Source organism: Schistocerca americana, chromosome 4 (assembly GCF_021461395.2).
Source record: "Schistocerca americana isolate TAMUIC-IGC-003095 chromosome 4, iqSchAmer2.1, whole genome shotgun sequence".
In the NCBI taxonomy this organism is placed as follows: domain Eukaryota; kingdom Metazoa; phylum Arthropoda; class Insecta; order Orthoptera; family Acrididae; genus Schistocerca; species Schistocerca americana.
The window spans coordinates 486,894,895-487,039,073 of NC_060122.1; the positions used below are offsets into that span (position 1 = coordinate 486,894,895).

The following is a 144,179-nucleotide window of genomic DNA, read 5'->3' on the forward strand; positions in this document are numbered from 1 at the left end:
GAGTAGGTGTTTTAGAGCTGCTGTCGCGGCTAATCCGCACATCAGTAGCAGACAAATTGCGCGAGAACCGGGAATCTCAAAAACGTCGGTGTTGAGAATGCTACATCAACATCGATTGCACCCGTACCATATTTCTATGCACCAGTAATTGCATGACGACGACTTTGAACGTCGTGTACAGTTCTGCCACTGGGCACAAGAGAAATTACGGGACGATGACAGATTTTTTGCACGCGTTCTATTTAGCGACGAAGCGTCATTCACCAACAGCGGTAATGTAAACCGGCATAATATGCTCTATTGGGCAACGGAAAATCCACGATAGCAGCGACATGTGGAACATCAGCGACCTTGGCGGGTTAATGTATGGTGCAGCATTATGGGAGGTAGGAGAATTGGCCACCATTTTATCGATGGCAATCTAAATGGTTCAGTGCATGCTGCTTTCCTACGTAATGTTCTACCGATGTTACTACAAGATGTTTCACTGCATGACAGAATGGCGATGTACTTCCAACATGATGGATGTCCAGCACATAGCGCGCGTGCGGTTGAAGCAGTATTGAATAGCATTTTTCATGAGAGGTGGATTGGTCGTCGAAGCACCATACCATGGCCCGCACGTTCACCGAATCTGAAGTCCCCGAATTTCTTTCTGTGGGGAAAGTTGAAGGATATTTGCTATCGTGATCCATCGACAACGCCTGACAACATGCGTCAGCGCATTGTCAATGCATGTGCGAACATTACGGAAGGCGAACCACTTGCTGTTGAGATGAATATCGTTACTCGCATTGCCAAATGCATTGAGGTTGACGGACATCATTTTGAGCATTTATTGCATTAATGTGGTACTTACAGGCAATCACGTTGTAAAAGCATGCGTTCTCAGAAATGATAAGTTCGCAGAGGCACGTGTATCACATTGGCAAAACCGAAATAAAATGTTCAAACGTACCTACGTTCTGTATTTTAATTTAAAAAACCTACCTGTTACCAGCTGTTCGTCTAAAATTGTGAGTCATATGTTTGTGAGTATTACAGCGCCATCTATCACAAAGCGAAAAAAGTTGTCCAACCAAAACATTCGTATTTCTTTACGTACTACATGAATATGTAATAAAAAATGGGGCTTCCTATTTAAAAAAAGGCAGTTCATATCCGTTTGACCTATGGCAGCGCCATCGAGCGGGCCAACCATAGCGCCATCTGGTTTCCCCCTTCAAGCTAGACAAGTTTCGTTGATTGTAGTTTTTTCGTTTGACGCTTATTTCGTGAGATATTTGGCCCGGTCACGATGAATGGACCACCCTGTTTAACTTCAGAGAAACATATGTGGCCAAGAAAGTGTGTGTAATTTTTACGTGCTATTTGAACATTGATTAAGATAATACATCAGTATTTATTAGTATTTATTGCCAAGAAGAATATTGAGCATTGTAGGTATAGACAATATTATAAGATTAGTTATTTGATCTGCAGTAGGTGTACAAACGTTATTTATATTAGAGTAATGGAAGTACTTTCCGGAAGTTTTTCAGGAAAGGAGTGTTAGTCAACTCAGTCTGCTCATTAAGGATATTACCAGGGGAAGTGTTTTTGTGTGTGCGTATTCCTACTTACTGTAACAGATTCATAGTGGTTCCTTTTTCTATTGAATGTAATGTTTTTCTATTGCTCCCAATGTTTCTTCTGAATGGTTTTCTTCGGCAATGTGAACTGCAAACGTAGATATGTTCAAGTTTTCAAGCCTTAAGGCCTCAAGGTGTTCTTTGTACCTAATCTCGGAATTTCTGCCTGACTGACCAATGTAAGAGAAATGGATTAAAGGACACCATTCACCAAAAAGCAAAAGCATCGAGCTGTCGATAGGCAAACACAAAGGAGTTATCCTTTGACGAACTAGAGTAAAAAGGTGTGTATTTTACTCTAACTCTCCATAGGATAACTGCGAAAGCCAGTAAGTTTTCTTTCTTTTCCGTGTGCCTACCTACAACTCAACGTTTCTGTTTTTTGGTGATTAGTCTCATTTAATCCATAAGTATACAGCTTATTATGATATAAACAATGTAAAAGAAAGAACATGTGTCACTTCGGAATTGTGTGTCAGTCCTCTGACAAATTGTTTTGAAATATTACCCTAAAAATAACATTTTGCCCCCTCTGTCGCATCTTTTTGAAGCAGTGAAGGCCAGAAAAATTATTGTAGCTTTGTTTTGCGCCTCTTTCTTTATTTTCTTTATTGTGCGACTGGAATAGCTAACGGTTACTACAACCCTCTCAAATACAGTTTTCAATGAGATTATTCTTCGCTCGTTCGCCTCTCCAGACGAAAATTTATTGGCGGTGCGTCTTATCGCACGTGCCTCTTTGTGAGGAACTTTACCTGCAGCTATAGCGCGCGAAGACTGTGGAATCATATTAGTTCAAGTAGTTTCGAGTCTGGATTCACGAAAAATGGAGAAACATTGAGGTGATGGTTTTAAACTTCAATTGTTCTGCATACGCTCCCTCTAGTTAAGTACAACGCGCAGAACGTTGCTAAAAGCGGGTGGAACTATCAAAAACGTCCTTTCTTAGGATGCAGTTCAACTCGTGCATCACACTGTGTTTAAAGCCGGTTAGATCGCCAAAGCGTTGACGCCTCATGTGCCTTTCCGCACGATGTCGTTTTGTGGTAGCTTCAAAATGATAACATCCAGTCTCATCAATGGTGATTATTTTTTCCAGAAAAGAATTGTCCACGTTTGGCATTTCTGTCGAGTCTCGGCTTGAATTCGTGCCTCGTTGGTTTTGTCCAGGGTTCAAGGCATATACGAGACAAACTTTGCACACAGTTTTGCTCAGTTGCTATCGGTGACGCAACGTTTACACACTACAGTCACACATTCGCTGCTTTACACTGTCTGCTCACAACTGGCTGGTGGAATTCACACCTGTTGTTTACAGTTGTTAGTTCAAGCTTCCACCATAGTTAATGCTCTGATGTCACTAATATACCAGTAATAAAGTCAGTCACGGAATTTTTTGGACGTGCGGTAGAGGTTGACAGGTATAGTCTACTGAGGCAGCCACCATTCGTAACAATGGGACGAGTTTTCCCAACCCTCAGGATGAGAAAGCCTTACCGTGCAGAGGACACGTTATTTTGCACTAGCTCAATGTGCTATTGTATTTTCAACGACGATACAAGAAGCTTGAGAAAAGTAATGAGACTGACAATACCGCAAGCGATTTGTCGTCGGTTTATCGTTGTACTTGGGTAGACCGCTGTGTTCATCCATTTCAGATGTTCAGTCCGACTTTCAGCTCCATACACCCATCACGTGATTTTTGAGAGCGCCGTCAGCGAAGTTGTGTTTTCCTTGTGTGTCACGAAAATGGAACAGCGGAATTTAGAGCAAAGTTATGAGATCAAGTTATGTGTTAAACTTGGGGAATCCGCGAGTGTGACATTTGAAAAGATGAGACAGGCCTATGGGGAACATTTATTACAAAGATCACAAGTTTATCGCTGGCACGAATCGTGTTTTGAAGGCCAAGAACTCGACGAAGGCGAATCTCACACGGGAGACATTTAAATTAAAAGAACCTACGGAAACGTCGAACCCGTGCGCGGTCCTGTCCAGTCAGACCAACGTTTAATAATAAGGAAGGTGTGTGACCTGTTAAGCGGTTTCACCGTACATCAAATTTTGACCGAAGTTCTGCACATGCGAACATCGAAGAAACGTGTGCGTTGATCTTGTTGAGAGGATTGCCAAAGACCACCAGTGGCTCAGTGGTGTGATCACAGTCCTGGATTTTTGAGTATGATCCTAAGACAAAGCGGCAAAGTGAGGGAGGAGTGGCACCCTGAAGCATCTCCTCACCAAAAGAGTTCGAGTGATTAAATCCAAGATCAAAACAATGCTAATTTGCTTTTTCGGCAGTATGGGTGTCATACATAAAGAAGCTGTTCCTCCAGGACAAATTTTCAATTAAGTACTTTACAAAGATGCCCTTGAAAGGTTCAGGAGAATCGAGTGAGATCGGACACTGCCGACAAGTGGATGCTGCGTCATGACAACGCCCCATGTCACTCGGCCACTTCTATCACGGAATTTTTGAGCTCAAAAGGCATTCCTGTTGTTCCACAGCCCTACTATTCACCTGATCTGAGTCCTTGTGACTTTTCCTTTTTCCTGAAATTGAAATGGTCTTAAAAGGACGTCATTTTGGGACTGTGGTTCAAATGGCTCTGAGCACTATGGGACTTAACTGCTGTGGTCATCAGTCCCCTAGAACTTAGAACTACTTAAACCTAACTGACCTAAGGACATCACACACATCCATGCCCGAGGCAGGATTCGAACCTGCGACCGTAGCGGTCGTGCGGTTCCAGACTGTAGCGCCTTTAACCGCTCGGCCACTCCGGCCGGCTTGGGACTGCGGAGAGGATCCAAAAGAATGTGACCGACATGTTAAAGCCACTACCAGTTGAAGCCTATCAGCGATGCTACCAAAACCAAGAGTGGGAACAACGACTGCGCCGGTGTATAACCCCGAATGGAACTTTTTTGGAAAGGACAGTATGGTTGTCTGAAAAAGTATAAAAACTTCGGTAGATAAAAAAATTTTATCACACACATCGTATGTGGATTTCTCAATGAAACACCTTGGATTTACAGGGTGACAATTAGTGAACTATAAAAAAAAGAAATTAATTACAAACTACGGCGTGCACACACTTTACTCAACAGGTAAACGTCACTACAGATATTCGGATCTAGGTTATGACATGTTCGATGTGCCTGCCATCATTGGCGATGATGTGGCGCAGATGAATAGCAAAATTCTGCATGGCACGCTGAAGTGTTGGAACATCGATGCTTTCGATGACATCCTGAATGGATGTTTTCAGCTCACCAATGATTTTGGTGTTATTGCTGTACACCTTGTCTTTAATACAGCCCCACAAAAAGGAGTCACATGTGTTCAGATGCAGAGAATATGGCGGCCAATGGAGGTCCATGCCAGTGGCCTCTGGGTACCCTAGAGGCAGAACGCGGTCCCCAAAGTGCTCCTACAGGACATCAAACACTCTCCTGCTTCGATGGGGTCGAGGTCCATCTTGCATGAACCACGTTTTGTCGAAACCGGGGTCACTTTGAATAATGGGGCTGAAATCATCTCCCAAAACCTTCACGTACCATTCGGTGGTCACCATGCCATCAAGGAATATCGCAACAATTATTCTGTGACTGGACATTGCACAACACAGTCACCTGTTGCGGGTGAAGATACATCTCGATCGCGAAATGCGGATTCTCAGTACCCCAAATACGGTAATTTTTGACAAACCCATCCAGAAAAAAGTGGGCTTCGTCGCCAAACCAAACAACAATGTGCGTACTAAATTCCCATCATGCCCCGCGGCTAACCATGCAGTTTGAGCGTCCTAGTGCAAACTGTTCAGAAGTTATGGCGATTTTATTTCATATAGTTCAATAATTGTGACCCTGTAAGAAAAGTAGTGGACTAGTAACAGGTCACTGCGGCACTTCTGTTTATACTGTTTTTTTTGTTGCAGAGACAGAGTGCGGCGTGAGACATGGAGAAGCGGCGTCGCGCGGGTCCGTCGCGGCAGCTGTCGTTGCAGGGCTGCGCCGCGGGCCGCCGCCCTCAGTTGCTGCGGCGCCAGCGGTCCGAGGAGGCGGCGGGGGTGGCGGCGGCCCTCAGCGTGAAGGCGAACGCCATCCCGCCCCCGCACCAGCCGCACGCGCCGCCCGCCGTGCGCGTGGCCTGGGCGCACGCGCCGCTGCCGCAGCTGCAGCTGCACGACTCGCTGCTCTTCTCGCGGCAGCAGCTGGCCGAGCGTCTGCGGCGCGCGTGGCGCGAGCGGGAAGTGCGCCGCCCCAACCTGGACATCTTCCTGGCGCACCAGCCGCCGCAGGCGCAGCAGCAGTCGCGGTCGGAGACGCCGTGCAGCCCGGGCGCTCAGTCGCCGTCGCCCGCTCCACAGGCCCGCAGCCCCATGCTGGTCGCACGCAGCGCCAGCTTCGTCGCCAGGCAGCCGCGCGCCGACAGCCCCGCCACGGCGCGCAACGAAAGCCCGTCCCCGTCGCCGCAGGCGCGCATCCTCGCCGGCGAAGGCGCCGCGAAGACCGGCTGCATCCCGCAGTTCTCGCCGGCCGTTGCCGCCGAGAAGGGCGGCGGCTTGTTCAGGGCGCAGCGCAAGGGCAACCTCACGCCCGAGTGCCCGTCTCCGCTGGGCGGCAGCAGCCCGCTGGTGCAGGCTCGCAACTCGCGGAATGCCAGACTGAGCGAGCTGCAGCTGGCTCTCGTCGACAGAGAGGTCGCCGTCGGCCGCAGGACGCCCGAGTGCCAGTCGCCGCTGGGTGGCAGCAGCCCCTGCCTGCAGTTCAAGAGGCTGCCGGCCAAGGTGGGGGATCTGCAGCTGCCCTCTTCGGGAAGAAACAGTCCGCGCACGCCTGACAACCAGAGCCCTTTCAGCTGCAGCCCACTGGTCCCGAGGACCCCCCGGAGCGTCCACAAGATCGCGTCCGACCTGGAGTCGTGCTCCTCCGGCAGGAGTAGTCCCCAGACCGTACCGCGGAAGCCCGCGCGGCCGGCGGACTTGCCACTGGTCGCGGACGCGAGGAGTTCTCCGCTCTTCTCGCCGATCGCTGGCAGCGTATTCGGCGACGCCTTCGATTTCCTCTCGTCTTCGACCTGTAGCAGTCCGGTGACTCCCAGGAACTGCCCACTCCCTGAGAGACCGGCAGATCCCAGTGTAGCTGCCGAGTCTCCGGAAGATCACCCACTCACGGACAGGTACAGCCCGGCCAACGAACTGCCGACACGTCCGGCCTCCGTAAATCTGTCTGTGGACCTGACCAGCTTCGACGTGCGAGACCCGTCCGACTTTTCCAATCGCTCGTCTGTCGACAGCGACACAGACACAAAGGCGACTGTCGAGTGTGGCACACAACTATCAGCACAGGCTTCACAGGAGCTGCCGGCAGACTCGCCGGCTGGTGGGTCTGGAGATGACGTGTATGGGGCAGGTGCAACACAGAAGCTCGATGTCGGGGCGACTGCTACTGTAACACAGGACCAGAATTCTGCAAAGGACGAGAAAGACGACGCTGCAGTTCACAGTGTGGCGATCTCAGCAAGCGAGCAGATTCCCTGCTTAACGGCTGTCGTTCCTGACAAGTTCCTCGCCGAAGTCAGTGCACGGCTCACCAGCGTCGCTGAGAAACAGGTCGGTATTTGTTACTACTCAGATTTACGAATACTTATGTTCAGATTTTTATTTATTTATTAGGTTGGTTGGTTTGGAGACAAAGGGACCAAACTACAGGTTCATCAGTTTTTATTTATCAGTTGATATTTTTGCATATTACTTGCGTGTTAGAAGCAGCCACAGCCTGTGTTGTACCCAAGTCATTGACACCGATTTGTAGTACGATTTTAGAACATATTCACTGTTCCAGAATTATGGCCTATCTCAAAGAAACTATTAACACACAGCCAGCACGAATATACAAAATATTGTTCCTGTCAAACGCAGCTGGCTCTTTATTCACATGAATAAATGAGCACTTTAGATAGGCGAGTACAAGTTGAATCCATATTTCTAGATTTCCAGAACTTTTTTGACACTGTCCCTCACAAGCAGCTCTAATCATCCAGAATGAGATTTTCACTCTGCAGCGGAGTGTGCGCTGATATGAAACTTTCTGGCAGATTAAAACTGTGTGCTCGACCGAGACTCGAACTCGGGACCTTTGCCTTTCGCGGGCAAGTGCTCTACCATCTGAGCTACCGAAGCACGACTCACGCCCGGTACTCACAGCTTTACTTCTGCCAATATCTCGTCTCCTACCTTCCAAACTTTACAGAAGCTCTCCTGCGAACCTTGCAGAACTAGCACTCCTGAAAGAAAGAATATAGCGGAGACATGGCTTAGCCACAGCCTGGGGGATGTTTCCAGAATGAGATTTTCACTCTGCAGCGGAGTGTGCGCTGATATGAAACTTCCTGGCACATTAAAACTGTGTGCCCGACCGAGACTCGAACTCGGGACCTTTGCCTTTCGCGGGCAAGTGCTCTACCATCTGAGCTACCGAAGCACGACTCACGCCCGGTACTCACAGCTTTACTTCTGCCAGTATCTCGTCTCCTACCTTCCAAACTTTACAGAAGCTCTCCTGCGAACCTTGCAGAACTAGCACTCCGCGAAAGGCAAAGGTCCCGAGTTCGAGTCTCGGTCGGGCACACAGTTTTAATCTGCCAGGAAGTTTCAGCTCTAATCATATTCTATACACAGCATCGAGTCAGTAGTATCACTGGATTCGTGATTTCCTACAAGAAAGACGGAAGACGGAAACTTATCGAGTGAAACAGAAGTGATATTTGCGGTTCCCCAAAGAAAAGTTATAGGTCCTGACAATGAGGACAGTCCTCTTAGATTCTTTGCAGATGATGCTATTGTTTAACATCTATTAAAGTCCTCAATAGACCAAAAGGAATTGCGAAATGTTTTACACGAGATATGTGCGTAAACTGAGATTGATCCTAAACAATGAAAAGAACGTGGTCCTACACATCACTACTACTAAAAAAAAAAAAAAAAAAAAAAATCTGTTATATTTCCAATACGCGATAACTCTCACAAATTTGATAGTTGTCTATATAAGTAATACCTAGGAATTACAATTACGAATACTTAAATTTGAGCCACCGTATAAAAAACGTTGCAGTGAAGTCGAACTAAAGACTGCGTTTTATTGGCAGAACACTGAGGAGACCTAACAAATCTGCTAAAGAGACTGCCTACACTCTTCTGCAATATTGCAGCACGGCATGTTATCAGGTAGAGGGGAATCAAAAAACATCAAAGAAGGCAGCTTGTTTTGTTTTATCGAGAAATAGGGAATTGGCACGGATGTAATAACCGACTTAAGTTGGCAGTCATAGAAAGAAAGACCTTTCTCGCTGCAGTGAAATGTTTTCTCGAAATTTCAGTCACCAACTATCTCCTGCCAAAAGATTTCTTGACTCCACCTACATAGGGAGAAACGACCATTGTGGTAAAATAAGAGAAATCACAACTCGCACCGATAGATACAGGTTTTCGCTTTTCATACACTGAAGTGCCAAAGAAATTGGCACAGGCGTGCGTATTCAAATACAGAGATATGTAAACAGGCAGGATATGGCGCTGGTGTCGGCAACGCCTTTATAGGACAACAAGTGGCTGATGCAATTGTTATATCGGTTACTGCTGCTACAAAGGCAGGTGTGGTGTTATAGCCGGCGCACGAGTGAAGGGACACAGCATCTCCAAGGTAGCGAAGAAGTGGGGATTTTGCGTTACGACCATTTCACGAGTGTACTGTGAATACCAGGAATCCGGTAAAACATCAAATCTGCGACATCGCTGCGGCCGGCAAAATATCCTGCAGGAACCGGACCAACGACAACTGAATAGAATCGTTCACCGTGACAGGCGTGCAACTCTTCCGCAAATTACTGCAGATTTCGATGCTGGGCAATCAACAAGCGTCACCGTGCAAACCATTTAACGAAGCTTCATCGATATGGGCTTTCGGAGTAAGAGGCCCACTCATGTACCTTTGATGACTGCACGACACAAAGCTTTACGCCTCACCTGGGTCCGTCAACACTGACATTGGACTGTTTATCACTGGAAACATGTTATCTGGTCGGAGGGGTCTCGTTTCAAATTTTATCGAGCGGATGGACGTGTACAGGTGTGGAGACATCCTCATGAATCGATAGACCCTGCATATCAGCAGGGGACTGTTCAATCTGGTGGGGCTCTGTAATGGTGTCGGGCATGTTCATTTGGAGTGGTATGGTACCCGTGATATGTCTAAATACGACTCTGATAGGTGACACGTACGTAAGCGTCCTATCTGATCACCTGCATCCATTTATGTCCATTGTACATTTCGAAGGACAGAGGCAATTCTAGCAGGACAATGCGACAACCCACACGTCCAGAATTGCTACGGAGTGGCTCCAGGATCACTCTTCTGAGTTTAAACACTTCCTCTGGCCACCAAACTCCCAAGACATGAACATTATTGAGCATATCTGGGATGCCTTGAATCGTGCTCTTCAGAAGAGATATCCACTCATTCGTGCTCTTTCGGATTTATGGATAGCCTCCAGCCTTCAGATATTAGTCGAGTCCATGCCACATCGTGTTGCGCCACTTCTGCGAGTTTGCGACGGCCCTACACGATATTAGGGAGGTGTACCAGTTTCTTTGGATCTTCAGTGTATGTGCTATTCGACAGTGGATCGGTCGAGAAAGTGTCAAAGTTGTTCCATGAACACTTTGCCATACAGTGAAGTGTGAATTCTAAAATAATCATGTTGATCTAGATGCAGATTATTATCATCACCGCTAAAATCCACCAAAAATTTTACTTCTTTTATAAATGGTTACCTACACAGCTTGATGACCTAACACCACATTATAGCAGGGAACTAGAAAAAAAGCCTGCCGATGTGACCGAGCGGTTGTAGGCGCTTCAGTCCGGAACCACGCGGCTGCTACGGTCGCAGGATCGAATCCTGCGTCGGGCATGGATGCGTGTGATGTTCTTCGGTTAGTTTCGGGACTGATGAACTCAGATGTTAGGTCCCATAGTGCTTAGAGCCATTTGAACCATTTTTGAACTAGAAAAAGAAGAAACAAGCGGTGTTGAGAAAGAGGAAAGCTAGGGGTAAGGAAATAATGAAATTGAAGAAAGTAATTGACAACCTAGCTACAAAGGAATGAAAAGTAGTGAAACGAAGTTAGTCCTAATGGTAGAAAAGTAAGGAAATTAGTACTTCACTGTCCGGTCACATTAATGTGACCACCTGTCAAAAGGCAGGGTACACAAGGTTCTGGAGGTACCGACAGGGATGTGGAGGGATGTCGACTCAAGTGCCATGGCCAACTGCGCTACGTTTCTCGGTTGAGAATCCATGGCGCGAACAGCCCAATCGTAGTGGCCCCACAGATTCTCGACTGGGTTTATATCGGGGGAGATTGGTAGCCGGTGGAGTACGGTAAACTTATCCTGGTTCTCTTCGACCCACGCACATACACTGGAGCCGAGTGACACGCTGCATTGTCCTCCTGGTAGATGCCATCGTGCCGAGGAAGAAACAAACCACAAGTAGGGGTGGACATAGTCTCGAAGGATAGATGCACACTTGTGCTGATCCACTGTGCCTTCCAGAATGACGAGATCACCCAGGGAATGCAAGGAAAATCTTCTCCAGATCATAACGCATGAGTGGTGTTTGCTTTGAGACGTTTCACACTGTACACGCTGACTGTCATCATGTCCAATGGGGCATACTACGTTAGTCATCTGAAAAGACCATCTGTCGCCACTCAGTGAAAGACCAGTTATGGTATTGGCGTGCAAATTCCAGCCTTTGTCGCCAATAACAGCAGTTATCATTGGTCTATGGACCAAGCGCATGCTGCGGAGGTCCTTACGCGGAAATGTTCGCTGAACGGTAGAGGAGGTACTGTTGGTAGCCCTTTGGTATCTTGGTGATCAGTTGCTTAACAGTTGCGCGTCTTTTCGCCCGACACGTCACGGCAGCCGTCTTTCACGCCTGTCATCTAGACCCTGTAGTGCACCACAAGTTCCTCGGTGTCGGTTTTGGATAGCTTCATTTGGGTATGCATACTGATGTCATCCGCTGTTTGCGAGTGGTTACTGCACGCTGATGTGGAACATGGGCGGTAGTCACAGTAATGTGACTGGACCGTATATAATGCGAAGGTACTAATTGTTCATACTTCTGTCACTGTTTTGTAAGCATTTATTGAGATGAAGTTCACCAGTCGCAGTCCGTAACTTCGAATCCGAACCGCTGCAGCAGCCCCGGCACTCGACGTCGAACATGGAAAACATAGCCTCTTCCATTCTGCCAATTCTTCACACTGATTTTCATGTTCTTACTACGTAGAATGCCACTGCATGAGACTGAGGTTTTCGTCTTTTCCTCTGGTATAGCATACCCTGCTGACGTGACGCCCTGTCTTCCATTTCTCTGCTGGAGTTCGCACCAGACCATAACTGCTGGTCCACATCATGAAATCAGGAGTCGATACTCCTGGTACATCCCGCGAAGGTCACGCTGTCCGTGACAAGTGCTGACGTCAGTCATCGTTTCTTTGCACTGTCTCCTCTGATGCAGGGTTTACGGCGAATTGGTGCTGTTAGACATTACCAAGTTTCATGTACTTTTCATATTTCAAGTTCAGGATCAGTAGTTTTGTCATGGAATTTGTGTCTAATAGTCTGTTCAGAACAGCTTGTCCTTCTCTCTCACATTTAACACCACACAAAATACGATCTCTTAAACTGTCTGTCTCTGTATCAACTGAGAGCCTTAGATCGAGGCACTTTGTGACTATATTTTCAGGTTTCTCCGTTTCTCCAAAAACGCATCTGTCGTTGCTTCTTACCCCGAATCTATGGAGATAATATGGATAAGGTCTGTGTACCACCAGTGGGTGGATTAGTCATTTGGAAGGAACTCGTATACGCACGTTTCCTAGTGTAAGGTACAATGGTATACACTTTTCTTCTTGTACTCGTGGCGTTCCAGACTAGTTGCAATTCATCAGTCAGCCACTTTTTCAGCTACTTTTCTCAGTTAATAGTTTAAAAGATATTTCCAATTTTTTTTTTGCAAAACTGCCTTTCTGATCCAATACTCGGTACACATCCCTAAACAGTAGGACGATCGGTTACATTCTAAGTAACAATAAGATTCCTTCTACCAATGTTGTTTGGGAAACACCTTAGATCTTTGTAAGGATATTTCGCTACATCCTTCGAAAAATTTGGTCTGAATTGCTGAAATCTGCACTGCACCTGCACTGAAACTGACTATGGAGGTAAATTTGGGATTGAGACAGAGTTTGAGATATAGTGATAACATAAATTTTTTGTTGAAGTATTGGGTACTTTGCATGAGTTCAGAGGCTTTTTTACAGATTTCATAAATGTGGCCATTTTATATCCTACCCTCATCAAATATATCCACAAATATCGTTTATCTCACTCATATGCTGCATGATAGCAGAAAGATTGGAAGCAAGCATGATATTGCGAAGAAAACCAAAATGTTTTAAGCAGTCACCTAATACAAAAAAGGAATTATGCGAATGGGGCGAAAATCAGTGGATGTAATGTAAATGTACAGACAATCAACTGAATTTAATGAAATTTGGATGATTTATTCAAGAGAAAGAACTTCAAAAATCGAGCAAGTCATTAACGCGTTGGTCCACCTCTGGCCATTATGCAAGCAGTTGGCGCGTTAAAGCGTCAAAACCTCCAGCTGGTTGTAGGGCACTGCTCTTAATGTTCCAATTGTTCTCACTTGGGGAGAGATCCGGCGATCTTGCTGGCCTAGGTAGAGTTTGACAAGCACGAAGACGAGCTTTAGAAACTCTACCCGTGTCGGGGTGGGCATTATCATGATGATGTAAGCCCATGATAGCTTGCCATGGAGGGCAACAGAACGGAGCGTAGAATATCGTCGATGTGCCCCTGTGCTGTAAGGGTGCAGGGGGCGTCACATGACAACCAACGAGGTCCTGCTATGAAATGAAATGACACGCTAGATCATCACTCCTGGCTGTCCGGCCATGTATGTGGTGGGCGACAGTCAAGTTGGTACCGCACCATTGTCCACAGCTTCTCCAGACTCGTATTCGTTGGTCATCGGGACTCAGTTCCAAGCGAGACTCATCACTGAAGACAAGTTTACTTCCGTCAATGAGATTCTAGGCCGAATGTGCCCGACAGCACTGCAAACGTGCTTGTTGGTGTATGGAGGTCAACATTTGTCGGCGTAAGGGGCGCCGTGAGCTCAGCCCCTATCTTTGAGTTGCCTATTAATGGTCCTTCTGGTCACTGACTCACCAGCTGCGCGTCGGATCGATGATAATGATGAAATCGGGGCTCTGAGTGTCCTCTGACGAATGCTCGGTCCTCTCCAGGTCGACCACTTCATTTTTGACGCTATGTTCAGCCATGGTGCATTTGTTCCTGCCCAAACCGTCGAATAGTGGCATCGCTCCTATTCAAATGTCGAGAGATTCGCCGATTACTCCAACTGCTCTCTTTGAGCCCTACTACACGCCCTCTATCAAGTGCTGACATCTGCATATATTGTTCACATGCCAGTCTACGATACATGGTTACTGTCCGGCTGAGTACACGAAATGAAATCCACAAAGAGTTTATGCCCTGCTGTCGACACGTCCCCTGATTAGTATCCTTGCCAGCTGCGCTGTGAAATTGCTCTGCTGCGTCACAAGTTCATCCATCGGCAGCCAAAGTTTACAGTCTTGTATTTTCCGTCAACACCTGTATGAATCTACATCTACATATACACTACTGGCGATTAAAATTGCTACTCCACGAAGATGACGTGCTACAGACGCGAAATTTAACCGACAGGAAGAAGATGCTGTGATATTCAAATATTAGCTTTTCAGAGCATTCACACAAGGTTGGCGCCGCTGGCGATACCTATAACGTGCTGACATGAGGAAAGTTTCCAACCGATTTCTCATACACAAACAGCAGTTGACCGCCGTTGCCTGGTGAAACGTTGTTGTCATGCCTCGTGTAAGGAGGAGAAATGCGCACCATCACGTTTCCGACTTTGATGAAGGTCGGATTGTAGCCTATCGCGATTACGGTTTATCGTATCGCCACATTGCTGCTCGCGTTGGTCGAGATCCAATGACTGTTAGCAGAATATGGAATCGGCGGGTTCAGGTGGGTAATAAGGAACGCCGTGCTGGATTCCAAAGCCCTTGTATCATTAGCAGTAGAGATGACAGGCATCTTTTCCGCATGTCTGTAACGAATCGTGAAGCCACGTCTCGATCCCTGAGTCAACTGATGGGGAAGTTTGCAAGACAACAACCATCTGCACGAACAGTTTGACGACGTTTGCAGCAGCACGGACTATCAGCTCGGAGACCATGGCTGCGGTTACCCCTGACGCTGCATCACAGACAAGAGCGCCTGCGATGGTGTATTCAACGACGAACCGGGGTGCACGAATGGCAAAACGTCATTTTTTCGTATGAATCCAGGTTCTGTTTACAGCATCATGATGGTCGCATCCGTGTTTGGCGACATCGCGGTGAACGCACATTGGAAGCGTGTATTCGTCATCGCCATATTGGCGTATCACCCGGCGTGATGGTATGGGGTGCCATTGATTACACGTCTTGGTCACCTCTTGTTCGCATTGACGGCACTTTGAACAGTGGACGTTACATTTCAGATGTGTTAGGGCCCGTGGTTCTACCCTTCATTCGATTCCTGCGAAACCCTACATTTCAGCAGGCTAATGCACGATCGCATGCTGCAGGTCCTGTACGGGCCTTTCTGGATACAGAAAATGTTCGACTGCTGCCCTGGCCAGCACATTCTCCAGATCTCTCACCAATTAAAAGTAATCACAAGTCAGTTCTAATATAATATATTTGTCCAATGAATACCCGTTTATCATCTGCATTTCTTCTTGGTGTAACAATTTTAATGACCAGTAGTGTACATCTACATACATACGTCGCAAGACACCGCGGTGTGCGTAGCGGAGGGTATGCTGTACCACTACCAGTCATTTGCTTTCCTGTTTCGCTCGCAAATAGAGTGAGGGAAAAACGACCGTCTGTATTCCTCAGTACGAGCCTTAATTTCTGTAATCGTATTATCATGGTCCTTATGCGACATGTACGTTGGCGGCGGTACGATTGTTCTACAGTCAGCCTCAAATGCCGGTTCTCTAAATTTTCTCAATAGCGCTCCTCGAAAAGAATGTCAACTTCTTTCAGTGATTCCCATTTGAGTTTCCCAAGCATCTTTATAATACTTCCGTGTTGTTCGAACCTACTGGTAACAAATCTGAATTTCTTCGATGACTTCCTTTAATCTGACCTGGTGCGAATCCCAGAAACTCGAACAATGCTCAACAGTGGGACGCACTACTGTCCTATACGCGGTCACCTTTACAGATGAGCCACAATTTCCTAAAATTCTCCAAATAGACCTAAGTCGACCGTTCCCCTTCCTACTACAATTCTTACATGATCATTCCATTTCATATTGCTTTGCAGTGTTACGTCTAGATAATTAACGGCGTGACTGTATCATGCAGCACACTACTAATGTTTCTTAACGTCTTCGTGGTGCTCCCCCCTTTTTTTTCATTTTCTTAGATTGTATGTTCTTCCTAAACTTTGTTTTACACTCTGGTCATTAAATTTGCAAACACTAAGAATAACTAAAAATAATGAAATTTTACTTATTCTGCACATACAGTATAGTTCTTACTATATTGTATGATGGTTAAATTTGTAGGTCACTTACAAGCAGGCATAGTGCAAAATTCTGTACACAGAGCTACCACCTCTGACAGCATCAACGCCTCAAAATCAGATGGACATCGAGTCGAAGTGAACTTGGATGACAGATACCGGTAGGTAATTCTACACTGCTTCAAACCAATGCCAGAGTTCATCCACCGTAGTGGGTAGCGAGTTGTGGATAGCCCAGTCTCTCAGCAAAACATAACCAGACTTCTTCAGTGGGAGATTTGGTAAACGTCAACACCGGGGCTGTAGTCGAACACTGTATCGTAGTTGGTCGGCATTGACTTCGTACCGTCTTGCATAACCTTCGTGAAAGATAACGTCTTGGAGATCTCGAAATTAGAGCAGAACAACTAATATTAATAAATCAGAGGTTCAAAGGCTGATACCCAAATTACCAGCTATATGACCCATAAGTCATCGTCTTTAGTTCCCAATGCACGCCGTATCATTACGCTAAATGCTGGCCCCGTATGGTAGCGACGAATGCAATCTGGCAATGACTCTTCTTCTCACAAACTTCATACACGTATACGTTCATGTTGATGCATATTTACAAACTTCTCACACATGTACATTCATGCTGATGCGGTACACAGAACCGAGACTCGTCTGAGCAGACAGTGTGGTGCTACTCCTGCACCCAACACTGCCATTGGTCGCACCACCGCTGGCATGCATGTGTTTGCCGCCTCATTAAGGGCAGCTGTATAGTCTGCGCAGAATGCCATGGCCTGTAGATGTGCAGATGGCAGTGTGAGGAGTGCAGTAGTGATGGTGGGGGGAGGTGGGGGCTATGAGCAGGCGTAAAGGGAAATGCCGAGCGCTGGAGGGGATGTGCCATTCTAAACTGAAACCTATGCTCACTTTTTTTGTAAATGTTAAGCGGGTCCCCTCCATACCTGCACTTGCATGGTGACCACTCAAAAGGATCTAGTGTCAAGTATGCTTTGGTTAGTATTTAAAAAGAATTCCGCCGAAAATGCAGCGATTTACTTTCGTCTGGCTTGTTCACCGCTTGTAGCTATCAGAGAAGCGTTATGAGTGGTGAATTTTGAATAAAACCCACAAATTTCTCTGGTTTCCATCTTAAAATTTGCTTCTTTTGCCAAAACACAGCGGAGTTTACAGTCTCACCTCATTGACATGTTGTGCAGACATAACTGCGAGGGAATTCGGAAACAGTGGTTTATTAAGTTTAGTAAGTGAGCAACGAAGGAAAAGTCAGATCAGTAGATTATGAAAAAGTACATCCTCTGCACAAAAAAACGTGCACTATCTTCACTTGTATTGCTCCAAAACCCATAGCATTTCTCGTTTTACCAGCTTTCGATGGCCTGTAAAAATTACATTCTTTCATCCAAAAAGTCTGTAGTTAGTGAAATAACACGGTAGATAATTAAGTCTTATATAATAAACATATGGAAAAATACTCTCTTCTCTGGATGCTATCATTTTTTTTTCTTTTAAAAAAAAAATTCTTTATTTCATAACATAATAATAATTATACAAGATTGACCCACCACCTTATTGATTAGTGGGTCCTATGTTTCTACTTTATACAATAGCAGCTTCTACATTATACTTAATTACAGACAGTTATGCGATTAGTACTTAGGCAGACTACTTCTTATTTTAGGTTGGCTTGATTTCTAGTTACAACAAAGGGTTAGTGCTAACTGCCTGCAGCGTTACAATTGTGCCGGTGTAATGATATAAACCTACTTGGAAGCCTTGCCCATAGAGCGAATCCCTATGGGCGTGCCCCTGGCACAGGGCAGGCAAGGGTGGTTTATCGCTGCAGGTTCCTAATTTACTATCCTATTCTAATTGCCTAAATCTACTTCCTATTCTACGTCATGGTTGGTGCGTTGTCACTATTCGGGACCACGCCAGTCCCCCTAGTCCCGGTCGTGGCGGATTCCAACTGTGAAGTCGACCTATCCACGAACGGGCGGTATGGGACTGGAGCTGTGGTTGCAATCGGTGTTTTCTATCTAACTAGGCTTGTAGGTCTCTCAAAAAAGTTTTTAATACTTTTTGTGATACCTCGTTTGCTAGCATGTTTAGTCTTTGAAAGGTCTCCTCTTGTCTCAAAAGGTCATAGGTATTTGTATTTGGTAGCTGTCGTCTCAGTGTTCCGGCTACATCATTGAAAAGGGGGCACTCGTAAACCACATGGTCAGGAGTACCCTCCGGTGCGCCACAGTCGCACGCAGGCGTCGCCCTTTTCCCAAACCGACTTAGGTAAGTCGGATATGGGCCATGACCGGTGAGAAAGTGGAACAAACCCCTTGTTGGCTCAAAATACTTCATTTTTAGTCTTTCCTTGACGTCTGGTAGGAACTGAAAGGTTCTTCTTCCAGTTTCGTCCGACTCCCATATCTCCTGCCATAGATCTATCCCTCTTTCCCTTATCTCCCCTTTTTCCCTGACTATTACCCCCATAATTTCCTCTACCTTGGTGTTAATACCCTTTCTGGCCCGGTACCAAGCGGCCTGTTCCCTAATCTTAATATCTAAGGGGCAGAGCCCCATTATGATTAGCAGTGCTCCACCCGGAGAAGTTCTATATGCTCCCACGGACCTTAATATCATGTTCCTTTGTACTCTCCTCACCGTCACGGCAGGCACCACCCTCGTGAGCCTGTGAGCCCAGACTCCTGAGCCGTAACCCACTATTGATGTAAGTATACTGTTGTGGTAAAGCTTCATTAAATGAGGCGGGAGATGGAATCTCTTGTGTCCTATAGAAATCAGGTTATTTAATAATTGTAGGGCTTTCTGGGTTACGGTTTCTATATGCCTTGCAAAGTTCCACCTTTCATCGATGATGATTCCTAGGTAGCGCGTTTCTCGTCTCCGTAGAACGGGCGTACCGTCAATTCTCACAGTCGGGTTTCTCGTTAATTGTCCTTTAAGTAGTAGGTAAGTCGACTTGGTTGGTGAGATCGTCATTTTGGTGTTACGGCACCATAGTTGTAGTTTATTTAGTGCTCGCTCTATTTTAGGTTCTATATCCTCGCGACTTCGGCCGCCGACCAGCAGGAGGAGGTCGTCAGCGTAGGCTATCACCTCTAGCACTTCTTCGCTCTGTTGCAGGCTTTCCAGAAGAGGCTCCATATGGATGTCCCAAAAAAGGGGACCCAACACGGAGCCCTGGGGGGCAACCCTTGGTGATGGTTTTCCGGACTTTCCCGCTAGGGGATGATAGCCATACCTCCCGGTCTTCACAATAGCTCCTCAAACACCCATATAGCAGCCCTGGACACTCCTTCTCCCGAAGGCAGGAGAAGAGCGAAGGCCACCACAGGTTGTCGAAGGCGCCACTGATATCCACCATGATGCCAACAAGATACTTACACGGGGCTGAGCCGCAGACCTCGGCCGCCAGGGCGATTGCATCAGATGCTGATCGCCCCGACCTAAAACCGAATTGCCTGTCGCTCATCCCCTGCAGCATGCGGTGAGCAGTCAGTCTGTTCGCTAACAACTTTTCAAGGAGTTTGCCGAAGCCGTCCAGCAGGCAAATGGGCCTGTAGGACTTGGCCTTAGCAGGGTCCTTCTCGGGGCCTTTCTTGATGATTACCACGTCTGCAGTTTTCCATGTTTTTGGAAATTTGCCTTGTCTAAGGCATGCATTATAAAGATGTGTAAGTGGGGCAACTAGTTGTGGGGCCAAGAACTGCACCACCTCCGCCACAATGCCGTCTGGTCCGGGGGCTTTCCCTTTCTTTAAGGACTTGATAAGAGCAGCAACTTCCTCTTCCGTGAAGGGGAGGACCGCTTCGTCATTTACGTACCTATGAAGGTTTTCATTTCGTAATTGACGCTGCTCTTCGGTGTCATTATTCCTGTCATCGTCAGGCAGCAACGACTGAAGGAGGACCTCAGCAGTTTCCTGCCAGGATTCTGTCACTCCCTCGCCATGCCTGAGCGTTGATATCATTCTTGGGGAGCGGATTTTCTCCCTCACCAGTCTATATGGTACACCCCAAGGATCAAGGGCCAGCTGATTAGTTACAAAACTTTCCCAGCTGTTTATTCTGGTCTTCTGTAGCTCTTTTTGAAAGTTGTCCTTTGCCTCCCGGTATAACTGTAGCCATCTTTGCTTTTCCCACCAGACGACACTGCGCTGGTAGTGCTTCCTCAGTCTTCTAACAGACTGACGTAGTTCTTGCAGCTGGGCTGACCATGGTGCCGGTGTGGCCGCCATGGCCCTCCTCCTGGTTGGTAAGGCCGCCTTAATCGTCCTCGTTACCGCTCGTACCAGTCCCTCGGCTCTGTCGTCCACGTTGAAGTCCTGTCGTGCGTCTCCTTCTGGTAACGGAGGAATGTCGCACTCTCTGGCTAGGCGTTCCCAATCTGTTTTTCTGAAATTTCTTTGCACCTCCCACCCCATGGCCCAGCGGCACTCTCTGCCTCCTACAGTGAAAGTGATTAAATTGTGATCACTGGTGGTGGCATTGTCTTCCACTCTCCACTCTTGTAACATATTCAATGCGTTCGGCGTGACTAGCGTCACGTCTATGTTGGTGCCCTGTCCTCCTCCAACCACGTAGGTGGGGGGATTATCTGGTCTGTTTGCCACCACCAGTTGAAGAGCCATTATCGTCTCCTCTGCTTTAGCACCATTTTCATCCCTTGTGCCACTGTATCATAGGGGGGATTTGGCGTTTATATCGGCAGTTATAATGATTTTGCGTCCTCGCAACGCTGTGGCCACACTCGCTAGGTGATCTAAGTGTTGTTCAATTCTATCACCGTACTGAAAGTACATATTGATGATGATGATAATTCCGGAAGGAGATTGTATCTCCACGACGTTGCAGTGACTATTGGAATATTGCGACAGAGGTGTTGCACGCAGTGCGGTGTTTGTTATCAAAGTAGCCGCTCTGGGGTTGTCCCCGCTGCTGACAATTTGCCATGTTGCGGCAGTGAACGCAACTTTTCCAGCCAGAGAGTACGGCTCCTGTAAACAGAGTATATCTAGTCTCTTCTCCACCACTTCCTTTCGGAGCTCCTGCATTACTAGTCGACTGTTGTGAGTATTTAGTTGTCCAATTTTTATTCTAGTCGTCATGGAAAATAAGTATGTATGCGGTCATGCGGCCAGAGTTTGTTCCAGTCATATGCCAGTTGTCCGTTTGCCATCACTGATTGTTTGTAAATTTCATCCAGATCAAATTTTTCTCCTCGTCTGTCAAACACTTTTTTGAGTAGGTCTCGCAGTGCTCCGAAGTCAGTGGGGAGGTTCACCGACTTTAATTGTATTCTGTCCACGGCCTCCATCACCGAGAAGGTTACCCTTCGTCCGTACTCATGTCCCACTCGGACCACGTGACGCAATGCAGTGGTCAGGGTTGTCGGCTGCTCCAGTCTAGCTAGCTGCATGGTGTACTCAAGGTTTGGGTACACCCTCACCGGGCCCACGGGAGGCAACCTAACCACCGGGCTGTCTCTGGTGTTGGGGTTGGCGGTGGAACTCGTTATTGTGCTTTCTTGGACGGGTTTTACAACATTGTCTGTCACTACCACAGGATGCTCTTGCCGTTGTGGATTTTTAATCGGCAGCTTGTCCCGGCATTGGGAGGAGGGTGCTCTAACCTCTGAGGGGAGCTCAGTTTGTATTCCAATGTCCGTGGTAGGGGACTCAGTTTGTATAGATTTGTCGACTGTTGGTACGTCGGCACTGATAAGCGACTTCAGGAAATTCCTGAATCTACTTGCTCTCATTGCATCCCTCCTCCTTTTGCTCGGGGATTTATGCTTTGGCATCCTGCATGGTATGCCGTTTTCAGCCATAATCGATGCGGGAAATCAACCTCTGTTCGAGCATCCTGTAGGTAGGCCAATTTCGTCCTGTGGCTCCATAAGACTTCTTGCCACGACTCTTGCATGGGATGCAGACACCTGTGGCCTTACAGTCTTTCCGGGTGTGTCCGTTATCACCGCATTTGGAGCAAGCCGACCCCCTGGTGCAATGCCGCAGAATGTGGTCCAAGTCGCCGCAGTTGTGGCAACGAGGTACCACAATGTAATCTTTAGTATTTATAGCGTGGAATCCCACGTATAGTCTGCCCAGTACCGTAATTTTCCTTCACATTGTTGCGGAGACCTCGGCGACGTGATGTACGACATAATGGTCCCGAGGACCCGTCTTAAATCTTAGTTTGAAACTGTTTTGAAATTCTTTTTCATTTATGTCCTCAAAATTTTGTTTTCTGATTGCCTCAGACAGCTCTTCATTGGTCATCACAGTAGGAACGTCATACAATATGACCAAGGGGTTCCTCTTTTTTGGGGGTTCACATTTCACTACTGCATTCAATTTAGGATTTTCAAGAAGTTTGTTCTTGTCCTCTTCAGACGCAACTTCCACAATCACCGAGTTGCGGCTTGGTTTGACACGTTTTATCTTTATTTTGTCTTTTACTGGGTCTATTGTAGTGGTCAGAAGTTCCTGGATTCTTTTTACGCTTGTATCTTTTCCAGGTAGGGTCCTAAGGAAGACTGCCGTCTCCTGTTTCTTTGTCACCCTGTCTATTGCCTCTTTTGTGTTGTTTTGTCTGGGGGCTTGTGCTGCCACCGCCGCCCAGGTCTTGCTCGGTTGTTGTTGTTGTTGTTGTTGTCTCATCTGGGTGTTTTCTCTCTCTAGCTCCTCTACTCTTCCTTCCAATTTATCATCAGCAATTGCCCATGCAGCCAATTCGTTTTTTATCTGCAAGATTGCTGCCTGACTTATCTTGCCATTTTTAATGCTTTGTTCCAGGAGCAGCGTAATTTTGGAATGCCTCTGCATTACTGTGTAATCCTCTACTGCCTGTCCCGCCTCGTCCTGTGGAGAGGGATCAGGCGCAAAAGAAGCTCTCGAAGGCGCACTAGTATCACTCGTCTCTGTTGTCGCCATTATAACGAGTGATGAAAAGAAGTGGGAGCCCGTCTCTTGCCCCGGACCGGCTCCTCTGGCATGGGGGGGGGGGGGGGGGGGGAGACTTCTGCAGCTCGCCCACCGACCTCGCCCCTAGGTCAAGGGCACTCCAGAGCTGCCGGGTTCAGCGCGCCGTCACCAGCGCACTGGTCCCCATCGATGGCCCCGTCGTCGACGATTTCACACGACGCTCCTCGGCAACTGCACCCCGCACTCCGGAGAGGCGGATGCACCCCTCGCCCTTCGCCGCCTGCTTGCCCGAGCTTCCACCAGAAGGCCGCGGACCCACTCCTACTCAGGTGGTGGGTCGGTCCCCCAGTCGTTCAGCGGTCTGGGCCCATCTAACCTAGCTCAGGCGATGTCACCACCTCCTGGGTTTGGCAGAACACGCCCCGGTTACCCCGGGGCGCGGCGAAGCACCCTTGCCGATTCGCGCCGTGATCCCACGCCGACAAACGAAGTCGCCGGCATGCAGAGCACCTGCCGGTCTGTGCCCTGCGAATAGAAAAGGACTGGTGTTCGGTCCCTTGACACAGCTCCCCCTGTGCTACGCACCCTTCGCTTTCGCATCGGGTTGGGTCGCAGCTCTCCCTTTTGTCGCAAGGCAGAATGCCGAGCTTAACGTCTGGCGCCACGGGAAGGCGGAAAGAGCCACTTGGGAAGGAGAGGCTATGAGAGACGCATCACTTCCCCAGGTGAGGACTGCCGCGGCACACCCGACTGGAAAGCGATACGCCCCAGTGCGAGCTTCCGTGCCCTACGGCGCGGTGGCAACGTGCGGGCCCGCCCCGAAACGCGCCGTCAAGCGACTGACCTCACGCCAGATGCTATCAGTTGCCAAAATCTCGTTTCGATATCTCAAACCGTTTATGAACTATGAGGAATGTTGCGGATATTTCGCTCTGGCTTTATCGCTGGCGCGGCGCGATCGTAAATGATTGTGCTACGTCAGATCATTTTTCTAGAGAATGGTGGCAGATAGATACCTCTTCCAAAGTCTGAAGAAAAATTCAGTATATTAGCTAAATTTCATATGCAGCAACAAATTATGTAATACGCACCAAACGCAAGATCACAGCGACCTCTAATTTTCGTTGCCAACTTTTCCGAATTTCGGGCAGTGTCTTAATTCCACGCGAATATCACCATAATTCCGACCAGTATCAAAATGATGGGCACATCATCATAAACCTGACATACAAAGCTGTAAGTAATACAAAAATGAAATTTTTCTGTCTAATGGTTTCTGTACAATCGTTTGACAAACAGTGCAGGGCGTGCGCCTCGATTCTGTCACCGCTGACCAGCCGAAAGTTGGAAAACACTTGTCGGCCTTGCCTTCCCAACAAACGAATGAACTCATCCAGCGTTTTGGACGAATACTGGTCACTGCGCATCGGCAGTGGCATGGTCGCCTTGATAACAGTCCATGCTGATGCAGACCTCGTCACACTGTCTGTATGGCTGCAAATCATCCATTTCTTGACTTGAGGCATGCGACGTGGCTGTACGATCCCACACGACCAACTGAACAATATACACTGCTGTCCATCCAAAATGAAGCAGCAAGAACGACCAGAGAAATCACAGGCAAACTGATTTGTGAGATAAAACGTTGTACAAAAATCGCGTGATTTAAAATACAGCCCCATGTGAAGTGAGGAAGTTGGTGAAATCGGTACTGAATGTTGCCGCCATTCCTGGCTATAACCGCTACTACACGGCTCGGCATTGAATCAGAGAGGCTCTGGATGTGTTGTTGGGGTATAGGAGTCCATGCTACTTCCACATGTTGCCAAAGTTAACTGGTGTAACAGCGGGTGGTGTACCCCGGGCCAGTCGTTCTGCAATCATCAACCAGACGTTTTTCAATGTGCCACAGATCGGGAGAACAGAGAGGCCAAGGCAGCAATACAATCCGATGGGCGAAGTTTTGATACTGCGTGCCTCGTGTTGTCACGTATTTTCCTGTTGCAACGCGGCTGTCGGTAAGCTCCGAAGGTATGGGAGGACAACTGGCTCCAACATTTCACAGACGTAATGCTGGCTGGTTAGTGTACGAGAGTAATGCGTGTTAGTACGGTGCAGGAATGGAATCCAGTGCCACCCCAAATCATAAGGACGCGTGCAGGATTAGTATGCCGATGCACAACGAAACAATTAGGCAGTATCTCACCACTGTATCTCAAAACACTGCCAGTCGCTGTGGCCGAGCGGTTCTAGGCGCTTCAGTCCGGAACCGCGTTGCTGGTACGGTCGCAGGTTCGAATCCTGCCTCGGGCATGGTTGTGTGTGATGTTCTTAGGTTAGTTAAGTTTAAGTAGTTCTAAGTCTAGGGGACTAATGACCTCAGATATTAAGTCCCATAGTGCTTAGAGCTATTTGAACCATCTCCAAACACTAATCCCATCATCGCACTGGTGCAGGCACATTCGGGACTTGTCGAAAAAAAAAACAATGTCAGTCCATTTGGTTGTCACCATTGACAGCACAAACACCTGTGGAGTTGACTCAGTGATAAACTCAGTAATGAACGGTTGCGGACAGTCAGTTCTGCTGCAAACGACGTCGAATGGTGCGCGCGGACACTGCTTGTTACGGAACAGCCTGAATTTGTTGTGATATGGTTCGTGATGTGGCAGAGCGATCCGTCACTGCCACGCGCACAATATGCTGTGTCATCTCCTGCAACAAGGCGGGTACAATCGGTCCTGTCGGTCCATCGTTCTTTCCTGCCTCCAGCGACTCAGATCCGCATCACAGTTACTTTGTTCCGATCGACACGATCATCGATTTCTCTGAAGTGTAATCCGCAATTCCTACAGGGAACTATTCTTCCTCGGTGGAACTCCGAAATGTGCTCGAAAGACGATCGCTGTCTTCTACAAGGCGTACTGAAACATCTTACGCAAAACAGCTGCACGAAAGAACGATTCCAGTACGCTCACACGGCCGTCTGTTCCCCGTTTATACACCTCTTGCAGGTGGCATTACTGGCGCCCGTGATGTGCGCCTGCGCTGAAATGCTAATCATGTTCATCTCTCGTCGCCGCAAAGGCGTACTGCAAATTTCACCTGATTTGGATGCTTCCTTCTGGGTGTTGCATTTTGGGTGGCCAGCAGTGTACCTCCTCTTGCTGGTCGCGTGTGGCTGTTGAATCCTGAGTGGTGGTGAGTCTAATCCTCCTGAACACATAAATTCCGTATTATCATGACAGTCGTGGGAACACGACCAATGCGACAGCAATATCGCAGATGACACACACACCACTCCCTACAGACCATGACCCTGCCACTGTCGGATACGGGACGTACTGGCACAGGTTTCTCCTTCTTATCCGAGGCTTAACATTATCTTCTCAAAAGTATCCAACATTTAAATGCGATTTCTGAGTCATAAACTCACTGCATAGTCTTTCCTTATACAAAGAATGTATAAGGGACCGTCAAGTGAAAACGAGACCCCTAGGACTCGCACACTGAGGGTTCCCTAAAAAACTTAATTACGTATGTAGACAATTCATAATTCTGGGAATCGAGAATCTCGACGATTTTTGCCTGCTAACGACATTGATACTAGCAAGATATCGGTCGAAGGGACTCTAAGACTTTCGAGAATGTTTTAATTTCAAGTCTGAAGTCGGGTAACAAATGACAAAGGAACTATGTTTTCCTGTGATATTATTACAAATTAACAATTTTCGGAATTTTTGCATTGCTTGTACCGCGAGACTTTTCTTCTTGTCAAATTTCATTATGCTACGTGAAGATTTCAACGAGCGAGTTTGCGGGTATCAAAATATGTGACGTAAACGACCATATCTTTCGACTGCATTGACTTAGAATCTTACATTTCTTACACCACTAAGGGACTTTAGACCTCAGTATGTGACACATTCCACTGTACCGAAATAGCAGCCTACGAGTGTCCACGTGAGTAACCCTATTAAAACGTTCAGTCACCAACCTGTACCAGTGCACGAGAAAACTGAAAAAAATGTAAATTAAATAAAATTGATAATTACTCGTAGAGAGACGCTTTAGAATTTTATCCAATCGCTCAGAAGAACACATATTCCTAGAAACATTGTATGAGCATCGACGTGGACAGTACGTAATCGTAGGATTGATCGAAATGGTAATTCTACCACCCAGCGCTATATCACATCTTCAGTTAAATGGAACTTATTTACTTTCAGCTTATTCACCAGAAAAAAAGTCAGCATTAATGGAGCTAGTGCAGAAGCCAGTTCACTAATAAAGAAGCGTCAGGTTGCCTATAACACTCGTCACTGATATTTGAATATATTTTGAATTACTATTCAGCTGTAAATAACATGGTAATTGACATCAAGTTATATCATTTAAATTATTCAAACTCTTGAGTATCTCTATTTTCATTTTGTGAAGAATTCACACAATATATGTATCGTATGGATACGCGTGGCAGTATTCCACTAAATAGCTAAAAATCTTTTTTCGCATTAAAATACGACCTTCAGTACCATGACAGTTAAGACTTTAATATTTATATACCATCAGTTACTTACAACTCCTTAAAGTGTTGAAAGTTCCAGAATCAAAGTATTTTCGTAATATATTCTGACGCCCAATTTCAGAGGTACAAACTACTACTAAGATAACATAAATAAACTTCATTAGGCACCATCTTTTGGTTATTTGTACCACTACTCATAAATATTTAATATAATCTGTAGATACATATCAGTTAATCCCTTTGGTAAACCTTCTAGAAAATTTTATGACTAACTGTAATATTGAATTAATCTTAATATTTCAATGACAACCTCGTATGAAATTGTTTGAATGTTTTAAGTCATATGGCACTTACTTGTCTTTAAAAATTTTCCTCTTTTCTCAGTTCCTTTGACTAGCTCTATTAGCTGACTTGAGCATGCTTACGCTACTTGCTAAACGTCAGGACTATAATTTTTCTTTCCTTTTAAATTCTTCCATTTCCGAAATCAGTTATTGATAGATTATCATGGGCAAATGATAACTCGGAGACTAAAATTCGTTTGTAAATAATGAAAGTGTAGTTTATTTCCTTTTCAAATGTAAGTGCTCTACAATGATCAAACATCGATTGTGACTGAACGACTGCCAAAACACTAACAGCCCCACGCTAGGCGACATAAAAAAAAACAAAAAAACTCGAAATAAATCTTAGGTGCCATGACCACTTTATATCTCAACTTAAGTTTCAAATTTTCAAAATACAAGCCTCTTCGAATGTTGGCCGCTCGCTACCCACTAGCAAATCCTAAATCTAAAGTCACTCATCACTTTTACTATGGAAATAATGGTAGCAGTGGAAATTTCCGCTTTAAAAAGGTTCAACTCGGACAGTGTTGTCTCAATGATTATATCAGTAACAATACGTATGGGCAAAGTACGCTGTTTATAATAATTCATCCGCGATCCGTGTTTTCCTGTACTGGATTCACCGGTCAAGAAAGTTTCGAGAATAATGTTAGATGAGCAACTACTCCACATACAAAACAACGTTACTAGCCTGCAGCACGACCGAGCGAGGTGACGCAGTGATTAGCACACTGGACTCGCATTCGAGAGGACGACGGTTCAAGCCCGGTCTGGCCATCCTGGTTCAGATTTAACACGATTTCCCTAAATCACTTCAGTTAAATACCGAGATGGAAAGAACACGGCCGACTTTCTTTCCCATCCCTCCCTATTCCGATGGGGCCGATGACCTCGCTGTTTAGTCCCCTCCTCCGAATCAACCAGCCAAACGCAGCACGATTCCGCATTCCAATAAAATACTGTCACGGCTGAAACTCAGCTACATTATGCAAGTTTCTGTAGGAAATTTAACCCAGATTTACCTCCACTCTATAAAAAGTCTACGTATTACCAAAACCATGTAGCCACAAACTGCCATCCAACTTAATCTCATTTGCTAACCTTTGACTAAATAGAACTTGATTTGAATTGAACTGTAACTGGTCTGAATACAACTTGTCTTTATACTTCATACACAACTGAAGTAAAATAATTATCTGGCCCTAATCAAAATTTTCACTTACCTCGCGTCTTAACAACATTCTTGCAGATTTCTCGGAAGCACAACAGCAAAAAGCAAGCAGGCAACGGCTAAGCTAGATTTCTATTTTGAAATAAAATGTCCAAACATTACTCAAACTGTTGCATATCATATGGTGCAATGTGGTAATGTGTAATGATAAACCTTCTTTAAACAGCGAGATGGGGAGAGTAACTATTCCTCTGAAATGATGTCCTAAGACAACGATAATGCCGTGCTTAACAAAGTGAACATTGATTTTAAAAGGGTACAGTGTTAAGAGGGAATTTCTATAGAAAGTAAACAGCTTTATCAGTTGATACGTTAATGCGTAACTGAAGGAATTGGGTGGTCTTTCTCTCAGCTCTGAGCAAGTGAACAAAGTTAACTAGCTGACAATAATCATTCCGATAAACCAACTGCGCTGTGCTGCAATCAGTACATACAGCATATTCATCCTTGCTGTCCTTTACAATAAATCTTTCTTCATCTAACAGATACAATCACAAGTCAACACAAAACTACCGAATACCTACCATAACCTACCACACTTCAACTAAGAATGAATCAGACTACGCAGAGGCAAGGACTGTGCCACAACAAGACAAAAGATTACTTAAGAGTGACATAACTTTCTCTCTCCCTGACGTCCACATTGATAACTCGCAAAAATCAAAATGATATGTCCATCTTACACTTAGAGTACGCGTTCATAAACATCCCCTACACAACTGGAAAACCCAAATCCACTGGCGTGTGCGCTAACTAGTGAGGCGCTTAGTCTTGGCTTGGCAGCCGTTGAGAATGGAGCTCCCGTTGGATGTTACTGCCATATGCAAATTGCCCGCAGTTATTCGGTTTTTGAACGCAAAGGGCACTGCACCGATTGAAATCCATCGCCAATCGACGGAAATGTATGGTGAGTCGTGCGTGGATTTCAAAAATGTTTAGTGGTGTAGAGCGTTTGCAGCCGGTCGGACCGAAATTCACGACGAACAAAGGAGCGGGAGACCGTCAATTTCTGAGGAGACAGTGTTGAAGGTTGAGCAAAGCATGCGTGAAGATCGGCGGATCACCCTGGATGACCTCTGCACGTTGCTTTCTGAGGTTTCCCGAAGCACCGCTCACAGAATTTTAACGGAGACATCGAACTACCGGAAGGTCTCCGCAAGATGGGTGCCACGCATGCTGACTGAGGACCACATGCGGAAACGAGTTGATGCTTCCCGCGAATTTCTTCACCACCTTACAGCCGAACAGAACAACTTTCTGGACTCAGTTGTCACGGGTGACGAAACCAGGGCATAGCACTTTACATTTGGCCGGAAAGCGATTCAGCTCCGACGACGAGGTGAAACAAGAGATTCATAACTTTCTGAACAGCATGGCGGCGAGCTGGTATGACATGGACACACAAAAACTGCCATAGCGTCTACAAAAATGCATCGACAGAAATGGTGATTACGTCGAAAAATAGCTAAATATTCAAGCTGTAAACTGATGTAAACCATTGAAGAAATAAACAGGTCTATGTACACATAAAAAAATAGGAGACCTTACTTTTGGGATTACCCTCGTATCATAGGCAACACAACTCGGACCGCTTCAGTCAAAATTACAGAATCCAAAACTTTAGTATCGTCGTATTTTCACGACTCACGAATTTTACTATCAAATACTGACACAGCGTACAAGCCACTCTTGATTAAGCCCGTCCCAACTTAAAATCAGTTGACCTTTCGTCAAATGTCACTCACAATGCGAGGAGCGTGACTCTGACAAAATTCAGAGGATAATTACACTCATCATGCTGTAGACCAGTTGCTGCACTTTTCGAACCTTGCATTTTAAACACAGCTCACATCCGTCAAAGAACAGCTTCCAATACTTTGCAATAAAATCGCGGGAAATTCCACACTAACGAAATAATCGATACAATTTTGCGCCAGGTAGGTATCGATCGCAACACTTGTAAACGTGTCCTAGCTCACGTGCAGTTACAAATATATCGTCTCACCGAGCCAAGCTCGCTATCTCCTCCGCCCTCAACAGTGACTGACTGAAACCCCATTCAATACCTCAGTTGAACCATTGATTCAGACAAACGTAGGGTGCCACCGTTATTCCTTAACAATTAAAACAGAGAACTCGCGGCCGACGCTTGCTCTTCTAGCGGCCACTTCGGCCACAGTGATATATGGCTCCCTCAAACTCTACTGTCGGCCAACGATGCACGGATGATCTTTGCCACCTCTGTACGAATACTTGCATGGCTGGACACAGTACGGATTTTTCTAAGACATATGCATCGACGTAGACTTTAGTTACAATGATATGATAAAAAATCACACCTTTTTCCTTGATTTCTTGGCTGCTAATACAACGGACTGAAATTATGAAATTGTATCGTGACACTAAAACCTATAAAAATCTTTTTGATCAGTCAGAAAGCCCACCCGTTCCTGACAAAAAGGTTTTTTAACGGTGAAGCCGACAAGAAGACAGAAGGTCATCAAAGTGCTCCTATACTGATTCAGGTGCAGAACAGTAAAAAGAAAGTAAACTGTTTATTATTTCAAAAGTAATTGCCATAATTGTTAATGCATTTGTCTCACTGTGAGACAAGATGGTAAATACCTCCATGGAAAAATGTTAGCGGTTGCGTTAAGACGCCCCTCCTTTTCCTTTGCAATAAGAAATTTGTATTCGTAGTTATCGTTGACATTAGCATAAAAACATTCGTTCTTTAGCAAGCAATGTACTGTATATTCAAGTGCAAGAAAGGTGACATCAAACAACATAATTGAAGTCGATACTGATAAATGACACGGCATAGAGTTAATAGTTATTATTTCAGAAAATGTGATTTATTTATCATTCCACATAAAAGTTCACACGTCGTTTCACATTTCCACATGGAAACCTCAATACATGAAATAAATAACTCTTTTCATTGTCCATCTGCCACACACATTGCAAAGAGCTTTACTTGCATTAACTATCGACATCAAAAACATCTGCGACAATAATATATGATAAGCTGTCTTCTTTCGGAGCTTCGAGAACTTTCGATGAGTCAACAATATGTTAGTGTGTTTTCCGTTTTTAGATTATTTATCAAATTTAGTTTATTGAACGGTTTTTGAGGACTTGTACCGCAAAATGGTGTAACTTGAAATGGAAGGGCTACTTGAAATGCTTACGTCATACGTTGCTTGTACATGATTGGCAACACTGGTTTGTCGTTCATTTCATTTGTTGTGTGTTCAGACAGTTGAAGGAAGCTTTGTATGTAATTTCTGCAATAAATTCGTTGTAAAATACCACGGGGTGTTCCAAAAAGTCTCTCCGCAATGCCGCATGATAGCCGCGCGTGCCGTATGCCGCAGTGAATATACAGAAATGAAACTCAGTGAAATACAAGTTATTAATTTATTGAATATGCATTTTTACTTACAAATTTTCACTTTAAATGTTGAAAGTGTCCCCCTGTTGTTGAATACACAATTCGTCTAATCATGTTTACAAACACAAGCTGTAACATTTCTTCTGTAACAGAAGCAGTGAAAGTGGATATTGCAGTTTTCAATTCATCGACGGATTTTGGACGGTTTTTGTAAACAGTTGCTTTCGCTACACTCCAGAAGAAAAAGTCAGGTGGTGTTAGGTCAGGTGATTGTGGAGGCCTAAGACACTGTGAAATTATGCAATCACCAAAATCATCAGCAAGCAGCGACATTGAAACGCGAGCTGTATGCGCGGTTGCACCATCTTGTTGAAAATAACCGTTCAGTATTTCACTTAACTCAAGTTCTATGAATGGGTACCGAATATCACTGCAGTATCGTTGTGCGTTTATTGTTTCGTTGAAAAACCCAGGCAGGCGAACGATCATACGGCATGCACGGCTAACAATCATACGGCACTGCGGAGAGACTCTTCGAACATCCCGTACAATATGTACTTGTTAAGCAATTTTAATCACAGGGAAATTTCTTCACCCAAATATACACCTCTGTAAACATTTCCTGTTGAACGAAATACAGAAAAGTAAAATTAATGAAACTGTGTAGGTGCCTAAACTCACTTATTATCAAAATGGCTATAGCGTTGAACTTCCATGAGCTCTCTATCTTTATGATAAGTTTTTCATTGCAAATTTTAATGACAGACAAGCTGTAACTGGAAATGGGTGTTTCAAGGATTCCTACGCATTTCAGGTTACCCCAGGTTGAAACGTAAACACCAAACATACTGTAATTATATAGGTAGATAGATGGAATATGTTTATTTTATTTATTTTCTTTTAGTCCAAGATACAAAAATCATGAAAAACTACCCCTGGTGCTCGGGAATACAGAATTTATTCAGAAGAAACCTTGCAGGAGGCTTCGAAGGAAATACAGAGTGGTGTTATTTAATTGAATGAGGCAGCACAGAAGCATGAAATCTCTGCAGGAACTGTCAGCAGAAAATTACGTGGCAAACATATGAAAAATGTTGACGGACCAACTGTATTGACGCCTGAGGATGAAAAATGTCTTGCAGAGGAAGTTATGCTGACAAGTTAGTAGGGGGCTCCGTTGACTCAGCTAGATATTCGCCTCATTGTGAAAGGGTTTTTAGTTCGAAGAGGCATTGTAAAGAAGCGTTTTACAAAAAAAGTCAGGGTCAGAGGATTCCTTGATAGATATCGATCAGTTCTGTCAGAGCGTTTGTGTCAGAATATAACTCGAGCAAGAGGAGCTCTCACCGCGGAAATGATAGGTAGAATATTTTGAAGAATTGGAAAGAATAACTGGATGGGGCGGCTCAAGAGGAGATTGTAAATTATGATGAAACCAACACGACTGATGACTCGCAAAGGAAAAAGTAATTTCTCGTAGGGAAAGTGAGCATCCAGACCGAATAATTGATCACTCATAATCTAGTGTATCGTTAATGTTTAGTGGTCAGCCTCTGGAGTTCTTTTACCAATCTATATTTGTTAAAAAACTGAACACCTGTATGGCTAATGGACTGAAGGGGTCTCTGCAGGCTGCCGATACGATAGATCTAAGCATGGGTGATTCAATGGGATTGGCCGGCTGGAGGGGCCGAGCGGTTCTAGGCGCTACAGTCTGGAACCGCGAGACCGCTACGGTCGCAGATTCGAATCCTGCCTCGGGCATGGATGTGTGTGATGTCCTTAGGTTAGTTAGGTTTAAGTAGTTCTAAGTTCTAGGGGACTGATGATCTCAGAAGTTAAGTCCCATAGTGCTCAGAGCCATTTGAACCATTTTCAATGGGAATGTTTCTGAGGACTGGTTTCGCAGTGTTGTATTGCCATACTTCAAGAGGTTTTATGGTCTCCCAAAGTACTCATTGGTAACAATCTTAGCAGCCACATTTATTTAACAACTATCACTGAGTGCCAAGAGAACAACACTCGTTTTTTTAGGCCTCAAGAGGTCTTGGTGGAAGTTTCTTGATGAATATAAGACGAAGCACACAGGAATCATTCCAAAAGATTGTTTCGCTCGTCTGTTGAATAAGTGTTTGACTCAATTAAAAAAGATAGCACATCTAAGCAAAACCTGATTGCAGGGTTTGAGACTGTGGGGGGTCATGCCTTTGAATAAAGATAAGGTTCTGAAAAACCTGCCAAAAGGAAATGAAGAGGCTGCACATAAGGAATCTTGGCCCGGCAGCTTAAAAGAGTGTTTGGAGGAGTTTAAGAGATCTGAGACGTGACAGACTAGTGCAAAACATTCAGTCAGTAAGTGTTCAAAAACACAGCCCAGGAAGAAGGGCCTTGCTATAATAACAGGAAGAAGTGTTAGGGTGGAGGATGTTCAGGAACTACAGCACAATGATATGAAAATATTCTAGCCTTCTGGTTTCAGGACTGGTAAATAGAAGAACAGGAGACTGAATAACCCTCCTGGGGAGCAACAAATGCATCAGATCAAGAGACTAACAAACTGAGGGACTAGAATAAACCACAGGTATACATACTGGCAGTGACATCAATAGTCATACCGATGATTATTCTGTGCATGACTCTAGCAGTGACATAGACGTTACTGGTACTTCCCATGAACACGGAAATTCAGAACATTACTGGCAGTATAACAATGAAAACCAGTTTCACCAGTGTGCAACACATGCAACTGCAAAAATTGAAAATATTGACCAGTCAGGTAAAGCCAAATGATTTAATCTTGATGTGTCTTAAATATGATGAAGAAACAAAACAAAAAAAGCTAGAATTTGGAACACACTGACGCTCAAATACAGAGCATTGATGCTATCAGGTATGGTATGAAATTCGTGAGAAAGGCAACAAAAGCATCATATATATGAGAAAGTCCACAACGGCTCCAAACTCTGTTACTATTTTTATGTGTTATCACCATGGTCCCATGCATTTCAACGCTGAATCTGGTAACTGCATGCTGTTTAGTACGTATCTCAATGCGTTATTATTATTATTATTATATTATTATTATTATTAACCTATAGATGGGATTGTGGAAACATCACGTCTTTTACCGGCAGGGACCCAGTGTAACATTTCACAATTAGCGACGTTGGTATGAATGACGCAGAAAAATATCTGTCGGAGGAGTAATGCACATTACGTGAACTGGCACAGGAATGATGGTGTGTTTATACTGTGTGCTCTGTCCATCAGACAGGGACAAGTTGCGTGCGGAGAAACGTGCCCGTGAGAGACTCGAATGTACATGAGTGCAAGTATCAAACTTTCTCAATGTAAACCTCTAAACCCGTGTGGCAAACGTATGGCATACACAAACGATGAATATGTGGATATGCTTCTGGTCCTTGGTCCATCTGATAACCGGGCTGGTGTTGCCGCTCATGAATATGCTGCTAGATATCCTTATCGACGCCATCCTGATACAAATGTGTTTCGTCGTCTGCAGATCCACCTTTGGGAGTCAGATTATCTTCTTCCACCATCGTGTGACAGAGGTTGTCCACGGACTTGCCGTACTCCAGCCACTGAGGAAGCTATTCTGGAGGTCGTACACCAAGAACCTCAGTGAAGCACAAATAGCGTATCAAGACAGGTGCATGTCTCACAAAGCACAGTCTTTAACGTGCTTCACGAGCATGGGCCGCACCCCTATCATTATGCTTTCACGCAACACCTGCATCCCACAGATCACCATCAGCGGATACAATTCTGTGAATGGTTCCAACAACAACAGGAAGCCAACGATGACTTAGTGAATACCGTAATATGGTCAGATGAAGCAGCATTCACTCGTGAGGGTGTCTTCTATATGCACAATGCCCACTATTGGTGTGAGGTTAACCTGCACGCCACCCGCGATCGTGGATATCAAGTTCGCTTTGGTATCAATGTCTGGGCCAGAATATTGGGTGACAGATGTTTGGGCCCCTACATGTTACCTCACTGGTTGATAGCATGAAGGTATCATGCATTCCCCTCAAACTGGCTGCCTGATGCGCTGGAAGATGTTCCACCAACATGTTGGTGCACTCAACACTCTGGAATTAATGTGCTACAGTATTTGGACAGAACATTTCCAGGAAAATGGCTCGGACGTGGAGGTCCAGTTGTATGACCACCCCGTTCTCCTGATCTAAATCCTCTGGATTTCTTTCTGTAGGGACACCTGAAGGAGCACGTGTACTCTACTAAGCCGACCAATGTGGAAGAATTGGTAGCGCGTGTTCATGCTTCTCTTGTTACTGTGGACGCAGCTTTGCTGCGAAGGGTCCAGAGCTGTGTGATCCGGCGGGTTGCGCAATGTTGGACATCCAACGTTTTTTGTTGTGAAAGTCATGCGGTCATTAATATGGACATTGTTATTGTCAATGGTTGTTAATGTGCGACATCTGAGAGCTCATACTACATGTAGTATAAATGACAAGTAGATGTTGTCGTATTGTACTACGCTATCATCTTTAGCATCTCAAAGTTGATATTATGTCCTATGACAGGTCATTTATTCCAACCGCGTATTTGTCACGTTCATAGTTACGTGTGACCTAAGAAACTGCGTATATTACAGGATGAAATGTCAGAGTGAAATTAGGAAATAAAAAAAAGCGCCCCAACCCAGGATCGAACCTACAACCACCCTGCATGCTAACCCAAATCTCTATCCTCTGCACCAACTGTGCAGCACGACCATCTTCTGCTGCCAAAGGTAATTACCATGTATGTGGTTGTAGTGTTGCCACATTGCCACTCTTTAACGTCCTTCTTCTGCTGGATGCACTTGCCGGACGAAATCAGACTTTTTTTTTTTTATCGCTGGCATGTGAGGAGTCGCGCAGTGAAGCCCGAGTGCTCGAATTTCGCTTCACCCTTTATATATTTATATATGGGGCAACCTGAAACATTAACACTTTGGCAGCAGGGTTTCACTGTAATGTGACCTGTACTTTGAAATTCATTAAATCAATATTTTTGTAAAACTGAAAAAACTGGATGCTGAGGAATTTCAGAAGTGTTTGAAGTAACCCCATTTTACGGCATTCATGTGCAAACTTTTTAGTAATAACCACTGATAACAATAATTAAAACATCTGCAAATATAAAAACTGGATACTTCCTGTTACGTTGCATCATCGATTACATGTCGATGTAAGAAATATAAAAATATAAATGGTGACATAAGTTTTATTTGGAATACGGTTTTGTGTAAACAGGATTTACTTTTGAAATATAAAAATATAAATGGAGAGTTAAGTTTTATTTGGAATACAATTTTATGTAAACAGCATTTCCTTTTGAATGTGTGTAAACTAATCTTCAGAGTGCATCTTTGCATAAAGTGAACATATCGATACAGAAACAAAAAATATCTACGACAGAATCTAAGCTCGATAGTTAGAAACGTTCGTAAACGTCTACGGGACTGGATTATATACTTTATAAAAGAAGACAGTGCCAAATCTGGCCAGAATTCAGATGGTATGACATACTTCACTAGTTGGGGAAAAGGTTCTGTAGCCCTGGTTTCATTTCTCTACGGAACCATGATTGTCCCAGGAGTGCAACTCTTCATCCGAAGCAAATCGACGGCCACAGATGTCTTTCTTCGGAGCTCGAAAAACGTGGAATTCGCATGGGAAGAAATCGAGATAGTAATGAGAATGCATAAGGACTTCCCAGCGAAACGTCTGAAATGTAGTCGAAACAACCTGTCAACAAAACCTCGTCCACATATTGCCAAAGTTGTTTCGAGTGCGGTGCCGAAGTTTCGCTGCGGAGATAAAACTTCGCTCTACAAAATGATAAGAGGAGCAATAAAGATTATTTAAAAAAAGTCTCTGAGTGCTTCAGTAACCAAAATGGCCAAAGTGCCTGGTGTTTCAAGAGATACCGTATCGAAGATTTATACCGCAACAGGGAAAATGGAAAAGTATCGTCCGCTAAGTCACAAGGCTGACAGTAGTGTGTGTTGAGTGATCGTGACGGGCGCTCATTAAATGGGATTGTGTCGAAAAACAAGAAGACGACCGGTACAAATTATACTGCAGAACTGAACGTCGCAATTGCGAACTCTGTCAGCACCAAAACAACACGAAGGGGATTCCAGAAGCAGGGGAATTGCATGGGGATCTGGAATTCCAAAACAACTCATCAGTGACGCAAGTGGTCGTAACAGGGAAACGTGCTGCCGAAGCCATAAAACTTGGACCGTGGTGCAATGGAAGAACGTTATTTGATCGGATGAATCTTGTTTAACACTGTTTTCAACTACTGGCCGAGTTTACGTCCCAAGAGTAAAAGGAGGCGCAGTTTCGGTGACGATTTGGGCAGCTACATCGTGTTATGCCGTGGTATCTGTCGTTAGCCTGCAAGGCCGCATAACTGCCAAGAATTATGTGACCATTTGGCTGATCAGGTCCATATCATGGTACTCTTTGTTCCTACTGGTGATACTGTGTTCCAAGAAGACAGACCCCCTGTTCACACATCTCGCACAGTCCAGGACTGGTTTTCTGTGCATGAATCTTGCACCACCCCTGGCCACCACAGTCACCAGATCTCAATATTATTGAGCCTTTGTGGTCCACTTTGGAGAGAGATGCATATTATCGCTATTTATCTGCGTCATCGTTTCCTGAACTTGCCACTATTTTGAAGGAAGAAAGGTGTAAGATTCCCTTCAAATCCATCCAGGTCCTGTATTTATCCATTTCGAGGCAAATGGAAGCTATTATGAATGCCAACAGATTTCCTACACAGTATTAGAAATGACAATGTGTTGTGTCTGTGGTGTTTCCATATTTTTGTCCAGCTCCTGTGTCAGTGGACATCAGTATGAGGTGTGTCCGCCTGCTTAGCTGGGTGGTAACGTGCTTGCCTCCCATGCAAGCGGGTCCGAGTTCGATTCCCGGCCAGGTTGGAGACTAGGTGTCGTGTTGTCCTCATCATCATTTCATCCTCCTCACCGACGCGCAAGTCGCCCAATGTGGCGTCGAATGAATTAGCTGCCGAGCTTCCCCGAATGGGGCCTCCCGGCCAGCGATGCCATACGCTCATTTCAAAATGGTTCTCAACACTATGGGCAGGATTCGAACCTGCGGCCGTAGCAGCAGCTCGGTTCCGGACTGAAGCGCCACAGCGGCCGGCGCTTGATGTGCGTTCAGTTTTTGATGGGCTGTCCACTGGGCCCTCTCATCACTAAATGTAGTGGTCGTGATGGTGAGTTTCCCTTGTCAGGTATGGGCAGCCTGTGGATCCTCGTGCCCGCCATCACTTGTGAATTACGGACGAGATGGTACCTTGGTAGAGTTGACTCATTTCTTGGACGTCGGCCGTAGATGGTTATTTTGGGACGGGGTGTGACTTCATACACTCTGCAGTATGGTGACTGCATATGAGAGGGTCGTTTGCGGAAACTGTTGATCCAAACTGCTGGACGCATCGTTTGGCAGGGCGTTATCTGGAAAGGCGAGCGTAGTGTGTGTTCGATGGATGAGCTGTTCCCTTGAAAAGGAGCTGTTCACCCGAGCCACTTTCCCTGTGTGTTATTCTCCTAAGGATTCACTTTGAATACCTTTTGTATGTTTTATTGTGGTTTTAATGATCAGTTTTTGATGTCCATTTGCTCTCTGCTTAACGTCTAACTTGAACACTGATCTTACCACGAACTGTAAGTTGTGCACTATCATAAGTGTGTAAGCTGTTTGCTATAAATCATTTGTCTGCTGTGTTGCAGCATCAGAGTTATTGAGTTCACTGTAAAGTTCCTAAGTCAAATTAATGAAACTAGAGTTTTTCAGTAGGTCAGAGTTATTTAAATGTTCTTAAAGAGTTCGTTATCTACATTTAAGATCACAAGTCTTAAATTTTATTTGTTGCTGAGTTTTGTTAAGTTTCCTTGTCGTAAGGTTTTTTAATTATCTAGATCTAATTAAAATAAGTTTACTTCAAATCAAATGGCTCTGAGCACTATGGGACTCAACTGCTGAGGTCATTAGTCCCCTAGAACTTAGAACTAGTTAAACCTAACTAACCTAAGGACATCACAAACATCCATGCCCGAGGCAGGATTCGAACCTGCGACCGTAGCGGTCTTGCGGTTCCAGACTGCAGCGCCTTTAACCGCACGGCCACTTCGGCTGGCAAGTTTACTTGTTGCTGAGATTTTTAAGGTTCCTTGTTTTAAAGGTTTTGTAAAATTATCTAAAACTAAAACTTAAAGGTTTCGTTAGTTAAGGTTTTGTTACTCAGTTGTTAAAAGGAATCCTTAGAATTTCATTAGCTAGGTTGTTTGTGGCCGATTCTGGATGGCCTTAAGATTTTATGTTGTGTATCTTTTACATTCTATCTTCTGTCTGTTTTAGTTGTTCAAGGGCCCAGTCAGAGAACCGTTCCCTAAGTGTCGGAACTACATCATTGTAAAATTAAATTTGAAATATTCTTCCTGTTATGAAATGGTAAATTTGGTAATGAGATGTTGCCTTCTTTGTTCTTTGACTCAATAAAGAGACTGTTCAGTTTGTTAAATATTTTCGCGGCCTAGACGCTTACCGCTCAGTCTAAATTTTCGCTCCGTACCACTCAGTAATCTCAAAGGTTTTCCAAGAATATTTTGATACAGATATGCCCCCAGTCGTGACTCCGTAGGTTTTCCCGTAATAAGTGCTCTTAGTCTCCCCGGGTATGCTGCCGGATCCTAAAATCAACACCTCTTGATGTATCGGCGAACCACCTGTTGCCATCTTCAGGAGAGACGCTGCTGTTGCTGAGTACCGCCGAAAACTGATGCCAGTGCTGGAAACCGCCGGCATATATACGCCCCTGTACCGTTCGCGGCGCATTCGCTGCCCACCACAGGTGGTCTTGTAGTACCGCTGACTGTTCTTGTAGTACCGCCCGCAGCGGCAACGATGTATCGCACTCAAAGATTATCCTCAAAAACTCGGATCGGCCGTCCCAAAGAATGTTGTGTTTTGATGGGAGTTGATACAGGATTCCACGTCCTTCTATGAGAGAAATACGCGTCTCTATTAACCAATAAGTCTGTCAGTACAGGGTGTTTCCGTAAGAGGTTGCAAAACTTTAGCAAAAGATAGAGGATGCTCCACCGAACAATTTGAGGCACGGAACCTCGGGCCGGACAAGCCAGCTTAAGGAGATAATAGGAATAAAATCACATTACTGTGTACTTTGTTACAATAGTTACAGTTAACTGGAAATACCACCATAGACACAATGAACGTGCCATTTTTACTTCAGTGCAAGCATGACATCGGCGAACACGACTCTGACGGACCTTGACAAATATCCCTCGTGTCTCTCGAATCACATCGCCAGCGGCTTCAATCCTGGCAACTAATTCCATCTCCGTATCCACTGGGGACTTCCTAGTAATCAGGCTCATCCTCCTTGTTTCCTTGCAAGAAATGAAGAGTGCATATGTAAATAAACAACACAGTACGACTAAACTTGTAAGCATGTCAGTTGTAAATAAGCTGGAAAACAGTAATGCTAGACAAAGCAGGACGAGTTTACTTCCATATCTCCTTTAGCTGGTTTCTCCGACCCCAGGATCCCTACCTCAAATTGTTCAGTGGAGCATTCTGTATGTCCTGTTACATTTTTGCACGCTCTTATGGAAACACCCAGTATAATTTGAATTGCTTCCTTATAAACAATGCCCCAAAACGCGGACGTACCGGTAGCTATCAGGGTCTCGTTAAATTTCATCCCGTTTCCTTCGTTTAAACAATGTTCCACTACCGCCGATTTTTCAGTTTGTTGTAGCCAGTGTGACGGTGATGTTCCACGCAACTGTACTGAACTGTACGAATCGACCGTCCGATGTAAGTCTTTCCTCAGTGGAACGGATTTGAGTCGCAGATCATCCTTGATAGTGTCGAGTATTGCCCTAATCTTGACAGGTGGACGGAGCACACTCGCACAAAGTGACCATTAGACCTGGTAATCACTGATTCCGATAAACTGTAGGTATGTCGTAGAGGGACCCGTCCTGAGTATCACGCTGCAGGCTTTTCACGCGACGGCCGTCCACGTTTCCAAGGAAATTGATTTTGAATTTTTGTGAGTATATCCTATATTCGTAACGTTAATAATGTTTCGATCGAGCGAGCGTAGCGCAAGGGCTAAGATTCACTGTTGCTATGGCGGTATGGGTTCAAACCTTGTCCGTATACTTCTCTTTTTTCAATTTCACCGTACAGAGTATCATTAAATAATATATATCAAAAATGGTTGAAATGACTCTAAGCACTATGGGACGTAACACCTGAGCTCATCAGTACCGTAGACTTAGAACGATTTAAACCTAACTAACCTAAGGACATCACACACATCCATGCCCGAGGCAGGATTCGAACCTTGCGACCGCAGCAGCAGCGCGGCTCCAGACTGAAGCGCCTAGAGCCGCTCGGCCACAGCCGCCGGCAAATATATATCATGTAAAATTATTTAAAAAATTGTCATTTCCGTCGTAGTAACTTCATTATTAAGTCAATCAATACAGCACACATTCTTTATAAGTGTACTCCGTTTGTGGTTGGTAGTCATAATTCAAAATATGTGTACAACTCCAAGGAGTTCGCAACGATGGACGAAGTATTAGCAACTGCAGAAAGATTCCAGTTGCAAACTAAAGCACTCGTCCTTAATTTTGACTTCGATTGTGTAATTAATTCTGATTAAACTGGCTGTCAGTACCAACTGACGCACAATGGATTCGTTGTGGAACGAGCTCGGAGACTTTGCCTGCGCGGGAAAAATATTTGAACAAAATTACGCACTGCTTCACAGCACAGTAAGCTACAGCGGTGTCAGGGAAGATATTCCCTTACTTTTTCTTATGCATGCAAGAACCATCTGGAAGATTTGGTTGGACTGTTCAAAAAAGAGTTGACTAATTGACCAACAAACTAAAAAATGTAATTTCGACCAGCACGAAATCAGGGAGGCTCAAGAAAGTTCTTTATGTACAGTTTTTACAGAGAGTGTACCTGTTTAGTGAACCTGCATTCACAGGAATGATCAAATACACGTGGTTCGCAACGAACTTTTTGAATTTAAACGATTTTTTTTTCGGTATCTGTTCTGAAGAATCCGTGTGCCTACAATGCAATAGCTTCCATAAAACGTGCATGGTGCTCCATGAATTTGTGTTACAGTTGGTTATACGAGAAATATCACCCGGAATTCTGTTCGAGCTCAATAAGTGATGCAAGCGACAGTGAATAAGGTAATTCTGTAACCTATTCTTTAACAAACGGAGTTCACATTTGAAAAACGTTTTCTGTAATGATCGCTATTAATGAATTTATTACGGCGGAAAATGACTTCCGTAGTTTTGATTAATTTTGCATGTCATATATTCTGTATGATGAGATGATAAGTTCTAGGCGGGGTGTGAACACGTAACGGCAGAATGGTACCCTTTAACTTTAGCACTTGCGCTACGCCGAAACAAGTCTAAAGCTACAGGTATAGTGGGTACGCATTAGATTTCAACACTGAAAAGCCACTAGCCTGGTACTCAGGACAGGTCCCTCTACAACATACGTAAGGCTAATCAAAATCCGTGATCTGATGGTCCCCTTGTCAGTGTCAAGTCCTTAAAATTCTTCCAATCTTCAAGGATATGCCCCCGGCATAAGGAATAAAGCCCACAGACCTATTCTCCTCTTCATGCATCTCCAGGAGTGGTGCAGAATCCGTAGCTCGACAAGTCTGCTTCTTGGAGTATATATTTTCCTTAAACACAGACGCCGAGTGTGCAGGTTCCAGTGTAAGACAATCCGCGTCGGAACAGCGTACGCTGTGTGTACCCGAGTCCTAAGACTTCGCTGCGTAGGTGTGGTGGATGGAAACTCTTTGCGTGGAAATATCGATCCGTATGCCTCAGAATTCTTTTAACACTACGTCCCAGAGTACCAGTGTGGTTTTTTTGTAAATCATTACGTACAAAAATGTAAGCTTCCCGTAATTTTTAACTTCCATGATAAATTTAATGCTTGGGATGAAGACATTTGAAGTTGTTCAAAGACCGGTTAAGAGTATCGCTTTCATGGAACCAGACAAAATAGGTGTTATCAAAGTACTTGCAGGAGCACGTTGGTTGCAAAACTAAACTCCTTGTTGTCCAATCCCAGATGTAATCCACGAATCTGTCCTCGTGTGTTGACATGCAACCGTTTATCGCCCATAGCTGCCAATTTATTCACAGAGGACTTAAGGATAGGATACAGAGGAATTCATCCGCGTCCGAGAATGAGAGTTCGCGCGACGCCACCTAAGCGTCGTGGAGACGGGAAAGAAACGTTTCAGATTTTATAAATCAATCATTTTCTCATTAAATGAGGCAACGGCCTTGCCGCAGTGGATACACCGGTTCCCGTCAGAGCACCGCAGTTATGCGCTGTCGGGCGTGGCCGGCACTTGGATAGGTGACCATCCGGGCCGCCATGCGCTGTTGCCATTTTTCGGGCTGCACTCAGCCTCGTGATGCCAATTGAGGAGCTACTCGACCGAATAGTAGCGGCTCCGGTCAAAGAAATCCATCATAACCGACCTGGAGAGCGGTGTGCTGACCACACGCCCCTCCTATCCGCATACTCAGTTGAGGATGACACGGCGGTCGGATGGTCCCGATGGGCCACTTGTGGCCTGAAGACGGAGTGCTTTCATTAAGTGGCGTTCCTGTTTGAACACCTAGTAGCTGTTATAGAGCGACGTGGGAACAGGTCGTAAAAAGATGTGTGCAAACGTAAGGTGACCAACTCTCTTGTATTTCGAGGGCTCTCTTATATTATAGAATTTTTTTAAAATCGTCCTGGATACCTTATTGATCGCCTGTTTCTTCCGTATACTTCGTCAGTTATCACTGTCATAAACGTTTATCACGCAATAATTACGAAATTTATTCAATAAGTAATGCAACACTTTTTTTTCTTGGACAGTTTCGCTTAAAAAGACCGGGAGAGCGGTGTGCTGACCATACGCCCACGGAATTTACTGTGGGAGATCGTGAAATATTCCCGCTTCAGTTCCTACAGTTTCATGAATTTCCGATAGGTGGCAGTGCCATACGTAGCATTCAAGACGACGTGTATAATGGATGTGTGTTCCAAGAAGAGATCTGTCATTGTGTTTATTTTGGTGTAAAATCAGAGCATTGCTGATATTCATAGGTACTTGTAGGCATCTACGGTGACCTGACAGTGAAAAAAAGCGCTGTGAATCGTTGCACGAGGCGACTGTCATCATCGCAACAATCTCGCTCTTACCTGTCCGATCTCCCGTGTGCCGGCCGGCCGCACACAGCTCCGACTTTTGCAGTTTTGGAAGGTGTAGACACTCTCATTCGGGGCCATCGACGGATCACAATCAAAGGTCTCGCTGCTCAAGTGGACGTCTCTGTTGGCAATGCTCACATACTAATCTACCAGTTAAGGTACTTCAAGATGTGTGCCTACTCGGTTCGGCCCTGCCTAACAGAAGACTTCCACCCGTTTGGCCCATTGAAGGTTGCAGCCCTCGAGAAGCAGTAGGTGGATTAATGATGCAGCAAGACGTTGTCTCTGAGGTCGACCAGCAGAGGGGTACCATGCGGGAACGCAGGTCCTTCCGGTAAGGTGGCGTAAGGCCGTCACATTAATCAGAGAGTGTATTGGAAAATACTGTTCTTAGTATTAAGAAAACAGTCTTAATCACGTTTTTTATTTAATTAGTGCCCACCTGTTTCAGCCCATCGCAGGGGCCATCTTCAGGGCGAACATGTGGTCGACTGCTGGTGGCGTCACGTATACCAAGGTGTGGCAGAAGGCTGTCAGTCTTAAGACTGTTTTCTTAATACTAAGTTAATTTATACTGATCGCTGTTACTCCATAACCATGTTGTCCAAATATCTAAATACTGTTGTGTAGCCAAAGGATTGGGAAATAACATGGTGCATTAGAATCCTGAATAAAACTAACCTACTTTAAGGGAAAAAAAATACTGCATTACTCATTGAATGCCTCTCGTATCGACAGTTCAAATACTCTGACCATCAGTTGCCGAAGAGTCTTTGTATAAGAATCGATACCATTGTCGACATACGGTATTTTTTTCTGTTGGTGCTTCTTCGGAAAGAATATGGTGTGGCTAGAGGGAATACGGGGAGTGGAGAAAGAATGACATAGCCTACGCTTATAGATGGGTCGTGAGAAAGGGAATATTTATTTGTTTATCGGTCAGTACTGGCAAACCACGGATGCACCTGCCTCATATCATTCAGCGGCTATGGCAAAACAACACACGGAAGTAACGGCGACTCGAGAAATCGGCTACAGAGACGTTCATGTTTAACCATCGCAATACCAAGGGGGTGAGGGGAGCAGGGCGGGGGGGGGGGGGGGGGGGGGGGAGGTAGATGGCTCTTGATCCACACCTTTTGAAAATACTGTAATCTAGTCAGTTAATTTATATTTTAAAATTTTGAAAAAAAAAATTGTTTGTAATCAATTCTTCGACCTGATACCACAAATATTTATTACCTTCACTTAAGTGAAACGCAAGTCGTAATAGTAAATGTCTCTTTCCACAATGAATGCGATGTTTAATATTTTCAGGTGCAGGAGCTCGCTTAAAACATCAGTATCTCTTTGCTCTTAAAGTACCCCAGCTTGGCAGTACACGTTATTGAAAATGCGTTGATATTGCTAAAAGTCTGCTAAAAGATGTTTTCAGGACATGAATCGTGGTTACATATCAGTACCTATTTAAAACTCTTGTTGTTAATGTCAAGAACAATAAACAATTTTTTTAAACTTTTTTCGATGGGCATAAAGTACCCCCGTCCCCCGCACACCTTAGTAAAGCGCGTTATGAAAAATGCGTTGGTATTGATGGAGTTAAACACTCGTTTTTCAATTGCTTGACACGACACAACAACATTTCGAAAGAGCTACTACTGATAAAAGATCGCTTATGTTGGTAGCAATCGAAAACAGAGAACTGTCCACACGAAATGCTGTCAACATGTGTCTTCAATAGCTTTTAAGGTGAATCAATTTTCTTCATGTGCTCTTGCAATGAAAATGAAGTTACCGCAAGATATGGTACCGTATCACACAACAGAGTAACAGTAAACAAGGTATGCCAGTTTTTTATACGAGGTGCGTTCAACAACTAATGCAACAGTTTTTTCTGAAAGCAGGTTGATTTTATTTAGGATTCCAATACATGATATTATTCCCCACTGTTTTGCGTACAAAACCCCGTTCGTCGACACAGTTTCCGTTCAGTGCCACGGCCTTATGCACCTTGCTGGGAGGGCCTATACGCCCACATAGTACCAGTCTGCCGGCCGCTGTGGCCGAGCGGTTCTAGGCGCTTCAGTCTGGAACCGCGCTGTTGGTACGGTCGTAAGTTCGAATCCTGCCTCGGGCATGGATGTGTGTGATGTTCTTAGGTTAGTTAGGTTTAAGTAGTTCTAAGTCTAGGGGACTGATGACATCAGATGTTAAGTCCCATTAGTGTTTAGAGCCATTTGAAGTACCAGTCTACTGGTCGACGTCAGAGCCAATGTCGTCTGTATCAGTAACCTCTCCATTATCCACGTACTGCACATACTGCTTCCTGCGGAGAGCATCCTTTATTGGCCCAAATAGATGGAAGTCGGAAGGTGCGAGAATCGACCTGTTGGGTGGATGAGGAAGAACAATCCAATGAAGATTGCGAGCTCCCTCTCGGGCGCGCAGACTTGCGAGAGGCTTGTGTTGTCATGGAGAAGAACAAGTTCTTTTGCATTGTTGTGGCGACGAACACCCTGAAGTTTGTTCGATTTCTTGAGGGTAGCACAGTAGACCGCAGAGGTGATGGTTGCACCAGGAGGAAGGACGTAAAACAGAAGAACCCCTCCAGGGTCCCAGAAGACCGTCGCCATGACTTCATCGGCTGGGGATGTTGTTTTGCGCTTTTTCTTGGATTGTAGTTTTGTTTCAGTTAGAATTGATGAAGCCATGTTTCAGCGCCTGTGACAATTTTCAGCAAACAATTGTCACGATCAGCCTCATAACGCGAGAGCAATTCCGCACAAATGATCTTTAGTTCCTCATTACGGTCTTCCTTTAGGCTGCGAGGAACCAAACAGGCACACTTCTTTGAGTACACCAACTGGTGGACGAATGTGACAGCACTACCAACAGACAGGTCCAGTTGAGCAGCGAAGTGTTTGATCGTGATCCGTGGATCACCTCGAATGAGAGCGTCTGCGCCTTCCAAAACTGCAGTCCGCAGCTCGTGGTCTCGTGGTCGTGTTCTCGCTTCCCGAGCACGCGGTCCCGGGTTCGATTCCCGGCGGGGGCAGGGATTTTGACCTGCCTCGAGATGACTGGGTGTTTGTGTTGTCCTCAACATTTCATCATCATTCCTGAAAGTGGCGAGTTTGGACTGAGCAAAGGTTGGGAATTTGTACAGGCGCTGATAACCGCGCAGTTGAGCGCCCCACAAACCAAACATCATCATCATCATCCAAAATTGCAGGAGTCAGAGCTGTGTGCGGCTGGCTGGCACGAGGGAAATCGGACAGGCATGCGCGACATTGTTGCGATGATGGCAGACGACTCGCACAACAACTCAACGTGCTTTTGTTTCCTGCCAGAAGTCTGTAGATATTCAGCAAGCGCTTATGAATATCCGTTTCTTGGGTCTTCCGCTGAAAGGAACTCGCTGACAGCTCTCTTCTTGTAACGAGCCTTTGTTAGAGACGCGATTTTGAAGGCTATGTAAAGCGCCGCCAACTACTGGAACTTAACGAACTTACGGACTGAACCGGGAATATTCCATGACGTCCCACAACAAATTCCGTATTTTTTAAAGTGAAATTGGCCGAGAAGAAAAAAATGTGTTGCATTACTTATTGTAGTTGTGTAGCTGAAACTTTTTACTTCCAGGTCTCCCTTAAACCTCCTTTAAAACCGTGTCGCGCTCTCGAACGGAACGCAGGTGCTGGACGCACGCCAGAAGGAGATCGCAGCGCGCAGCCTGGGCCTGTGTGGTCGCCCGACCACTGCAGCGGCTCGTCGCGCCAGCTTCCGCAGCACCGGCCACCAGGCGCGCGTCCTCGACGCCGACGCCGCTGGAGACGCCGACGCGCCGCCCTGCACGCCGCCCAAGACGCCGCAGGCTCCGCCTCAGCAGCAGCCGCAGCCCCAGCTGCAGCCGCCACCGCCTAAGCCCAAGCCGCAGCTGCAGACACAGGGGCAGCCCAAGCCGCAGGCACAGGCCTCTCAAAAGCCACTGCCGGTGCCGACGCCGCCCCCACAGCAGCGGCCGCCGCCCAAGCAGGCCCTGGCGCGCTCGCTGTCCGCCCCCTCCAACAGAGCGCAGCTGCAGCCTCGGCCCCCGCCTGCCCAGCCGCCAGCGCCAACCCACACGGCTCAACCGCCCCCACCGCCACAGCCGAGGGGCATACTTGTCAGGAGGCCTCCCCACCACGGCAGCAGCGTCGATGTCAGCTCCAAGGCAAGTTCTTATCATATTCAATGTTGCTTAGACGTTGACTTTTATTTAACAGATCTTATCCAGAAAAAAGTACACTCTAAGACAAAGAAAGCGATGCACCACGAAGGAATTATGCGAATGGGACAAAAATCGGTAGTTTGTAATGCACACGCACAGAGAAACATATGACTACAATGCCAGGAAAATCGGCTGATTTATTCAAGAGACAGAGCTTCACAAATTGGTCCACCTCTAACCCTTCTGCAAGTTGTTATTCGGCTTGGCATTGATTGACAGAGTTGTTGGATCTCCTCCTGAGGGATATTGTCCAAAGTCTGCCCAATTGGTATGCTGGATCGTCAAAATCTTTATTTGGTTGGAGGGCCCTGTCAATAATGCACCAAACGTTCTCAGTTGAGGACACATCCGACGACCTTTCTGGTCATTGTAAGGTTTGACAAGGACAAAGACAGGCAGTAGAAACTCTCTCCATTGAGCTGGCGGGCAGTATCTTGCTGAAATATAAGCCCAGGATGGCTAGTCATGAAGGGCCACAAAACAGGGCTTAGAATATCGTCGACGTAGCGCTGTACTGTAAGGGTGCCACTGATGACAACCAAAGGAATCCTGCTATGAAATAAATGGACACCCCAGACCGGCACTCCTGGTTGTTGGGCCGTATGTTCACTAATACTCAGGCTGGTATCCCACTGCTGTCAGGGGCGTCTCCAGACATGTCTTTTCTGGTCATCGGGCTCAGTTGGAAGCGGGACTCATCACTGAAGACAACTCTACTCCAACCAATGAGATTCAAGGAAGAATGTGACCGACACCACTGCAAACGGACTAGTTGGTGTATGGAGGTCAAAGGTACTTGGCGCAAAGGCACCGTGAGCTCACTCTGCTTCCTGTGAGCCGCCTATTAATGATCCTTGTCCTCACTGAAGCATCTGTTGTACGTCAGATCGGTGATAACGACGAATCCGGGCTCTGAGTGCCTCTCTTGCGATTGGTCGGTCTTCTCGTTCTGTCGTCCCTCTAGGCCGGCTGCTTTCTTCTTAACTCTGTGTTTGGCCACGGTTCACCCACTCCTGCCAACATCTTCGATCTGTGGCATCACTCCTGTTCAAATGTCGAGCGATTCGCCGAATACTCCGACCGGCTTCTTTGAGCCCATCTTCACGTCCTCTCTGAAATGCTGGGGTCTGTGTATATTGTTCACGCGCCTGCCTGCGAGGCGTACTTACTCTCCAACTGAGTACACGGAATGAAATTCGCAAAGACTTTATTCCATGCTATCGATATGTTCCCTGTTTGATGTCCCTGTTAGCTGCGTGCTGAAACTGTTCTGCGGTGTCGCACATTCATCCATCGGCGGCCAATTTTTACACTTTTGCGTTTTCCGTCGATTCCTGTGTGAGTATCAGTTTACAACCAATTTGCATAAGTCCTTCGTGGTAAGCCGTTCTTTTGTTTTGGAGTGTATGTACGTAATGCGAAATTGATCACTAGACGTCACGAGCAGCGGACCCACCATTGTAGAAGGAGGCGGGCAATATTGTATTCCCAGTAGAGAAGCAGTAATAGAATAATGGATCGGTCAGGATAGACTCTGTGACTATGAACGTGGACTAATCATTGGATGTCAACTGAGTAAAAAGTCCATAACGAACCGTTCAACCCTTCTAAAGCTGCCCAGGCGACTATTGGGGATGTGTTTGTGAACATGTACTGATGGAAAAGGACAATCGAGTGTTGCTGGAGTGGTTGTAAAAATCGCGTGAAATCTGCAGAAAGAATCACTCCAGAGTTCTAAAATGATACCAGCACACCAGCTACCACAATGATTGTTGATAAGTAGTTAAAAGGAACGGACTACAGTGGTCGTGCAGCTCCTCATAACGCACACGGTGGTCAATGGTAAGCAAATCTTGAGGTTGTGTAAAGAGCGACGCAACTGGACAGTGGACGACTAGAAAGAAGTGATACAGACTGATGAACCACGCAGTCCGCGGCAAGCTTTGGGTTTGGAGAATGCAGGAAGAATGTTACTTACTATCATGTATAGTGCCAACAATGAAGTTTGGAGGAGGTGGGGTTACGGTATAGGGGTGTTTATCGCGATTAGGGTGTGGTCAGCTTAAGAGAATGCCAAATACAGAAGAACATGAACGCATTTTGCACCATTGTGTGCTGCGTACTGTAGAGGACCATTTCGGAGGCGTTAACTGTTTGTATCAGCATGACAGTACACAATATCATAAAGTAGCAACTGTGAGGCAATGATTTATGCACATTAACATTTCTGAAATTGACTGGCCTTTCCAGCGTCCCGATCTGAACCCAATGATGCGCCTTTGGGATGACTTAGAGCGTCGACTTCACCGTGGACCACAGCTTCCAACATCACTACCTTCTTTAATTTCAGCTCTTGAAGAAAAATGGGTTGCCATTCCTCTATAGACATTCAGACATATTATTGAAAGCGTCGCCAGAGAAAGTCGAAGGGAGTACACACTCCATATTGTTGTCCGCTAATATATGGCAGGATAATTTTGATACGATAGTGTTTATCAGTGGCTACACGATCTCCCCAAGTTTCGATTCGTGCCGTGCCGTGACGAAATTGTAGAGCGAACCACTAGGGGGCAGGCGTGTCGTGAAGACAAATAACGTGCTCCGTATTCTCGCATCTAATTAGATCGAATTGGTTCGCGCCTGCTGATAAGCAACCCATTCTACAGAATTCCGGAACGGGTTGCTGTCACGCCCTCCCTGGCATTTCATATCTGCGAGTGCAGTTAGTTCCATACGTATTAATGTTTGCCTCGTCACCAAAGGTGTGCATATTGAGCACCTGCAATGTGAGTTACAAACATGGAGAGATGCCGTATCCTCTGATACGTACTCTTTTTTCTCTGTGTCTCATAGTTTTCAGACAGTCGTCTTCTGAAACCCCAGAGGTACGTGTGAAGACTTTGGGATTACCGGCCAGTAATTGGAATGAGTCATAACCTTAAAATGTCTGGGAGTTTCTCTCTAGGGAAATTTAACGAGGGAAATCTGAATAATAATGAGGATGTGTAATCATCGCGTGAAAGAGAGCGCTTACTACACCAATTCTTGAGAACTGTCCCTCAGTCTAGGATCCTTACCAAGTTGAATTAAAGGAACAGATACGAAAGATTTAAAGAATATCTTTGTCACAAATTTGTTTGGTCATTGTGAGAGAGTCTCAAAATGGTTCAAATGGCTCTGAGCACTGTGGGACTTAACATCTATAGTCATCAGTCCCCTAGAACTTAGAACTACTTAAACCTAACTAACCTAAGGACATCACACAACACCCAGTCATCACGAGGGAGAGAAAATCCATGACCCCTCCACGAATCGAACCCGGGAACCCGGGCGTAGGAAGCGAGAACGCTACCGCACGACCACGAGCTGCGGACGTGAGAGAGTCTCTCAAATGTTCTACTCACAGCAATGCAGGTGTTACAAGAGAGACGACGCGCACTGCGGAGAGCCTTACTTAAAAAGTTCCGAGAGCTCATGTTCCAACATGACGCAAGACATGTATTAAATCTTTCGAGTTACGCCCCATGTTAAGACGACGACTCTAAAACGAGGGAAATTCAAGTCTACACGGAGGGATACGAGCGTCTTCCCTCCTGTGTATCATCTTTGACTGGAATGGGAGGGAGAAATTGAATCTGGCGCAGTATCTATCCTCCGCCACACACCGCATATTGCCTTGTAGCGTATGATGTACTATTACAAAAGTCGTGATTGGTTTGAGGTACCTACGCTATCTTCCGAAAGCTACAGTGCTTGACAGTTGCGAAGAGACAATATTGGACAGGAATAATTACAGGTAGTGGTGGACGACATTAAACACAGTACGTACGTAATAGAGTGGCCTTTGTGACGAACCAATGATAAAACCCTCTCCGTGGAGGCAACAAGCCGTCCTCACTTTGTAGATGACACGGATAGTGGTTGTTACCGTGGAGAATGTCTGACATCGTCATCTGGCTTACCCCATAATGGCAGGCCACATGCCTGATGATGATACGATGGCCACCATCCACAATTCCTGGTCTAGTCGTTAGAATTACTGCCTCTAAACCACGGGGTCCCAAGTTAGATTCTTGAATTGGATAGAGATTTTCTTTGCTGGGGGAATGGATCTTTGTGTTATACTGATCACTTCATTTCACCTTCATCGAAGTGCAAGTCGACGAAGTGGCGTCGAATCGAAAGATTTGCAGTAGGGGGACAAATGTCCCCAGAAGGGGTCTTTCGGAAATAGTTGCAAATGATCATCTCATCGTACTAGGTCCGCTGTCAAACATCTTTTACCTCAACCTTCAAGCGTCCACCATTGCCTGTGATCATTCCTGTCAAGCAATGTGTCTATTCCTTAGCAATTGTCAAGCAGTGTAGCTTTCGGAAGATAGCGTAGGTACGTGAAACCAATCACGACTTGTGTAACATATATCATTCGCTGCAAGCCAATATCCGGTGTGTGGCGGAGGATAGCCGCTGCGCCAGATTCAATTTCCCCTTCCTAGTCCATTCAAGGGTGGGATGCAAGAAGAAAGATGTCCGTAACCCTAGGCGTAGGCTCGAATTTCCCTCATTTTATTCGTGGTCTTAACGTGGGACATAACTTGAAGGAAATAATACGTTTCTTGGATAACATAGGAATGTGAGCTCTCGGATTTTGACAAGTAAGACTCTCCGCGATGCGCTTCGTCTCTCCTGTGACGCCTGCCACGGCAGTGTGTTGAGCATTTGAGAGACTTAACACAATGACCGAACAAATTTGTCACGAAGCTATTCTTTAAACCTTTCCTATCTGTTACTTTAATTCATCTTGGTAAGAATCCCAGAATGAAGGACAATTCTCAAGAATTGGCGTTGTAAGCGTTCTCTTTCATGCATTATTTACACATCCTCGCGATTATTCAGATTCCCGTCTTTAAATTTCCCCAGAGAGAAATTCCTCAATATTTGAAGGTTATGACTCATTCCAATTACTGACCGCTAATAACAAAGTCAAGCAATATCGGATCTTTGCCACTACTTATATGAACTGCATTACATTTATTTATGTTCAGAGCAAATTTTTGCTACAGACGCTGGTCATCTGCAAGTTCCTCTGAATTCCGTAACAAATTTATAATCACATTTATTTTTAGTGCTTATATGTTTTTTCTTTTAATCCTTTATCTACATCTTCAAACAGACCGTGCGTTGCACGTAAAGTACTATGTACGACGATAACATAAAATACATGGTTCTTCATAAGTACCTCTGGGGTTTCAGGAGACAACTGTGTGGAAACTATAAGACATAGAGAAAACAAGTACGTATCGGAGGATCGTTTCCGGCAGTTTGTCTCGATGTAGCAAATCATCCTGCAGAAAATGTCATAGCGCTCGGCTTTAGGAACATGTCTAATGCTGTGCCATTTGAAGAAATTTTGTTATTATTACTATTTGCTAAGGTCACTTTCGGCAAATGATGATGGGAGTAATTAATTGCAAGAACCCAGTTATACTTATTGGCGGAAGAGGCAGCTCAATGACTGAACACGGTCCAGTGACATTAATGTGACTGTCGACTATGTTCGAAACGGGCAATAATCACTCACAGACGGCAGGCCGAAGCACTGGCAGTGGAAGGCATCCCCTGAGTTGTACGGGGGGCGCGGGAAACAGTGCAGTCGTTGTCGGAATGCGGAAGGGGAGCGATTTAGCTGACGTCCAAAAGGGCACGGTGATTGGCTTCCGGGCGAAGGGTGAAAGCATTTCCGAAACGGCTAAGTTTGTAAACTGTAAGCGTGCCGCCATTGTTAAAGAGTACCGTGCATGACAAAATGGCGCTATCCTTTATCGGCGGTGAGGCAACTATAATGCACCGAGCGGGTTAGTGCAGTGGTTAGCGCACTGGACTCGCAGTCGGGAGGACGACGGTTCAATCCCGCGTTCGGCCATCCTGATTTAGGTTTTCTGTGATTTCCCTAAATCGCTCCGGGCAAATGCTGGCATGGTTCCTTTGAAAGGGCACGGCCGACTTCCTTCCCCGTCCTTCCCTAATCCGATGAGAGCGATGACCTCGCTGTTTGGTCTCTTCCCTCAAACAACCCAACCCAATCCAACACAGCAACTATAATGCATCAGGGGCCATAGATGACAAGGGTGAACTACGGCTGTAGAGATGTGTGCGGGCGAGAAGACGTGCAGCTGTTGAGCAACACCGCCCAGAAGAAGCGAGGGGCTACCGTCTCCTCAACGACCTTTCAGGGAACGTTGCTGCATATGGGCCTCTATAGCAGACGCCTGGAACATGCACTCGTGCTGACTGTTGTTCATCGGCAACGAAGGTTGGAATTTGCACGTTAATACAGCAATTGGACACCCACTCAGTAACGACAAGTGGCCTCTTCGGATATCAGATGGCCATTGGCATGCTCGGTGAGGAACGTTTCAAAGCAAACACCCTGCAACAGTTGCCGGAAGGGTCCAGGCTCGCAGACGGAACGTTATGGTGTGGGGGATGTTTTCGTGGCATTCCGTGGGTGATTTCGTCATTCTGGAAGGCGCAATGGAACAACACATGTATGTATCAACCCTTGGGGACCATGTCCACACCTACATGCTGTTTCTTTTTCCTCAGTAGCAAAATGCAACGTGCCACATAGCTTGCAGGGTATGTGCGTGGTTCGAAGGGCACCAGGATGAGTGTACCATACTCGCCTGGCCTCCAGACTCGGCAGATTTAAACCCAATCGATGATCTTGGGACAACCTTGAGTGGGCTGTTAGCGCCATGGATCCTCAGGCGGAAAACCTAGTACAGCTGGCCACAGCACTGGAGTCGGCGTGGCTCCCCATCCCTGTCGGAACCCTCCACAACCTCACTGGCTCTCTTCCTGCACGGCTCGAGGAGTAAGTAGGTGCGTTGAGCGCACTTGGCATGTTTCTATTAGGTAACCTTTTTGGGAGTTAATTAAATGAACTATATTATATTATATCAACTTTTCATAAGGTAAAACATATTCTAAGATTATTTTATCTTATAAAAAAGTTTATATAATGTAATTAATTCGTTAAAAAAGGTTATGCAATACAAACATTCCAAGTGGGCTCAACGTACCCTCTTAACTACTGTCTCGCAGCTGTCCGTGCTGTAAAGGGCGGTTATTCGGTTTTTGGTAGGTGGTTATGTTAATGTGACTGGGTAGGATTGAGTGTCAGCTACCTTAAGCGTATTGCACGGAAAGCGAACTACACAACCGACACTTGCGGGAATCAACTTTATCGCGTGATTAGGTACAGACATACTCTAGTTAAAGTAGTGTGCGTTGTTACTTGTCAGTTCAAACGTGCTGTTGCAAAATTGCATTTATTGGCAATGAGGAGCAGAAAGCAGTGACTGTGCAGACGGAAGTGCACGGGAAATTTTGAAGTTGAGCAACTCGGTAGTATACGAATTACGGCAAGAGGAACGTGCTGCTGAAATGAATTGAACTGAAGTATTTACCCGAAAGAAAAAGCAACGAAATGCACGCAATATACGAGGGTAATCCCAAAAGTAAGGTCTCCTATTTTTTTATAAGTACAGAACTCTATTTGTGTGGCAGTTGGTCACACTGTTATGAAGAGTGCTTCACGCGCTGTGTGTAAACATGCGCACGCCGCGCTCAGGCGCTGTCTTGGCTTGGCAGCCGTTGAGAATGGAGCTTCCGTTGGATGTTGCCGGCAAGTGCGAATTGCGCGCAGTTATTCAGTTTTTGAACGCAAAGGGCACTGCACCGATTGAAATCCACCACCAATTGACGGAAGTGTATGGTGAGTCGTGCATGGATGTCAAAAATGTTCCTAAGTGGTGTAGAGAGTTTGCGGCTGGTCGGACCAAAATTCACAACGAACAAAGGAGCGGGAGACCATCAATTTCTGAGGAGACAGTGTTGAAGATTGAGCAAAGCATTCGGCAGATCACCCTGGATGATCTCTGCACGTTGGCTCCTGAGGTTTCCCGAAGCACCGCTCTCACAATTTTTCGCAAGATGGGTGCCACGCATGCTAACTGAAGACCACATGCGGCAACGAGTTGATGCTTCCCGCGCATTTTTCATCGCCTTGCAGCCGAATAGGAGAACTTTCTGGACTGGTTAAAAGAACATTTGGCCGGAAAGCTATTCAGCTCCGACGACGAGGTGAAAGAAGAGGTTCATAACTTTCTGAACAACATGGCGGCGAGCTGGCATGACATGGGCATTCAAAAATTCATCGACAGAAATGGTAATTATGTCGAAAAATAGCTAAATGTTGAAGCTGTAGGTCGTGCGGTAGCGTTCTCGCTTCCCGCGCCCGAAATGATGTAAATCATTGTAGAAATAAACAGATCTATGTGTTTATAAAAAATAGGCCTTACTTTTGGGATTACGCTCGTATATGTCACTGACAATGTGGATAAATGTGTAATTTGGCAGCAATTTCTGTAGTATTACGAACAAAAAAGAAACTACCAACTTTGTGAAAACTTCACATCTTAAGTCTCATAGAACTGGAATTCAAAGCTAGCAAAGTAACTCTGGCGAGGGGGAGAACGTGGGGACTCAGATGGGGACTGTCGTACGGAATGAGTGATGACGGGGCTTAACGTGGCAGGTACTCCGCCCTAAAATCATTGATGCTGGTGGGTCTTTGTTCAAGACATCCTCGGCAGACGGACGAGATGAATATCCTTTCGATCTATTAAACTGTCAACAGTCTCTGAAAAGCGCAATAGCGTAGTGTGTAAGGGCACGAGCAAGCACGATCAAGGACGTTGGTTGGATTCTGGTCGAAAGTGGATTTTGTTTTCCTTCTCTCTACTTTCACTTTTAGTAATAGCTGATAAAAGCCTTTATTACATCGGTTGTTACTGTCTGCCACGGCAGCTGCTTGGTCGGCGCAGTACATTGCTGACCGACGGGGTCCGGGTTCGATTTCCGGCATGTCGGAGATTTTCTTCGCTTGGAGACTTGATGTCGTATTGATCTTGCGTTCGTATCGTCGTTACTGACACAAAAAGTCGCCTCAAACACACTCTCGTATCGTCTTTCCACTACTGAAATGGCTAGCTGGGCGAGAACCGAAAGGGAATACATTAAAACAAAGACGCCGCTGTTACATTTGTGCAAACATCCTTCCTTCGTTTCCCCTGTTGTCTCGCGAGTATGGCGAGAACTATGGCTTTGCGATCGCTTCATTCTTGCAGATTCTTTCGCTCTTACTGAAGCATACAGGGATGTAAGAATAGTTGTGACGTACTGTTAGTACAAAAGATCAGTACACGATCTTGATGCACTCACAAAGCGAAATGACCGATTGTGAAGATCAGATGGCCTTTAACGAAGCCGTGTTTAGTGACACTGTGGAGTGTGAAAGACGAAAATTAATTGGTGCAAAGTACGCAATTGCAAATATGCTCCGTTAGACAAGGAGTGATATCTGGAAAAGTTTCACGCTGTAGTCCATGCTTCACACGAAAAACATACAATTTTGGTTCCATGCGAACAAAATGGTTGTATTCTTGTTTATTCCACCTCCACACTGAACAAAAACATATGTTGCATCAAACCAAACGAAAACTGGGCACAGACCAACGTCACTGTCGCAAGAAAGCATGCTATTTCTACATTCATTTGGTCATGGCAACTTGTATTTATTGGCTAATAGCGAGTTGTGAGATCATCATTCATTTCTGTAACTTATTTCAACGAGTAACCACCATTTAGAGATTCCACTTCATCCTCACGTCACATTTTCTGGTATATCTTTACAGATCCGGTAACGACTAAAGCGTGTATATGCCAACGTAATTGTTAGACACTCTCTGAACAGATATTAAATATTTAAATAAATTTGCGGCTGTCTTCGAAAAAGTTTTATGTATATAAATGTGTTTGTAAACACAACAATACCCACTGCTAACCGATCAGTTGTTACATTGGTATGCATCAATCGTTATGCCCAATCGTTGCTACCGTCATTTAAGCAGGTCGCACCTTTTGTGAGATTTCAACTTGCACTCGAGAATGGCTATAAAGCCGAAATCATGATCCTGCGAAATAAATGGAGAGTAATCTACGGTTTAATGGCGAAAATTTCTCTCAAAACGGTTGCGTTTGTAGCGGAAATCCCGCGAGTCCGCGGCTATGCTTGCAAACTCGTGTACTCGCTCCCCCTGAGCGATGCGAGTCCACCTGTAGCCTACAACAGGCTGTGGTGACGAGTGGACTGTGGCGGGGACTCGCGAGTCGAGTCAAGGGCACACGGGGCGGCGAGTTCGAAGATGACGTCACAGGACTCGCTGGCGAGTTAAAGCAAGTGTATCGAGCTCAGCTCTGTGTACTAAATTTCACACAATGTTCACCCCAAATGACCTACAATTTTTAACATCGACACTGACTGCCAAGAAAAAGGCAACACTTCAATTTCTTACGGAAACAGAAATTTGTTTTAAATTTATGACACTTTTATGACACTAATCCACTATTTTATGATGGAATGTTGTGGTGCGATCTCATCTAAGCGTCCAAGAATGAAAAAAGAGAAACGATTACAAACAAATTTAACAAATTAAGCCTGAGATGCAACTGTTTTGTTGGCGAAGAGTTCTCGGGCTTCCAGCCGGGTGGCGATGTCTTCAAACTGCGACGTTTCGACGAGTGACATACTCATCATCTTCTGGCGAAGTGCCGAGACTTTGTGGATGCCGGTCCCTTTATACCTGCGGTGTGCCCCCCACCACCTGGCCGCGGGAGGCTGGGTCCAGCGGAGCCGGCGGGCGGGGTGGAGGGGGAAGCGGGTGCGCCGTTCGTGTCTCCGTCAGAGCATTCTGATCGCGTCTCGTGAGCTGGACGGTTCTTGTTGCGTTCCTAGCGTACTGCGGCTAATGCTGGATTCCAGGCCGCGCTCAGTTGATAGCCTTCGTCCCTGTTCACAAGATTCTCGTGGACCCGTATTTCTATTGATTCTTTAATGACGCTATCCCAATAGCTCCCGGCTCGGCACAGCACCCTGGTGTTTTCGAAATCAAAGGTGTGGTTTTCTTTGATGCTATGTTCAGCTATAGCAGATTTCTCTATTTGTCCAAGTCGAACATGCCTGATGTGTTCCTCGCACCTTTTAGAGATGGAGCGCTGCGTTTGACCAATGTACTGCACACCACATTCGCAGGCAATGCTGTATATACCAGGTGTGTTTAGTTTGAGTGGGTCTTTAGCTGAGCCCAGCAGCTCTTTCGTCTTCGGCGGTGGCCTCTCGCGGCCAGGTGGTGGGGGGCACACCGCAGGTATAAAGGGACCGGCATCCGCAAAGTCTCGGCGCAATGCTGATTACCCGCAGGCTCGGAAGGCGCGAACCTCCTCAACGTCCCCCCCTCCACCTTCACCTAAATGGAATCCAACTCCCCTGGCGCAGAACCGCCAAGTACCTTGGCGTAACCTGGGACTCTCGTCTTACGTGGAAACCCCACATAGACGAGGTCCACAGGAAGGTCTGCGCCAGAATGTCCATCCTATACCCTGTCCTGAACACAAACAGCTCCCTTCCCTGCCCAGTAGCAGTAAATGTTTACCAGGCCCTGATCCGGCCAGTAATGGAGTATGCGTGCCCCGTCTGGGGATACGCGGCAAAGCAGCACCTGGACAAACTCCAGAGGCTGCAGAACCGCGCCCTCAGAAGGGCACTGCGCCTACCTCTTGGATTCCCTACAGACGACTTGCACGCCGCAGCCGAAATCCCACTCCTGAGAGAGCGTTTCCAGGATCTGGCAAGGGCCTTCTATGAGGGTTCTTCCAGATCCGGAAACGCGCTCATCCACTCCCTAGGTCGGTACGACATGTCCCGCGATAAGCATAAGCGCCCTATGACGATCTTCGACGATTAAGTCGAAGAGAAAATCCCAATACCCAATCCCTAATCCAGTTCCTTCCCATATAACACCAATCTTTTCGCCTACCTCAGGCAAGTACTAGACTCACTCACAACAAACATCACAAGTCACAGACACCAAAAAACTATAGAAAAATCACACACACACGTTCACAGGGGAGTAAAAGCCGAAAGGCTACAAACTCCCCCACACACACTTCCCCAAAGAGGGGAAAGTAACAGATGTGAGCAGCAGCAGCAGCAAAGTCTCGGCACATCGCCAGAAGATGATGAGTATGTCACTCGTCGAAACGTCGCAGTTTGAAGACATCGCCACCCGGCTGGAAGCCCGAGAACTCTTCGCCAGCTGTATACGCCGGGAAAGCATCCATTCACATTAACTGTTTTGTTGTTATACCCTTCACACTTTACTTCACAGACCTCGCAGACGATATCGGAGACCTCTGTTCGCATTCTCAAAAGCGTGTATTGTCACCTCTTGCACCAAAGACGGCATACAAACTTGCAGGCACGCTCTTCATTAATGCGGTAGTGTCCTGTTGATGAATCATATCCCATCCTTCCAGGAGGGTGTTCCATAGGTCCTGTAGGGTCTCTGGATAATGCTGACGGGCTCTTCTCTCCAGTCGATCCCAAAAGTCCTCAATAGAATTCAAATCAGAGCTTGGAGCAGGCCAACACATAGCATGAATCCCTGTTTAATCCAAGAACTCTTGCACAATTCTCGCAACATGTTGGCGAGCATTGTCGTTCATTAGTGTAAAATCATCACCAATAAATGTCCGCCCCCGTGGCTGAGTGGTCAGCGCGGAAGAATGTCAATCCTAAGGGCCTGAGTTCGATTCCCGGTTGGGTCGGAGATTTTCTCCGCTCAGGGACTGGGTGTTGTGTTGCCCTAATCATCATCATTTCATCCCCATCGACTCGCAAGTCGCCGAAGTGGCTTCAGATCGAAAGACTTGCACCCGGCGAACGGTCTACCCGACGGAAGCCCTAGTCACACGACATTTACATTTATCACCAATATACGAAGCGAAAACCACAACATGCTCCAGAAAGATTTCCTCCGCATACCGATGTGCGGTAAGGCTACCATGCTCCGCGAAGAAAAATCCGTCCTTGCAGCTATATTGATTCCTACCCGCACCATCAGAGAACCATCCTGAAAAGGCGTCCTGTATGAGAATGTCCAATGTGAATACCTTTCCCCTGGCCTCCTCCAGACCCTCTCTCCTCTGTCAGGTGATCGGACATCAAATCGCGACTGATCGGTGAACAGCACTTGATCGCATTGTTGTACTGTCCAGCCAAGATGTTGCCTTGTGAAACGTAGTCGAGCTACGCAGTGCTCTCTGGCGAGTTCCAGACCTGTGACAAGTATTCTGAATTGAAGATTAGCTTCTTACAGTCTTCTTCGAACGGCTCTCTCACTGACATTGACCCCTTGAACCTGGGGACTCGTTTTCATGCTTCAATAGCGATGATGTTATGCTCCAATGGTTCAAATGGCTCTGAGCGCTATGGGACTCAACTTCTGAGGTCATTAGTCCCCTAGAACTTAGAACTAATTAAACCTAACTAACCTAAGGACATCATACACATCCATGCCCGAGGCAGGATTCGAACCTGCGACCGTAGCGGCCTCGCGGTTCCAGACTGCAGCGCCTAGAACCGCACGGCCACTTCGGCCGGCGATGATGTTAGGGCTGCAGAGAGGCTGAAGTGGTAAGAAGTCGTCATCTCTCTTCGATATTCCTCTTCTCGGGCCTGTTCCTGGTCTCCTTGCAAATCCTCCAGTTTCCCTGTACCTCCGTCCGGTTCTGGAAATCGTGAAATGAGTAGTCGTCATACTTCGGCAACGTAATGCATGCTGCAGACAGCTTCCACCAAAGCAACAGCTTTTGCAGCTTGTTCAGGGCTTAACGGCGTGTTTACTGCAGAAACCTGATTTTGACAATCACAGAAAGACCATACAAACACGTGTGATTGAAAGGAGCACAATTGAGGATACAACAATAAGCGCTACAAGAGCGGGAAAATATTATTCGCCTCACGTTCAGTGATGTGTTTTCCAGTTGCGTGAGAAACAAAAGTGGAGGCTAGTGCAATAAACTAACAGCATTTCATAGTTTACTCGCAAAGCAATGCCAATAACGTATTCCTTCTCAAACAATTGGTTGACGCGCTTGATTAAATAGATAATTACACAATGATTACACATTATTTATTTGGTGTTGCGTTTTTCGCACCGGTCAGTGTATTTTCGTTCCGCGCACAACAACGAAAATTTCGTTCGTATGCGTTATCAATAAACACAAAAGTTTATATCTTCATGCATGTTCTGAAATTCTTCGATTAGTCCTTACAGTAGACACAGATGAATGATTACAGATATGTAAGAGCCACAGAAAAGTGATAATTGTAAATTCAGACAGTCCCACAAATCAGTAAACAATTCATCTGTTTCCAGCCCAATCAGCCCGACGAAATCATGCAGTCGATTTTATAAACTGACCCTCGTACATATTCGCAAATATAATATTTAATTATTTGATGTGTGGCATCTAAGTGCATTTCAATTTTGAATTGCATAACGTTATTTGTAAACATTTAATAATTATCACAAACATGTAGTCCTTCTATACGGGGTGAAAGGGTATAAGTGCAGATACTTCGGTATGTGGTACATTAATATGTACACACATCAGTGTGTTGTTTGTTCTTTCTCTGCGTAGAACAGTCTTCCTACAAACACGTCACAAACTTTACTACGTAATGTTTTCTGAATGGTCCTAATTGCACCACAAAGTGGACAGTATAGACTAACCGTTATGTGTCCAAGCATCCACATTTCAAAACCTGACCTACTGCTCAGGGTAAAATAATCATTAATAGCTTGATCTTTCCACGCGTATTTGTAAATAGTACCCAACCTAAAAACATACAACTTATAGTAGCTATAATTATTTGTTTGAAAATAATGTAAATACTGATTTAATGTTGTTCAATACACCGGCCTCAGCCAACAATAGCATTTGTAACAGTTACACCATATATATTTGATGGAATCTGAGGTTGCCAACAGGAATTCTTCGAAACCCGGTCATCATGGTCCGGCGCTGTATTCTTTCCTCATGTTTTGGATAGTCTGCTTCGGCTCACCACAGTCACATGCTGGTGAGGACAGCATTCTCCATTTCAGAAGTGAATCTCCACATCTTTAATGTCGCATTCTCAGTCTTTTGAGAGTTGACGAAATCTTATGGGGCTGAGCAAAGCCAGGAACTCTCTCAGTAATACAACGGTCATGTTACTGGTGTATTTTGGAGCCATTTTCTCTTACAGAAATTGGTTAAGTTAATCTTAGTGAGACTGTATGGAAATGCAAGAGGGAGATATCTCGAACGATGTCTGTTGCTTCTGATTTCAGGGATAGCAGAATGCTGCGGTAATCCAGTGTTTACTAGCATCTTGTTGTATTCCATGGCCAAGGCTTCTTACCTTCACGGATTTGGGGATAGTATGTGCCTCAAGGCAGGTAGCCAGATGGTGGGAGTAGACCTAATTCTTCCCGAAATTATGAGCATGGTATTATTAAGTTGAACATCAAGTTTGTTAACATGAGTGCTTTTCAGCTGTTCCGGTGCACGGTACTCCGCCGCCGAGTGCACCAAGCTCATTGCAGAAGTCCGCAGAGTTGTCGCTGACGATCTCCACGTGACCTCACAAAGTTTTGAACGACATTATTTATTTCTTGTCCGCAGCATAGTAGGAGCTTTCTTGAAGCGGGATTTAAAAGAGAGGTTTCTTTCTATCGTGACACCCAAGTATGTAGTCTCCTTATTGTGGTTACGGCATGTGTCATCAACACAGACTTCCAGAGCTCTATTGCATTGTTTCTAATTAAGCAAATCACTTCTGTCTTAGCCCCATCTTCGAAAGTATTCAGCCAGTGCATAACAATCAGATATCAGAATTTCTTCCATAGTAGCAAAACAAGTTTGCTTTATAGCCATGGCCCAAAACCAGCATAGACAAATTTTTCACAATGTGTTTCTGGCATGCCGACAATGTAAAGGCTAATGAGCAATGATGATAATGCCGAACCTTGTGGTAAGCCATTCTGGAGAAATTTCTGACTACTGATTTTGTTTCCCACGATGATCCGGATCTCTCTGTAACCAGTCATCTTGTCAATAAGCTCTGTAACATTTTCGCCTGGGGTTATCTTCATAAGTTTATAGAGGTAGTAGGGTTGTCTGGGGAAGGAGACCAAACAGCGAGATCATCGGTCTCATCGGATTAGGGAAGAACGGGGAAGGAAGTCGGCCTTTCAAAAGAACCATCCTGGCATTTGCCTGGAGCGATTTAGGGAAATCACGGAAAACCCAAATCAAGATGGCCGGACGTGGGATTCAACCGTCGTCCTCCGGAATGCAAGTCGAATGTGCTAACTACTGCGCCACCTCGCTCGCTGAGGTAGTAGGCCTTTTCTCCATGCAGTATAGCAATTCAATAAAAATCCACAGATATTTTCAACGTCTCTTGAAAACCCGCTTCAGAATGTGATGCAAGAGTCAGGACGTGGTCTGCACAGCTTCAATTGGGGCAAAATCCGGCTTATTCTACACGGATAGCTGTGAGTATTGTTTAACCAATACTATTTAGCAGTACTCGTTCCAAAAATTTATATACCGCACTAAGCAGTGAAATGGGACCATAACTTCGCGTAAGATCTCCATGTTTAGCTGGCTTTAGGAGAACAATTATGTTGACATATTTAAGTTCTTGGAGCATGTTTTCCGTCTTTAGTCGTGAGTTGAAGAATTCTGCTTACCATATTTTCATTTATTTACCGGGGTAAGAAACTCTGGGAAGATGTCATTAAAGCTAGGAGCTTCACCAGCTTTTGTGTTCTTTACTGTTGCTGAAATCTCTTCAGGGGTGTTGCTGCAGGTATATTCAGTGTCTAATCCTGCTCTTGCATTTAGTTTCTTGAGTTCTCATTTAATGAGTGTTGTGGTCTCTCGGTAATTTCTACTTGAGATGTTTTGACAATGTGCGAAGCTATTTTGTTAGGAGCTGTGAGGCTATGCTCTCCTTCTAATTTTTGAAGCAGGGAACATGCTTTTCTACTGGATCTTTTGAAATGTATCGTCTGAGAAGTTTCCGCTCACTTGTTTTGTCATGCAGGCCGGCCGCGGTGGTCTCGCGGTTCTAGGCGCTCAGTCCGGAACCGCGGGACTGCTACGGTCGCAGGTTCGAATCCTGCCTCGGTCATGGATGTATGTGATGTCCTTAGGTTAGTTAGGTTTAAGTAGTTCTAAGTTCTAGGGGACTGATGACCACAGATGTTAAGTCCCATAGTACTCAGACCCATTTGAACCATTTTTTGTCATGCAGTATCAAGACTGTGTATCAATTCGTCTGGTTTTCCTCTGTCATTGCTGCTTTGAAAATCATTGTAACGTACCCCACACTTGTCATCTCAGTCTGGAATGTATTACTCGTATTTTCGATACCATCTGAATATAGTTTTTTTTTTGCTGTATTTAAACTTCTTATAGCTGACAACAGATGAAGGAATCCAGCTCAGGCATTTGTCAAGGTCTTGAGAGAAAGCACTCCAATTAGATTTTTGTAGGTTCCACCTAGGTTGAGGAATTGAGGTTATCAGTGAGATATTTGTGCCGATTTCTACTAGAGCTGGACGGTGTCGACTATAAGGGATACATGACAGAGTATTCCGAGTTGCGCTGACCAAGCGATGCTTTTCATAAGCTGTGACAAAACATAAATCTGCATAGTGATTTTGTTTCCAATCTGCTGACCTGAAAAAAACGCGATCTTTAGTATCGAAAATAAGACGGATGTTGCTTTCTTATGCCCAGTTTACTAAGGCTTCACCACTGGTATCAGTCATTTTAAATTACTACTGTGTGTGGTAACTCTTAAAGTCTCCTACAAAGACTACAGGATGTCGGAATGTTTGAAGAACATACGTTGGTCAGGTTCAAAATGGCTCTGAGCACTATGGGACTCAACTGCTGAGGTCATTAGTCCCCTAGAACTTAGAACTACTTAAACCTAACTAACCTAAGAACATCACAAACATCCATGCCCGAGGCAGGATTCGAACCTGCGACCGTAGCGGTCTTGCGGTTCCAGACTGCAGCGCCTTTAACCGCACGGCCACTTCGGCCGGCTACGTTGGTCAGGGATAAGTTGTATTTGTAGATATTACATATGATCATTTTCCCAATTTTAATAGCCGCTGGATGTTGTAGTCTATGACAGTGGGTAGCAGGTGAGCGTTCTCTGTTTTATTCTGGACGTATGTGGCTACAAAATTGGCATGGCAGCGCCAGTGATTTCATATCCAAGTATTTTTCCTCTAGAGCGTAGATGATCTTCATTATCTGTATGAGTTGCCCGTATGACAACTTCGTCGATATTGTCCTCAATCAATGTTTGTGTAGAATTTAGAATTTTCTTATATTTAATACCTTCAATGTTCAGTTTACTATTTTAATGCTTGGCCCAAGTTTTCTATTTGTTTGGCCCTGAAAATGGCTCCTGACGTAATGTTGAGTCATTCCTTCTAAGTCTGTTATGTACATCTTGTATTACCAGCAGATCTAGAAAGATAGTCTGGCAACTAATTGTGTTGCTTTCTAAGCAGCATCCAGGGGTTACGTATTGGGCACTCTGAGGTTTATACCTACGGACGTGAAACAACATCGACCCCCACAAGTATAATTTAAAAGCATTGATGATGCCTTGTGAATAAAACGCGAAACGGTTCTGTGTGTAAATTACACATCACAATTTATAGTTACTCAAGTAAACGCAATAAAATGATCAAGTTCGGTCGTGAGAACGGAACAGAAACAAAACACAAGAAAATGTTCTGACGGTCATATATAATCCCCTCGTTGAAATTTCCATGCAGATTAATACTGTGTGTCAGACCAGGACTCGAACCTAGGACCTTTGCTTCGCGGGCAAGCACTCTACTAACACGACCCGTTCTCACAGCTTTACTTCTACCAATACCTCATCTCCCACCTTCCCAATTTCACAGAAGTTTTCCTGCGTAACTTGCAAGAGTAGCACTCCTGTAAGAAATGATATTGCGAAGAGAGGGCTTAGCCAACTTTTTTCATTTGCCAGGGAGTTTCATATCAGTTCACACTCTGCTGCAGAGAGAAAATTTGTTCTTGAAACATCCTCCAGTCTGTGGCTAGGCCATGTCTCTGCAATATCCTTTGTTGTAGGAGTGCTAGTCCTGCAAGTCATGAAGGAGAGCTTCTGTGAAGTTCGGAAGGTAGGAGATCAGGTATTGGTGGAACAATGGCTCTGAGGAGGCGCAATGGGTCATGCTTGCGTAGCTCAGTCGGTAGAGCATTTACTGGCAAAAGGCAAAGGTCCCAGGTTGGACTTCTGTTCCGGCACACAGTTTTAATCTGCCAAGATGCTTCATATCGGCGCACTGCAGAGTGAAAATTCGTTGTGGAATTCCCTGGCTATTTGCACAGATGTACACATCACGATTACCCCTGACAGTAATTTTTTTGTTTGCCTGCTCATGAACAAAATCTAGGTCGAATACAGCTTCTGCTCTGATAACTCTCTCACCAGTAGAAAATTTCTCCTTTATACCTTGCCCACCTCTTTAAGAAAATGATGTTTTATAGGCTTACCTGATAGTATTTCTGGGAACAATGGACTCCACTTGATTTACAAAAAATTCTTTTAGGAAATGTACGTGAGTATATGCGAACTGAAATGAGACCATTTGACGCAGACACGCACCATGGTTGAAAATATTTGCTGTCTTTCATTGTGTTGCAACTTTAGTGATCAGCAGTGTAAGACATGATGCAGTGCCTCACAAAATAACTAAAGCATCCGGAAGGGGAGGAGGAAAAGAAATGAAATTTCACGGATTCAGCTGGTATGTGATGTTATTGCAGTGATTACAAAATCTAGTTATACACTCCTGGAAATTGAAATAAGAACACCGTGAATTCATTGTCCCAGGAAGGGGAAACTTTATTGACACATTCCTGGGGTCAGATACATCACATGATCACACTGACAGAACCACAGGCACATAAACACAGGCAACAGAGCATGCACAATGTCGGCACTAGTACAGTGTATATCCACCTTTCGCAGCAATGCAGGCTGCTATTCTCCCATGGAGACGATCGTAGAGATGCTGGATGTAGTCCTGTGGAACGGCTTGCCATGCCATTTCCACCTGGCGCCTCAGTTGGACCAGCGTTCGTGCTGGACGTGCAGACCGCGTGAGACGACGCTTCATCCAGTCCCAAACATGCTCAATGGGGGACAGATCCGGAGATCTTGCTGGCCAGGGTAGTTGACTTACACCTTCTAGAGCACGTTGGGTGGCACGGGATACATGCGGACGTGCATTGTCCTGCTGGAACAGCAAGTTCCCTTGCCGGTCTAGGAATGGTAGAACGATGGGTTCGATGACGGTTTGGATGTACCGTGCACTATTCAGTGTCCCCTCGACGATCACCAGTGGTGTACGGCCAGTGTAGGAGATCGCTCCCCACACCATGATGCCGGGTGTTGGCCCTGTGTGCCTCGGTCGTATGCAGTCCTGATTGTGGCGCTCACCTGCACGGCGCCAAACACGCATACGACCATCATTGGCACCAAGGCAGAAGCGACTCTCATCGCTGAAGACGACACGTCTCCATTCGTCCCTCCATTCACGCCTGTCGCGACACCACTGGAGGCGGGCTGCACGATGTTGGGGCGTGAGCGGAAGACGGCCTAACGGTGTGCGGGACCGTAGCCCAGCTTCATGGAGACGGTTGCGAATGGTCCTCGCCGATACCCCAGGAGCAACAGTGTCCCTAATTTGCTGGGAAGTGGCGATGCGGTCCCCTACGGCACTGCGTAGGATCCTACGGTCTTGGCGTGCATCCGTGCGTCGCTGCGGTCCGGTCCCAGGTCGACGGGCACGTGCACCTTCCGCCGACCACTGGCGACAACATCGATGTACTGTGGAGACCTCACGCCCCACGTGTTGAGCAATTCGGCGGTACGTCCAACCGGCCTCCCGCATGCCCCTCGCTCAAAGTCCGACAACTGCACATACGGTTCACGTCCACGCTGTCGCGGCATGCTACCAGTGTTAAAGACTGCGATGGAGCTCTGTATGCCACGGCAAACTGGCTGACACTGACGGCGGCGGTGCACAAATGCTGCGCAGCTAGCGCCATTCGACGGCCAACACCGCGGTTCCTGGTGTGTCCGCTGTGCCGTGCGTGTGATCATTGCTTGTACAGCCCTCTCGCAGTGTCCGGAGCAAGTATGGTGGGTCTGACACACCGGTGTCAATGTGTTCTTTTTTCCATTTCCAGGAGTGTATTTACAAATAATTTGGCCGTATGAGCCAGCTTAGGAGAATGACGTTGCACACCTGTATCCTGCATGCAGACAGTGATCCGGTTCGGAACGGGGCCATAAAGCCTTGGTACCCCAACCTGAGGCAAACAGGTCCAAAATTGTTGTTAAGTGGTGGTTGATGTAGTGGTTACTAACACTGGCCGCATCTCGTGGTCGTGCGGTAGCGTTCTCGCTTCCCACGCTCGGGTTCCCGGGTTCGATTCCCGGCGGGGTCAGGGATTTTCTCTGCCTCGTGATGGCTGGGTGTTGTGTGCTGTCCTTAGGTTAGTTAGGTTTAAGTAGTTCTAAGTTCTAGGGGACTGATGACCATAGATGTTAAGTCCCATAGTGCTCAGAGCAATACTAGCACTGGGATAGAGTTGAAGTCCGAGCTGGTCCCACACATGTTGTGTTGGGGACAGATTTATTGATCTTTCTTCCCATGGAAGTGCCTCAACATCACGCAGACAGTTCATAGAGAAACGTGTTTGTGTGTGGACGAGTATTATCCCGTTGAAAAGTAGCGCGACGATACTGTCACAAGAGACGTAATACATGAGGAAGCAGCATGCTCCTGACATAACGTTGTACCCTCAGACTTCCCTCATCGCTGCCTTTCGCGACGTATAGGCACATCCTATGGATCCCCACATTGTGACGTCTGGAGTAACTGCACTGTGTCTCTCCAAAACACTGGAAGAACGTACTTGTCCCTAGGTGGCCGACATACTAGCCGACAATGATCATCTGGGGCAGTTCAGATCCACGATTCATCAATGAACACAATGCTACGGCATTCATCAGCAGTCCTTGCATCCAGGTCACAACATCGCTCCGCACGCAGCCGCTTGTGTTGTGATATCAGCAGCAGCATACTCATGGTACGGTAATTCCCTAATCCGGCTGTTAGCAGTCTCCGACGAATGGTGTGGGATGATGCAGAATCTTACTTTAATAAATACAACAACCAGCCACTTTGTTATGTAGTTTTGCTTAAGGTAATACGCATTTCGGGCTTTCGCCCATCTTCAGTTAGCGTAATACATGTTTGAATGCCGGATGATTTGGCCGAGCGGTTCTAGGCACTTCAGTCAGGAACCGTGCTGCTGCTACGGTCGCAGGTTCGAATCCTGCCTCGGGCATGGATGTGTGTGATGTCCTTAGGTTAGTTAGGTTTAGGTAATTCTAAGTCTAGGGGCTGATGACCTCAGATGTTAAGTCCCATAGTTCTTAGAGCCATTGGAACCATATTTGAATTTTCAGTTTGTACATAGTTGTAACATCGACAGGAAATTGGATGCTGCAGTTGCCCTACAAATCAACAATTTTGTTCAGCTACTACACTTAGTGAGTGGAATATTTACGATGTACTGCTGTTTAGGTGTACTACTCTGTTTGTTGTCTGTCAGATTTTTGCGTTTATGGATGTGGTCCAAACAATTTTTTACTTCTGTTTTGCAGAAAGTGGCTGCCGACTGGCATATTTGAAACTTCCTTGCAGATTAAAACTGTGTGCCGGACCGAGACTCGAACTCGGGACCTTTACCTTTCGGGGACAAGTGCTCTACCAACTGAGCTACCCAAGCACAGCTCACGACTCTCCATCACAGCTTCAATTATGCCAGTACCTCGCCTCCCACCTTCCACACTTCACAGAAGTTCTTCTGCGAGACTTGCAAAACTAGCCCTCCTGCCAGGAAGTTTCACATCAGCGCACACTCCGCTGCAGACTGAAAATCTCATTCTGGAAACATCGCCTAGGCTGTGGCTAAGCCATGTCTCCGCAATATCCTTTCTTTCAGGAGTGCTAGTTCTACAAGGTTCGCAGGAGAGCTTCTGTAAAGTTTGAAAGGTAGGAGACGAGGTACTGGCAGAAGTAAAGCTGTGAGGACGGGGCGTGAGTCGTGCTTGGGTAGCTCAGTTGGTAGAGAACTTGCTCGCGAAAAGCAAAGGTCCCGGTTTTGAGTCTCGGTCTGGTACACAGTTTTAAACTGCCAGGAAGTTTCATATCAGCGCACACTCCGCTGCAGAGTGAAAATCTCATTCTGGAAACATCTCCCAGGCTGTGGCTGAGCCATGTCTCCGCAATATCCTTTCTTTCAGGAGTGCTAGTTCTGCAAGTTTCGCAGGAGAGCTTCTGTAAAGTTTGAAAGGTAGGAGACGAGGTACTGGCAGAAGTAAAGCTGTGGGGACGGGGCGTGAGTCGTGCTTGGGTAGCTCAGTTGATAGAGAACTTGCTCGCGAAAAGCAAAGGTCCCGCTTTTGAGTCTCGGTCTGGTACACAGTTTTAATCTGCCAGGAAGTTTCATATAAGCGCACACTCCGCTGCAGAGTGAAAATCTCATTCTGGAAACATCCCCTAGGCTGTGGCTAAGCCATGTCTCCGCAATATCCTTTCTTTCAGGAGTGTTAGTTCTGCAAGGTTCGCAGGAGAGCTTCTGTAAAGTTTGAAAGGTAGGAGACGAGGTACTGGCAGAAGTAAAGCTGTGAGGACGGGGCGTGAGTCGTGCTTGGGTAGCTCAGTTGGTAGAGCACTTGCTCGCGAAAAGCAAAGGTCCCGATTTCGAGTCTCGGTCCGGCACACAGTTTTAATCTGCCAGGAAGTTTCATATCAGCGCACACTCCTCTGCAGAGTGAAAATCTCATTCTGGACTAACATATTTATTTACAGCCACAAAATACATATGGTCAAGGATTATGTTTCGCTTACAGGTTCTGTTAGGGTCAGAGGTCATATTTTGCTTAATCAAAATATTATGTTTGACCATATGTATTTTTCGGATGTAAAAAAAGATGTCAGTTGGCAATATGGCTGATATTGGGTTCGTTTCATGCAAAATAGCAGTAAAAAGTGTTTGGGCCACACCCATAAATGCAAAACTTTGCATTTGTTATTTAGTATAGGGCAGCTGCAGGATTCAGTAGGCTGTCGATGTTTGTAACTATGTACTGACTGAAGACTCAAATATGTATTACCCTAATTGAAGACGGGTGAAAGCCCAAAACGCGTATTAGTTTAAGTAAAAATGCATAACAAAGTAGATGATTGCTATAATTATTAAAGTAATATAATCCACAGCGGCGGACGTCAGCAGTTAGCACAGAGTGTTGCAGCGAGTCCGATACTTGTTCTTGGATGGCGTGCACAGATGTAAAGGTGTTACGATATGCTTGGTACACAGTACGCCGATATTCACTTGTGCTGGTCAGATATGGTCGACTGGAACCTCCGAAATCATTAAGATTACTATGAGGTTCCCATGCATTCCAACGTGAGCCCACTATACAACCGAATCCCCCCAACATATGGATATCGCACGTTTCAACCAGCTTCTCATTTGGAGACTCACAATGTGACCATAACGTACTGTGTCAGGTGCCGGTAACGCTGTCACACAAGTATGCAACACCTCCATGCCCTTCACAGTGATCATTCAACATGTATTGTTAACGCCCCTTGTATGCCGTACCGGGCCTGGTAACATTTTTTTTCATTTGTTTTTGTATCAATAGCTCTTTATCTAATACATTTTAAACGGGCACTACTGACTATACATTACTAATTTATAGCAATTTTGATAGTGTTCATCTTTACAGTGACGTGAAACATTTGTGATACTGATACCTAATAGCACAACTCAGCTTCCCCAGCTAATCTGGGAAGTTGCCCGTCTCTGCCATGAGGAGCGGTCCTCTAGTATCTACAACCACTGCCAGTTTAATTTTACTTTACAGTTCCCTACACGCTCTTCTTGAACTACACACTACTTTACAAAATTAACTGCTTTTCAAGCAAAACAACAAACAAACTACACTACCAGCAGTGAAAAAGTTGTACATAACGTGGTTGTCTTTATGGGTAATTTAGTCATGTTCGGGATGCGCTGGTTGAGCTTTGACTACAGTCTTGAGTATAAAGTATTGGACGAGCAGGAAGGAAACCATGAACCATAATCCATCCCAGGCATCCTCCATGTCTATTTTCCAACAGACAGGAGAGACGACATTCATCTGCTTCTCTGGCCAAATTCAATGTTCGTAAGTCCCGGCAAATGTTCTGTTTTACACCGGCTAACACATATTTTTGCCAATTCATTTTAGCCTCCAACACATCTCAGATGTATCTGAGGTGTGAGACTTGTCTAAACATTGGATCCCCCATCATTTTGAACATATTTCGTATATGCATGTTTCGATACTTTATCAACCAGCTTCTTAAAGATCGTCAGTTTTTGCAAGTATTGAACGATTTCTAAGATATAGTTTCTAGTTATTAGTTGCTTCTCGTCAGAGACAACCTGCTCGACATCTTGGCACTCATATATAATGTGCTCGCGTGTCCCCATAAGGACGCCACAGGAACACTCCGATGTTCATCGTCTAAGTGTTCGATGCAAATACGCCGTGTAGGGATCAAGACCGGCGAGAAAATGTATTAGTCCCTGTGACGGTTCCAATATTTTCTGTTTCAATCTTTCTTTGACGTCTGGACGAAAGGGGTGAACCCATCTTCCTGTGTCGGAAGCATCCAGTTGACTCCGCCAAACTTCCGATGTTGTTTTCTTTTAGGTCCTTTGTTGTAGCCTGGTAACAACATTAGTGTTGTTACCAGGCTACAACAAAGGACCTAAAAGAAAACAACATCGGAAGCACTCTGGTGGCTGTTTAACCTGTCACAGGGAACTGCAACTATAAACATATGCATACCCGCCGAAGGTGCGTACATGTACATTAGGGTAGCCCTTATTTTTATCTTTCTAGAAATAGCTCCCACCTCCCTGTTTTGTTCGAATTAATAAAAAAGACGGTATGGGCAAAATTTCAGCTCAAACAGACAACTACAAGACGATTCTAATCGATCATGAAGTTTGGAACTCTTGCTGTGTGAACTTCGTTACGAAATTTGCCATTGTTATTGTTATTAAATAAAGCCGTATTATTAGAGATAACCCTCTTTCAAAATTGTAATCCTAATATTGTAATATGTAATAAATATCATAATTCTATTAACAGTAAAACATTAATTGTATAAGTATAGACACCTGTACTAGCCAGGTGGGGGTAAAAGTGGCCTCTGCCTATTATTTATCTTCTGCAGCCGTCATCAAAATTTTGAATTAGTGTTGAGGACGTGTTACGACTCACTGAAAGGGGCTGTTTCTGGAACTTTCCAAGACAATGAACTCTTCAAGGCATTTAGAGTAAATGGGTCGAAACTCTGCACAAACAGTACTTGGTTGGCGGCAATGAAGTACCTGATGATGTACGAGTTGTTATTCTTGAGTTTCATGAAAACCAAATTTCTACGCAGAAACAACCGCAAGATGATTACTGAGAACTGCTGGAGTTAACGATGACATTTCTTGGCGGCATTCCAAACAGTGGGATATCGTTTCTCATCGCAGGAGCTGTAACTGATTCTGGATGGATGGCAAAGCCCATATACGCATTCAAGTTATACATGGTTCAAGATCAACTCCACTTGTCTGGTATGGACAACTCATTAACAGGAATATGTAATTTTCTCGTACAGATGTACATCGGGACTGATTTTCGTCAGCAGGAGCAAAAAGGCACATTACCATGATTTTCAATTCGTGAGTGAACTGATAAATAACACTCCTGGAAATTGAAATAAGAACACCGTGAATTCATTGTCCCAGGAAGGGGAAACTTTATTGACACATTCCTGGGGTCAGATACATCACATGATCACACTGACAGAACCACAGGTACATAGACACAGGCAACAGAGCATGCACAGTGTCGGCACTAGTACAGTGTATATCCACCTTTCGCAGCAATGCAGGCTGCTATTCTCCCATGGAGACGATCGTAGAGATGCTGGATGTAGTCCTGTGGAACGGCTTGCCATGCCATTTCCACCTGGCGCCTCAGTTGGACCAGCGTTCGTGCTGGATGTGCAGACCGCGTGAGACGACGCTTCATCCAGTCCCAAACAAGCTCAATGGGGGACAGATCCGGAGATCTTGCTGGCCAGGGTAGTTGACTTACACCTTCTAGAGCACGTTGGGTGGCACGGGATACATGCGGACGTGCATTGTCCTGTTGGAACAGCAAGTTCCCTTGCCGGTCTAGGAATGGTAGAACGATGGGTTCGATGACGGTTTGGATGTACCGTGCACTATTCAGTGTCCCCTCGACGATCACCAGTGGTGTACGGCCAGTGTAGGAGATCGCTCCCCACACCATGATGCCGGGTGTTGGCCCTGTGTGCCTCGGTCGTATGCAGTCCTGATTGTGGCGCTCGCCTGCACGGCGCCAAACACGCATACGACCATCATTGGCACCAAGGCAGAAGCGACTCTCATCGCTGAAGACGACACGTCTCCATTCGTCCCTCCATTCACGCCTGTCGCGACACCACTGGAGGCGGGCTGCACGATGTTGGGGCGTGAGCGGAAGACGGCCTAACGGTGTGCGGGACCGTAGCCCAGCTTCATGGAGACGGTTGCGAATGGTCCTCGCCGATACCCCAGGAGCAACAGTGTCCCTAATTTGCTGGGAAGTGGCGGTGCGGTCCCCTACGGCACTGCGTAGGATCCTACGGTCTTGGCGTGCATCCGTGCGTCGCTGCGGTCCGGTCCCAGGTCGACGGGCACGTGCACCTTCCGCCGACCACTGGCGACAACATCGATGTACTGTGGAGACCTCACGCCCCACGTGTTGAGCAATTCGGCGGTACGTCCACCCGGCCTCCCGCATGCCCACTATACGCCCTCGCTCAAAGTCCGTCAACTGCACATACGGTTCACGTCCACGCTGTCGCGGCATGCTACCAGTGTTAAAGACTGCGATGGAGCTCCGTATGCCACGGCAAACTGGCTGACACTGACGGCGGCGGTGCACAAATGCTGCGCAGCTAGCGCCATTCGACGGCCAACACCGCGGTTCCTGGTGTGTCCGCTGTGCCGTGCGTGTAATCATTGCTTGTACAGCCCTCTCGCAGTGTCCGGAGCAAGTATGGTGGGTCTGACACACCGGTGTCAATGTGTTCTTTTTTCCATTTCCAGGAGTGTATAATGATCTTGATCGAGTAATCAGTAAGGCTGCTACAAATAGTTTTCAAATACCATTAGTACATACCTCCAGAAACTGGGGCTTTAGTTTTGTTTGATAACAATATCCGAAAAAGGGTCGAGGCAAATGTGGCTCAAGTTATCTTGGGATTAGGAAAAAATGAAGAAGAACAAGGAAAAAAATCAAGTGAAACGGTACATTTTGCACAGAGATGACCTCTCTTGTTTTAGGAATATTGACTTTCCATCTTTTGTAACACCTGTTACGAAAACATTCTTCACAAGATTTTCTATCAGTACTCATTTTTTCCACAAAGACCCTTGAAATATGGAAAGACGACTCCTATTACAAGAGTGTAATTCAAGAAGTTGAGCATATGGTTATTCTGAATGACGTTGCAGAAAGAGGTGTCAGACTCATTCAACATTACAGTAACAATCTCCTAAAAGACGCAACTGAGGAACAATGTATGTGTTTTGCAGACTGTAAAAAGTACTCAGCTGCTACCAACTCTTTCGTTATGAATAAATAATGTCCAGTCCTCATTAAGTCACATTATCTTCTGATTCAATAGAAATGAATGTCTAAAATGATAATTGTAAAGAAAACGTTTGTCAGACTGAAAATGTACATATCTTCAAAAATAAATTTGATGTTTACATTTTCGTATTGTTTCTTGAATTCCTCGAATGAATTTTCAGTCACAATGATTTTAAACAATTAATGGGTTTGCCTGACTGTGTCATTACCCTCGCGAAAGACACGTATGCAGTGGAGATCAAGAAGAAAGCAATGACTTTTAAGGGAAATGGGTGCTGCGGATGCTATGCTCCAACTTGAACGCGTTTGATGGTCGTCTAGAATTTATCAGATTGCGATGGAATTTTTCACAGTTTTTTTTTGTCCGTTGGTATTAAAGGTGGGGGTGGGAGAAGCAAAGCTCTAAAAAGGAAATTACATTCAAATAAGGGCTACCTAATGTACGTCAGCACTAGACCATCTACTCTGGGTACTTCAGTTTTTTTGTGAGGCAGTGTAGTTGTTACAGCGAGGGTGATTTCTTACTGGTGTATTGGGGAGTGGCGTTTGCTTCCTAAACTCGAGTGTGGGTCACGGTTGAGGATCTGTTTCCGGTGTTGGCAGACGGCGGAAGAGATGGCCCAGGGCACGGCTCGCGTCCGCTTCGAGCGCAGCGTCAAGTCCGCCCCCGCGCGCCGCCGCCTCCGCACGGCCAAGCTGCGGCTGGCGCGCCCCCGCGGAGACGAAGACTCCTCCGACGAGGTGGCCGACGGCGACGGCGACGCCGAAAAGCGCTCGCAGCTCGCCCCGCCGTCTGCGGCGGAACCGGCGGCGCGGGAGGCGGCCGCGGACGCCAAGAAGGCGGGGGGCGGGCGCCGCGGCGGTGCCAGGGGCAGCGTCGACGTCGTCACCATGGTGTCGCTGCTCAGCCCCGAGCACAGCGACGCCGACGACAGCGACGGGCCCGCCGCCGCGGCTGCCTTCCTGGCCGCCACGCCCCGCGGCTGGCTGGAGCACGCCGCCGCCGCCGCCGCCGTCGCCACCGCCGCCGCTGCCACGCCCGCGGCTGCCGACGCCGCCCCCGCACAGTCCGCGTCCCAGGCAGACGTCGGAGCGTCGTCTACCGCCTCTTCGGCTGGCGCGTCCCTGCAGCCGACGCGCGTCGTCTGCCTTCGAAAGTCTCCCAAAGCGGGTAAGTACCGCGTGCTTATAATTAAAGTGCAGTTACAGAATTCCACTGTGAGCTGTAATTATCGTATGACAGCAAAAATTGGTAGATATTCTAATGCGTTAAGGCAGAAGCGATTTGTGCTTGGAGAAATTAGTTCCAATTTTGGCGACCAGTTGCAAGTTTGGAGCCGTTAATGCAAGAAATGTATCCATATATAATCGATTAGGAAGGGGGCGTGGGTAGAAAAGATCAAACAAGTGAGGAAGCCATAATGTTGACATTGTTGTTAACTGCCACTTACACAATTTGTTCAATATGAGCATCGGAGACGTCGATGGAATGTTGTACAGCGCCAGATTCCCACCAGGTGGTCAAAATTGGAACTAATGTTTCTCCATCGTAAATCGGTTTCTCGTTGACATGTCAGAATATCTAACAAGTTTCGCTGTCATACTGTAATCACTGCCCACAAAGGACTTCTGCGAGAGGCTGCATTTTAATTATAACCACTCAGTATAAGTCACTTCGTGATTCACTTACCCTTGGTTGCTAATCACACTTTGGTTCAATGCTTTCCTATCGCTACGTTTCTATTCCTGCCCATATCCGCACAATATTATTCAGCCGCGGATCTTCGTTTCAGTTCTGGTCAGGGAGCAGGGCGAGGAGAGGAAAAAGTGGGGAGGAAGTCACAGGTTTTTACTGTCCCCTTCCGCCCAATATAACTTGTCGGCATCCCCGCACTTAACATGACTCACGTGCTTACGATTTCAACAATATCAATAAAAACATGTAGATTGTTCAGTCCATCCATAAATATATAAAATAGATGTATGTTAGAGGGTTGGTACTTTAATAGCGGCAACTATTTATTTACAGCGCATACAAAATAGATACGTGTTTCAAAGTTTTACTGACCTTCAAAGTATTGACCAGCATTGTGTATAACCCGTTGCTACCGATGTGGAAGTCGTAGGATTCTCTTCGCAGTGCCAGTTGTGTTGACAGTTCGAGCGGCGCGGTCTATTGCCCGACGAATTTGTAGCAGCTCTGAAGCGAATGCCGTGAAGCGTTTCCTTCGGTTCAGAAATCGAGTTGACCACATGAGGGCTTAAGTCAGGGAAGTGCAGTAGATAGTACAGCACTTAGCAGTCCCATCAGTCAGACAAATCAGTAACAGCGTGCACTGTACGTGCTTGAGCATTGACCGGCAAAATGATGGCCAGGTCCTGGAGAAAGTGTCATCACTTCTGTCTCTATGCTGTTCATTTTTGGAGCACAACCTGCGACCAGCTTAGAGACAGGAGATTTGTCTGTAGTCCAACCATGCCTAGACGGTCAGTACCACGGTTCGATCGCGTCCGCACTGTTACTTTGTGCTAGGAAGGGGTCTCAATAAGGGAAGTGTCCAGGTGTCTCGGAGTGATCCAAAGCGATGTTGTTCGGACATGGAGGAGATACAGAGAGACAGGAACTGTCGATGACATGCCTCGCTCAGGCCGCCCAAGGGCTGCTACTGCAGTGGATGAACGCTACCTTCGGATTATGGCTCTGAGGAACCCTGACAGCAAGGCCATCATGTTGAATAACGCTTTTGGTGCAACCACAGGACCTCATGTTACGACTCAAACTGTGCGCAGTAGGCTGCATGATGCGCAACTTCAGTCCCGACGTCCATGACGAGGTCCATCTTTGCAACCATGATGCCATGCAGCCCGGTACACATGGGCCCAACAACATATCGAATGGTCCGCTCAGGATTGGCATCAAGTTCTCTTCACCGATGAATGTTGCATAGGCCTTCAACCAGACAACCGTCAGAGACGTGTTTGGCGGCAACCCGGTCAGGCTGAACGCTTTAGACACACCGTCCAGCGAGTGCAGAATGGTTGAGGTTACCTGATGTTTTGGGGTGGCATTATGTGGGGCCGACGTACGCCGCTGGTGGTCATGGAAGGCGCCGTAACGGCTGTACGATACGTGAATGCCATCCTCCGACCGATAGTGCAACCATATTGGCAGCATATTGGCGAGGCATTCGTCTTCATGGTTGACAATTCGCGCCCCCGTCGTGCACATCTTGTGTATGATTTCCATCAGGATAACGACGCCGGCCGCGGTGGTCTAGCGGTTCTAGGCGCTCAGTCCGGAACTGCGCGACTGCTACGGTCGCAGGTTCGAATCCTGCCTCGGGCATGGATGTGTGTGATGTCCTTAGGTTAGTTAGGTTTAAGTAGTTCTAAGTTCTAGGGGACTGATGACCAAAGCTGTTAAGTCCCATAGTGCTCAGAGCCATTTTTAGGATAACGACATCTCTCGACTGGAGTGGCAGCATGTTCTCCAGACATGAACCCTATCGAACATGCCTCGAATAGATTGAAAAGGGACTCAGCAACCACTCTGAGGGATCAATGCTGAATCGCCGTTGAGAAGTGGGACAATCTGGACCAACAATGCCTTGATGAACTTGTGGATAGTATGCGACGACGAATACAGGAATGCATTAATGCAAGTCGACGTGCTACTTGGTATTAGAGGTACCGGTGTGTACAGCAGTCTGGACCACCACCTCTGAAGGACTCGCTGTGTGGTGGTACAACACGCAATGTGTGGTTTCCATGAGCAATAAAATGGGCGTAAATGATGTTTATGTTGATGTGTATTCCAATTTTCTGTACAGTGTTCGGAACTCTCGGAACCGAGGTGATGCAAAAGTATTTTTGATGTGTGTATATTTATTCTTTACTAGTAAGGCACTCCCACAGTCGAATCAACTTAAGGTAATCCCTGGCATCTGGCAACGGTTGTCACAGTTTTCAATTGCGAAGTGCAAACGACTGTATGTGAACACAATAGTCGTCCGCACAGCAATGAAGAGTCGTTGCCATTGAGACGTCAACGGAATCGCGTTGCAGACATACGAAGCAGCTGCACCCAGTCTACGGAAACTGTCTGGGATTATCTCACACCGAGTCTAATGCAGTAATGCAATTAGGATTTCGTTTTTAATAGAAAATTGGCAAAACGAATACTTTTGGATCGCCGGGTTTGTCAGTTTGTATAGTTCATAATATTTTTTAGCCTTGATTATCTGCAAGGTTTACTTGTAAGCCAGTCAGTTTTCGGGTATTCTTACTGCCCCAGCAGACAAACGACAGAACACTGATAAACACCACACAGCAACTGTTCTGTGAGTTACTCATTAGTTGACACCACACAGAAGCGACTGGCACAGAGTGCAGCCGTGCATGTTGTAAATACTGTTTGTTGGCATTTAATGCACTTATACATCTTGCAAAGGTCAAAAACACACAGTCAATTTTGTGGTTGTAAACTGCATCCGCAAGTGTAGTAATATAATGTTTTTTACCCAAGGAGATGTAAAAGTTACTAGTAGATGCATATCAGAGCACTTTATAAAATCGATAAGGAGGTTACCGATAGCTTTGCTCACTCCTGGGCTCATGATTTGAAGTACATATTATTTTTTATATATCTTCACTCTACAAATGGAGCTGATCCACGGTAAACAGCCAATCCCAACTGTCTTATTGTGGTTTACAGTCATATTTCTACTTCTCTGGCACACAGATGTCATAGTTTGATATTAGGTAGTTTCACATAACCATTTTGTTAAAACCTGCAGCGATATCTTGCGTTATATCCAGATCCACAACATAATAGTCATCTACACTAAGCTGCTGCAAAATCCCACGGAGCTCTTCCATTAATAACCCATTTTAGCATCAGTCAATTCCACTTTTTATAGTATAGCTACAGAATTTTTATATTTCTTCGAAGCGGTTTTTATCCCAACATTCCTATTGTTGCCACATTATCGTTCCCCTGTAGGAGAAATGGTAGCTTCTTTTTGATCTCCTGTTTTGCAGAGATGAACTTGGAGAATTTCCTGTGTTGATAACTTAAATGAACCATACATTTTCTTCTTTAAATTATAAATTGTCTCTTCTCTATTGCTTACGACAGTCCACTTGATCAAAGAATTAACCATCATACAGTTATCGCAAAACGATGTTGTAACGGATGTAAACACATTTAAATTCTTCTTGCTAAGGAATGTAACATTTTCAGCGCAATTTATGTTAACAATATCAGTAACAAGATTGTCCAGGTACTCCAGTAATAACCACAAATCAAAGGGTTTGTCGGTTAGTTACGTCTTCCTCCCTAATAGCTGAGGGAAGTTTAGCACGTTAGCGGAAGTCATGATTAAACTTTGCACTACCACAGAAGACTGATCAGCTATGGCTGTCAAACCTCCTTTTGTACTCTAAAGATCGAAGATGGTGGTGCTTCGAGTCATGTGATCTTCTGATCATACCTTCTAAATTTGGTTGCACTCGCAATCCAATTACAAACTCCTAGCTCAGTTACACATTGTGTGTGCGTGTCTGTGTGTGTGTGCTGCGTTCCCTAGTTCCACGCAATTAAAAACTCGTACTGTATGTGTTGGCAAAATGTATGGTCAAGCGATAATTGTTTTAAACCGTTACTGATCCTTTAGCAGACGACATATGTGTGTGTGTATCCAACATGGTGCTGAATTCGTTTTTTTTTAGGGTGAAGATGGCAGTTCTCGTTGAAGCAGGAAGATACCCTATGTGATCAAAAGTAGCCGGACACCCCCCAAAACATACATTTTTCATGTTAGGTGCATTTTCCTGACACCTACTGCCAGGTACACCATATCAGCGACTTCAGTAGTGATTAGACATAGTGAGAGAGCAGATTGGAGCGCTCCGAGGAACTCAGGGACTTCGAACGTGGTCAGTTGACTGTGTGTCGCTTGTGTCATACGTCTGTACGCGAGGTTTCCAGGCTCCTAAACATCCCTAGGTCCACTGTTTCCGATGTGACAGTGAAGTGGAAACGTGAAGGGATACATACAGCACAAAAGTGTACAGGCCGACCTCCGTCTGTTGACTGACAGACACTGCCGACAGGTGAAGAGGGTCGTAATGTGTAATAGGTATAAATCTATCCAGACCATCACACAGGAATTCCAAACTGCAATATTATCCACTGCAAGTGCTATGACAGTTAGGCGGGAGGTGAGAAAACTTGGATTTCATGGTCGAGCGGCTGCTCATAAGCTACACATCACGCCGGTAAATGACAAACGACGCCTCGCTTGGTGTAAGGAGCGTACACATTACACGACTGAACATCAGAAAAACGTTGTGTAGAGTGACAAATCACTGTAGACAATGAGGCGACCCGATGGCAGTGTGTGGGTATGACGAATGCCTGGTGAACGTCATCTGCCAGCGTATGTAGTGCCAATTGTAAAATTCGGAAGCGTTGGTGTTATGGTGTGGTCGCGTTTATCATGGAGGGGGCTTGCACCCCTTGTTGTTTTGTTTGTCACTATCGCAGCACAGGCCTACATTGATGTTTGAAGCACCTTCTTGGTTCCCATTGTTGAAGAGCGATTCGGGGATGGCGATTGCCTCTTTCAACACGACCGAGCACCTGTTCATAATGCACGGTCTGTGGTGGAGTGGTTACACAACAACAACATCCCTGTAATAGAATGACCTGCACAGAGTCCTATTATGAATCTTACACAACACTTTTGGGATGTTTTGGAACGCTGAATTCGTGCCAGGCCTCAGCGACCGACATCGATACCTCTCCTCACTGCAGCACTTCGTGAAGAATGGGCTGCCATTCCCCAAGAATCCTTCCAGCACCTGATTGAACGTATGCCTGCGAGAGTGTAAGCTGTCATCAACCCTAAGGGTGAACCAACACTATATTGAATTCCGGCATTACCGATGTAGGGCGCCACGAACTTGTAAGTCATTCTGAGCCAGGTGCCCAGATACTTTTAATCACACAGTGTACGTCAGTCGCTCAGTGTTTCGATATCTTGTTGCTTAAGCACAGAACAATAATAAAGCAAGATTGTCAGAAATATTGTTTGTTATTTATAACGCTAAATGGTCACCTCGTACATACGTATGAAGCCGTGGATCTGCAACCCACGACAACAAACGACAAATAATAAATTCGTGTGGCTCAACGGCCTGGTGCAAGTCTTTCAACTGGACGCTAGTTCGACGACTTGTGTGTCCCTAGACATCCCAGTTATCCAACTGGGAAAGGGTGGCCTGCTGTTTAACGTGGAATCCGAACCATGTGACCTTTCTCACGAGTCCTCACACCGTTGAGAGGTGGATGCTACATTAAAAACAAGATTGAAATATCCATACTTCGAACGAGATTCGAACCCGCGAACTCTAGGGCTGAATGCACTCCCTCTACCACAAGACTACCAGGTCCGAGAAAAAACGGGTGCAAGACGAGATGGAGGAGTAGGAGATTAGTGTTTAATGTCCCACCGAAAACGAGGTTATTAGAGACGAAGCATAAGCTCGGGTTAGGGAAGAATGGGGAAGGAAGTCGGCCGTGCTCTTTCGATGGAACCATCCAGGCATTTGCCTAAAGTGATTTAGGGAAATCATGGAAACACTAAATCAAGATGGACGGACGCGGGTTTGAACCGTCGCCACCTCGCTGGGTAAGAAATGAATTTGAGTGGTGGAATGTAGAAGGAGCTCAAAAAATATCAATTAAAATAAACAATAAATAGATCTCAGCTGTTTGTGGAAAAAGTGCATAACTTTCAGTAGATTATATTGCAAGCAGTGTGTAGTGGTTCTACAGGATGTCCCTCCCTCCCCCCACCCCCATCGAAAAAAGAAAACTCCAGGCTTTAGGGACAGGTCCGTTACATAAAAACAATAAAAAAACATATAGTAAATATAGGCTCTAAAATGCATACTTTGGGAGCTATGAGCACTTGTTCATCTTCGATACTATGAAACAGATCTCCTCTACTGCAAGAACTTTGGTTTTCATATTTTGGGGGGAGGTAGTATGGACCAGAACAAGAAAAAGTCTAGTAAACATGGTCTCTAAAATTAATACCTTAAGAGCTATGAACACTAGTTTAGTAGAATAAATGTTTTTCTCTCTACCGAAGATGAACAAGCGCTCACAGCCTTTAAGGTATGCATTGTAGAGTATATGTTTACCAGGCACTTTTTTCTAGGTCTGGTGTAAGAAACCTGGTCCTAGAGCTCTTCGGCGTTTCCTTTTTTCTTTTTGGACACCCTATATATGTATCTAAGCCGCCTGTTGATAGGAGCCTTGTGATTTTAGGTATTACTTGTTGAATATGAGTGTCCTACAATAGCTAGTAAAAGCGGTATACTGTTGTGTATTGGTTGTCCTAAGAGTGTTATCGACAAAGTTGTCCCTGCTTACATCTTTGTGTTGGACTCAGTAACTGCTAGTACTAAAGCGTGATACACGCATGGGAGCCAGTTGTAAACTTTCAGAAGGGAGGCGGATACGTGAAAAATACTAACGATTCTTAGACTTCATCAATTATTTTACACTGATAGGTCGTGAGGTCGTGCGAAAGGGAATGATTCACAGCTTTTCAGATAGTCGACCGGCAACAGAACGGTGTGGGATGTATCAGCTCAAATACGCCTGTACCAGGAACGTCTGGTTAATTATTATCCATGACCCGGTGAAGCACGCGTAACAGCTGTATAGCCGCTAGGCACGAAAGCTTGCATTCGGAAGACAATTAGTTTATGAACGATTCGTCAGCGTACCTTGTTGAAGGCCACCCCAATTGCATTAATCGCTGTACTGGCACCACAATCGATTATAGCCCCTCGGAGCCCCAGATTTTCGATTTACGGAATGTACAGGCGAAACGTAGCTACCATAAGGCCAGTGTAGCACCAAAGATTGGTGGTGTTTAAATAACTGCTAGAGAAAAAGGGAATATGTCTGTTTAAAAATTGTTGCAAGCAACTGATTTCTATAACGGGCTGCGAAATGAGCATGTGAGACATGGGAAAAAGTAAGTTAGCTATTCATATTTTCAACAGTAATTGCCATAACTTTACTATGTTTATCCCCTATGATACAAGACACTCAGTGCCTTCATGGAAAAATGTTTACGGTTGTCTGTGGAAGCATGATTGTACCCAGATATGTACCTCTTCGTCCGAAGCAAATCGACGATCACGAATGTCTTTCTTCAGGGCTCGAAAAATACAGAAATCGCAAGGGTAGAGAGAGAGATTGTGTGGAGGATGTGTAAGGGCACACCAGCGAAACTTTTGCAGCGTAGTCGAAGCAATAGGCTCGCCAAGTCCGGGAAAGCCGTGATAACCTTTTTCTTTGACTATAGGGGCCCACTGCTCATTGACTTTCTGGAACACAACACCACAATTAAAGCACAAGGGTGCGTGAACACTTGCAAAACTTGAAGCACGCCATCAAGTCCAAACAAGTTCAAACGCCCAATCGCCCAAGAATGTTGGCGGAGGGCATGATTCTGTGGCAGGATAATGCCCGCCCATATGATGTAAAAATTGTTTTGAGTACTCTTCAGTAGTTTCACTCGAAAGCCCTTACCCATAATCCGTACAGTTCTGATCTCTCCCCATGGGATTTCCATATTTTTGGAGCCCTGAAGAGAGACGTTCGTGACCGTCGCTTAGCTTCGAACGAAGAGCTGCGCACCTGGGTACAATAAAGGTTACGTACGCAACCAAAAACATTTTTCCATGAAGGCATTGACTATCTTGTCTCTCAGTGAGATGAATGTACACTACTGGCCATTAAAACTGCTACACCACGAAGATGACGTGCTAGAGACGCGAAATTTTACCAACAGAAAGAAGATGCCGTGATATGCAAATGATTAGCTTTTCAGAGCATTCACACAAGGTTGGCGCCGGTGGCGACACCTACAACGTGCTGACATGAGGAAAGTTTCCAACCGATTTCTCATACACAAACAGCAGTTGACCGGCGTTGCCTGGTGAAACGTCGTTGTGATGCCTCGTGTAAGGAGGAGAAATGCGTACCATCACATTTTCGACTTTGATAAAGGTCAGATTGTAGCCTATGGCGAGTGCGGTTTATCGTGTCTCGACATTGCTGCTCACGTTGGTCGAGATCCAATGACTGTTAGCAGAATATGGAATCGGTGGGTTCAGGAGGGTAATACGGAACGCCGTGCTCGATCCCAACGGCCTCGTATCACTAGCAGTCGAGATGACAGGCATCTTATCCGCATGGCTGTAACGTATGGCGCAGCCACGTCTCGATCCCTGAGGCAACAGATGGTGACGTTTGCAAGACAACAACTATCTGCACGAACAGTTCGAAGACGTTTGCAGCAGCATGGACTATCGGTTCCGAGACCATGGCTGCGGTTACCCCTGACGCTCCATCACAGAGAGAAGCGCCTGCGATGGTGTACTCAACGACGAACCTGGGTGCACGAATGGCAAAACGTCATTTTTTCGGATGAATCCAGGTTCTGTTTACAGCATCATGATAGTCGCATCCGTGTTTGGCGACATCGCGGTGAATGCACATTGGAAGCGTGTATTCGTCATCGCCATACTGGTGTATCACCCAGCGTAATGATATGGTTGCCATTGGTTACACGTCTCGGTCAGCTCTTGTTCGCATTGACGTCACTTTGAAGAATGGACGTTACATTTCAGACGTGTTACGACCCGTGGTTCTACCCTTCATTCGATCCCTGCGAAACCCTACATTTCAGCAGGATAATGCACGACCGCATGTCGCCGGTCCTGTACGGGCCTTTCTGGATATAGAAAATGTTCGACTGCTGCCCTGGCCAACACATTCTCCAGATCTCTCACCAAAGCTCTTGTTCGCATTGACGTCACTTTGAAGAATGGACGTTACATTTCAGACGTGTTACGACCCGTGGCTCTACCCTTCATTCGATCCCTGCGGAACCCTACATTTCAGCAGGATAATGCACGACCGCATGTCGCCGGTCCTGCACGGGCCTTTCTGGATACAGAAAATGTTCGACTGCAACCCTGGCCAACACATTCTCCAGATCTCTCACCAATTGAAAACGTCTGGTTAATCGTGGCCGAGCAACTGGCTCATCACAATACAAAGGAAGACGCGGCGGTCGGTCGGTAACCGTTGGGCCTCCGAGGCTTGTTAGGATGGTGTTTAGTCTTTAATTTCGTATAATATTAAAGTTATAGTCAGTGCATATGCCAAGAGGAAATATTACGAAGAGAATTCAAGGTAATTCATCAGTATTGTCTTTTTTTAAAAGGCGAAGCAATGATCGTAAGTAAATATTTATTACAAAATGTATTCCAGTTTAATCAGTTTTACCACTACAGTGCACTAGAACACCTAGTCTAGAGGAATTTATCTGTGTTATTCAAACGGATCTAAGTATAGCATATAGTTCGTTAAGTTCTACGCATTTAATTTTTCCTTGATTCTTCCCGACAAGAAGGTTTATAAGAAACTAGCGATTTACCCGTCGTGGCTTTTCCCGCTTTACGCAGTAAAAGGACACTACACAATAAGAATGTATCGAGGGTATTTTTGTAAAGTAATAAATTTCCAACCTGTTCTAGGTTTTAAAAGCATAGGTCTGTATTTTAAACTACGAAATACATTTTTTTTGCGGATTCTTTTCACTGTCTTAAAACGTAGAGGTCTTCTCCTGTTCCGGTTCCACTCAGCAAACTGAGCCGAAATTTTGCACGAACGAAGATTTTATTTGGTTTGAATAACTATTAAATTTGAAATAGTTACGTGAGTATTTAGGGCGTTATGAATAGTAATCACACCCACACTGTCGATAAATTTAAATGTTACTATTATTCAACTTTCTTAGACTTGGTAATCACAAAATACTTAATAATCCAGGTTTAAGTTGGCACGTTATAAGAGTTTTAAGTACCATGGAAATGTATAGTTTGAGGCATTCAGAAAAAACGGTTTTATGCCCTAGTTTGTTCGTCTTTTTTAAGGGGCTCTCCTGTTGAGACTCCCTTGTGATCTATTAAGTTGTCGTCCCCCCCCCCGCCCTCCTCCTTCCCTCCGTCGCCCCATTTATATAGTGCTTGTGCCCGTGCGTTCAGTTACTCGTTGATGGTATGGGGTCCGAAAATTAAGATACGAAAACCGTATAACAAATTGCTTTTTCCGAAATTAGTTCACAAATGGTTCCGATGGCTCTGAGCACTATGGGACTCAACTTCGGAGATCATCAAGCCCCTAGAACTTACAACTACTTAAACCTAACTAACCTAGGCACATCACACACATCCATGCCCGAGGCAGGATACGAACCTGCGACCGTAGCGGTCTCGCGGCTCCAGACTGTAGAGCCTAGAACCGCACGAATTAGTTCACAGAATACCGCATTAAAGCTCTATCGTCCAATGGTCACACGGACAAAACCTAATTCATACTGACATTCTTGAGTTGTCACGGTTCTGCCTGATTTTGACGTTTTCCCTGCACGGTATTTCGTTGTCGTGACTCGTCATCTTCATCACGTGCTACGTGATGCTGATCGTCGGATGGAGGCTGTGTTTAACTTGTACCCTTTACCTTCTCGCTACGTATATAGTCCGCTCGCGCAAGTGACACCCTTGGCTATCCGCACCACCTGGAATCTCTCGAGTATTCTGCTTTAGTTTCAAGCCGTCAGGTCGCGTGTAGGCTTCACTGTTAGGGACCAAATACAAACTCTATTAGGGAAGGACGGGGAAAGAAATCGCCCGTCCCCTGTCAGAAAAAACGACCCGAAATTTGCCTGAAGTGGGGACGTACATGAAAAACACACACTATTTAAAAATGCACCAAATCCACAATTTTGAAGATAAGACAGTGACATTTTGTCCCATGCTTTACATGAAATTAACAAGTTTACTGTAACTTCCTTGGATTACGTATATTTACTTTTGCAAGGACCTTAAAAATTATATTTAAAAAAATAATATGTGTAGCTTTTTCTCAGATCATATTCAAGAAATTTCTACAAAATTTTATCTGTTCAATATCTTTGCATATTAATCTTCTCTCAGGAGTCTTTTTATAATATTTAGAATAGGAGAATTTTAACATTTTTTTCAACTTTAATTCTGTAAGCGTAACATAAAATTCATGCAAAATTCCAGTCACTTTGCCCCATATATCAGCTTACATTCAGAATTTCAAAATTTACTCTTGAGACATCATTTATTGATTTTATAGAAATAAGTATACAAAATACCATAATTCTAGCACCCATTAATCCTGAAAAAAAGGTACATAAACTTTAAAGAATATAATTTTCAGTAAATGCAATTTAAAGTTCAACCTAATGTTTTTTTCTTGTGCCACACTTTCAAAAGACGGCAGATTTGTACTCGGGGTCCTCTTTCCCGTCAAGAATTCTCTTTTGGTTTCTTGTTTTCTGCCTTTACCGGGTCTTCAGTTGACTTTTCAGCTGCAGAAAGGTGCAGTAAATCTATTTTTCTCAAGATATTTTGAGCGCAATTTCCTATCTTAAAGCTCAATATGTCGTCATCCCTACGTTCCCATAATTAAATACGTCAACGGCAATATATGTTTATTTTATTTCATTTATGTTACACGTCTTGTTCCATGACACTAAACTGAGGAGCAAATCTCCAAGGCCATGGAACGTGTCAGTGCATGAAATTATACCAGATAAGTACGAGTAATAATTGATAAAACGAAATGTTTATGAATCGTAAAAAGAAAACAAGCTACAAGTTTATATAAGCGCAATAACAAATGTGATGCTGGAATTAGCTAAATTTTTCAAGGAACTCCTCGACAGAAATGATGGAGTCACCCATGAAGAAACTCTTCAGGTTAGATTTGAAAGCGCTTGGATTACTGCTAAAATTTTTGAGTTCTTGAGGTAGTTTATTGAAATGGATGCAGCAGAATACTGCACGCCTTTCTGCACAAGAGTCAAGTAGGCGCGATCCAACTGCAGACTGGATTTCTCCCTAGTATTAACTGAGTGAAAGCCGCTAATTCTTGGGAATAAGCTGATATTGTTGACAAGAAACGACATTAAAGAACATGTATATAGAGAGGACAATACCGGAATACCGCGACTCAACAACAGGAGACGACAAGAGGTTCGGGAACTTAACACCGAACCCAGCCAAAAATACCCTTTGAGAAAGGGAAGATCTACCAGAAACATAATACCATACGTCTACGTGATTGAAAATAAGCAAAGTAGACTACTTTTCATGTCAACTTTCACTTACTTCAGATATTGTATTAATAGTAAAAATGGGGGCATTAAGTCTCAGAACAAGGTACTGAAGAAGGAGTTTCCACGAGTGTTTATTTTCTACAAGCCATGAACTTATGTCTTGAACTGCACATTTTGAAACACTGCCAATGTTGCACTCAAAATCCTTTACTACCAAACTAGTGCCATTACCAAACAGGAATATTTTGGAATCACCTGTAATACTAGGGGACACACGAGGGTTGGAACTTAAATTGTTGCAACTATTTATTAACAGCTCGTACAAAATAGATACATGTTTCAAAGTTTTACTGAACTTCAAAGTTGTCACCAGCATTGTTACGTATAATCCGTTGCCAACGATGTGGAAGTCGTAGAATATTCTTAGCAGTGCCAGTTGTGTTGACAGTTCGAGCGGCGCGGTCTATTGCCCGACGAATTTGTAGCAGTTTTGAAGTGAATGCCGTGAAGTGTTACCTTCAGTTTATAAATCGAGTTGAACTCACGAGGGCTTAAGTCAGGGGAGTGCAATAAGTGGTATAGCACTTAGCAGCCCCATCAGTCAAACAAATCAGCAATAGCTTGCACTGTACGTGTTTGAGCATTGTCCTGCAAATTGATGGTCAGGTCCTGCAGGAAGTGTCATCACTTCTGTCTCTATGCTGTTCATTTTTGGAACACAATCTACGTTCAGCTTAGAGACGGAAGTCATGACACTTTCTGCAGGACCTGACCATCGTTTTGCAGGACAATGCTCATGCACGTACAGTGCAAGCTGTTGCTGATTTGTTTGACTGATATACCACCTACTAAACTGAAGGAAACACTTCGCGGAATTCGCTTCAGAACTGATACAAATTCGTCGGGCAATAGACCGCGCCGCTCAAACTGTCAACACAACTAGCACTGCTAAGAGTATCCCACGACTTCCACATCGGTGGAAACGGGTTATACACAATGCTTGTGACTACTTTGAAGGTCAGCAAAACTTTGAAACACGTATCTATTTTGTACGAGCTGTAAATACATAGTTTCCACTATTCAAGTTCCAACCCTCGTGTTTATATAAATAAGGAACAGAAGTGAACCAAGCACTGATCCCTGGGGCACTCCTCCCTGCCCCCCCCCCCTCTCCCATTTAACCGTTAACTACTCGGACCCGACATCATAGCCATTCTGAAAACTGTGCAGAATGACCTTTTGCTGTCTTAAAGTAAGAGGTGAACCAATTCTGTATTCTATAGTAGACCAACTTCTGGAGCAATATTTTGTAATCAACACTGTCAGTCGCCTTAGCTAAATAAAAAATAGATGCCTAGCGTTCGAAACCTTTAGTTTAATCCATCCAGTAGTTCACAGAGAAAGGAGAACGTAGCATTTTCAATTTTTAAACTACTTCTAAAACCAAACCGTTCATTTGACAGCAAATTATGTGAAATGAAATGATCAATTACCCTTACATACATAGTCTTTTCAATAACTTGAGCAAACATTGATGACATAGAAATAGGTCTGAAATAGTCTACATTATCCATTTCTCCTATTTACAAATGGGCTTTACTACTGAGTACTTTAATCGATCAGGAAACTGATCGTTTCTAAAGGAAAAATTACAAATGTAGCTAAGCACAGGGCTAACATGTGCAGCAAAGTACTTTAGTATCCTACTGTGTACTCCACCATATCCATAAGAGCCTTAGTCTTCAGTGATTTAATTATTGACTTAATATTCCCCTTCTCAGTATCACGGAGGAGTATTTCAGATATCACTCTGGGAAAGCTATTTTTCAAAAGAGTTATATAATTCACTGCAAAAACTATATTTTAATTTAATTCACCAGCTATGTTCAGAATGTGATTGTTAAATACTGTGCATATGTCTGATTTATCAGTAACTGAAGCGTTTTCACTATGTACTGACTTTATACCCTCCACTTTATGCTGCTGACCAGACACTTCCTTCACAACTGAGCATATGGTTCCAGTTTTATCCTGTGAATTACCTATTTTATTTGCGTACCATAATTTTCCTGCCTTCCTAATAACATTTTTAAGCATCTTACAGTACTGTTTCTCATGGACTACTGTAACTAGATTGTGACAACTTCTAACACTTTAATATAATCCCCACTTTGTTCTACATGATATCCTTGTTCCTCTAGTCAGCCATCCAGGCTGTCTTTCACTGCTAGTACCCTGTTTTGAATGTTCTAACGGAAAGCAGCTTTCAAAGAACATGAGAAATGTGTTAAGGAAAGCATTATATTTGTCATCTATGTTAACCAGAGCTACAAACATCCTACCATTCTTGTTCCTAAACGAGGTTTAAAAACTCTTTATTGCCATTGGATTAGCTTTTCTGCATGGTTTTTAATTGTATATAACATTTGTTTTAGTACAAATGCCTTTTAGTGTTAAAATTTGTGGTATTTTTACTCACAGAGTGCCCTTCTAGTAATGAAGGATGAATAAAAATATTGTCTGTGGTTGTACTACAGTTTACCTGCACCCTGGTTGGGAAAAATATAGTCTGGACCAGATCATATGAATGTAGGAGGTCTTCCAGCATACTGTTTCTTTGCACAATCACATATAAAATTAAAATCCACTTACAACTAAACTAATTTTTGGTACTTCCCATAAAGGAAACCAAGAAGCCTCTCTAGCTTGAGCAGAAATGCTCTGAAGACAGGGTAAGTGGACCTATAAATAAATAACTATAATTAAAAGTTTAGTTTCAGGATATTCAACTGCCACCGCACAAAATTCAAATACCTGTTCAGCGCAGTTCTTTTATGCGTCTACGGACTCAAATTCAATACTGTTTTTACGTACTTGGCCACTCCCTCACTCAGCAAAGAACTCCTTGAAAAACAGCCGGCTAGTCTATATTCTGGTAAAGGAAGCCTCTGAATTGTCACATTGTTTAAATACTGCTCTGATACATAAATAGTGTCAAAGTCAACATGGATAAGCGGTTCACTAACTTTACCTCTAACATCTCTTATACCTTTTACACCACTTATCTTGTAATTCTGACAACTTTAGCAGACCAAACTGGTTGTTGGGCATCGTTTCCGTATCAGTGAATTTTGAGACTCATTTGGGTATTGGATTTTGCCATGAACACACTTTTTGGACAGAAACCAGTAAGTGGGCTTCAAAACATCGAGGATACTATTTGGAACCCTTTCCTTTGGAATGTAGGGTGTGTTATCGCTCTGAGCGTGTAGATATTGAAGCGCTGCTTCAAAGAGTGGGCTTAGCACGAAGGTCGCGTCAAGTATTCAACCATTTTTCAGGCACTTCGGATGCGCTTTTATCATTGAAACTATGTGAATTTATTGTCCATGAGTTCCACTAATAAATAAAAAATAAATTGAAAATTGACATTTTCGGTTAATTTCGTGAACTCTTAAACGATTTGAACAAATAACGGAAAACCTAAATCGCGATTACCAGACAGGTATTTGAACCGTTGTCTTCCTGAATCGGAGTCCAGTGTACTAAAGACTGCACAATCTCGCTCTGTGCTCTCCGTTTGACCAGCGCATTCACTGGTGGTAGTTGACCATCCTTTTCCTGCCGCACGGTGAACGTTGTGTTCGAATGATATAGTTTAGGTGCTGTAAAAGCGCAATGACACTCTTTCTACCATGGGGTTAAAAAAACAAAGTATTCACACGAACGGAGAGAGGAGACTGCCCATGTTTACTTCTTCTGACCATTCGTAACAATCACCACCGTATAAGGAAATCGTCAAGCTTCTCTATAATCAGCTCCAATGCGTGGATCCTTGGAAAACTGGGAGGCCACATCATAACTAACGAATGTATTCGACTCTGAGATGAATACACACTCAAGACATCTCATAGAGTCCAGAGAGTTTTGGGCGTGGTGAATGCTCTCCCACACGTATGGGCTCAGCACTCTCTTCAAGTGCTTATGCGGTTGTCATGTTGCCGCCCCAACGTAGTTGACAATGTTGTTGCACCAACTTTGCGCACGTTAGGTCAGTGTTCGCAACCGCGGCTCGCGGGCCACATGCGGGTCTTTGGGCCGCTGAGTGTGGCTCTTCCACAAAATACCACGTACGGGCGTACACGTACAATGCCACAGATTTTAAATCCCGCTTGTTTACAGAATTTTTTGTTGTAATGGGGAGCGAGCACGGGTATCATCCGCGGCATATTGGTTATCAAGAGCAAACATCTTGAAACGATTCGCTTCCTCATCAAGAGAAATTAAAGCTTTTTTGCTTGAGAGGGTTTTCCACTATCCAGAACTTAAGAACGATAAGTGGATCCAAAAATTTTATTTCATGGTAGACGTTAAGTCTTATCCAAACCAGTTTATTCGTAAACTAAAGTGGAAAGGAAACAGACTTTTTGCAATGTTAGCCGGCCGGAGTGGCCGTGCGGTTCCAGGCGCTACAGTCTGGAACCGAGCGACCGCTACGGTCGCAGGTACGAATCCTGCCTCGGGTATGGATGTGTGTGATGTCCTTAGGTTAGTTAGGTTTAATTAGTTCTAAGTTCTAGGCGACTGATGACCTCAGAAGTTAAGTCGCATAGTGCTCAGAGCCATTTGAACCATTTATTTTTTTGCAATGTTAAAATTGCCACTTTTTCCTCAAGATTTTGAAAGAGAAACATTTATTCACTTTAGAAGCCTCTGGAAACATAAGAAAATCATTCTGATCATGACATTTGCTGTTTCAAATGAAAGGGAAGGTTTTCTCTACAGATTTGAGAAATTCAGAAACAACAAGGCGACGTTGTTCTTTCTTTAAAAAAAATCTCTTGAAGCTACGGTAAAGAAATTAAATTTTCTCCCTTTCATACTGACAATGGTAACTCTGAAATGCAATTGCTGGATTGCTGGATTTAAAAATCAAAAATTTCTGGAACTCAGAATCCGAACGTCTTTGTACTGACATAGAAATATTGGAGAGAAACAAAGGTGAATTTAGATATGGAGAAGAGAGATACAATATTTGTAACCTTTGGAATAGTATCCAGCTGACGAAACTAGCTTTGCTTTCTTTCCTTATTCGGATCTGCATATTGAGTGAACAATCGTTTTCAAGGATGAACCTTGTAAAGAGTAAACTGAGAAGTCGTCTTATTGATGAGAACCTGCAATAGTGTCTACAATTTACAACAATAACAACAACATTCAAATTTTACTTATCCAAATTTTCCAAGAAACTGCAAGGCCATTGTTCAATTAGTCTTTTTCAGTCATTGTCATGGATACCTCACAATTTAATTTGAGTAATGAATTATATCGTTACTCAAAGTTTTATTCAATAATGTACAGTTTGACTATAATATAACACTTCGGGTAAAGTTTTTTAAGTTAATTTTGGTGTGCGTTTTGAAGTGAAAGAAAATGTAGTGTCGAGTTTTCATAAAGCGTCCGTTGCGTTGGTTTGGAGATACAGAGAGGATGAAAGAAAGGAAATAGACGAAACAAGTACACAAAAGTGGATGGGAAATTTGGGAGCGCTCACCTTATAGAACCTGTCTCAATCATAAAACTTCCTGGCAGATTAAAACTGTGTGCCCGACCGAGACTCGAACTCGGGACCTTTGCCTTTCGCGGGCAAGTGCTCTGCCAACTGAGCTACCGAAGCACGACTCACGCCCGGTACTCACAGCTTTACTTCTGCCAGTACCTCGTCTCCTACCTTCCAAACTTTACAGAAGCTCTCCTGCGAACCTAGCAGAACTAGCACTCCTGAAAGAAAGGATATTGCGGAGACATGGCTTAGCCACAGCCTGGGGGATGTTTCCAGAATGAGATTTTCACTCTGCAGCGGAGTGTGCGCTGATATGAAACTTCCTGGCAGATTAAAACTGTGTGCCCGACCGAGACTCGAACTCGGGACCTTTGCCTTAAAGGTCCCGAGTTCGAGTCTCGGTCGGGCACACAGTTTTAATCTGCCAGGAAGTTTCATATCAGCGCACACTCCGCTGCAGAGTGAAAATCTCATTCTGTCTCAATCATATTGGGATTTTTAGGGACGGACAGCTTGGGATTACCATAATTACGTTAATAACAACGTACCCTCTTACACGGCTAAAGTTTAAAAAATTGTCTCTCAAAAGAAATTTCAGTTGATGTGCTGTTGAGATGTGGCTCTGTTCATTAAGGCCACTGCCTTAGGTAGTGCATACAGCCTTGGTGGTACCGGAGTTCTTGACCACAATTCTTTCATGAATATTTCTAGCATGCCTGTAGCCCACAATAAAGCACTGGTATTCCTATCCACTCCAGACCTCGTGTCACGTTACAGGTTATCAAGGAGCTGGAGAATGTTTTCATTATAATCTGTTCGCTGCATAACGAGTGTGGAGCTTTCATTGTCTGTCGACAACACCCTCTGTCTCCTCGGGCTTTCTTCGGTGCCAATCTCTCGCCCCCGGGATGCTCAGTACGGTGGTTCTGTCTTGGCAATTGCTCTGCAGGATTCACTACGGACTTCGCCAGACACAACGGTGGAATCGTTTTGCCAACTTGCTTCGTTGCATTGACAAAGACCGAAATAAGCACGTTTCTCTGTGTTCGTGCAAAGTTGTGACCCGTGCCGGGTATCTTGAGGGGGAGCTTATGAAAATGTTTGTCTCTTAAATTAACCACAGTGTGTAAGTTGACTGCCTGCTGCGACTTCTTGTACGTATTATCAAACTTAGCAGATTGGCGTTGCTTTGTCATCCTTCCCGTGTGCGTTTTACTAGAGACCAGGAGGTGCTGTCTATCCACTCTCAGTTTTGATCTGCCAGATGGTATGTTGATATGGGGCGAGGGGACCAGGCAGCGAGGTCATCGGTCCCATCGGATTGGAAAAGGATGGGGAAGGAATTCGGCCGTGCCCTTTCAGAGGAACCACCCCGGTATTTGCCTGAAGCGATCATAATGGCCGGACGCGGGTTTGAACCGTCGTTCTCCCGAATGCCAGTTCAGTGTGCTAACCACTGCGCCACCTCGCCTGGTGATCTGCCAGCGAAGTTGTCATTTGCAGATGTAGGCATTAAGATTCCTAGGCAAATGAATTTAGTCTGTGGCTCATATCTCGAATCTTTTCCTTCATGAATGCCATGCTTGCTCAACGTTTGGTATTGTTCGCCGCTCAGGCGTTCATGTGATGTTTGACCCTGGTGAAAATCGGTGTTATTTCTACACCGCAATATCTCAGCAGAAGGTGAGCAAACCGAGTATCCTTCCTTTCCTCTGTCGAAGCTTGTTCAGCCTATTGACATTCTGGTACGTCTTCTGCCTGTAGTTACTGTAGACGTAATTCTTGGGACGGCAACTTTCCAGCTAGGTGTGTACTTGGAGAGGCTGCTGAGCTCACATTTTGTGAAGAGCATTCACTGCATCCTTCATCAGTGGAATTAAGGGTCTACATACGAGTGTCAAAGTCTGATACAGTGGTTAATTTTGACGTGCTCTCCCTCTTCAACAAGGTGCCACCGAAAGAATCATTGGAACTGATTGCAGAGACGTTTGACTATACTCTGATGGACCCATTCATGGACGTACATCTCACTTGATGGCTGTTGTTATGTACAAAGGGAGTAGCTAAGCGCCGCGCGGAGTAGCCGCGCGGTCTCAGGAGTCCTGTCACGGTTCGCGCGGCTCCTCCCGTCGAAGGTTCGAGTCCTCCCTCGGGCATGGGTGTGTATGTTGTCCTTAGCGTAAGTTAGTTTAAATTAGATTAAGTAGTCTGCAAGCTTAGGGACCGATGACCTAAGCAGTTTGGTCCCATAAGATCTTACCACAAATTTCAAATTTCCAGTATCTAAGCGCAGTCCCCACTCTCAGTCGATTGCCAATCTGTTCATAGAGAAATTAGAGGAGGAAGCATTAAAGGCATCAAGGAACAAGTCTAAATGCTTCTTTTGGTACGCTGACTAATTTGGAAAAATCGAAAGAGGATTCTTTTCTTCTCTAGGATGTCTCATGAGTCTCTCTGAGCAAAAGCCAACAGTAATTGCTCATAACTGAATGGGTCCAGCTTCCTTCATAGCGATGTTCCTTGATAAGAACGTCTTGAAGGAGACGTTCACCCTGTTCGTTGCTATTGGGGGAAAAAGATTTTCATTGGTAAATTAAACCCTATTTCTTTGTAGTCGACTGACAGTTCAGACTAGAAAGGAACATATTTCAGTTGCCAAACAATCCACGAACATTGTCTTCAAAAGAAGTTCGAGCATGTAACTCGGCCCTTGTGGGTCAAAAATCACATCGTTCAAGAATTTTCTGCTTTGCGGCCCATCTATCAAATTGACCACACAGATCTCGACAAAAACTTCTTTCAAATGATTGAAATCCACAATTTGTATAGCAAGCGTTTTTGTAACTTAATATGAAGTTGATGTGTGATGACTTTACTTGGCATAACTACTGCTTGTTCATAATATTTTTCTTTCCTGCAATATACATTTGCTCATAGACCATTCTTGAGAATGTAGTATTTTTTTATGTCTCCTGTGACCGAAAAACACAGTAAATAATAGAATTTTGTTAAATCATCCTATAAACGTGTAAGAAATGCAACAGCTCTTAAATCCCAGCAGATCATCCTCTCATGATACTAATATTTGATGGCCTTCATTAGCAGGACAATGCTTTCATATATTTCCTTCTTATCCACTGAATGAGCCAAATGCACTGATGGAAATTTATTGTCATTTCTCTTCTGACTATATGAAAAAATAAAATAACACATTCGACTGAAAATGTAAAAAAGTTATCCATAATTTTAAATATCTCTCGAACGTTTATGTGATACCACAATTGTAAGGATACTTTTTGATTCCACAACCAAAAATACAGAGGAATTGATATATTACATACCAGATGCAAAATGATTTCTGATCAGTGCAACTTATATCAGGAATGTATTGAGGTCTAGATCTGTTTGTAAGAGTCTCTCTAAGATCGCCTATTGTTGCTGAAGTTATGGCTGTAAATTACCCGAACTTTATGCTGGAACACAATAGTAAGTAAAGAAAACACTTGCGAACTGCTTGTGATTTATCGAGCCGGCTGATGCAGCGAGTCTTCTTGGGGATGCATTGATTAAATTTCGGCGGTCGACATGGGAACAGTACTGTGCGCCGACGGGGGAACAGCTTGTCTCAGACCTGACGACGCGCAGGTAGGTGCGGAATTCGCGGGAACCCTCGCCATGTCGTTATGCTGAACCTCAAAGCTTTACAGTCTTTTTCACAGCAAAAAGGGCGAGGAGACAGTGCTACCAACATACTGCCACATCACATGTGTCACTAGCAACTTTATAGAAAACAAAAACAGAGAAAGCAACTGGACCAATATTAAAAGTGAACAAAATACGAATTTTGACTACGAAAAGTTTAACAAAATGCTCAGTTTTCTTCTGGCGTAACAGATGAAAGGGAAATGGTTATCTACCAGTATGACACCCAGTAATAATAATATTTTTAATGATGTGCGCTGTTTTGTACGACACGATTCGGATCTCGTAAATGGAGTTTCAGACTGCTAAGCAGTTTCATTTGTCTCTCAATATTTTAAGCTCTTCACGAGTGATACATTGTTTTCAACATCCCTGTTATCGTATTTTGAGTGAACAGTACGTCGGTACGTCTTGAGATGTCTCGGTCTGGACTTACCAGTCAGACATATCTGATTCTTTAGAACGAAACAGATCACATAGAATTCCGTGAATTATATGATGGGAAGCAAACTATCGGCATTAACTAGAGCTTCAAGTTTCTGTCATCTTGATCACACCAGGTCGAGAAGACGGACGTTTGATGGGTCGCTAAGCTGCTTATAATGAATGTCTTTAGGGAAGGATGTGATAAAACTATAAGCATTTTTTTGTCCGTATTAACATGACTCTATGCCTATATTCGGACCAAGTTAGGTCTAAAAGTTGTCCTCGTAGTTGTGCTAAGATCCAAATAAGTTTTTCTTTATCCTGTTTCTCAAAAATTTCGCTAAAACTAAGGCCGCTAATCTTGAAAATATCTGGACGTGTAGAAAAGAAAAATATCAACGGAGAATTCTGTAGCACCAAAAGAATCTGTCGACCTGTAGTTTCCAGTCACATTTTGAATTTTTATTTCTTATTTTTCAACAATAACAAAAAAATTAAAATTTTGTAGGTGACGAACAGAGTTTTCGTTTGACCCAACATCAGCATCTGTTATAGCCTAACCTAAACTGACTTCTTCCCCGGCCGATAGTACGGTCACATCAAGTTTAGCGTGTATTCCGTTTATCAGCAGAGGGTAGCTTATTTATTTGGTATTGCCAGAAGTGAAAGAGGTCTTTTGGTGTTTGTTAAAATATTTGCCCCAGACACGAATAGGAAACGAGACCTCCGGCATACTAAGATAGAACTAATCAACTACACAAACCAGTATTTGCTGAGGCTATGTAGATAAACCACAATAAGCCTAAATTAATACTCCCAGAGGGGGATTTTAATCGTCCTACTCCCGATCAAGTAGTCTGATTTAGGGATGCAGCACGCTAATTAAAAGTACCAAAAATCAATGGGTGGCCATGTAAACACTTCCGCTTGAACATCGTCAGCTGCCTGATTGAGCATACCTACGGCTATATCTTTACTAGTGACAAGATGTGTTTGCTTTGTGTTAACTTCTTAAAAAGAAATTAGTGGTTTCTACAGGCACGGAATCGAAAAACCATCTGAACAGCGGTGGACTGCTTCAGACCATGTTGGAGAATGTATTGTTGGTGATTAACTTCTGTCTTGTGTTTGTCTGTTGTGTTCAGTTAAATAACGAATAAACGGTATAAGACGTGCACTGTAGTAGAACAAATGAGTTATACTTTATCATGATAACGTTACGATGAAAATATGTTTTAATAAAACATAACGTAACCTTTAAATGAGCACACGCAAAATTTCATGAATTGGTAAGAAATTGTTTGTAGTTGATCTCTAATCGATCTGTATCAACTGCAGTCCTGTGCCAAATGCAAGTAGCGTTACAGGACTACCATAAAAGTACGGAAATGTGGCAGACACATGACGAAACCCTGTGAAATTTATTATTCTTCAATTTCATCAATAAACTGTGTATTACAAAAAAACTGAAAATTATCTCAGATGTAAATCTACAGGGTACTGAATCAAGGTAGCGAAAAAACTATTTATATAGAATTTTTCTTAAGAATACTTAACCCATTGTCAATCTGGCTGCTTGTAGCACTGCCACAGAAGAGGTACAAATCATGTTCCCAACGAAACTGAAACTGGCAGCCAACATTGTCTCCAATTTACGACTCTAACACATTACAACTGAGCTACAAATAAGAACAACATTCAATTCTCCTACATTGCAAATACCAACGGCTCAGGTACTAGAAAAATAAGTTATAGTTTCTGCCTTGGACGAGCCTCCTGGATTCAAAAACATAAATCTGCTAATTCACTGTCAGCATTTAAGTAATAATCATTCAGATTGTTTAACGAAATGACAAGAAAATATCAAATGAGTGCAGCAAGGTCATTTTCAGCGACTCCAGAAATAAGTTCACGATCACAGAGTTACCAAACATATTCTGGAATTTTTCCACTTCTCAGGCTAGCGGCAGGAAAAATAGGTTGCCACAGCTGAACTTTTTCTCGAGCTTCTCGCTCTTGCATTCCAAAGATGAAATGAAATGAGCGTTTGGTGTCTTTGGCCGGGAGGCGCCCCTTACGGGGCAGGTCCGGCCGCCTTGGTGCAGGTCTTATTACATTCGACGCCACATTGGGCGATCTGCGCGGCGGATGGGGATGTCCCTGAGCGGAGAACATCCCCGACCCAGCCGGGAATTGAACCCGGACCCCTAGGACGGCAATCCGTCATGACGCTGACCACTGAGCTATAGGGGTGGTGGGGGGGGGGGGGGGGGAAGGGGGGAGGGGACAACATTCCAAAGATGTGGAGCAGACATCCCCTCATTTGGCCAGACCAGACAAACAGGTCGATATGTTTTATTTGTATTTTCGTAACTAGAGGTCGGAGCTAAAACGTTTTTACAAATAATGTTCAATTCACTGACTGAAACCTCAACATCGTAAGTGAGAGCAGGGGGAATTATATGGGCAATGCTTCTCTTCAATAGCTGTCGTAATTATTGCTGTCTTTCTGTCTTAAGCATGTTGCAGCAATTCCGCAATTACAGCAAGACTGTGGAGACTTCATTTTGCAAAAACACATTGCCCCATCACACTTCCTTTCAGACGATCGTGATTACTTCAGTGCCGAACTGCGTCACAGTTGAACTGAACCTGCTTCGCAGCAATACTGTCCTCTTCATCAGTGACCCAAAAAAATCAACGTGAAGCACCCAGAAGGGGAGAAGGTAACTGAATGAGACTTCATACATTTAGAGGGCATTTGATGTTATTTCAGTGACTACAAAACAGAGTCAAATTTACAAAGAACTTGGCAGTACGGGCCCACTTGCCAGTATGACTTTGCGCCCCATATGACCAGGGAGCGTGCAGTGATTCGGTTGGAAAGGGTGTCATATTCTCTCCTGAGAAAGCTGGTCAATGACATCCTGCATACTGGTGCTGGACGTCTGAGCAGGTCCCACACATGCTCTATAGGGAACGGATGTAGGGGTTCTGCTGACCACAGAAGTATCTCAACAGCATGAAGACACTTCATACAGACACGTGTTGTGTGTGGACGAGCATTGTCCTGTTGAAAAATAGCACACAGTACTATCGCCTTAGAAGTAACACGTGAGCATGCAGGATGTCTATGATGTACCGTTGCGCCGACAAGTTTCCCTCAATCCACACCAGCCATGACCCAATGACTCCTCTCACCACGACATGGGAAATAACACCACTGTGCCTCTCCAAAATGTTGGGTCAGTGGAACATCTTTCCCAGATGCTGCGTACTCGCCTGTGACTATCATCCGGGTTAGTGCAGAATGGCAGTTCATCGCTGAACACAACGCGACACCTTTCATCAGCAGGACGAAATTCCCCGTCAAGACACCACTGCCAACGCAGCTGTTTTTGTTGTGTTAACCGTGGCCTAGACGTGGGCTAGTTATCCCATAGCCTGGTTGCTGCTAGTCTCAGACCAATGGTGGGAGTTGATATAGAATGTTTCAGGAAGTTCATTACTTTTTCTCGGGTATCAGGTACTAAACACGAATAGTGCACTCTGGTGGCTGTTGTACGTACTCACCGACGGTGTGTTCAGGTACGAAGTTATAATGATATCTGACCATGTCTTCTGGATGCTTCATTTTTTTTTTGTCAGGCAGTGTATTTTAACCCCTCGTTACATATCTGATCTTTTATTAAACTACAATTTATTCAAATGGCTATATTTCATATAAAATCACGAATTACTGTTCTAAAGCACAGAAAGTTAAATAAAAGAATAATGAGAGTCATGGAATGGAGTGTTATATGCAAAGTAGCAAGGGGCTTTCTTCAAAGAATTTAAGAAACGTCCCTTTTTTCACAACTACAATATAAACCCAACGTACGTATTGTTTACGTCTTTCTTTTGGGAGTCTTAAGTATCTGGGAGTCTTTGTGTTAGAGATTTTAGTGCCCGAGCTTTTAGCGTTTGAGTTCTGAGTATTAAAGGCGCTGCAGTCTGAAACCGCAAGCCCGCTACGGTCGCAGGTTCGAATCCTGCCTCGGGCATGGATGTTTGTGATGTCATTAGGTTAGTTAGGTTTAACTAGTTCTAAGTTCTAGGGGACTAATAACCTCAGCAGTTGAGTCCCATAGTGCTCAGAGCCATTTGAGTTCTGAGTATTCACGTCTCTAAGTTCATGTGCCACAGCGTGAAATAGTTAATTTCATTGGAAGCTGGGCTAATTAAAATTTCTGTTCGTTTGATTTATTGTCGAAAGTGTGAAAACTGCTAGAACTGGGACAACGCTAACATCCAGCGACCATCTCAATCGGTAAAAGATAGGTATCATTAATTCCAATTTAAGAACTTCAGTTGTGCCAAAGCTACTATTCAAATATCGCTCCGCAACTTGACTTTCGATTATAGACCCTGTTTGGACATTTATTATCGGGATTAAGTGAGACTATTCATAGTAGAGAATCATATAAAAGAAACTGCGTTAGTAAAAACCGTTGTTTTGTTGTTGTCGTCTTCAGTTCAGAGACAGGTTTGATGCTGCTCCCCATTCTTTCTAACCTGTGCAAGCTTCTTCATCTCCGAGTAACTACTGCAACCTACATGCCTCTGAATCTGCTTAGTGTATTCATCTCTTGGTCTCCCTCTACGATTGATACCCTCCAAGCTGCCCTCCAGAACTAAATTAGTGATCCCTTGATGACTCAGAACGTGTCCTACCAACTTGCCCGTTCTTCTAGTCAAGTTGTGCCACAAAGTCCTCTTCTCCCTAATCCATTCAGTACCTTCTTATTAGTTACGTTATCTACCCATCTAATCTTCAGCATTCTTCTGTAGCACCATATTTCGAATGCATCTATTCTCTTTTTGTCTAAACTATTTATCGTCCATGTTTCACTTCCATATATGGCTACACCCATACAAATACTTTCAGAAACGACCTCCTGACATTTAAATCTACACTAGATGTTAATAAATTTCTCTTCTTCATAAACGCTTTTCTTGCCATTGCCAGTCTACACTTTATATCCACTCTACTTCAAATATCATCAATTATTTTGCACCCAAAATAGCAAAACTAGTTTACTACAACAAGTGTCTCATTTACTAACCGAAATCGCTCAGCATCACCTGATTTAAATCGGCTGCATTCCATTATTCTCGTTTTGCCTTTGTTGAGGTTCATCCTGTATCCCGCTTCCAAGACGTTGTCCATTCCGTTCAACTGCTCTTCTAAGTCCTTTGCTGTCTCTGACAGAATTACAATGTCATCGGTGAACCTCAAAATTTTTATTTCTTCTCCTTGAATTTTAATACCTACTCCGAATTTTTCTTTTGTTTCCTTCACTCCTTGCTCAATATACAGATTGAATAACATCGGGGAGAGGCTAGAACCCCGTCTCACTCCCTTGCCAACCACTGTTTCCCTTTCATTTCCCTCGACTCTTATAACTGCCATCTGGTTTGTGTACAAATTGTAAATAACCTTTAGGTTCCTGTATTTGACCCCTGCCACCTCCAGAATTTGAAAGGGAGTATTCCAGTCAACAATGTCAAAAGCTTTCTCCAAGTCTACAAATGCTAGAAACGTAGGTTTGCCGAACCTTAATCTCTCTTCTGAAAAAAGTCGTTGGGTCAGTATTGCCTCGAATGTTCCAACATTTCTACGGAATCCAGATTGATCTTCCCCGTGGTTGCTTCTATCAGTTTTCCCATTCGTCTGTAAAGAATTCGTGTTAGTATTTTGCAGCTGTGACTTATTAAACTGATAGTTCGATAATTTTTTAACCTGTCAACACCTGCTTTCCTTGGGATTGGAATTATTATATTCTTCTTGAAGTCTGAGGATATTTCGCCTGTCTCATGGTAGAGTTTTGTCAGAGCTGGCTCTCGCAAGGCTATCAGTAGTTATAATGGAATGTTGTCTACTCCTTGGGCCCTGATTCGACTTAGGTCTTTCAGTGCTCTGTCAAATTCTTCACGCAATATCATATCTCCCATTTCATCTTCATATACGATCTCTTTCTTTTTCATAATATTGCCTTCAAGAACTCGCCCTTGTGTAGACCCTCTATATACTCCTTCCATATTTCTGCTTTCCCTTCTTTGCATAGAACTGGTTTTCCATCTGAGCTCTTGCTATTCATAACATTGTTTCTCTTTTCTTCAAAGGTATCTTTAACTTCCTGTAATTAGAATCTATTTTACCCCTAGTGATATATACTTCTACATCCTGCCATCTAGCTTTTCCTGCTTAGCCATTTTGCACTTCCTCTCAACCTAATTTTTTTTTTTACGTTTGTGTTCTCTTCCACTTGTTCATTTATTTAATTTTTATATTTATTCCTTTCATCGATTAAATTCAATATCTCTTCTGTTACCCAAGGATTTCTGCAAGCCCTTGTCTTTTTACATCAGAGGATCTCTCTGCTACCTTCAATATTTCATCTCTCAAAGCTACCCTTTCTTTTTCTACTGTATTTCTTTCCCCCGTTCTTGTCAATGTTCCCTAATGATCTCTCTGAAACTCTTTATAACCTCTGGTTCTTTCAGTTCATCTAGGTCCCATCTCCTTAAATTCCCACATTTTTGCAGTTTCTTCAGTTTTAGTCTACAGTTCGTAACCAACAAATTGTGGTCAGAGTGTACATCTGCCCCTGGAAATGTCTTACAGTTTGAAACTTGGTTCCTAAATCTCGGTCTTGCCATGATATAATCTCTCTGAAACCTTCCAGTGTCTCCAGGCCTCTTCCGCGTATACAACCTTCTTTCATGATTCTTAAACCAAGTGTTAGCTATGATTAAGTTTTGCTCTGTGCAAAATTCTACCAGGCGGCTTCTTTTTTCATTCCTTATCCACATTCCATATACACCTACTACTTTTCCATCTCATCTTTTTCCTACTGTCGAATTCCAGTCCCCCATAACTGTTATATGTTCATCTCTCTTAATTATCTGAATAATTTCTTTTATCACATCAAACATTTCTTCAATCTCTTCATCATCTGTGGAGCTAATTGGCATATAAACTTGTACTACTGTGGTGCGCCTGGGCTTCGTGTCTATCTTGGCTACAATAATGCGTTCACTATGCTGTTCGTAGTGGCTTATCAGAGCTCCTATCTTTGTTATTCATTATTAAACCTAGTCCTGCATTACCCACATTTGATTTTGTATTTATAACCCTGTATTCACCTGACGAAAGGCTTGTTCCTCCTGCCACCGAACTTCACTAATTCCCACTATATCTAACTTTTACCTATTCATTTCCCTTTTCATGTTTTCTAACCTACCTGTCCGATTAAGCGATCTGATATTCCACGCTCCGATCCGTAGAACGCCAGTTTTCTTTCTCCTGATGACGTCGTCCTCCGCGCCCGGAGATCCGAATGGGGGAGTATTTTACCTCCGGAACATTTTACCCATACAGTAAAGATGTGTTAGGAAAATCTATAGTGTCCTACGATTTCGAACAGAATATCTAATAGTTTATTACACATTAATATTAAAGGGAAAAGTTTTCAACAGACAAAACATGGTGCTGTGTTAAATGAATCCTGTGTGTTTTGAAGGAATTAAGTAGGTGTACATGATTGTGATACGCAAATAAAAGATATCAATTCATTTTGAAATGCAAATCGGTGGTCTAGTAACCGTTAATGAGCATCTTTGGCGGCAACCGCCAAACGACGTAGAAAACCGATGATAATAATTTGAATCTAAACTTATTAACAAAAGAGTCTGACTCAAATTAGTGCAAATACCGGCCATAATGATCAAATATTGACTGAACTAACAGATAGGGTTATGTCGCCTTGCTTTCACGTATCTCAACGAGTGAAGAATACTGACTGGCCACAGAAAAAGGATATTACATTTTCGCAGATCGTGGACGTGGCAGTAGGCAGCAATGTGAGGCGTCACAGTAGCTGAATGATTGGGGAGTTGGTGGTGCGGAAGGGGTGTCGGGGTTAAGATAGTAACAAAGGATGATCTGCTTCAGAACCGAACTTTTGCTATGTACCTGGCTGTTGCTTCTGAAAATCTAATCATAAAATTTTTCTTCCAACTGCGCACGATTTCTGAGCAATACTTCCGCTATAATGTGTTTGTATGACTCAGAGCGACAGTAACAAACAGCCGGAGACTCGTTGTGATTTGACAGGATTTCCTGCGACGGCCCTGGGAAGTTAGCGAATACATTTGGAACGAATGCGACTGGGTCGTCGGGCAGACAGGCCTCGGCAGACGGCGGGACGGAGGCTGTCGTTACGGCCGTGGTGGGAGGTCCTTTGCACGGCACGGAACAGAAATTGCGCCCTCACTGTGACACGGCCGCGTCTCGCGTGCCCCGGAACCACACAGTGTTTCCGTCACGCCATCGCGTGCGTCGGCCACGTTCGCATGTAATTGTTACCGCGAGTAACAAGTACGAGTACAACTTGTTCTGGCGTGTAGCGCAGCGCTCGAGTTTCCAGAAGGCCCTTTCAGCTTAATTGCGCGTTCCGCTCCGGCGACACCCCGCGATAAAGTGGCCGGCTATCTGTTATCGCCCCCAGCGAGATCTGTCTCTCGCTTGCGCACGTTAAAGTCTCGGTTGTTCACGCCTTCCTTACAACGCCCCAGTATCCACCGTGCCAAGCAAATTAATATCACGAGAAGAGTGATCAGTTTTTCACCGACGGGAATAATATACAACTCCAGCTCCCCACCTATCTCCCTGCCCCCCCCCCCCCCCCCCCCCCCCCTCTCTCTCTCTCTCTCTCTCTCTCTCTCTCTCTCTCTCTCTCTCTATATATATATATATATATATATATATATCCCGGTGTGTATATATATATATGGTGTCCAATCTATCTTGACCACCCTAAATAACTGTTTGTCCAGACGCAAATTACAAAATTTCTCAAGCAAATGTTCTTTAGCTGTCAGGGGGACATTAGTCAGCATGATTGCCTTCGTTGTAGCTTTGCTTTTACAAAGATATGAACATCGGTATGACTTTTTTAAATAGCACCCTATATTTTTTATTCGGTAATTTATTTCCTCTCCTAAAGACCTATTCAAAAATGTATCGCAGTGTACCATTCACTGAAACACAACGTTATTAATTACATAACACAACATTGTCGTTGACACTCACAGCGCTTGGTGCAGGTACTGGGGGTAATGGAACACATCCGCGTGCCGACGTTGGCAAATGTAAACATAAGTAGAATGCACACCCGTCATTCCGTCAACCATCGTCAGTTGAAGAGTTGTGTGAGTAGAATGTACACCAACGAAGAGAATGTAGAAATGCTGCTCGTCTATGGGGAATGTAAGTTAGCAGAACAGTAATTGCAATACTGTTTTCTTATATGTGGCTACATTTAGTACAGTAGTTTAGTCCTCTTAAATAATATTGTGTAGAGTCCTACAAACTGCATCGACATAACGTTTTTTTATTGTTGTTGTTGAAGTTAGGCGAAATGCTACGCAGGCAGCGGAACTGCACAGAGAGCGATATCCTAACAAGAAATCACCTTCCCTACAGATGTTTTCTCGTCTTGTTGCGACGCTTCAGGAATCGGAAAGTTTCTACCCACGACAAGGCAATCCTCGTCTCACTAGCACAGACGAGCTGCCGAAGTTACTGTTCTCGCTTCCGTTGCTATGAATCCACATGTGGGCACACGACAGCTTTAACTCGAGATTGGCATTGCTAAAACCAGTGTACATCGTATTCTTACGCGTCACTGGTTCCATCCTTACCATGTGCACCTACATTAAGAATTACATGGGAATGATTTCCAGAATCGTGTACAGTTCTGTCAGTGGGCACAACAGCAAATCCTCACCTACCCTAACTTCTTCTCCAATGTTCTATTTACCGATGAATGTTCCTTCTCAAACGAAGGACAAGTAAATACAAGGCACATGCATTATTGGTCCAGCGACAACCCACGATGGCTTAGACAGGTGGAACATCAGCGTCAATGGAGAGTTAACGTCTCGTGTGGAATGCTTGGTAGTACAATATTGACCCTTATTTCATCAATGGTAGCCACGTGGGATTAGCCGAGCGGTCTAAGGCGCTGCGGTCATGGACAGTGCCGCTGGTCCCGGCGGAGGTTCGAGTCCTCCCTCGGGCATGGGTATGTGTGTTTGTCCTTGGGATAATTTAGGTTAAGTAGTGTGTAAGCTTAGGGACTGATGACCTTAGCAGTTAAGTCCCATAAGATTTCACACACATGTGAACATTTTTTTTTCATCAATGGTAGTCTAAACGGCACAGCGTATGCCAACTTCCTCAGACGAATTCTTCCTCGTCTTCTGAATGAGGTGCCGCTAAGAACCAGAATGCTTATGTGGTGTCAACACGATGGATGTCCAGCACATAATGCCTTGGGTGCACGTCGTGTTCCGGAGCAAAGGTATCCTGCGAGATGGATTGGTCGAGGAGAAGTCAAAGTCAATTTTGTGTTATGTTTTTATTTGGTTTTCATTTGTTTTGTGACAACTCCAGCGAGCGGACGAGTTTGTGATTCCGGGCTCAAATTCAGTGTTGTTTTATATAATTAATAACGTTGTGTTTCAGTGAATGGTACACTGTGATACATTGTTGAATAGGTCTTTAGGAGAGGAAATACATTACCGAATAAAAAATACAGGGTGCCATTTAAAAAAGTCATACCGCTGTTTATATCTTTGTAAAAATAAAAAAAAGCTACAACGAAGGCAATCATGCTGATGTCCCCCTGACGGATAAAGAACATTTGCTTGAAACATTTTGTAATTTGCTTCTGGACAAGCAGTTATTTAGGGTGGTCAAGATGAATGGGACACCCTGTATAATAGCAAGAGAGTGGTTGGAGAAGAGTGGCTGTGTTTCACCGATGAGAATAACATACAACTTGTGAGTCACGTAATGCCAGCACTCGTTTTATTTCGTGAACGGTTACACATATCGAAACGCAGTTTTCGACAAATATTAGAGCGTCGAGGGGCAAGCATTTTTTTGTTTGGTTAATATTTGTTAGCGCTGGTATCAATGGAGATACTGAAGTAAATAAATACTTTTTTTGTAAATAGAACTGTATACATTTATTAGCTGCATTCGCTGTTCGTGAGAAGACAATCACAGTGATATAGCGTTTGTTAATGTTAACGTTGAAAGCTGTTGTAAAAAATTCGGGAAATGACCTAAAATGAGAGAGCAGGGTGGCCGGAAGCTGCATTTGCGGTGCAGACACTGCCAAGCAGGCATCTCGGACCAGGCTGCGTAGTTGTGTACCGTAAGAGAGATAGTACGAGCTACAAGAATAAAGCTTTATTTCCCATTAAACCAACGATATGCCGCGTGAGATTAGCCGAGCGGTCGTCAGTCGGCTTTCAGCCGTGTTACCGTGCGGACGGGCTCGGCGCGCCGGGCAGTGCTCCGCAGGTGTTGTTGTTTACCCGCTAGCGCGCGGTCGCGTCGTTGTCTTGCCGTATAGTACCTGTACCGACCCGACATGGCGTTCTCATATCGAAAAGCTACAATCAAACTAACGTTCAACGCATCGTACACGAGACCGAAGGCCCATGAAATTGAACGGTTTCTACGAGACATCATGCACATCGAACCACAAGAACTGATAGGAATTCATCTGTCTATTGTAACCAGCACAGTGTACCTCAAACTGATTGACGAAGCGGCCTGCGACAGATTACTCCAACGATCTGCAAACGGCTTTCGCTTCTGTCACGCAGACGGTAACGTGAGCGTGGTAGGAGTTGACCATGCTGGTCTGGGGGTGCGTACCGTGCGCATCTTTGAACTACCGTTCGAAGTTCCTGCCAACCTAGTCGTTGATGCGCTGCGGCCATACGGCACAGTTCTGAGCCACACAGAGGAGAAATGGAACACATTCGAAACGTACCCTGTCCTTAACGGGGTACGACAAGTGCGCATAGAACTTAAGAAGCACGTTCCATCGTATGTTTTCGTTGGTGGCTGCCGCGCAATTGTTATATATGATGGACAACCGAGGACCTGCTCGGGCTGCGGCCAGGAGGGCCATGTTAGAACTGAGTGTCTGCAGCGCCGCCTCGTTCAGGTGCCCCGCAATGAACTTCCCCAACGATCCACTATGACCTCTCTCCCTCTGACATATGTGGAGGCGGCACGACATGATGTGATGGATGATCAAAACCTGCTACCTCCTCAAGCCGCTGCCAGCTCCGTTGGAGAGTCAGCGCCTTCGACGACGACCCAGCCCAACGGTGCAGAGGTTCCTACAGCCTCCGCCCACCGCAGCGTCGTGGGCACCCAGCCACCGTCACTGTCGGGATCAGACACAGGGGTTCCTAGCGACCGAGACTGTGTCGAGCCCCGCCCTCCAGTGGATGTCGAATCTCGGACCCGAAAGCAAAAATCACCCAAACGACACAAGAAGAGGCGATTGTCAGCTGACGAACAGGACAGGAATGTGAAGCCGGCGGAAGACATCGACTTCGCTGACTCGCCCACAATTGCAACGGACTCCAGTGGCATCATTCACCAGAAGGTGCCTGAAGACAAGGAACACTCTCCTAAATCTGGTGGCCCAGAAAACGAGGCGCACTGCGTCGACTCCCAAAATGCGGGCTCCTGTGAAAGCGTCCAGCCCCCAATGACATCACAATCGTCTCTTGGTGATTGGGCAGACGATATGGAGGCAGATGATGCACAGCAAACATCGATGTCTCCACCAGAGCCCATGGCTGACAATGAGCCCGGAGGGCTCTCCCAGTCAGGGACTCCTACGGCACAGTAATGCACAGCATGCAGGTGGATGGCTGTGTGGTGTGTGAAATCACTGTGGGATTGCACCGGCACACTGCCTCCGCCACTTGATATGTCTCAGTCATACCGTGTGGGAACAGTCAACGTAAATGGTGTCCACTCCACTGTCAAGACCCGCATGTTACACGACATGATCAGAGCGGCAGACTTGGACATTGCCCTTCTCCAGGAGGTCCGTCCCGAGCTGTGTTTAAACCTATATGGCTACACCACGTACAGCCTACCCGTAGGTGATGGCGCAGGAGGAACGGCCATCCTTCTCCGAGATGGCATAGACGCGACGGACGCGACGTACTTGCCGAACGGGCGAGGCATCGCACTCACACTTGGCGCAGTGCGCCTCATTAACGTCTACGCTCCCTCCGGTAATTCGCACCGCGGTGACAGGCATGTCTTCTATTCGGAGGAGTTGGCCCCACTTTTGCAAGGAAGTATGGACCATTACATAGTGGGCGGCGATTTTAACAGTGTTCTGCGGCCCGAGGACCAGATACCGCATTACGTCCCATGCCCCGCTCTACAAGCATTGATACGTGACCTCGCGCTCCACGACACATGGCTCTTGCATCATGGGACCCAGAGTGGATATACGCACTTTACCAGCCATTCTGCCAGTCGTCTGGACCGGATATACGTCTCGCGTGCCCTCCGCACAGCAACCCGTGATGCAGAACTCTGGCCGACGGCCTTCACGGACCATCTCGCGTACATCTGCACTGTCACCTTGCCCCGACAACTCACAAGACGCAGCAGGGGCCCGTGGACGCTGAACGTCTCCCTCCTTCGCGAGGAAGCGTGTCGGCCAGCAGTCACTGACACGTGGCGTCGATGTATCAGGCGCCTGCCTATGTATGCTTCCACGTTGCTGTGGTGGCTGGGATGTGTCAAACCTGCCCTCCGAAAGACCTTGATGGCCTACGGGCGTGACAGATCGAACTGGCAAAGGGCAACATCGGAATTTTACTATACAGCGTTACGTGAGCTGGCGACGCAACCGCCGTCTCCCGAACGTCAGACGTCCGTACAACGCATCAAAGCTCGTCTACTTCGCATCAGGACAGAGCAGCTAGACGGTGTCCGCATCCGTGCGCGAGTGCAAGACTGTATCCCCAACGAAACAGCGTCAGTGTATCACATTGTGCGCGAGAGGCGCCACCGCAAACGTCAGCTCATTACGGCGGTAAACACGGAGGACGGCGGGCGCGCAGTGACACAAACGGACATCGCGCACACGTTCGCCAGACACTATGGGACCTTGTACATGGGAGATCCGCGAAATGTACGTGATTATGACGGGCTGTTGCACGATTTTCCCGCCCCTCGGGACGTGGCACCCGATGATAGTCTGCTGTTGCCCATTACACCCGACGAGCTGACATCGGCCTTGGCACGTGGAGCACCGAACAAGTCGCCTGGACCGGACGGTTTACCCCTGGAATTCTACCGCACTTTTTACCACCTTATGGGTGACAAGTGGCTCCAAATGTTTCAAGACCTGATCCGCCCTGATTTCACTGTCCCCACAGAATTCACAGAAGGCATCTTGATCCCAGTTCCGAAACCGAATGGTGGTTGTAGGTGGCAGGATTTTCGCCCACTCACACTCCTCAACAACGACTACAAGATCTTCGCCCGTATCCTCCGCGCGCGTCTCCACACCGCTATCGGGAAAGCCATCCACACCGATCAGACATGTTTAGGTGGTGTCAGCAACATTCATACGGCGTTAGGAGCATACCGCGACGTAATTGCTTTGACGGCGGCCTGCAAAATACGAGGCGCCCTTGTCGCCGTAGATTTTGACCACGCATTCGACCGCGTCGATCACGGCTTCTTACGCGCAGTTTTGCATCGCATGGGCCTCTCTCCGGAGTCTGCACAGGTGGTCCTTCGACTGGTCCACGGAGCGCGCTCCCGCATGATGGTCAACGGTTATCAGTCTGGTCACATTGTTGTTGGACGGTCAGTGCGACAAGGGTGCCCCCTGTCGGGCATATTATTTGCTGCAGCACTTGAACCAGCTTTACATGGTCTACGGCAGCGATTAACTTGTATCTCCTTGCGGGACGTGACCTTTTGTTGTGGTGCATTCGCCGATGACGTGGTGTTCCTGGCCAGATCAGAGGATGAAATGCATATGGCGCTACAGTGGCTACGCCAGTACGGGGCGGTCGCTGGGAGCGTCATCAACGTGAAGAAGACAAAATACATGGATGTCGGAGGGGGGATTTCCCACACAACGGCGGTGCCCTTTGACAAGGTGCCCGTACTCAAGTGTTTAGGAGTGCAATTCTATAGCAATGTCCGCCGCACGGCGGCGGCTACGTACCGCCGGCTCCTACACCAGACACGTGCTCTGCTGCAGGGCAACAAACTGCGTCGCTTGGATATGCTCCTCAGAACACGTTATGTCAACACCTATCTTGTCTCAAAACTGAACTATTTTGCGCATATCCTTCCCTTGACAGCTACGATGGCCGACAGATTTCAAGCAGCATATGGACATTTCGTAAGCACCGGTCTGGTTTTTAAAGTCCGATACGCCACCCTGACACTGCCGCAGCGGGCGGGCGGTATCGGTTTAATTCACGTATATAACCGTGCGCGATCGCTTTATCTCAACACTATGCGTCGCACGTGGACCTCTGCCCACGCCACTCTGACGGGCACCCTGATAGCGGAAGTGGCACCACACTCTCTGCATCCCCCGGTTTCTGTAGGACACATTTCACCGGCACTCACCCACATCAGAGACTTCTTTATTGACTTCAGCTACTTACGTTCAGAACTTCCGACGACACGGAAGCCCAGCACAAAAGACTATTATCGCCTCTATCAGCAGCGGCAACCTGAAAATACGGTCACCCACAGACACCCTGAGGTTGCCTGGAACACGGTGTGGCGAGCGGTATACACGCCTTTTCTACCTACGACGGTGCGTTCATTGTGGTACGTAGTTGTGAATGGGAAGTTCGCTACTCGTAAGAGGTTACATTCCATACATCTGACGGACGACCCCTTGTGTCCGACATGCTCAGTCGCTGACTCGGATGCACACCGTCTGACGTGTGCCGCGACCAGCGAGTGCTGGCTACTGACGCAGCGCATGCTGGCATTACTCTTGCGGCGATTGCCGGAGTCTGTCTCCCCTGATGACGTATTGCGCCCCGACGTCGTATACTTTCCATCAACCAAAACGAACGCCGTTAACTGGCTAAAAGGCATGGCCGTTTACTACATCTTTTGCGATGCTCCCAAAGGCACACTCGACTTTTGGTCCCTATTGATGACGACACATGCAGCTTTCAGCCGCCATCCCAAGTACAGAACTCGTTTCGCAAATTATTTAGGTTCATTATTTGCGGATCCTCCTGCTCACTGGGGCGTTCCGGGTATGAGACGCTGAAAATGAAGAAGAATCCTGGAACATATTGATCCTCTACGGACGGAATAGGGGGGAACCCCTCCCAACAGACGAGAAGACGACTCGGACGCTCGGCTACGACAGTTGTAGGATCTTTCTTTGTAATGAAACAAAAATAAATCTATAATACAAAAAATGTTATAAAAACTAAAGAAATAAATAAATAAAAAGAACAACATCGACAAACCCACTCCATCCTCTTCCTGATCCTTCGATCCTCGAACTCGAACTCGTTGCTTGGGCGTGGCGGCGGGATGGCCAGGCCTCGGGTGTCGACCCCTGCCCTACCCGTCGTCCTGCTCCTGCAGCGGTTCATTAGGGGAAAAAAAAAAAAATCGGTCAAAGGCGCTGCAATCATGGACTGTGCGGCTGGTCCCGGTGGAGGTTCGAGTCCTCCCTCGGACATAGGTGTGTGTTTGTCCTTAGGATAATTTAGGTTAAGTAGTGTGTAAGCTTAGGGACTGATGACCCTAGCAGTTAAGATTTCACACACATTTGAACATTTGAACCAACGTTATAACTCATTCCGAAGGTGTTCCTTTGGTTCCAGGTCGGGACTCTGGGCAGATCAGTCCATGTCAGGAATATTATTGTCCACGGACCATTCCCTCACAGATGCTACTTTATGGCGGTATACATTGGATTCCTGATACAAACAAACATTGTCTCCGAATTGCTCCTCCACTGCAAGCGGTACACAGTGATAAAATGTATCCACATAGCATTTTCTTAAGCGCAGTTCGGAGACCACACACCAACCACGAAAAACGCCGATTTACTGTAGCACCACCACTCCTGTACTTCACTGTTAGCACTACATATGATGGCACGAAATGAGATCCAGACATTCGCCAAAACCGAACCCTTCCATTGGATTGCCAAAGAGTATAGAATTTCCAATCACCCACCGTCCGGTGGCTTCACTCTTCACACCACCGCAAGCGGAGCTTGGCACTGGCTATAGAAATGTGTGGTTTGTGAGGAACTGCTCGACTTTTGCACCCCACTGTTTTTAACTCCTTGCACACGCTTACTGTGCCAACTGGACTGCTGGTAGTCCTTCGAAGTCACGAATGACTCTTTCACTGATTTCATGCGATTTTTACAGCCACCATCCGCAGTGTTTGAGAGCCCCTGTCCGACTCACATGAGGTGTGCCTGGTCCTGTTTTAGCAATGGCTGTTCCTTCGCGTTAGCACTTGACAGTCACAACATCAACAGTCGGCTTGGACAGGTTTAGAAGGGTTGAACCGTTCCTCATTGGTTTGTCACTCAGCTGACATCCAGGGACTAGTCCACATTCTGCTGTTATAGCTTGTCTATTGACAACACGATATTCCCCGCCTCCTGTTATACTGGTAGGTCCACCTCTCGTGAAATGTAATTGTCATTTCCGCATTACATACAGGTGTATAGATCAGATAGTGAATATACTCCGCAAGCCACTTTAGCATGTGTTAGACCGCGCTTTGTGCATGACTCTTGCGCCTTCTGGTCTTGTGGTGAACTGTCATTTTGTGGTATCGCGCTCCATGGAAACCGGAAGGTTGTGGAATAGAATACCGGTCGGACCGAGGAGAGTTTGAAGTCCAGTTTTGATCTCTCCATGATGTCAGAATTTGTCAGAAACACCACGTAAGTCAGATTCCAAGTTAAACTATAGGTTCTCTTTCCCGGTAGGATCGCTGGAGTGTGTGGGACACGCATGTCATCGAAGTGGCGCCCAATTTAAAGATTGCGCCACGCGGAAGCATTATTATTTGCCCCTTTCTTATTCCAGTTGGTAATGGTGCCCAGAGAGAAATATTATTCGTATGGCTCCGTGTGGAATTCATATGCTTTCTAATTTTAGCTTCCTGCTCTTTTCCTAAGATATACCTAGGAGAAAGCAACATGCTGATTGGTTTTTTTACGCATGTTCGCCCTCAGAATTTCAGAACTGAACCACTCAGTAATGGACAATGCAGCACGGCAATGTTGATGCAACTGGAGTCTCCGTAACGCATTCGAACTTACTAGAGAAATCTGTGACGAAACCTTCTGCTCTTCTTTCAGTATTCTCTATTTGTTTCAACAATCCCATCCATTAACAATTCCCGACAAACAAGCAATACTAAAATATCGATAGAACGAGTATTTCGGAAGCTACTTTTTTTCGTTATGATTATCCTCATTCATCTCAGTCTTCCATCTGATTTTTCTACGATCGTTGCCTATTATTAATGATAAAAATGTGGATACTGTCTTAAATTAGTTAATCTAGGTGCGTGTTATGTGTGACTGTAAATTATATTTCTTCCATGTCACAGCAGTGTGGTACAATAGGTGATACGTACGATGTTAAAGTAGCCTTCGCAGCACCTTGAAAAATCGATACAGAGATGGCTACAATTTCTCACATTTAGACGAACTTGAGTCCGTGAAATTTGAAGGACAGAGGAAGGAAGATCGTGGTTGGATGTCCCGTCCACGTCGAGGTCATTAACAACCAATCACAAATTCGAAACGAACACTTGGGAATCGATCGTGTCCTTGTTTAAAATCTTCTGTCACTTCCCTCGGTCGATTAGCTGGAATTTATTTTATTTTTCATTCATTTTCTGCAAGAACTTTATGGCCCACCGTTTAAATACTACACAACAGAGCCAAAGAAACTGGTACACCTGCCTAATATCGTGTAGGGCCACCGACACCACGCAGAAGTACCGCAACACGACGTGGCATGGACTCGACTAATGTCTGAGTTAGTGCTGGAGGGAACTGACACCTGGAATCCTGCAGGGCTGTCCATAAATCCGTAACAGTTCAAGGGGGAGATCTCTTCTGAACATCACGTTGCAAGGCACCCCAGATATGTTCAATAATGTTTGTGTCTGGGGAGTTTGGTGGCCAGCGGAAGTGTTTATGCTCAGAATATTCCTGGAGCCACTCTGTAGCAATTCTGGACGTGTGTGATGTCACACTGTTTTGCTGGAATAGCCCAAGTCCGTCGCAATCCATAATGGACATGAACGGATGCAGGTGATTAAACAGGATGCTTACTACGTGTCACCTGTCAGAGTCGTATCAGACGTATCAGGGATCACTCCAACTGCAACCCTCCTACCATTAAAGAGCCTCCACCAGCTTGAACAGTCCCTTGTTGACATGGAGGCTAGATGGATTCATGAGGTTGTCTCCATACTCGTACTCGTCCATGCGCTCGATACGATTTGAAACGAGACTCATCCGACCAGGCAACATGTTTCCAGTCATCAACTGTCCAATGTCGGTGTTGACGGGCCCAGGCGAGGCGTAAAGCTTTGCGTAGTGCAGTCATCAAGGGCATCATCCTCCCTACAGCCCGGACATGTTTCCCTGCTACTTTCATGTATTTGACCCACAAAAAAAGGAGAGGAAGAAGACTGGCTCCTGTCATAGTCACAGGAATTCTGGGAACGGGGAATCCTTCCCCTCATGAAACAGAACAGTGGGATAGTTGTGCTCAGGTCTCTGGTAATTACTTTTGAATAAAAGCTTCAACTACACCTACAATGTTGTTTCATACCTTTCTGTTAAACACCCCTCGTACTTGTTATGCTACCTATTACTCTTCTTCTTCCCGCGACATTACAACCCTGAGTGGTTCTTAGCCTCTTTATCAAGTTTCCTTGGTTTTGATTTTTTCAGCGTGGTACTCTGCCTTCTTCTGACTGGGAGATTTTTTTATCTTCTCCCACATCATTTGTCCACCACTTTCACGGCCTTCGTGACCATCTTCCAGGTGGCCTTTATTCAAAAGCCTTTTTAACCGTTCTCCCACTAACTATCCGAAGGACATGTCCAAGGCAGACTATTCTCCTACCTTTTATACTCTCTCTATTATTATTTCATATACTAGAATATATGCTACGGTCGCAGGTTCGAATCCTGCCTCGGGCATGGATGTGTGTGATGTCCTTAGGTTAGTTAGGTTTAAGTAGTTCTAAGTTCTAGGGGACTGATGACCACAGCAGTTGAGTCCCATAGTGCTCAGAGCCACATTACTAGAATATAAAATACGCGGAAGATTAAAATAGTTCATGGTATAATGTATATCTTAAGACCGCTATTACATCAAAACATTATTCGAGTCTCCAGAATGAATCCATCAGTCTGGAGTAGAGTGTGCGCAACTTCTGGAACCTGGTGATGGACCGGGACTGAAATCCGAACTTTTCCTTTCATTGGAAACGCAATTACCTACACAGCTATTGAGGAGCAACTCATGGTGTTAATTCGTCAGAAAGTTTCAAAAGCAGAGTAAAAGACTTACTCTGGGCGCAACCCCTAGGCTATGGCTAAGCCATTTCTCCGCAGTATCCTTTCTTTTCACGAGTGCTAGTCCCGGAGAGTTTCTGTAAAGATTTGGAGCAATACTGGCGGATGTGAAGCTGTCATTGGCGCCTAGATAGCTCGATCGGTGCAAAAGACAACGAGCGAGATCTAGCAAATGCTCTTCAAAACCTGCCCCAACCCCCAATACATATCAGATACCCTGAGAAAGACTGGTCAGTGATCTGCACCAACATACAAAATGAAGCTCCATCAACGTACTTCCAGATAGCTTGATACACTACCATTTCCGAAACATTTTAGGTACCTGAAACGACACAGAATTAATTTCTCTAAGCTCGTACTGCGACCAGTGGCACGCAGTAGCTTCTGTACCTAACAAATGTTTAAGTAAGAATCATCTGAAGATATAGTACTGAACTGGGAAACAGCTAGGTTACGTAAACAGGAACTGCACCGCATAAGGTCGACGTCGCCAACATTATAAATCCTGTAGCTTTCTGTCAGATTAAAACAGTGCCGGAGCGAGACTCGAACTCGGAACCTTTATCTTTCGCAGACTAGTGCTCTACCGACTGAGCTACCCCAGCACAACGCACAACCTTTCCGCACAGCTTTACACGCGCCAGTGCCTCTTCTCCTACCTTCCAAACTTCACAGAAGCTCTCCTGCGAAACTTGCAAGACTTGCACTCCTGGAAGAAGGATATTGCAGAGAGATAGCGTAGCCACAGCCCGGGGGGTGTGCCAGAGTGAAATTTTCACTCTGCAGCGGAGTATGCGTTCGTATGAAAATTTCCAGCAGATTAGAACTGTGTGCCGAACCGAGACTCGAGCTCGGGACCTTTGCATTCCTTGGGCAGTGCTCTATCGACTGAGTGGATGTGAAGCTCTGAGGACGTGTCGTGGGTCGTGCTTGGGTATCTTTGTCGATGGAGCACTTACCCGTGAAAGCCAAAGGTCCAGCAAACAGTTTTAATTTGCCAGGAACTACCGAGCGAGGTGGCGCAGTGGCTAGACACTGGACTCGCATTCGGGAGGACGACGGTTCAATCCCGCGTCCGGCCATCCTGATTTAGGTTTTCCGTGATTTCCCTAAATCGCTCCAGGCAAATGCCGGGATGGTTCCTTTCAAAGGGCACGGCCGACTTCCTTCCCCGTCCTTCCCCAATCCGACGAGACCGATGACCTCGCTGTTTGGTCTCCTTCTCCAAAACCAACCAACCAACCAACCAGGAACTTTCATATCAGCGCACATCCCGCTGCAGAGTGAAAATTTCATTCTGGATTAAAAAATATGATGATGAAAGTTTCCTTCAGCTATACAAAATACCTACGCTTAGATAACCGGTCATTTAGAGCTCTGTATACTCACAACCACAAACGCTGAAATAAAAAGGTCTTAATTTATCTGTCCAACCAGCACTGAAAGATGAAAAGCTTACTCAGGGACAGACCACAAATTTTCTACAGTTCTTGAGTGTAGCCTTACCCTCGTTCTTAAAGGGGCTTACTTTTTTTTTAATTTTTGGCTATTAACGGCTTTGCCGCAATGGTACCACCAGTTTCCGTCAGCGCTGTCGGGTTTGGCTAGCGCTTGGATGAGTCACCGTCTGGGTCTGACGAGTGCTGATGGCAAGCGGGTTGTACTCAGCCCTTCTGAGGCCAGTTCAGGAGCTACTTGATGGAGGAGTAGCGGCACCGGTCACGAAAACTGATGACTGCCGTTAGAGCGGTGTGCTGACCACGTGCCCCTCCGTATCCGCATCCGGTGACGCATGAGGGCCGAGGATGACATGGCGACCGGTCAGTACCGTTGGGCCTTCAAGGCCTGTTCGGACGGTGTATGTTTTGTTTATTGTGGCTCTTGACCTGAAGGCCGTACAGCCAATAGAGGCTTACAAACACGTTAATTCACTGAAACTTCCTGGCAGATTAAAACGGTGTGCCGGACTGAGAATCGAACTCGGGAACTTTGCCTTTCGCGGGCAAGTGCTTTACCAACTGAGCTACCCAAGCACGACTCACGCCCCGTCCACACAGCTTTACTTCTGCCAGTACCTCGTCTCCTACCTTCCAAACTTCACAGAAGCTCTCCTGCGAACCTTGCAGAACTAGCCCTTCTGGAAGAAAGGATATTGCGGAGACATGGCTTAGCCACAGCCTGGGGGTTGTTTCTAGTATGAAATTTTCACTCTACAGCGGAGTGTGCGCTGATATGAAACTTCCTGGCAGATTAAAACTGTGTGCCGGACCGAGACTCGAACTCAGGACCTTTGCCTTTCACGGGCAAGTGCTCTACCAACTGAGCTACCCAAGCACGACTCACGCCCCGTCCTCAAAGCCTTAATTCCGCCAGTACCTCGTCTCCTACCCTCCAAACTTCACAGAAGCTCTCCTGCGAACCTTGTAGAACTAGCACTCCTGGAGGAAAGGATATTGCAGAGACATGGCTTAGCCACAGCCTGGTGGTTGTTTCTAGAATGAAATTTTCACTCTACAGCGGAATGTGCGCTGATATGAAAGTTCCTGGCAGATTAAAACGAAAGGCAAAGTTCCCGAGTTCGAGTCTCGGTCCGGCGCACAGTTTTAATCTGCAAGGAAGTTTCATATCAGCGCACACTCCGCTGTAGAGTGAAAACTTCATTCTACGTTAATTCACTGGCACATTGTCATAGAAAGGAGCAACACATCGCACAAAGACTTCAGGAACAGATGGAACATCGCACGCACGCGATGTAGAATACCTAAAATTAGCTAATCTGGAAATTTCTTCCCTATTAAATAAATCTCCTTTTCTCCTTTACGTTAATCTCAACATACACTTCATTGTTATCTTTTGTTTTTTATCTAACTGTTTCAAGAAGAAATTGTCTGCCACGAAGGACACACTTCGAGAAAAGAACATATTTATGTCCAATGTAAACGCCGACGGAGACGAAATTTGGCGAGTATAAGGTGAACTATAAAAAGTCACTACGAGCATCGCATATGAAACAGAAGTTTCCGGTTTCGAGTCTTGGTCCAGTACACAATTTTCATCTGCCAAGAACTTTCGCTGGTAGAATTCATCATTCTAATGAAGAAAAAGGAAAAGGGAATAGAGAACAGGAGGAGGCATGGATAGGCCTCTCGTAGTCGCTTGAGAAGGTTGTAACCCTACAGTACACATCAAGTCTTAAACCTCATGCCTGCGGTCTACATTCTGATGGTTTCTGCTTTTGTCCAGTTATGTTGCTCCGGCTCAGGCTCCGAAGATCGAGAGTCCTTTCTCCCCTTACAGGGGAATTCCTGGTAGTATAGAAGTTCAGAATGCGACTTGATAAAGCTACAATGATGTTTCATTCAACTTACGCGATCTTCGGGGCCTTAACGTACCCCAACAATCCTACCGAGAAAATAAAACTCACAGCATAATGTGGAATCCGAACCACCTATAATTCTTGGCATCTCTTCACATCATTGAGATGTGAAGGCAAGCTCAAAAATTCCGGTGTCCAATAAAGATTCGGTATCTCGACCTTGCGGTTATCACGCTCGGACTTTATCACTAGACCACCAAGTCTGATAGCATATATACGAGGGGCGTTCAATAAGTAATGCAACACAATTTTTTTCTGAAAACGCGTTGGTTTTCTTCGGGATTCGAATACACCATATTATTCCCCACTCTTTTGGCTAAAAATCCATATTTTTCAACATAATATCAGTTCTGGGAAGGCCTGTATGCCCGCATGGTAGCACGTCTTGGAGCCCACGTCTTGCTGCATCAATAACCTCCCCGTCATCCATGTACTTCTTCCTGCGAGGTACATCCTTCATTGCGCCAAACAGATGGAAGTTGGAAGTTTCGAGATCCCCACTGTTGTGTGAATGAGGAAGAAAAGTCTAATGAAGTTTTGTCAGCTCCTCTCGCTTGTGCAAATTTGTTTGAGAACTTGGAGAAAGAGAACTTCGTTTGCATGTGTGTGACGACGAACACGCTGAAGTGGTTTCTTCAGTTATCTGATGGTTGCATCATGATTGAGGATATCAAACGCAATAATCCCTTCAGAGTCCCAGATGATAGTCACGATGACTTTACCGGCTGAGGGTGTGGCTTTGAACGTTTTCCTCGGAGAAGACTTGGTGTGCTGCCATTCCACGGATTGTCCTTTTGTTTCTGGTTCAAATGGTTCAAATGGCTCTGAGCACTATGGGACTCAACTGCAGAGGTCATCAGTCCCCTAGAACTTAGAACTAGTTAAACCTAACTAACCTAAGGACATCACAAACATCCATGCCCGAGGCAGGATTCGAACCTGCGACCGTAGCGGTCTTGCGGTTCCAGACTGCAGCGCCTTTAACCGCACGGCCACTTCGGCCGGCTTTTGTTTCTGGTTCGAAGTGATAAACCCATATTTTTTCATCACTTGTGACGATGTTGGACAAAAAAATCGTCACGATGAGCCTAGTAACGCGCAATAAATTCCGACAAATGGTCCTTCATTGCTTATTGTGGTCTTCTATTAGGCGACGATGAACCCACCAGCCACACCGTTGAGTGCCTCAACCGGTCAATGAGTGTGGCACCACTACCAACAGAAACGTCCAGTTGTTCACCGAGGTGTTTGTTTGTGATCCGTCGATTACTTCGAGTAGGAGTGTTCGCGCGTTACAACTTTGTAAGTATGAGGGTTATTCGGAAAGCAAGGAACAATAGGTCGCGAAATCGAAACCACAGTGAAAATTCGATGAAGTTTTGCACAGGTGTGTTGGGCACTGTCTCTAGTATGCCCGTCGATCGAGTTACGTCGCTCTTTTTAGTTCTGAGCACACAGGGAGCACATAAAGATATCTAGAACAATATTGTCTCCCGCCAAGTATGAGGCCTGGTGAGAAATTTCGCCTGAAGCTATGCAGCCAGCATTACATAACTGTCGTGTGGTTTCTTCTTCAAAACAATTCGCAGCCGCATTCTGCAGGGGCTATGTAGATGCTCCTGCATCGTTTTCAATTGGAAATGTTTGATTACTCACAATACAGCCCGTAATTGTCTCCTTCTGAGTTTCGTCTCTGCTCACACGAACCGCTGGCTATAAAGACATTTTGGCACAGACAACGAGCTGTAGGCCAGCGTAGAGAACTGGCGGAAAGCACTGGCGGCCGTCTTCTATAATGAGGGTGTTGGAAAGTTGGTACAACGCTACGATAAACGTCTAAGTCGGATCGGCGACTATGGAGATAAGTAGCTGGAAGCTGTACCTAACTGTTGCAAATAAAACAGTTTTGATTTTCACTGTGGTTTCCATTTCACAACCTATCATTCCTTACTTTCCGAACAGCCCTCGTATGACAGCTGCGTGCGCCGGGCCTTCACACGGGAGATGGTTTGCGCGGCTTTGTTGCGATGACAAACATCTCACTCAACGGCTCAGCATGCTTTTGTTCACTGCCAGGTCTCCGTACACATTCTGCACACACCTAGGAATACCTGCAGTGCTCTGGTTTTCCGGCAAAATAAACTTAATGACAGCTCGCTGCTTGGAACTGACCTCCTCTACAGCGTTTCGTATAGCGCCGCCACCTGTTGGGACTTCATGAAACTATACACGCTGAAGCGAAAATATTCAACGATGTGCCAGACAATTTCCAGATTTTTTTCCAGTCGAAACTGGCCTCCAAAAAAGTGTTTCATTACTTATTGAACGACCCTGGTATATCATACACTGTCTGATGAAAAGTATCTGGACATCTGAAACACAGAGTTGACCACTAGATCTCTCGATAGGCGAAGTCATCAGTATAAAAGAAGGCTGGGAGTATTATGTTGTCAGAACCGAAAGAGTGGCAGCAGAATGATTCGGTCAGATTAGCTCAGTGACTTCGAACGTAGATTAGTCATTCGAATCATGAAATGTGGTAAGAAACAAGGTTTTACAGTAAAAATAAAGGAAAAAATGCCAAAATTGTTAATATGTGATCATATCACTAAAAATATTTCTTTTATCATTTTTCATCCGACTTCAAACATGAAATTAAAACATTCTCGAAAATCTTGGAAGTCTAGGGACAAATATCTTGCCAGTATCGAAGTCGAAAATAGGCAAAAATTGTCGTGATTCTCGGTTCCCGGTATGGATGAACTATCCATATACGTAATAAAGTTTGCACGGGACCCTTGGTGCGTGAGTCCTACTCGCACATAACCGGATTTTTCTCTTTGTAGCTTGTGTATTGAAATGCGCCGGCCGGAGTGGCCGAGCGGTTCTAGACGCTTCAGTATGGAACCGCGCGACCGCTACGGTCGCAGGTTCTAATCCTGCCTTGGGCATGGGTGTGTGTGATGTCCTTAGGTTAGTTAGGTTTAAGTAGTTCTAAGTTCTAGTAGACTGATGACCTCAGATGTTAAATCCCATAGTGCTCAGAGCCATTTGAACCATTATTGAAATGCATTAAGAACACATGCTGTTTTTACCAGGAAACTCATGCCCTTTGAACCAGAGCATTTCGATTAATGTGCGCCGTCACTCTTTCAGACGAATCCCAGAGAGAGGAGCTGTTACTCTGGCTATAGTATTCTATGCAATTATTTCAGTTAGTCACACAGGTGCAGCCGATGCCGTAAGAAATTAATTTATCTCAGGCGAAGACCGGCAGAAGAGTACAACAACCTCTTACCTGAAAGAAAAGCCAAAAAGTGCAGGAAACAGGGTCTACTTGTAGGAAGTTTATTTCAGCCAAACTGGAATGTAAGTCAGACAGGAAAAAAGTAAGTTTTACTGCTAGCTATGAAGATCAACGACTGCAGGAAAAGTTGGGGTCAATGTTCCCAGTATCAAACATCAGACGGCCTATTGTTGGACTTAGAACGGTCGTAGACAACATGAAGACATAAATTAGGTATTCAATCCAGGTAGGTCACACAGCAAATGACAGCAGCGTGAAGAATGTGGGATGTACGAGGATGTGCTGAAAAGTAACGCCTCCGAATTTTTTATGAGAAAACTCTGAAAGCTTTTTAAATAAACATACGTTATTAATATTATAAATCTTTATTCTTCTCGTCAACGTACTCTGACGGAAAAAACTGCAACATCAAAAGATAATTAATGTAGAGTAATTAAATTTCGGGAATACATTTGTCTAGGTAACCTATGTGTTCTTAACATAGCAAGCTTACATGTTAATGTAAGCGTGACAGAAGCCGCTGCAAATGTGAAATGCGGATACATTATTAACCAGGGTAAACGCCAGAATATTGAATGCAAGCATGCAAACGTGCACACATTGTGTTGTACAGATGCCGGATGTCAGCTTGTGGAATGGAGTTCCATGCCTGTTGCGGTTGGTCGGTCAATACAGGGTCGGTTAATGCTCTTTGTGGATGATGCTGAAGTTATTGTTCGATGATGTCCTGTATCTGCTCGATTGGAGACGGATCTGGTGATCGAGCAGGCGAAGGCAACATGTCGACACTCTGTAGAGCATGTTGGGTTACAACAGCGGTATATGGTCAAGCGTTATCCTGTTGGAAAATACCCCTTAGAATACTTTTCATGGATGGCAGCACAAGAGGTCGTCACCAGACTGACGTATAAACTTGCAGTCAGGGTGCATGCAACAACCACGAGAGTGTTCCTGATGTTATACAAAATCGCACCCCAGGCCATAGCTCCAGGTGTAGTCCAGCGTGTATATCACGTAGATGGGTTGTTTACAGACCCACAACTGGCCTCCTCCTAACCAACACATGGCCATCACTGGCACAGAGGCGGAAACCAGCTTTCATCAGAAGAAACAATAGACCTCCACCCTGCCCTCCAGTGGGCTCTCACTTGACACCACTGAAGTTACAAAAAAAAAAATGGTTCAAATGGCTCTGAGCACTATGGGACTTAACTTCAGAGGTCATCAGTCCCTTAGAACTTAGAACTACTTAAACCTAACTAACCTAGGGACATCACACATACCCATGCCCGTGGCAGGATTCGAACCTGCGACCGTAGCGGTCACGCGGTTCCAGACTGCAGCGCCTAGAACCGTTCGGTCACCCTGGCCGGCACTGAAATTACAAGTAGCGGTGATGTGAGGTCAGTGGAATGCACGCACTCGGAGCTGTCCTCGAAGCAATCGATTTGTAACAGTTGGTCGTGTCACTGAGGTGCCAAATGCTGCTCAGATTGTTGCTGCAGATGCAGTACGATGCGCCAGAGCCATTCGCGCGAACACGATGGCCTTCCCTCGCGGTAATGCCTCGGGGCCGTCCACAGCCGCAACTTCTTGCGACCGTACATTCTTGTGACCACCACAGCCAGTAGCCGGCCGAAGTGGTCGTGCGGTTAAAGGCGCTGCAGTCTGGAACCGCAAGACCGCTGCGGTCGCAGGTTCGAATCCTGCCTCGGGCATGGATGTTTGTGATGTCCTTAGGTTGGTTAGGTTTAACTAGTTCTAAGTTCTAGGGGACTAATGACCTCAGCAGTTGAGTCCCATAGTGCTCAGAGCCATTTGAACCATTTTGAACCACAGCCAGTATTCATGTACAATGGCTACATTACTGCCAAGTTATTCTGCAGTATCGCAGAAGGAACATCCAGCTTATCTAGCCCTAGTACACGATCTCATTGAAACTCAGTGACGTGTTGATAAAGTCGTCCTTGCTTCCTTAAAAGCATTTTTGACTAACATCAGCTCTCCATACTCAGTCCCAAAGCCAACTAACGCTCACGACGGTTAACCATTTAAAGCAAACCTGATTTGAATCCTCATAGTGGCGCTACTGACGTCACTCTTAATGAGACTCGGGCGAGATCTGAATAGATACCATCTTTCAGATGTAAAAGAATGTCTACCAACTTTCGTTTATATCACACAATTCGTTTTTGGTGTTGCGATTTTTTTCTATCACTGTATTTGCAGCTCTCTGCCGTTAGAAGGCTCCGAATTGTCGCATGTAACATGGCGGTATGTAACGCCGCCATCTCGGTGCGTGATAAACAGCGTCCTGTAACGAAGTTTCGAATTAGAAATGTTCATTCACATATGGCGCACCCTCTGTTTCAGCACGACACTGCCACACCAGATACGGGCGTTGCGACATCTGCAACAGTCCGACGCCTTGGGTCGCTGTCATCGATTATCCTTTATGTAGTCCCGACTTAGCTCCATCCAGTTTTCATCTGTGTCTATGTTGAGAAATAAATACGTATACACATAGAATAAAGATGTAGGATGTTAATAACGTTTGTTTTATTTTAAAGCTTTAAGAATTTTCACATAAAAAATTCTGAGGCATTACTTTTCAGCAAGCCCTCGTAGAATCATGAGTTATTTGGTCAGATAAAAAATAGCAGATGTCCTCACAAATGTGATGTTTAGAAGTTCTGCAGCAACAAAGGTACACAGGGAATAGATGTCATCGGGACTGTCACCAATCAACCCAGGACCCGCGGAAACTATGGAGTCGATAGTAAATTAGTTTGTTTTCGATTAATTTTTCACGTCACTCACTTCATAACTATGACTCCACTTCTAAGAGGGCCAGGAATTTCTTCTTCCATCAATAACTTTTTTCAGATAGTAATTTAGATGTATATCAGGTTTGGTTGAAGTTTCCGCAGTAGTTCCAGAGTTAGGCTGAAACACCGCGCGGTCTAGGGCGCCTAATCACGATCCATGCGGGTCCCCCCGTCGGAGGGTCGAGTCATCACCCGGGCATGGGTGTGTGTGTTGTCAAGCGTAAGTTAGTTTAAGTTAGATTAAGCAGTGTGTAGGCTCAGGGACCGATGACCTCAGCAGATTGGTCCCATAAGACCTTATCAGAAAGTTCCAAAGTTAGGCTGAAACACACACAGACAAACACACACACACATCCATTTCTGTTCAGCTTAAAAAGTTTCATCCGATTTTACACGTCTAACTACGTTCTGCGTGAATGAAGGCGGAAACTTGGGGTGGATTTTAACATACGACTAGCATTAGCTGTAAAATGGCGGTTCAAGTGGTTGCCGGTAGATGTCTCCATGGTGCAGTTAGCTCGTTCGTTCATTCGTTCATTACCTTATGTGCGTCGAGGCGAGATGGCGTTAACATAGCTAAAAAAACAGTTTCGCTTTCTCCGTTACAAAAGGTGCAATTAAGCTGCAACTGTGCTTTGTGATTTTCGTCAAGGGAAAGACATTGCACCATCAATAGCTAAAAACATTCGACGACGGCACCAGAAGTTGCAAACACTGGTTGTTTATGTAAAGGAAAGTCCACAGTTCGCTCCTGTGTGCTCGTTTAGAACGTTCAGAGCATTCAACAGTTTTGAACGCAGTCTGCAGTAGTCTACACGCCATGCCAGCCAAAAGTTTGCCATTGCTCATGTCTCTGTAGGCGTACTTTACGGTGGCGTTTGTGTTTCACTTCGAACAGTATTCGCTTAGTACAAGACGCTCGTGACGGGGATAAAGAACAACGTGTAGAATTTTAAGAATTCATTGTCAGCTGGGAAATGAAAGACAACAATTTCTTTTCACAGTTAGTGGACGGTGTTCCATTTAAGTCGAAAAGTGAACAGCCAAAACGTAATTATGTGTGGAACAGATCATCCTCATACCATATCACTGGAGACATTATTCAAAGTTTCCTATATTTTGCGCCGTTTCCCAAGAGGAGGAGGTTTACAGTCTATTTTTTGAGGAAAAGGTATAAACCAGAATGACTTACATGGATAAGTTTCAGATCTGGCGTTTTTCCACAGTTGCGAAAAAATGACGAAAATTTAATTTTTCAACAGGAAGGAGAACAGATTCACTGGTTCCTGCATTTAACACCATTTGTTGACAGTGAGCACCGTCAACGGTGGATTGGCCGCAAGGGGCTCCAACAATACCTAAAGGTTACTGCTAGTGTAGTAGCTCCTCTATGCAGCATCCCATAGGTGCGAACCAGTTGCGTCTTAAATCGCCTCAGTAGTATGGAATATGTCCATTCTAGCTGTTTATAACTTTGTTCTCCCTGATTATCTGATGAAGCCCTACCCAGACGAAACGCGTAATAAATAAATTACAAACTTGCAACTTACGACTGTTTTTCCAGTCAACATAGTCTATAATACGGTTGGGTTATCAATCCGCAACTGTGGAATGGAATAGTTTGTAATTGAAGACTTGTCTACACACAGTGTTTTTTCTAAGGAATTCATCCGATTTTATCTTTAATTTGAATTAAGGTAGAAACGTAGGACGAATTCTCACTCACACATACGACTATAAAGTTTTTATTTTCAAAAGCACATGTCACGTTTTCGAAAGTAAGTCTGAGTAACGTTGTTGTAGTTCTTTTGAAAATAAAAACTTTATAGTCGTATGTGTGAGTGAGAATTCGTCCAACGTTTCCACCTTCATTCAAGTTAAAGATAAAATTGGATGTATCCCTTAGAAAAAACACTGCGTGTAGACAAGACTCCACTTAAAAACTATTCCATTCCATAGTGGCGGATTGATAGAGCAACCGTATAATAGACTATGTTGACTGGAAAAACAGTCGTAGGTTGCAAGTTTGTAATTTATTTATTACGCGTTTCGTATGGGTAGGGCTTCATCAGATAATCAGGGAGAACAAAGTTATAAACAGCTAGAATGGTCATATTCCATACTACTGAGACGATTTAAAAGCATAAATTCGAAAAAAAACTTGCTGACAAAAAACGGAGGGATTAAAAATGGGTGTACCTTCGCTGAACTTCTTAGAGCAAGTAGTCATTGACCACCCATGCTTGCTAACCTCGAGGAATTACACGACGCTCTAAAGGGGAGGAGGCTTAATCTCTTAGAAGAGATGGAAATTTCCAGGCACGCTTATTTGAAAAAAGATAATTTACTCAATGATCAACTGGCCGCCAAAAATGAAGCATGTTATGATCGGATGGTGTCCATTTATAATAAATTGTAGCTCCTCCTCTTTCACTTTTTGTGCTTCATGGACCTTACCGATCTACCTTTGCAGTTACCTAAGTCACTTTTATGTTCCTACACTTCATGATGTAAAAATCCCAACCAAATAGGTGCTTTTACGCTCCATTTAATATTTCTTATATATTTTATATATTCAGAACTTTATACGTGTTGTTCTCCACCTATGCGAGTCTAGTTTTTACTATCAGCTGCTCCCATTCTTTCGGACGCTCTTACTTTGTACTTTTCGTTCGCCTTATTTTAGCGATTTTTTACTTTTCCTTGTTTATAGTTTGACTAGACCCTCCTTGTAATTGTCTTTTTTTCCATACTCCAATATTAATCTTATTCTCTCGGCATTTACCAATTTCCAATTTACTCTATCTATTGGACAACTTACTTTGTTTTATTTAGATTTAATGCAGTCATTTATTTTATACATTTAGTACCCCTAGTTTTTGATATTTGAATTTATGCTAGTTTGACCATTTTTTTCTCTGTTCAGCTTTAATCGTTAACTGTGCTTACTATGACACGCTGTGCTGCGCCCTCTACTTCCTTCTGCGCTAACTACTTACCTAGCGTTCAATAAGTAATGCAACAGATATTTTTCTCTCGGAGAATTTCGGTTGAAAAATACGGAACCTGTTGTGCGACATCTTAGAACATTCCTGCTTCAGCCTCTATAGTTACCAGACTTTCCGTCAGGCGGCGGAGCTATGTGTAGCCTTCAAAATGGCGTCTGTGACGAAAGTGTGTTCCAAGCAGAGAGCTGTCATTGAATTTCTTTTGGCAGAAAAGCAGAGCATCGTAGATATTCTTAGGCGTTTGCAGAATGTCTACGGAGATCTGACAGTGGACAAAAGCATGGTGAATCGTTGGGCGAGGCGTCGTCATCATCACAACAAGGTCGCACAAACCCGTCCGACCTCCCGCGTGCCGGCCGGCCGCACACCAACTCTGACTCCTGCAACGTTGGTTCAAATGGTTCAAATGGCTCAGAGCACTATGGGACTCAACTGCTGAGGTCATTAGTCCCCTAGAACTTAGAACTAGTTAAACCTAACTAACCTAAGAACATCACAAACATCCATGCCCGAGGCAGGATTCGAACCTGCGACCGTAGCGGTCTTGCGGTTCCAGGCTGCAGCGCCTTTAACGGCACGGCCACTTCGGCCGGCTGCAACGTTGGAACGTTCGATGTGATCGACGGATCACGACAACACAAGGCCTCAAGCATGCCTGCGCACCTGAGAGGAGCTCACAAAACTCCATTCGACTTTTTCACCCACTCTGCACCCAGGATCTCACACCTTCTGACTTCCGTCTCTTTGGCTCAATGAAGAACGCACACGGCGGAAAGCAGAAGGGGCATGATGATAGGTGAATGATGCAGCAAGACGTACGCACCAACGTCGACCAGTAGAGCGGTACCATGCGGGTGTAGAGTTCCTCATAGAAAGGTGGCGTACATGCGTCACATTGACCAGAGATTATGTGAAAAAATAGGATTCTGTAGCCAAAGGAGTGGGGAATAATATTGTGTACTGGAATCTTGCATATAACTAACGAGCTTTCAGAAAAAGTGTTGCATAACTTTTGAATGCCCCTCGTATGTTATTCATATACCATCCGTCAGAGTTGAAGGAGCCTCGCCTGGGGGTCACATGCATTTATGTAAGCATGGTCGTATTCTCTACTGCTATGACTACTTTTGTCGTTGTACCTAAGGTAGTTTTATCTTTCATATATTTCACACACACGTGTGTCGTTCTGTTTATTGGCCAGATAACGTTTATTTGTTCTTCACTTCTAGGGTCTTCCGCTCTGGTGTTTCTTTCCTTGTGGCATGTGCCGTTTGCATTAATTTTAATGTTACATATGTCCCTTCATAAATTTAACGCGAGTCGTTTACATTTTATACCAGGAGTACAACTTTGCTTCAGCCGTTTGCCGATGGTGTCGACAACCGTAAGTAGCAATAGAAAGAAACAGATCGAAGACGTCAGGCAGTTAGCTTGGACCTCGGTCAACATAACCTCATTCAAACATTAGTCGATTTGTGTCTGAGTCATTAAGTTGTTCTTAATTGAAAATGTCAGTTTACGAGCCTAAATTCTCGTCATTTGCGGGTGGTGTTACTGTTTTGTTTCAATATGAAGAAAATACCGGCTGAGTCTCGTCGAATGCTCTCAAGTACGTATGGTAAGGACGCTATTAGTCAAATAACGTGTCGTGACTGATTTCAAAGCTTCAAGAACGGTGATTTTAACGTCGTAGACCAGCATAGTGGTGGAAGAGAGAATGTTTTCGAAGATGCAGAATTGGAGACATTGCTGAGTGAAGACTCGCATCAAACTCAAGAAGAATTGGCACAATTAGTGGGAGTGACACAGCAAGCCATTTCAAAACATCTCAAGGCTATGGGCATCATTCAGAAAGAAGGAACTTGGGGCCCGTGTGAGCTGAAACCAAGAGACGTTGAATGGCGGTTTTGTGTTTGTGAACAGTTGCTTCAGTGGCAAAAACGGAAGGGATTTCTGCAACAAATTGAGACCGGGGACGAAAAATGGGTTCATTACGATAACCCTAAACGCAAAAAATCATGGGAATATATCGGCCATGCTTCCACGTTGACGGCCAAACCGAATATTCACGGCTCCTAGATCATGCTCTACATTTGGTGGGACCAGCTCAGTGTAGTGTACTATGAGGTGTTAAAGACAAGTGATACAATCATAGGTGCTCGTTATTGAACGCAATTAATGCGTTTGAGCAGAGCATTAAAAGAGAAACGTCTGAAATACACCGAGAGGGACGCTAATGTGATTTTGCAGCGCGACAACGCTCGACCCTACGTTGCAAAAGAGGTCAGAACGTACTTGGAAACGTTAAAATGGTAAATCCTACCCCACCCGCCTTAGTCTCCAGACATTGCCCCCTCTGACTATCACCTGTTTAGATCAATCGCACTTGGCGTGGCTGACCAGCACTTCCGATCTACATTTATACTCCGCAAGCCACCCAACGGTGTGTGGCGGAGGGCAATTTACGTGCCACTGTCATTACCTCCCTTTCCGGTTCCAGTTGCGTATGGTTCGTGGGAAGAACGACTGCCGGAAAGCCTCCGCGCGAGCTCGAATCTCTCTAATTTTACATTCGTGATCTCCTCGGGAGGTATAAGTAGGGGGAAGCAATATATTCGATACCTCATCCAGAAACCCACCCTCTCGAAACCTGGACAGCAAGCTACACCGCGATGCAGAGCGCCTGTCTTGCAGAGTCTGCTTCTGGAGTTCGCTAAACATTTCCGTAACGCTATCACGCTTACGAAATAACCCTATGAGGAAACGCGCCGCTCTTCTTTGGATCTTCTCTATCTCCTCCGTCAACCCGACCTGGTACGGATCCCACACTGATGAGCAATACTCAAGTATAGGTCGAAAGAGTGTTTTGTAAGCCACCTCCTTTGTTGATGGACTACATTTTCTAAGGACTCTCCCAATGAATCTCAACCTGGTACCCGCCTTACCAACAATTGATTTTGTGTGATCATTCCACTTCAAATCGTTCCGCACGCATACTCCTAGATATTTTACAGAAGTGTTTGTTCCGCTATCATATAATCATACAATAAAGGATCCTTCTTTCTATGTATTCGCAATACATTACATTTGTCTATGTTAAGGGTCAGTTGCCACTCCCTGCACCAAGTGCCTATCCGCTGCAGATCTTCCCACATTTCGCTACAATTTTCTAACGCTGCAACTTCTCTGTATACTACAGCATCATCCGCGAAAAGCCACATGGAACTTCCGACACTATCTACTAGGTCATTTAAATATATTGTGAAAAGCAATGGTCTCATAACACTCCCCTGTGGCACGCCAGAGGTTACTTTAACGTCTGTAGACATCTCTCCACTGAGAACAACATGCTCGTGAAGAAGTCACAAATTGGACCCATTCGTGGGTCGCTTCAAAAGATGAACAATTTCTTCGACGCGGGATTCGTACACTGCCCGAAAGATGGGAGAAAGTATTTGCCAGCGATGTAAAATACTTTGAATGATATATGTTTAACCTATTTGTTTCATGAAACACTCAAATGTTGGGGAAAAAACGGCGGAAGCAAAGTTGTACCCCCTTGTACCTTATTTTCTGAAATTATGCATTTAAATTGTCTTGGTAGTACGGAATTTGACCATTCCAGCTACTTATAACTTTTTCCTGCGTTCGTAGTTTTCTATTATCTGACGAACGCGAACAAAACGCGTAGTAAATAAATTGCAAATCTACAGCCTATGACTGTTTTTACAATAGAGTCTCCACTTGGCATATGACGGTGACTAGGTGACTACACGGCGAGAAGAGACTGGCTGCTGACCCAGTGGCCAGGAGCTACTCTCGTAGCGGAGTGGCCTCTCCTGGCAGGCAGGCAGTCCATCTGAAATAATTAGCCGCCGCCTGCGGCCTGTGTGTGGGTGGGGGGGGCCGCGCGGTGTGGGAAAGTGCAGCTGGCGGCTCGCATGCGGAGCGCGGGCGCGCGGCCGAGATGGCGCGCCCAGATAGCGTCGTCTACTGGGGGGCACACGCTGCCGGCGAGGCGCGTCCAGCCCGGCCGAGCCCCGTACCCGGCGCCGCTCACCCCCACACCAGGGGGCCGCCTTCAAGGTCACGCGTCTGCTGCCGCTCTGTGCTTACCACTCTTGCTGAAGGGAGCCATGTTAACCCTAGTAGCCGGCTGGGGTGGCCGAGCGGTTCTAGGCGCTTCAGTCCGGAACCGCGCGACCGCTGCGGTCGCAGGTTCGAATGCTGCCTCCGGCATGGATGTGTGTGATGTCCTTAGGTTAGTTAGTCCTAACAGGGGAACCTCCCCATCGCACTCCCCTCAGATTCAGTTATAAGTTGCTACAGTGGATAGGCCTTGAAAAACTGAACACAGATCAATCGAGAAAACAGGAAGAAGTTGTGTGGAATTATGAAAAAAATGAACAAAATGTACGAACTGAGTAGTCCATGCGCAAGATATGCAACATCAAGGAGAGTGTGAGCTCAGGAGCGTCGTGGTCCCGTGGTTAGCGTGAGCAACTGCGGAACGAGAGGTCCTTGGTTCAAGTCTTCCATCGAGTGAAAACTTTTTTATTTTAAGACAATTGTTATCGCAAAACACACACACTAAACTTATTACAGTGAACAGAGACGTCAATGAACGAACGGACAGATCTTTGGTGTTACGTCATAAGCGAGTGACTGCGTGTGAGATCGCTCTTTAAGTTTTCATATATTTTTAAGTTTCAGATACATATTTTAATGGTTTTTGTGATAATATTTACTATATAAGTGACGTATTAGTGGTTTCTTCATTCACCTCTGCCTTTCTTGTGTTGTGACCTGATATTTGTGAGTGTTTCGTATCGAGCAACTTAACCTCTTGCCTGTGTTTACATTCCGCGCTGACCAGTTGCAGCTTAGCGGCGCATCGAAAGCTAAGTACTAATTAATTGTTTGTGTATAGTGGTTTATTTAGGAACTTTAGTAGTCTTCAACCGGTGTTCTTGGTGTTTTCTGGTGAAATAATTTCAGAAGAACCTTTTGGGAACCGTTTTCAGCTTCGTTACTGTGTCATTAGACGTTTGATTCTCTTTCTGTATTAGTCTTTTGTTATATTCACATTTGTTGTTTATTTATACTGTTAATAATAATAGTTACTTCCCTTGTAGAGTAAGTTTGTGGTTTAAAATGGTTCAGAGCACTATGGGACTCAACATCTTAGGTCATACGTCCCCTAGAACTTAGAACTACTTAAACCTGACTAACCTAAGGACATCACACACACCCATGCCCGAGGCAGGATTCGAACCTGCGACCGTAGCAGTCCCGCGGTTCCGGACTGCAGCGCCAGAACCGCACGGCCACCGCGGCCGGCAGTAAGTTTGTGATTCTTGTAGTCAGGTTTTTAACATCTTCTTATTGTAGTTGCGGAACTTAGAAAAAGTAAAATTTTGCCATGAGTGAGAAGTGTGGGCTTTGCCGTAGGTTCGTGAGTAGTGGATTGCGGTGTGAGACTTGTTCGAAGTATTTTTACTGGAGGGAATGCAGTGGGGAAGCCAGTGGGCATTCTGGTGAGATCCTCTCCTGGAACTGCAGGTTATGTAGCAAGAGTAAGTTGATAGAGGAGCAGGAGCGTAAGATCTGTGCCCTTCAGGTGCAGTTGAAAAACGCACAGGAGGAGCTAGATAGGATGAGGAGGGAGAAGGGGGTTGGGGAATGGGAGCTGGCTTTTGGCAAGAGATCTGCTAGGAGAAGAAGATTTTCAGATAGTTTTACTATTGGTGTTTACAATAGATATGACCAACTGTCAGAGTCTAGTGGAGAGGAATCTCTAGTAGCTGTAGATGTAGGAAGTATGCAGCAGACCTCAGTAGTTACTGTGCCTAGAACAGTTGCAAAATCGAAGAGGAAGAAGAAGGTTCTGCTGTTAGGTAGTTCTCATGGCAGAGGTGTAGGCCAGCAGTTGCAGGAAGTGCTGGGGAGTGAGTACCAGGTCACCAGCATTGTGAAGCCTAATGCAGGGTTGGCTCAGGTGACTGTTAACATAGGGGGGTTATGTAGGGATTTTACTAAAGAGGATCAGGTAGTGATTGTGGGTTGGGCTGGTAACAGTATTGATAGGGATGGGGAGTATGACATAGATGGTGACCTGGAAAAGATAGCCCCTCAGACTGGCAACACGAATGTGCATTTCGTGGAACTGTTTCAGCGTCACGATCGGCCTCATCTTAATACAGCCGTCAGGCGTAATAACATGAGACTTGGGGGTGCGCTGATGACAGAAAGCATGGGTCACATTTCAGTGGTGTCGGTGGAGTCTATCAGCAGGACGGATTTCACTAGACATGGCCTGCACCTCAACAGGTATGGGAAGGGGAGGTTGGCAAAGCTTATAGGTGACAGCATAGGTGGGGTTGGTGGGATCACTCATGGGAAAATTCCTGCAGTAGTGGGTGTTAGAGGTGCACCTTTTTTAGATTGAAGTCAGCTGATAGGTATTCCTGCTTAAGGGAAGTCTCCCTAACAAGGGAATCACTTTTGACAAAGCTTAGGTATCCGAGTAATGAGGGAATTAGTATATTTCATCAAAATATACAAGGTATTAGAGATAAAGTTAGTGAACTGCTTATAGATGTTGACTCTGAAATTATTGGTATATCTGAACACTTCTTAAATAAGGAGATAATCAGAGGCTTCCTTCACCAGGATACAGGTTGGCTGGCAGCTTTTCGAGGAGCTCTTTGCGGTGTGGGGGAGTAGCCATGTATGTGAAAAACGGCATCCCATTTGAGTCAATTGATGTTTCAAAGTACTGTACTGAAAAGGTGTTTGAATGTTGTGCAGGTGTGGTTAAATTTAACGGAGCTAAACTTCTAACTGTTGTTATTTATAGATCCCCAGACTCCGATTTCACAACATTTTTGCTAAAGCTAGAGGAGGTTCTTGGTTCACTTTATAGGAAATACAAAAAGTTAGTTATATGTGGTGACTTCAATATTAATTGTATAAGTGATTGTGCAAGGAAGAGGATGCTGGTAGACCTCTATAATTCATATAGTCTTATGCAAACCGTGTTCTTTCCAACGAGAGTGCAAGGGAGCAGTAGAACAACCATAGACAACATTTTTGTTCATTCCTCATTACTAGAAGGGCATTCTGTTAGCAAAGAGGTGAATGGCCTTTCAGATCATGATGCACAAATTTTAACTTTAAAAGATTTTTGTGCTGCAACACGTGTTAAATATAGTCATCAGCTGTTCAGGAAAGCTGATCCAGTTGCTGTAAAGACTTTTGTAAACCTTATAAAGGAACAAGAGTGGCAAGATGTTTATAGCGCTGATACAGTAGACGATAAATATAATGCTTTTCTCAAGACTTTTCTCATGCTCTTTGAAAGTTGCTTTCCGTTAGAACGTTTAAAACAGGGTACTAGCACAAACAGGCAGCCTGGGTGGCTGACTACTAGAGGGATAAGAATATCTTGTAGAGCAAAGTGGCAATTATATCAAAATGTTAGAAACAGTCAAAATCTAAATGCAGCAGCCCATTACAAACAGTATTGTAAGGTGCTTAAAAATGTTATTAGGAAGGCAAAAGGTATGTGGTATGCAGATAGAATAGCTAAGTCTCAGGATAAAATTAAAACCATATGGTCAGTCGTAAAGGAAGTTGCTGGTCTGCAGACAGGTCGAGGATATAGAATCAGTGCGTAGTGGGAATGTCCGTGTTACTGATAAGTCGCATATATGTACAGTATTTAATAATCACTTTATGAATATAGCAGGTGAACAAAATAGAAACCTAGTCCCAACAGGGAATCATATAGCGCTCTTAGAAAAAAGTGTTCCGAGACTGTTAC

The 144,179-nt window shown here is 45.1% G+C and overlaps 1 protein-coding gene across 1 annotated transcript; it reads left to right on the forward strand.

Annotated features, from left to right (window-relative positions):
* The first annotated feature begins 5,593 nt into the window (after positions 1-5,593).
* On the forward strand, positions 5,594-101,062 carry LOC124613572 (nascent polypeptide-associated complex subunit alpha, muscle-specific form-like). The gene is made up of 5 exons (XM_047142287.1): positions 5,594-5,935; positions 6,005-7,249; positions 49,913-50,431; positions 79,977-80,544; positions 100,947-101,062. The coding sequence occupies exons 1-5, from the start codon at positions 5,594-5,596 to the stop codon at positions 101,060-101,062; spliced, it is 2,790 nt and encodes a 929-aa protein (XP_046998243.1).
* Positions 101,063-144,179: the final 43,117 nt, after the last annotated feature.

What these genes read in the sequence shown, in the direction of transcription:
- LOC124613572 (XM_047142287.1), top strand. Translation starts at nt 5,594, where the DNA reads ATGGAGAAGCGGCGTCGCGCGGGTCCGTCGCGGCAGCTGTCGTTGCAG. An exon ending in TGGCGCACCAGCCGCCGCAG is followed by an intron (nt 5,936 to 6,004) that starts GCGCAGCAGCAG and finishes CCCGCTCCACAG; the next exon opens with GCCCGCAGCCCCATGCTGGT. An exon ending in TCGAAAGTCTCCCAAAGCGG is followed by an intron (nt 80,545 to 100,946) that starts GTAAGTACCGCG and finishes TTCTGCCTGTAG; the next exon opens with TTACTGTAGACGTAATTCTT.